General features: G+C 33.5%; 1 protein-coding gene across 1 annotated transcript; it reads left to right on the plus strand.

Moving 5' to 3' along the window:
- The first annotated feature begins 21,963 nt into the window (after positions 1–21,963).
- On the plus strand, positions 21,964–84,197 carry LOC123634569 (WD repeat-containing protein 47-like). The gene is made up of 6 exons (XM_045546304.1): positions 21,964–22,098; positions 29,595–29,783; positions 76,273–76,451; positions 79,233–79,490; positions 82,517–82,592; positions 84,177–84,197. Exons 1-6 carry the CDS (start codon positions 21,964–21,966, stop codon positions 84,195–84,197), a joined length of 858 nt encoding a protein of 285 aa, XP_045402260.1.
- The last annotated feature ends 59,982 nt before the right edge of the window (positions 84,198–144,179 follow it).

Raw genomic sequence — 144,179 nt, forward strand, 5'->3', positions numbered from 1 at the left:
TAAGTAATATTACTGATACCAAACAGTTCTGTTGGTGGTGTTACTTTGGTTTATTTCATGTAGTATGTCTCAAGCTTTGGTTTTCAAGGCACATCTTATCTTGAATACACTTAACACATTAACTGTCATGTGAGTTGTATTTAACTCATACTAGTTTTGAGCCCGGGGCCTCCTGAAGCATATGTAACTCACATGTCTCTTTACCTTAGGAGCTGCGTGGTGTGCAGGCAACTCACACTGCCATGCTGTAGCATACACCTACATGATGGGTAGCCCCCTGGGCAAAAGTCTGCATTTCGTTTGTGAAAATCTTACTTGTTGATGTTCTTATTGTTACAATTAATATTGACAATTTAATTGCATAAAACTCACACACAGAAAACAATAAAAAATAGCAAATATTTCATTAAATTAGAAAGGATTGTTTTGTTTTTGAAGTTTTTATTCTATTTTTGTACTAAAACATCATGGCCCCAAGGGAATTTTTTTTTTTCTAGTGTGGCAGTCACTATGTTAAATGAGTCATGTGATCTTAAAGGGATTTTAGTTTTAAATCTGTAAATGAGAGATCTAAACAATGGAATAACTAATTTTTTTATATTTAGAGTTTGATTACATTCTTTGAATTTTTTCTGTGGGTTAGGTACTGCCATGATACCCTAATTCCTTATTTTAGGCATTTACTCCAACTGATATTCTTCTTATTTAGTTGGTTCATAAAATAAACATATCCTAACTCTACATTCTCTTACTCTTTTTTTACTGTCAAAATTTAATTCAGTGTTACTAGGAAGAAGTTTAAGTAGAAAAAAGTAATCTCCTCATAATCCTATAAATTCTACCTGTGTTAATTTTTTCTGTGTCTGAATAGTATTATCATGTAATGTTTAGTTTATAAGACGGAAAAAAAATCAGTAAAAAAATCTTCCTGCAGCCAATCCACTCTGCGGTGATGCAGAATGCTTTCAGAAGGTGCAGTTTCATGTTATTCATCCCTGTAAGCACACCAACTCTCTCACCAAACATCTTAGATCCCCATCAGTGATTTCTTTTTCCTCTGTACTATTACTCACCTATGCATGCTTTCTTCATAAGCACTTGCTTTCTATAAATAGAAGTAGCTAGAATGTATTCTAAAAGCAGAGCAACCTAAGACCTAATACATAGCAAGAACTAGTCTGAATGACAATGTAATAATTTCCTGTTGTAATCTAAGGCAGAGTTTCTCAAACTCAGTATTACTGACATTTTGGCTAGATATTCTTTGCTGTGAGGGACTGTTTTATTCATTGTGGAATATTTAGAAGTATCTCTGGCCTGCACCCACAAGATGATGGTAGCACCCCCACCACTAGTTGTGACAATCAAAAATGTCTCAGGACATTGTCAAATGTCCCCTGTGGTTCATAGTGTTGTCAGATAAAATGCAGGATACTCACGTAAATTTGAATTTTAGATGAGCAATGCTACATGTATGTGCGCACGTGTGTGTATTTAGTATAAGCATATCCCAAATATTGCATGGGTCAGAGTTAAATTAAAAGAAAAAATTGTTTATCTGAAATTCAAATTTAACAAGATATTCTGTATTTCTATTTTAAACCTGAAAATCTTACTTGAGTTGGGTTGAGGGAACACAATTGCCCCCAGTTGAGATCCACTAATTTAGGATTATTTAAAAAAATAAAAATACAGTGTTCTAGGCATAATTTTGGGAAAGCCATATGTTAAAGCATTTAGCTAGATGGGTTATTGTTACTATTATTGTAATTAGTTTGATAAGTTCAAATATATGCATTAGTGTGAAATAAAGCAAAATGTACCACTTAGTTTCACTATGAGGTTTCAGTTTTTGAGCAATTTGGTACTTTGATATCTGTGAAGACAAGTGGCTCCATTGACTTCAATTTTCTCTAGCACTGATCAGGCTAGAGGCAGACTTTACTCAGATATAAAAATGATGGATGGAATTCAGAACCTGATAGTTATTCTCATGATAGCACAGACATCAGGAATATGTGTTTGCCCTCCGAATGAAGCCTACACAGTCTGCCATGGGAACCCCCGAGTGCATAGACATTGAACCATTTAATCTGCTCTGAGCCTCCGTCGCCTAATCTTGAAGTTGATATAATCATCTTCAGACACTTACAGGTCTCTAGGCGACACAGCTAAGGAAGATAAAAAGACAAGGTGAACTTGTATTTGCCCTCTCATTAAATTTTGCAAGCTGCTATGTTTAAGTTTCTATTTTATGGACCACTTAGACAACTATTAACCTTTAAAAATACATTAGCATTTTTATTTCAGACTTTCAAGAAGACACAGATTAAAATAGAAATAAAGGATGGTGGGAAGTTTTGACTTACAAATTGATATTCAAATGTTCAAAACATGCTTTTCCTACTACCATATTAATGAATATCCCAAATAATTCAATTATTATAGTTTTCTCTTAAAACTGGTTATGCCTTTTGCTGGTATAAATTATAGTATAATGGTAATAACTACAATGAAGTTTGTTGAAATAGAATGCTAGAGAAGAATTACTGATGATCTATTACTTCTAAATTGAAAGATGATGAAGACTTAAATGGGCAGAGAGAGACTCATTGAAGAGCAGTAAAATTGAATCTATTTGCTTTATAATTTCATAATTAAATACAATTTTATTAGAGTTTTTAAAATTTCATTTTTTAATTTGCGTTGGCTAGAAATTGTATTCTGTATCATAGATACTTTTGCAGTTAGTCATCGCAAAAATATAAATACTATGTATTTTGTTTTAACATTTAACTAGTTATCAAAATGTTCTTGCTTTTTGATGGAATAATTGAGAAAATATATCTGTGACATTAGTCTTGTAACATTTTACAGTGTTTTTGAAAATACATGAACATGATTTTTAAGGACACATTTTGGCTTGATGATCATTTACTTTACTTTTGGATACTAAGTGTCAATCTCTTAGACTTTGAGCATTAAAACAGTAATTTACAGGTTTCAAAGTGTCTTATAGATTTTTGAAGTTTAGCATTAAGTATCTACAATATATCAGGGTAATTGCACATGGAGAAGAAATTAAATCTGTTGGATTGTGTGTCTTTACCTAGCACTTTTATGCAGGTTATAATGAGCATCAAACACACTTCAAATTTAGATATAAAATCCCTAAATATGTCTGATTGCCTGCAATGGACATGATCTGTTCTATGTATTGGGGATACAATGATAATTGAAACAGGATCCCTACAGGCTGAAAAGTTTGGACAAGAGAGATGATATCTGAAGTCTTACTTCCTTTTCTTTTCATGTGTGCTTGGAGCTAAGAAGTGAAGAACTGAACAGGGAACAGAGAGGAAAGAGACTAACAAAGAGGCCAGGGTGATTTATTGCATGCTTATGGTTATATATTTTGTTTTCTTAAACAAGAAATAAGAAAGCCAGACCTTTTTTCTCTTCACACAACTTCTCCATCAGGGAATTTGATGGCAAAACTTCAGAACATTGCCCAACCCATGGTTGAAGCAAGAGGAGATTCAGTAAGAGTAATTGCTAAGCCATATACAGTCAACCCTTGAAAAACACAGGTTTGAACTGTGCAGAACCAGTTATATGCATATTTTTTCAACCAAATGCAGATGGAAAAAATAATATTTTCCATATTTCAAACCAGTGTATACCAAAGGTTAACTCTTTGTAACTGCTTATACCAAGGGAGATCACTATTCCTGAAGTAAGAGAAAATTAAGACATTTAAACTTGTCCTCAGAGATTATGGTTTGAGGGTGGAAGAAGTATCCAAGATGGTTTTAGAATTTAGCTACTGAGGGAGCCTATATAAAGGAAAAAGTTAACTTTCATAAGAGTTTCCCCTAGATGCACTATAAGACACAAAGAGCCCAAGACAGCTATTGATTAAGAGCGTGTACCTCCCCTGGGCCATCCTTCTTTCACCCCACCCCAGTTAAATGATTGCAGGCGATGAATTGAAACATGGTTTTTAGTCATTCCAGTGTTAAGTGGAAAATTACTAGCATGATTTTCCGGAAAATAATTAATGAAGTTTGGAGACTTATAGAATAAATGGTTAATATTATAAGGTAGAAAAGTACAGTCATAATTTTTTTTGGTCAACACAAGACATTTACTCTGTTTCCTTAAACCAGAAAACTGAGTATGATTTAATTTAGAGGACTAATAACAAGTTCTGGCTGTGCTATTCTTATTTTTGATATACTGTACCAATAGATAGTAATGATTTTTATCATCATTTTACTTATTTTAGATGAAATTTAGAGATAGGCTTTGCTACAAGTAAGGTATATAAAATTTAACTTATTTTCTCCTAAAACAGTTGATACAATATCAACTTAATAAATGAGTTCAAAAGACAAAAACAAAAAAGCCCACACCTTTCTGTTTACATTTAGCAAAAATCCAACATTTATTATTTAAAGTCTTTCAGAAAAATTGTAAAATTATTTTTTAAAATATTTAAATATTTTGATTTTATATCCTGTTTTTCTTAGTGTGCTAAATGTTACCACATTAGAAGTGAAGGGCAGAACAGGGTAAGTTTATGAAGCAAAGCACTTTCTTCTTGGAAACTTTTAAACCTTGAATACAAAAACATTCTGAAAACTCATCATTGTTTAGCTTTGGTCGAAACCATTCAATATAGCTTTAATTAGCTTTCAAAGTCTCCAGCACAAAATAGAGTGGTGGCAGAAATAAATTGTTTAAAAGAAAAGTACAGACTGTGCTAAAATGCACACCCTGATCTTCAAGAAATGCTATATTCTAACCCCAACATAGTGTTGTCTTCATATTGCTTTTGTCTTGTTTGGATTTAAAAATGTGTTTCTTCCATTTTCCATAGAATATAAATAGCTTCAGAAATTTACAGTTAACTTTGAAGATTGTAGCCAACAGCTCTTTCTCTGTAAGAGTTCAAATTTCTTATTTAAGGGGAAAAAAAGTGAGATCTTAAAATTTCCTTGTCAATCATCAGCCTTTGATGTGGTACACATGTTATTGAAAACAGGATATAAAGGATGTGAATCCCAAGTGGGAAAGTGGTGCTATTGAGAGGACTATTGGTCATCTCCGCACAAGATCTAAGATTATGTCCATCTCTAAATTTCTATGCTGAAAAGGGCAAATGACATCTGGATTGAGGACTTTATTGAAGTTAGAAATGAAGCAGGTGCTAGGAGGGTAGATTTCACATATACTTTAGAAAATTATAGGTTTTGGATGTATTCCCTATGACAATTTACCTTATATTAATTCTTCCAAGTTAAGCTTGAAATTATGTACTCATATGCATGGTTCCTGATTAATAATAATGACAACCTAACATTTTTTCAATATGTTAACTTATAGTCTCAACATTTGTATGGCAATTATCTTATATTAATCAAGTGAAACTCTTCACAACAGCGGAGCAGTTGTTCCACTTGAAACATTAAAAAACCTCTTATTATCTGGCTTGCTTACATCTCTATTGATAGAAGCAGAGACTGTTTTCTCTTTATTCTCTATTTTGTCCCCTGCATGTGAAAATTTGGTTTTATAAGATATCATCCTTTATAAAAATAATTTTCTAGATATTATAATATAGTACTGTACTGTTTTTTCTCCAGGTACAATGATGCTATGGTTTGACTGTGTATTCCAAAGTTCATAAATCCTCTGTGTAATAGTCTTTAAAAGTGGGAACTTTAAGAAGTGATTAGGTTATGTTGGCTCTTCTCTCATGAATAGATTATTGCTGTTATGGTGGGAGTGAGTTAGTTGAGAGAGTGGGTTTCTGATTAAAGGATGAGTTTGACTCCTACCTCTTTCTCTCTCTTATGCTTTCTTGCCCTTCTGCCTTCTACTCTGGGGTAACACCTCATCTGGCCCTTGTCAGATGTCAGCACCTTGATATTGGACTTCTTAGCCTCTAGAAACTGTGAGGAATAAATTTATTTTCCTAATAAAGTGTATAGCTGGGCTTACAGAATCACTAAATGGACTAACACAGAAGGGTTCTTTTTTTATGTAAACTGCATCATTTTCAATATCCAGGCAATAGCTATTCCCTCCAGCCTCTGTAGCTTGAAGATTTTAGCTTCATAGTTGGGACGCAGCAACCATTCTGGTTTTCTATGTTTCCATGTTGCATCACTCAAAGTCTTATGATATTGTAGCCTGAGCACCTTCCTCTCAGCTTTGCTATCTTTGTGACCTTGACCTAATTACTTTATTTGATTATGCCTCTATTTCCTTCTCTATAAAATAATACTTACCCCAGGAAGAGCTATAAGAATTAAATGGTTTCATATATGTATGGCCTTTAGAACATAGTATAATAAGTGCTCAGTAAATATGTTATTTTTATTATCTTTTAATTTTTAAAAATGATAATATTTAAGAACAATCATAATAGCAACTATTGTTTTTGTTTCATACATTTACATGAATTTTCTTATTGAACCCTCATAGCAATCATATGGGATAAGTACTAATACAAACCCTGTCTTGCAAATGATAAAACTAAGATCATAGAGAGGTTCTATAAATTGTTCAGGGTCACACAACTAGTAAATGGTAGAGTTTGCGTTACAGACCCATGGATTCTGACTCCATAGCCATGATTCTTAAGAGTTATAGTACATAGCTTCTTATATATTTCATATCAGATTTTCTGTACTCTTTAACTTTCAGAAATGTACTGAGATGATTTTCTTTCACTAATTGTTAAGAGTAAATGCATCTATTGAGAGACAAATCTAGTTTTTGGTTTTATATTAGAGTATCTCTCTGATTTCTCTTGCGTTGTTCCTAAACTTGTGAAGAGGCAAGCATGCCAACAAACCCCAGTTGGACTGGGGAACTTCGTGGCCATATGATACTAGGCAGCCAGGTGCATGGGCTAGGGTAATACAGAAACATCCTTCAACTAAAATCTCCAGTAATGGGAAACTCAATTATTCAATTCACTTCTGAGAAGAGTTCTTCTTTGACTGTTATGACTTAAGCTTGTCTTCAAGTTATACATCTATCCTCTGAGACAGAAAATTGTATCTCAATTCTTCCTATATTCCCTATTTGCTTAGCTAAATATCTTGAAAATTATGCTATAGTATTATGAATTATACATTATAATAATTTGGTAAAAAATTGACATGCTGTGCAATTTGAAAGCCTCAGCACTAACACTAGTCAGTACTGATTTTTTTATGTCTGGTGAGTGTTAGTAATATATGTTGGTGAAATTATACTGCTTTGGGTTATTCTTTTTAATATCAAGTTTTCTGTGATCATGACTAATGAAATTATTAACTGTGCATTTCTTTTATTATTATATCTAATTCCATTCTAGGATAAAATCATACTATGTCACTGAAAGAGTATTTGATCTCATATAATAAACAAGGGACAAAACATACTCCCTTACTACTGGGAAGTAGAAAAATAAAACTGCTTCAATATCATCTGCTGAATTAAAACAGAGAAATGATTTCAATAATTGGACATTTTTCCTAACTGTAAGGAAAAATGGGGCCATGATACTAAAAAATTATATTTTAGAAGCATATTTACATAGCATATGCTAAGCATATATTTCGAATTCTATGAATTTGCTTCTTTTGGAATTCTTAGTAGACTGTCAGAATGTTCAATTACTTTTGCCCACTTCACTAACTGATCGGTCCCATAAATATTGAACCACATGAATTGTACTAATTATAGTCTCTGTGCTCAGAATTTTTACTCTTAATTAAGTAATGAGGCTCATAAATTTCAGACCATGAATTGTCCAAGAAGCCACAGTTTAGAATGTTTATCAGCCAATCAGATCCCTTAATTTGTTTTCTGTTCTTATGAAATGAAATGTAGCTTCTATAAGACTTTAAATGTGATGGAAACAGTGTTTGTTAGTTTGGCCTCCTTTGTTTTCGTAAGCACTAATATTTTGGAAGATAAATAGTACTTGATGCATCATTTACTTTGATTGTTTTTAATCTCAGGATACTTTGGAAAATTTATTATGCTATAAAACTTGAGTTAGCTACAGCTTTTCTGTTTTGATCCAAATAAGCAATAGTCATCAAAACTTCAGTAATTCAGAAACACTGTGTCATGGTTATAGCAGCAAAACCATTTCAGAATGAAACTAATTATTGATTATCCCCAGGGCTTCTGAGATCAAGTATGCCTTAGTATAGTTAATTATGCCCTCAGCCCTGCAGTTTTTGCAACAGCAGGTTCAATTTACTTAGTAAAAGTACTGCTTTGTAAGATTTGCAGATGAGTCAATTAGACAGTCATTAATTGGGTGGCCACTGGAAATGTGGTGTTGCCCAGTTGGGCAATGGTCCAATGACTAATGTGTATTAATGCCAGCATTAATGACCTTCGAGTCTTTCCCCATGTATACCAGGGAAAATAAATTAAAGAACCATTCAAGGAAAAATAGATATTGTTGAACAGATATGTTTTCCAGGAGAGAGATTAAAATTGCTCATTGAATGTACTAAAACCACAAAAGTTTAGGGTAACATTTATAGCTATCCTAAATTGAATAAAACTAAGTGCTGGAAATTTCAAAGTGAATTTCCATAGTGTTATATTTTAAATACTTTTATTAAGTAAACGATTTTAGTCTCTTTGAGGAGGCATTTTTTCATTGCCAATAATCTTCAACATTATTTTAAAAAGATTATAGCATTACCAATTTTTAAGTGAATTAGATAAATAGTATTAAGGATCTTACTGAAATAAACCATCTAATTTCTTATGCACTAATTGAAAAATTAGAGAATGTTCACTTTTCTTCCTGGAGCACATGGTAATTAAACTAATAGAATTATGCCATGTTCTTATTTATGAAACTTATCCCAAATTGTTAATATATTTTGCTGAGTAAATTGTAATCTTTATATTACCACTATTAATTTAAAGTAGTGTGGAAATAACAGAACTTGACTTCCAAGAAAAATCTTTGTAGTTGGTGTAGTCATACTCCAAAAGTACCATATAATAAAAAAATGAGTTAGATAAAGAAGAGAATACATTTAGATAAAAAAATTGTCAGGCCTGAAATATATGTACGAATGGACTTAATATTTTTTTCAAAATGCCACATTTTGTGTCTTAGAATCTTTATCCCTGTTTCTCTGTGGGAAGCAAAAGAAATAGCCTTCATATATATGATCCAGCAATCTAATATAAATCTAATATAAATTATGTGCGCATATGGGTAAAAAATTAAGAGAGTTCACAGCACAATAAATGATTAGGTCAATATCACATGAAAGTATATTTATGCTGAAGGGACGCAGAATGGAGATACAATCTCCCTGCACAAAGCAACTCTATGGAATTGGTCTGAAAGATTTTCCCTGACATCTTAAATTAAATTAACAGATTTAATTTTTTTCCCTTATTGATGCCATTGGTGACCACAGATTTACAGCAACCCTGGTAAATTTAGAAACAATATTTCCTAAAGTATGTTCTATTAAACACTAGTTCCAATGATAATAAAAGATGGAAGAGAATGATGTAGTCAAATGAGTCCTAGAAGCGTTGAATTTTATGAAAATCAGACAAATGTATTTATTCTCCAGGCCTATCTATGCATGTGTATATTGAGAATAGTCAGCAAGGAGATATGTTGGGCAATCTATTGCCAAATAATTTGGTCCTTTAACTTTTTTTTTTTTAACATCTCACTAGTGGACAAAAGTCCCATAACATTTTGCATTTATCACAGTGCATTTTCTTAGGCAAGTGTTCCAAGGACAACATTTTGGAGACATCAACTCAAGATTAATTTTGAAGGCCTATTCTAACTAAAATTATAAAACTCAACACATGACATTGTATTAAGTTTCTTGAATCTTTAAAATTTTACATTACAGGCAATTATATACAGGTATGTAGTAAATATTAAAAACAAAGTATGAGTTATTAAATGTAATGATAAAATGGACTTCTGTAAATTCACCAACCAGATTTAGAATGAGAATACTGCCAATATATATCAGTGTGCTTCGCCCTTTTCCACCCTCTGCTTAAACCCTGGAGACAGCCTTTTCCCTGAATCTAATATTCTTATTTTTCTTTTGAAAATATTTTCACAACATATACAAATATATCCTCAAACAATATATTATTTTGCTTGTTTTCCTTCCTTTATTAGAAGTATCATATGTTAACATTTATGACTTAATTTTTGCTCATTATTTTTAAGATATATCTATGTTGCTATAGTGTATATATAACTTATTCATTTTTATAACTCTATAAACTCCATTGTGAGAACAACTATTCTTTTTTTTTTTTTTTGAGACAGAGTCTCGCTTTGTTGCCCAGGCTAGAGTGAGTGCCGTGGCGTCAGCCTAGCTCACAGCAACCTCAAACTCCTGGGCTCAAGCGATCCTTCTGCCTCAGTCCCCTGAGTAGCTGGGACTCCAGGCATGCGCCACCATGCTTGGCTGTTTTTTTTTTTCTATATATATTTTTAGTTGGCCAGATAATTTCTTTCTATTTTTAGTAGAGACGGGGGTCTCACTGTTGCTCAGGCTGGTCTCGAACTCCTGACTTCGAGCAATCCACCCGCCTCGGCCTCCCGGAGTGCTCGGATTACAGGCGTGAGCCACCGCTCCCGGCCAAGAACAACTATTCTTAATGCCTTTTCTAGTCTATCTGTGTGATATCACTAGACCTCCAACTCTCTACTTTTGAGCCCAGATTACAGTAAATTTGAAAATAAAGATATTCATTGAAGACTCATTTACAATTTCCTAAGAACTACACAAAAGAAAACAAAATTAAAATAGCAAAAGAAACCAGAAGTGCAGGGAGAGGGTGCAATTTTATGTAGAATAATCTAGGTAACCTCACTGAGAAGTATTTGAACATAGCCTTGAAGGAGGGATGGATCTGACCAGTTCATATATGTATAATAGATAGATAGAGGATGGATATTCCAAGTAGAGCCCAAACCAGTGTAAACAATCTAAAGCCAAAGCATGCCTGACATGTACTGGGGCCAGTCAGGCCTGTGAGGCAGCAAAAGAGTGAACAAAGCAGTAGATTTTAGACCACTGAGGTCATGAGTGAAAACCATATAGAGCTTATAGGCCGTTGCAATGACTTTAGCTTTTCCTTATGAGCAATGGGATGCATTTGGAAGGGGGATTGATAGAGCAATGCCATCCATGATGTGACATTTTAATAGGAACTTGGTGGCTGCTATATTGAGACTTGGGGATAGAACAGGTGACAAGAGGAATATAAAAATTATAGTAATCCAGGGGGGAATTATGAACTGGTCAAACCTAGGTAGTAACAGGGTGGTAAATAAGGTGTGCTTAGATTCTGAAGAGATTTTTTATATGTCATTCTATTTTTCATTTTAATTAGCTAACTTGTTATACCTTTTTATTATTTTTGTTAGCTTCACTGGAGATTATAATATACATTTTTGATTAATTAAAATCTACTTTAAATTAGTACTGACATGGCTTCCCAGACTTAGAACAAGGACTTAGAACTCTTTTATTCTCTCCCATTATTTGTCTCATTGTATTTATTTATTTTAATTTTGTATTATTTTAAACCTCTCAAAACATTATTATTGTTTTAATCAGTGTTACTTCTCATTACTCACACGTCTCCTTTCCAGTACTCTTTCCTTCCTGCATTGCCATCTGGGATAATATTCCTTTTGTTTAAAAAAATCCCTTTAATATTTCTTCTGTTTACATTTGTAGTCAAAACAGTCTTTCAGTTTCTCTTTATCTCTCAGCATTCCTACATAGTTATCATTTACAACAGATAATTTTCAAGAGATTTAGAATCTAAAGTAGCAGGTATTTTCTTTCAGAATTCATTCAATTTTATTTTAGTTACCATTGTTTCTATTTAAAAATTATCCTCTGGTTTTACTGTTTCTATGTAACAATCTTATGGTTTAATTTTTGTTTGGCCATATTTTAGATTTTTATCTTTGTTGCTGGATTTCAGCAGTTTTACTATGATATATCTAGGAATGGAGGTCTTTTTGTGTCCCCTTCTTGTTTTTGTAGAGCTTCCTTCATTGATTTGCTTATTTATTTATTTATTTTTGCCATTTGTGGTAATTCCCAGTTTCTTTTCTAATATTGCTTCTGCCCTTTCTCTCATTCATCCCATTCAAGGCCTGAAATTACATATATGTATGTTACTTTTACCCATGTTCCATACCTAAGTTGTTTCTCATTTTTTTTTGTCTTTTTTACTTCATATTAGTTACTTATACTGACATAAAGACCAGGTTACAAATTCTAAGTTTTACTGTGTCACATATATGTGTAAATTTTTCAGTTGAATTATTATATTTTCTCTTATTATTAACCTCTTATCAGTTGAATAGTTTGCAAATATTTTCTCCCATTCTGTGGGTTGTCTTTCTTTTCATGTTGTTGATTGTTTCCTTTGCTGTGCATGAGTTTTTAGCTTGATTTGGTCCCATTTATTCGTACATGCTTCAGTTATCTGGGCTTTGCCCAGGACAATGTCTTGAAGCATTTCCTCAATGTTTTCTTTTAGTTGTTTTAAAGGTTCAAGTGTAACAATTGAGACTTTAATCCATTTTTTATTTGATTTTTCTATGTGGTAAGAGATATTGGTCTAGTTTTCTAACACTCGGTAGCACAGTAGGACAACTATAGTTGCAAATAATTTATTGTATGTTTCAAAAAAATACTAGACAAGTATATTTGGAATGTTTTCAACAGAAGTGATATTTTTTTAGGTGATGAATATCTCAAACCTCCAGATTTGATCATTACACAGTGTTTGCTTGTATCAAAATATCACATGTACCTCATAAATATGTACAACTATTACGGATCAATAAAAATTAAAAATTAAAAAATTAAAAAAATAAAGTGTGTCTGGCACGTACATGGGCAAGTTAGGCCTTTGAAGCCACAAAGAAGTAAGAATAGCAGATGAAACATTTTTACAGTAAGCAAAGATAACATAGGAATTGCAAATTGGCATTTTATGTTCACAAACTGGAAGATTTCTCAAATGAAAAACATGCAATGTAATGTTTCCTTTTCCTTTGGGATCTTTGCTCCTCCCTCAGATTCTAGCTGACTCAGCTGTTCTCTGATGCTTGCTGATCTGTGTGATTATGTGTTTGTTTTTGTGTGTTTTATTTTTTATCAAGTTTTTAGGTGTTCTTACGTGGAGGATTGTTTTCTGGTACAGGCTACTTTTTCATAGCTGAGAGAAGTCAGCTTTGGACATTTTTATATGCTCCAAAATATGGAGAACCCCTCCATTTGTGCCCTGGATCCCAGCGCTTGTAATCTTCTCAAGAATATTCATCTAGAATTTTGCCCCCATAATATCTCTACAGCATCAATTTTTATAATCTCTCTCATAATTTGCTTATTCTCGCCATTATTCAAATGATATATCTCTCATCTTAAAAGTTATCCCTTGACCCACATCTTCCAACAACTGTGTTCAGTGTGTCATACCTATTCTTCTTTACATCAAACACCTTGAAAGTGTCATCCATATTCATTGTCCACATTTCTTTTCCCATTCTTTTCTAAATGCCTTTTTTCCTCTAACACTGGATCACGAGATTTATGCCAAGATCAGCAATAACCCAGATTTTGCAAAATTCAAGTATGAATTGTCAGTCTCTGCGTAATCTGACCTACCTTCATCTTTTGTAACAACTTCTTGAAGTACATTCTTTACCTGACTTTCAGAATCTCGCCCTCTCTTTATTAACTTTGCACTTCATTGGCTAGTGCTTGCAGTTCCTTTTGCTGGTTCTTCATTTCTAATCAAATGTTGTGGGTTTGCTATTTCTTCTTCTTCCCTTCTGTCACCCCTCCTAGATCACTACACACATTGAGGTTTACCAAGCAGCCTGTTGCATCTAAACTTCTACATGGGCTGCCAATAACACAATTGAACTTGCTGCTCATGACGACCACTTCGGCACAGTGCTGCTACATTCCTGGGAGGTTTGTTATCCAAGGCCTGGCTGAATGTGATTTTTTTTTTCATCTGGGAAGGAGTTGTATTTCTCACTGTTCCCAATCTCTTCTAAAAAAAGAGTTTAATTGGCAATAAGAAACTGCCTTAAGAACTGAAGGAAGAAAATAAGTTAATTTCCTCTCTGTCTACATTTTTATTTTGTTTTATTGAACTATGAAAATAGATACAGGGAAATAAATGTAAATTGGTAGATGAATTGAAAGCTCTACTTTAGGTTTTGAATTATGGCATTTTTCTTTGGAGGCCTAGAAACATGAGCTTTCTGATTCCACTTTTTTGAAGGTAGGATGATGTGTGTATAGTGTATGAATGATTGTGAAATAGCTCTGCATAAATCTTCTAGGGGAGCCATAGTTTTATACCTCATTGCTCACAGTGGTTGATGCAGTACTTTATTTTTTGATGGCATTGTGCTTACTGTGGCCCAGACTAAGATATTCAAACTTATAGCCTAGTGGAATTCTTCTCCATAACTTAGAGTCTTAAATATAATGCCTAATTTCACAGTCACTTTCCATGCTTTTTTCTGACTTGTGGAATGTCTGACATTGTAAATAATTTTATTTAACAGTTACAAGTTTTTAGTTATTACCATACTTTTATTTAACCATGTACAACCAACATGATTGGATAAAATTTGTCTATTTTTAATATTTAGTGGTTTTCCTAGCCATGTATTTGGCTTTTTATTTGCTACTTGTTTTTCAAAACAATGATACCTTTTAGGATTAACTGTATTTTTACCGGGTTTTATAACAGGTACAGCTACCCAAGTATGCCAAATGGACACACATATGCACACGCATACAAACTGGCAAAAAAGCTTTTCACAGTACACATGCTCAAACTGTGCTAGCTTCAGTTAAATAGATTTGGCTATTGATGCGACAGGTCACAATGCAATTTAGAAGCAATTAAAAGGTAATGAATGTGCTGAACTGAAAACTCTGCCTAGAAGGCTTTTTCTCTGTACACGGAAAAGTAGATAGATTTCTGTCTCTCTATTGTCCCCTGCAGTAATGTCTTCAGGCAAAATGTCATTTCAAGGGCTACAGACACCTGCCTAAAATCTTGATTTTTTAATGCAATGTTTACACAGAAAGTTATGAATACTTCATTGGTACAACAGCATGACTCATCCTATAGATAGTTATTAGGTACAAGCTAATTTAAAAGTCAAATTTCCATTGTGAATATCTATTTTTAAAGGCACTCTCACGACACTAGGTTTCATGGTATTGAATAATGACAGTCTTTAGTGGTTCATGAAGTGCACTGGCAATGTGGATTAGACACCTGCACATTTTCCACAGGTTTCTGCATCGCTATGTGTAGGATAAATTTCCTAACAGGTGAGGCAAGGTAGCTTGTGTGCCTAATTACTGGAAGTGTGTATCAAACACTGACAGAATAAAAATACTGGATATGATTGTAGGCAGGAGAACATCAAATAGTTTTGTTTATATCGCAAAGGTGTAAAGTAGTGCATTGCCATTATGCTATTTTAATAAAATGAACATATTTTCATTCTAAGAATCATTTTCTGACTAATACTGTCATTATGTGTATGTACAGTCCCCAATTCAGGTTATGGTTTATTGTATCTGTTTAATAATCAATGAATATTCCTAAATAATATTGGAACTACGTTATAAAATTCAGTACTTTCAGCATAACATCATGCCCACACTGCCCATATTTTTCTTTTCCTTATCTTGTTTTTGTGTCCTAGATAATATTCTGATCAAGAAAAGCTAGATTCTTCCTGAAAAATAAATATTATGCCATTTAGGTGAATTGTTTTCTAAAAAGTCAAGAAAATAACATGAAAGTGTCATTTAAAGACAGCTAATTTATTTATTTATTTTTAAGATTTATTGAGGTGTAATTGGCAAATAAAATTATATATATTTAAGTGGCACAATGTGATGATTTGATATATGCATATATTGTAAGATGAGTCCCACAATCAAGTTAGTTAACACTCTATAAACTTACATAGTTACTGTTTTGTGATTTTTGTTTTGTTTTACTTTTTGTGGTAAGAAGACTGAAGATCTACTCTCTTGGCAAGTTTCAAGTAAAGAATACCCTATTATTAACTGTATTCATCATGTTGGACATTAGATCACCAAAACTTGCTCACCTTGTAACTGAAAGCTTGCATGCTTTAAACAAGCTGCTCATTTAAAATGGAGATTCTCTTAAACCTTGTCATGGTTCTCCAAGTTCAACTCTAAATTTTATTCTGTGACTTTGCCACTGTTGATAAAACTGCCACTGACAGAATGTAATCAATATAGCGGAAAAAGTAATCCAATTATTGGTGCCTATTGATGCCACTTAAAGTATCTCTTAGAATACATGGGATTAACTATTTTCTCTCACTTCAGGGTCTGTATCTTTTGTATATTTTTGACTATCCTGTTATAGATGACTGAGAAATGTTCATTTTGACTACACAAGAGTTATTTCAGCAAGCAATCATTTATAGAGAACCTACTATGTGTCAGTTTTGGAAGCATAAATAAGAATAGCAGCATTCCATGTCTTTGAAGGGCAGGAGACACAGTAGAAAGTATTAAAATAGCATGTTAGCTCTACCTGTGCTCTTTTTACTTTTCTGTAAAAATCTTGGTGAAAAAATAATCATTTCAGTCTAACAATTTTTTTGGTAAATTTATCAATTTTGATTGAATTTATTTAATCTCAATTATTTGTTATTAAGCAAATGTAATATTCATTTTATAGCAGAATTTGCCATTAATTATCTGAGTAATAGGAGTGAAGATGTGAACTTGTAGGTATTAGACTTTGTACACGATGCTGTTTATATAGACTAGGCAAAACATTTCTCAAATTTCAGTTGGCTTCAAACCATCACTACTAGATGGAAGATCTTTCTATGTTTCATTATTAAACCACCAGTGGATTGTTTTTTTAAGTGAAAAAACAATCTTATAATATTATTTATGATGAATGTAGCCAAAAGATATTCATTTCTTTTCAACATGGTTGATTTCACTTTTCTTTATTCAAGCCAGAGCTATTTCCTTTATGTTCACACAATTGGACATATTTAGTGAACATGGAGTTTCACTGTTTTGAATACTTGCAAGGAGTTTTAAGAAATAAAAAAAAAGCAACACACATTTAGTGGTCCCAAAGAGTAGAATGAATAAGGATCATGAGTAAAAAAATGAGAAAAGAATATAGGAAAGTCACACAGTCAACAAAATATCTCATAAGTAGGAACAATAGCATCTGCAACATGGTTGAAGTAACAAGGAATGTCAAAAGGGAGAACTTACTAGGCAAAAAGAAATTACTTGGTCTGAAATATGTTAGGGCATTTGCTCATTTATTGAGGAAATTTAACAGCTTTCCCTCTTAGAATGTGTATTCTTGGACACATGGATTTCCATACAGTAAAAATTACAGAGCAAAATTTTGGCTTTTGATAAAAAACAAGTGGAATGTAGTGAGAGCATTAATATTGATAATTATGATATAAATTAACTTATATATATGGTATTTAACCTCCCCAAATTGAATTACTTTATATGAAGAATAGAGACACAAATATTTGTAACTTATAGAGATGTTGATTGATTAAAAGAGAAAAAGGTAATAAACCACTTAGCTTGATTCTGATAACTATAATTGCCTCTTTCCTGTTATTATTTTCCATGTGGAAATAAATGGCAGCTTGGCACCCCTTTTTGGAGGGAAAAATGACTGCTGCACACCTTCTATGCATACATTATTCCATCAGACAAGGTACTATCCAATCGTTATGGGTATAGTTTTAGATGCAATGCTTCAGTGAGTCAATTTCTGTATATCTCATCTGTTTACATGTTTTGGAATGTGCATACTTTCAAAATCAATATATTAATTCATGTATAACATGGTCTTGGAAGAAGATATCTTCACTAGGATGCCTAGTCAAAATAGAAATCCTTATTCAACTAAATTTGAAAAATTCTGTATAATCTAGTCCTGGTTCAGAGTTTCCCAAAATAAATTAGCATATTGAAATCTGTAAAAAGTTCTGAAGTTACAAAAAAAAAAAGCTTCTTTTCACCTTTATTAACATTCTTGATAACTGGATATAGGCTGGTTTGGGGATTATTGATCTAGATTAAATCATGAGGTATGCTTAACTTCTCTTATCCTCAGCACCAGACATTTCTCAACTGATGTCCTTTACTGAAATCCCCAGGATTATTATTTATATACCTCCAAGTTAAGATACCATTAATATGTTTCTTAAGGATATCAGTTTAAATGCAAATATTTACTTGAAAAGTTTCTTTTAGTAAACGTTATTATTACTATTATATAGAAAAAGCAAAACTATATGAGAATAAAACACAAGTCATAATATATTAACACATTCGGTTTCTCAAGCTATAAATCTTGGATTTATGTACAATTTATATCTCTCTGTATTCTCTCAACCTCCACAATTTATGGATTGTAACTCAGAAATGTCTAGTGTTATGCTGGAGTTGGCTGGAACTAGCTCAGGAGAGCTTCCTGGGCACATTTCTTCTGAATTCTGCATTCAGTGATAAAACATTAGCAGCCTGAAATTGGCCATGCTAGGGACATTCACATACCATAGAAGCTGGCAAGTGTTACAAATCAGGTATTGTTTGTTTTGAGCTAGTTGTTGAACACTGACCAGCACACTGCTGGAAATACCTGCACTCTGCTCCTCCTTTTCATTCTTCTAACTCAGTGTTAGTTCAGGCCTCATCATTGCTTCACAAAAATACAATAAATTATTGAGTAAATAAATAAAACACGTCTTCATATTTTTTTCCTGCTTAACTTCTTCAGTCTTCCTATTGTCTATGGGTAATATCAAGTTTCCTAGTGGGTCTTAAAAGGTCCTTTATAACCTAGAACTCATTAATTTTTAGTTTTGTACATTTTTTTAGTTATGGAAAAGTTCTTATCATTCCTGAAATGGCCTTGCCTGTTGAGTCAACATGTCCTTTCACCCATTTCTCTATAGCAGGATTCTCATCTTTCAAAACATTTGAAATATTACTTCTTCTCTATCAAATATTTCCTGACTGCCTTAGTTAAATTTTCCTTCCTCTCTTCCTTCACAAATTCAGATATAATTTTTAACTCTCATATAAAACTGATTACACTAAATTGTATTAATAACAACATATTAATATGGCTGCCCTCCACACTGGATTCTGGGTTTATTGACACCTTCATAGGGGTCTGCTTTTGAAAGGGTGATTCCAAAAACAAATTGATGGTAGTAACCTGGAGGAGCAGAGAAGGAATATTGAGGACAAACCTGTCAGAACTCTCTATAGTTTTGTCCAGTACCAAATCTTTATTCCATAAGATGAAACACAGAAAATGCACACCATCAAACCTTCCTTCATAAGCAATCCCATTTAAAAATATAGGCATTTTAAACTGAGCTTATGAGAGATTGTGAAGTGAGAGTTATTAACGCAGAACCAAATTACTTTAGAGCAGGCAAAACAATGGATGCTTATAATGGATTCTTCTCTTCATATGTCATTTGAAAAGCTCATATTTTCAAGAATAGAAGGGAAAGTGGGCTGGAGGGAAGATCAGGAAAGGATTTCTCGTTTTAATCCAGAATTAATTTCATTATATGGTAAGGGTGCATATTATATCACTTGGTGGATATTTATTCATAACCCCATTTAATGTGATATGACACGCATGTTTTTAAAAGCGATTTATTTTAGCTGCTTTCAAAAGCTTCCTGAAATCCTATTAAGGAAGAGATTTCTGAAGAAATACATCTTACTTGCTGTAAAAGGTTTACAAATACAGGTATCTCGGAGTAATCCTGCCTTCACAACAAATGCTATATCTAATGCAATGTTATAGTGAATGGTCATAAGCTTTTCCACCTCCAATTCTACAGAAAATATATTAAGAAAAATGCTGTATATCTGTGCCTATGATACTTTTGACTAAATAGAAAATTGTGTATGAAGAGAAGAAGGATCATTATCTAAAGTCATGCTCATTCATCTGACAAATGCTTACTTGACATACCTGTTAAGCCAGATACTATTTCAGGCCCTTAAGATAAAATGGCAACTGTAAAGAGAATCCCTATTCTCTCTGGGAAACAGATATTAAATAATAACAGTAAAGGTGCAGTATGAAAGACAATGATGATTCTTTGAAACCAAGAATAGATCTAGGTGTCATAAGGCTTGAAACTATTATAATTTGGCCTCCCTTCTAAGAAAAAGAATACCAAGCACAAGTACCAATAAAACAGCAGGCAGTGGATAGGTGCATGTGCTGCCTATGAACATCCCCTATGACCAGGACCTGGGTCAAAACATGACAGTGAATGGGACAAGTCAGGTGCAGGGGGCGGGAGGTGATTGCCCCTGCATTCTTGGTAGGTCTGGAGTTGGGAATGAGGATTTGTAGGGAGTGAGTCAGAGAAAAGGGCAGGAATAAATGGGGAATGGGAAGAGAGAGAAAGAATTGAAGATAGAGATGAAAAAGAGAGATACAGAAAGAAGAAATTCACCAAGAGATAAATAGTTACGGTGAGAAAAAAAACAGAGGAGAGAAGAAATGGATGTTAAAAATCCTTCATTCTTAGTTCATACTTTGATGCTTCAATATCCCTTTCACTGCCCTAATTCTGACCCGACACTGAAAACTGGCTGAAACTCCTAGATAAGAAACCCATTCGTTGTAGCCCAGTCTTGACCCCACAGCTGCTCGTGACCTGGCTGACACTCCCTACCTGGCAGGGGGAGGGCTGTAAGGGCTCCAGGGGTGTCAGTTGGTGATCCAAGAAGCAGATATTTAGACACAGGACTGCAAAGGGTTTATTACAGAAATGTCCACAGAATGTTGAAAGGGAAGAAGATGCAGCCTTGGGTAGCAAAAACCCACAGAGCATGATACAGACTTGACACCTTTTCTAACTTAAAAAAAAAAACACCAGTTGGGGAGGAAAAATGGCAGAGTAAAAGTGACCTCCTGGCTCCCTGCTCCCAGAGAAAGAGGTGAAGAACAAGAACTCGGTCTACTACGCACGAGTGGATTGCTCCCCTGCCAGAACCGCCTGGTGAAACTGCAGAGAAGTAGCCTGGGACACACCACGCAGGAAAAAGAAAAGGTGAATGAGAGATAGGATCATAAAGTCTGGGGAGTGTGAGATAAACCATAGAGAACAGAGAGTGGGATGGCTGCACACGCCGGCCAGTGGGTGCGGTGGGCTCTGACCCCCAGGAGAATGTCCTGCTTCCCCAGTGACCTCCACACCCGCATAGACGGGGACCTGCCTGAAGTTGGTGCAAAATCACAGCAGGAGAGCTGGGCTCTGTGGAGAGGAGACAACAGCAGGAATCACCTTGAACTCCCCGGAGCTCTGTGCTGGGGCTGCACTGGGCAGGGGGGGACCGGTCTGAGCTACCCCCCAGGGAATTAGGGGACAGGCACCTGGCCTCTGGCCGTTAGCGGGACCAGAACAACGAGGAGGTGAACAACGAAAAGGGGTCTCCACCCTGCACCCTTCCTCCAGACCAGAGACTCTCGCGACAAGCTCTGCCCTTCCATGACCTGTTGTCAACTAGCCAGGCCCGTTTGGACAGGTGGATTTCGAGCGCTCCCCAGTCACGGGAGGCCGCCACCCGCGGGACTCGCAGGCGCTGGTCACGGGGACGCGGGCACCGCCCTCCCCCAGCGCTGCGACTTTGCACAGAAAGTGGTGGCTCCACCGCTGGAGGTCGGGAGAGGCAAGAAAAGCCACTTTCCCTGTGACACTGGCGTGAGTCTGCGGGCCTTGGCGCAGATCAGTAGTTGACAGCACAGTGACTGCCAGACCAACTTAGGTCATCCAGGAGGATCATGACTCTGGGGCCTGATCCCTGCGTCTGGGCGGCTGCCAACAGCGGGGTTCATGGTCAGGGAGGAAAATCCCGGCCAGAGGCCAGAGCAGGTGCACCCAGGAACCCCCTCTCCCCACCAGGAGCAGCCTCCCAGGTGTGTGGAAGAGCCCTGAGAACATATTAGCGGCCCCCCCAGCGGCAGATCAAGCACCCACGGGAGCACACACATCCAGGCTGGTGGGCAGCGCTGCCATATGCCTTGCTCCTACCACCACTTTAAGGGGAATAGGGTCTAAGTAACCCCCAGGAGTGGCGAGATCCTTCCTAAAGATTGGGGCATTAGTATTCCTCACCCAGGGACCAGAAACCAACACAGAGGTGATAACTGGCTCCTCCACACAATCTACAACCAATTAGAGAGAGGGCAACCCCACAGCTCAACATGGTACCCTCCGTCTCAAGCTATTAGAGGGCAGTGGAGTTATACACGCAGGTGCAATTCACCACATGAGAGCTTAAGCTGGGGAGCCAGACTCACTAATCTCCACTGGCAAGAGCTGAAGACAACAGGTCAGAGATAACTCAATTTGCCAAAATACCTCTAAGGCAATACAAGACCAATACAAGACCCTCACATCACTGTTAAGGAATGTCCCTTAGGGCTTGAGGTTAAGGGCACAAACCAGTCCTAGCACTCCCAGTTTTCAATCAATTATCCTGATGAGAAAGAACCAGAGAAAGAACACAGGGAATATGAAAGAGCAGAGAGAAAAGTCATCCCCCAAAGAAATCATAGCTACGTAAGAAGGAGCCTGTTAGAGCAGCAAGAAATGGCAAAACCTGCACTGACTGGTCCTTCAATCACTTCTCAGGATTTGTTATTATTGCAGTATAGGAAAACCCATTAAAGATATAAGTGACAAAAAGAAAAAAACAACAACCAAACAAAAAAACTCATAAGAATTATTTCCAATGAAAGAGACTGTTAATAAAAAAGAACACAGAGGAGGAGGGGGATAATTTAGTAAAACAAAAGCAGAAAAATATTTCTGAAGATGAAAAATTCATGTAGAAAATTGTGACACAGGAAATTCCTGACCCAAATATACAAGACTTTCGAACTATCTTAAGGCTGTAATTATAAATATAAAGAAAGGCCACAAAACAGTAGGGGATTCCATAAACACACAGGAAAGATATGGCCAGATAACATGAGACTATGGCCAAACAAAAAAGAAAGTTGGAGCTGGTAGAACTGGTTAAATTTTGAGACAAATAGAAGAACGAACGTACCAAATAATTGTAAAGTAAAGGCTATGCTACAAAGTACAAAATGAAAAACAGATGCTAAAAATCTGCAAAGAAATACAGGAAAGTTAAAATAAAAGTTATGTCCAAATTTAATCAAAAAATAGATATAAAAATAATTTTTTAAAAAGCAATCTATAGATAAGACTGGCAAAGAAGTTGCAACATACTCATATTTGAAATCCCTGAAAAAGATAACCAAGCACTGGAATGGAATGAATATTCAAAAATATAATTTAAAAATATTTCCTGAAATAATAGATAATATCAGTGTACATATTTAAAAAATGAAACACATTATATTCCAGGAAAAATTGACCCAGAACAGAAGCATTTCTTAGTAATATGATTGGATTTTAAAGAAAAAGAAAAAAAAATCCTTTGGCCTTCTAAGATTAATTTATTTGACCAGATGAGATTAATTTAAGGAAAATAATCACACATTCAGTTTTTTCTGGGGCAGTTGCTGGCTCAAATCTTGCGTACTATCCAATTTTTTGTTATTTTCCCTTTCAAAAGAGCTCCCCTTTGAAAATAAATTATACAATTAAGTTGCTATAAAGCTTCTCACAACTTTTAATGTTTGTAGATAGTAAGTACCTAGTACTAAGAAGTTTATCAAAAGTGGGCCAAGTGTTCTGTGTTCAATAAAGCTCTCCTTCTAGTATTAGGCCTACACACATCCCATTTTGAAGTTTCAAGAACTCAGGGAATATATTTCCTATAATAACTTTCTGATCAATTTCTCAGATCAAGATGGGCAAAATATGGCCTGCAGGTTAGTTCATGTCCTTTGTCTATTTTTGTAAATAGCTTTATTGGAGCATCCATTTGTAATACATATTGTTTGTGGCTTTTTTTGCACTACAACATGAGAGTTAAATACTCCTGTCAAACATCACATGGCGCGCAAAGCCTAAAATATTTACTATCTAGCCTTTACTGAAAAACATTTGCTGGCCCCTTTCTATAATAATAGTTCCACACTAGAATTTGAGAATCCTTAAAGTGAATTGATAGCAATCCTTGAAAATATTATATTTATCAAATAATTTTATTATTCTTAATTTTGAAAAACCAGAGTGCTAACTACCAAACCATAATACTTTCTATTTTATTAGCTAGTATGATTTTGCAGACTATATTAATATTTTCTCTTCCTAATTTAGTACACTTAAACTCATTTAATTGTATTAAATATATTGAAATATGCATTTTATCACAATTTGATACAATGGAACAGATTCCTTGAGGTGTAACATATTAAACCTCTTTCCAAAGTTTCTAAATTAGCAGAGCACCTGCAGCCAAATGATGAAAAACAATTCTTGTTTGCACTCCCACCAGTTGCAAGACAAAGAACAAAGCTTCTGCAGCACTCTCATCACCTGCTGGCTCAGGAGTAGAGAAAAGGTTTTAATAAACATCTCCCACCTAAGCTATTTTATGCTAGCACCAGCCTGCTGAATCAGCTTTAAAAAATACATGTTTTACCTAGGCCTTAAATTCTATGTCTCAGCATTAGTATGTGAATAGAAACTTCACTTTCCAAAATAAATATCTTGAGCATATTATAATGGCACATTTTCTTATTAATTTTCTTTTATGTTTATGATATAGCTACCAAAAACTAAGGTAGCATCTCCTGTTCAAAATCTAGTAGCCATTTTAAAGTATCCTTTTACATCAAATTGTAATACATAGAGCACAAAGTGTCAGTATCATGCCTTAGAATAACAAATTTTAAGAATTAGATGTGGAAGAAAGATAACCAAAGTTTCTAATTTGAGATAAACTTAGAACTTCCATAGAAATTCGGAAATTCTAAATAAAATTTAGAGAAGTTTATTTTTCCTAATTTCTATCAATACTAGCCTTAGTTGACCTTTATATAGTCTTTGTTAAAAAAAAAAGGTTTTGTATATAAAATAATTAAAAATATATTTTCATAAGTGTTCAAGTCTGTCTTACAAATTATATTATTCTACTTAGAAATTTAATTACACCTAACTAATATCTTTTTTAAGTCAATTAAATTTTCTGATATATTAAACTATATTAAATATTTAAGTACTTATATTGTGTGTATAAAAATAAAAATTTCCAAAATATTTTTGACTTGTTTAAATCTAATATATTAAATTAAAAATGAGGAAAATATTATTTTCTTAAATTTTTCAATATTGCTTTTACATGTAATTTAAAAATTAAAAAATAAATTGGAACTAAGAAACTAATCAGTGAGATATTCTAACATGCCAGATTATTTTTTAAAATCATATTTCAAATTAACACATAGTATGCATGTACTTAGAATATCTCCATGGTTAAACTTTCCTTGTTTAAAATATTCTGTATTGCAATGGCTATATTTTATAGAATATAACTCTCTTTCAAGATAACATTTTAAACCAGATCGGAAAAATGTATAATTACATCTCCAAAACTCAGTATGACAAATAAACGTTACATTCAAAATGTGACTATTAGAAATTTGAATAGTCTCTTGAAAAATATCTTTTGAGTATCAACAGAGATGTTCCTCTCAGCTGTTGCTGCTAGGAGGAATCACATAACTGTATAGAATAACTTCTTGCTGACTACATTATTAGTACTTTGATGATCAAGAAGCAATATTTTCAATGATCAAGAAGCAATATTTTCAGCATTTTTATCCTAGTATGGTAGTTTATTATTAATATATAGGTATACCTGTGGTTTAATGAAGTTTTAAGAAATGTTCAGATGGCATTGGGTTTATATGTAATACATTATAATAGGTTTCTATTAGAAATAATGGAGAATAGATTCTCAGTTATCTTTTTTTACACAGGACGTGATTTCAGGAATAGATTATATGAGTATAAGTGGAAAACCCTGTGTTCATTATTTTCATTTTTATAATCAATTACAAACATTCTTAGGGTAAAGGCATTTTTTTTTTTCTGTAAGGGAAATATATCTTCCAAGTGAATTGGGTTTTCCATGCCAAACAAATTTGAATTTTTTTTACAGTTAATTAATGTTGCTTATCAAAAAGAAAATGGTCAAAAGAGTGAATTCACAATCTAAGTCTCTTGAGTTTACATTAAGTCCTTACCTAATTCTTGGGTAACTTTCAACTTCATGTTCTGTGCGAAGGTGAAAAATACACTTTTGTGTATTAACAAAACATATACAGTACTGAAAAATTATTATTTTATAAATTATAGATAGTTAGAAATTTAGCTGATTGAAACACCATGAGTAAGAATGGAATGTCTTATTCTGACACAGAAGAACTGAGCCACTTTAATAAAGAAAAACACCCTCAATTTCCAGGCTGGGTTTAGAATCAGATAAGAGGTTTCTGGACACAATGTTTTACAACCAACTTACTTTGTAATTTCATAATACATCTAATTCTCAACCAAGGTGTGGTGGTAATCCCTTTTCACACAGCCCAATCTTGCTTTGCAATTATCAAAACACTGCCTTGTTTCAATTTCACCTGAATTCCACCTTTGCCCTAAATCCTATAGGAAGGTGATATTGTCATTTGTGAGGTGGACGGCATTCCTTGATTCCTCCCAAGGATGTTTAGAAGATGAAATTCTGTAATATCTTTATTGATTGTTTCACCACTTGAGTGAGCTCAGTTATATTTAAATTTGGTTATTTTCTGAATTTTTAACATATTTTTTGGAAGTACCACAGCATTTCCCAATATTTAAATTAAATCCAATTGAGTTAAGTATATTTGTTAAGTTGATTGGGTTCTAGAATAAGATAAATTTATGGTCATTCTAAGAGTTCTCTGTAATGAATTTTAAAATTCATTTAGTGTCATTTAGCGTATATTTGAGCATATAGAAGACACAGCTTTGTATACTTCACTTGCATACAAAAGAGTGACCATGTTCATAAAATTATATTCCAAGAAAGCAATAAATTTCAATTTGTGAATATAAATGTAACATGATAAAAAATTATCACAATCATGTTCTATGAATAGTAATCTTAATTCTATTCTTTAAAATAGCAAAGTAATAATACTTTCAGAAACAGAGAAAAGGAGATACTTAAATACAAATTACTATTAAATAATTGAACTTACCTATGCAGAAAAACTGGTACACAGATATACAGCATTCTCATTAACGTATGCATTTATTTACTCTGAATAATGCACCAAGAAGCTTAAACTCTTGACATAAATATTTTCAGAAAAACTACTTTATTTTCAGTCATTGCTTACTGTAAATTATTAATGAAGATTACTGTCACAATAAATTAAAATTTATATTCATTTTAATTTGTGCCAGCATATATTGGAGTTTTAAAATAAAATTGTTGGAAAAATATTATTACTGCCTAATAATGATTAGAAAATCATAAACAAGAGTTTATGATTTATTTATTTATGATTTACTTATTCCAAGGGAGGAGTAAATCTTTGGAAGTTACTAAAATATAATATTGAGATACAATTATTTTTTGATATACATTTTATGTAACATTGCCAGACACTTGAGTGGCTGTGGTTTCATTCTGCATAGAAAAATGCAATGCCCCAAAGCCTTGTCTATGTCACAGCCACAGAGTTGGCCTGGTATTGGATCTCCCGCAGATTGACTCAAGCAGAAGTGTCTAGGCTGCCAACTCTTTTGCTTGTTTGAATTGGAACATATCAGATGATGAATGGTGAACTCCCATTTATCAAATGTCACTCCATCCCTATGTATAAAACTGTGAGTGTATATTTTAACGCACTCTCTACAGTGCACTGCAAACTGTAGACATATTGTATAACATGCTAGGAGCCCAGGAAGGCACTGCCCTAACTGCTGAGGTAAGCATCTTTTAGAAAGAATTATGCTTGGTTCCCTGTTTTACAGTTTCCATCAACCTTAGGGAAAGAAGTTAATTGTACTTAAGCCTCTTGAGTGATGTGGTATTAGTCTTACAACAAGATGATCCTCCTAAGAGAGAAAGGAACACAAAGCTTATGAAATAGAAGCATCTGCCTTTGTCTCTTTTGGTTTTAAATTTATGCCCAAGGCATTTTTTATTAACACTAGAAAAACATTAGTAGGTATCATTGTAAAAACATCATGCTGTGCTAAATGCCTACACATTTTTTTCAGATTATTTCATGGAATCTGACTCCATTTTTTAAATTTTAACTTGATTTTTTATTTTAAAATAAGTCTGTACATTACATAGTTCTTATTCAAACACTTAGCTTAATAAGGGTCACCATTTCCTGTTTCAGCTGAATCTCAATACCACACAGCTCTTCAGAAAGGATTGTGTCTGGCAACTTTACTAGAAAAAGACAACTCTAAGATATCCCTAAACAATCAATTAGATCTGAAACAAAGTCTGATATGGCCTTACTGGCTTCAGACACTTTACTCAGATACTTTGAGTGAACAAGAATTTTAAATGTTTTTCTAGTAGGCATTACTTTGAAAAGCAAAGATGATTGTTATATCTAAATACATTTCAAAATGATAGTAAGAATTATCGTAAGAAAATAATATGGCTGGAATTTCTATTCTTTGGTAATTTTTGTGAATTGGACAAGTCTACCTATTCAGTTTATAATTATAATAAAAATAATATCCTCATATAAAATGCTTAGAATAATGTGTTTTGTGGGAACTCTGAAAACCTAAAAATGACAAAAATTAAAAAAAATAATGGGAGCTTTCAGGTTGGTGAAAGCATTTATGAACTGGGAGGATGGCATTCCCCAATTCCACAGGAAAAGTAGCTCTTATTCTTGGGACCCTGATGGACCCCACCCTACATACCTCATCATCTGGCTGTTCATTTATGTGCCCCATCACAGTAAGCCCGGAAAAGAAAATATGTAAAATTTAAAAAAAATTGAATTGAAGAGAGAAAATAAAAATATAAGTGTTAGGAAGAAGAGAAGAGAAGGACGTTGGCACGAATAAAGATAAATATTTGAGTCTCTTTATATACCTTTCTAGATGCATATAAGTAGTTACTGACTTCTAAGAAGTACCACTGAAAAATGTTCATTTGAAGTAACACCAGTAAGATGGCACAATAAGAAGTCCCAGACTTCATCCCCCCAGAGAAACACCGACAAAGGAGTATCTTACAATACGTTTATGAGAACTCCAGAATTCGGTTAAGAAATTACAATACTTCAGACAAGCACAGAACCAAGAAAAATTATTTTTAAACAGGTATGAAGAACAGTTTTGTTTCAGCCATGTCAGCCTCTCCTCCAGGCTGGCACAGGTCAGTACCAAGCAAGTTCCACTAGGTCTGTGATTTCTCCTTTGGACGAAGCAGTGAGTGAAACATGCATTCAACATCCCTCAGCCTTTCAAGGGACTGCCCAAGAGGCCTACTTCTGTCACACCGAATTCACTACACAGTGAGGCAGCCCGCATAGAGAGAACACCTGGAGGTAGCGAAGAACAAGAAAAGGAGCAGATACTCTCAGTAGCCTGCACAGTGCTGCAGGATGGAGAGAAGGTGAACAACCCTAAGACTTCTTCAGGAGGAAGGGTGAGAAGTGGAGCTTGTATCTAATGTCCTGGAATTTCAGTGCACTGCCCTAGGGAAAAGAAGTGGGCAGCTCTCAGCAGCAGGAAAAGCTCTACAGGATAGGGGGACTATATACAACCCCAAATCTTCTCCTTTAGGAGGAAGAAAGAGAAGTGGAGCTTGCACCTCATGTCTCAGCATCTTGGCACACTTCTATAAAGTCAAGGAGAGAGAGGTTTGTGGTGGCCCACATAGCTCTGCATGTGTGGAAGAAAGCACACAATCATGAGATTCTCCCTCAGGAGTGAGGGAGAGCATCGAAGTGCACATGCAACATCTCAGCCCATGAGTGCGCTGCTCTAGAGTAAAGAGGAAGGCAGCTTACTGTGGCCAGAAGGGCTCTGTGATGTTTGGAGAAGACACACACCCCTGAGGAAGGGAGAGCAGTGGAGCAGAATGCTTATGTAAGGAAATAATGGCCAAAATCTTCCTAAGTATGGGGAGATAATTGGACACCCAGATTCATGAAGCCTAAAGAACCCAGATAAGAAGAACAGAAAGAAATCTACATTAAAACACATTATAATCAAATTGTCAGAAGTCAAAAACAAAAGAGAGAATTTTGAAAACAGCAAGAGAAAAACAACTCATAGTGTGTAGGAGAAGCCCTATACAATTATCAGCAAATGTATCAGCAGAAACTTTGCAGGCCAGAAGAGAGTTGGATGATATAGTCAAAGGATTATATGAAAAACTGTCAATCAAGACTACTATATTTGGCAATATTGTCCATTAAAAATTAAAGAGAGATAAAGACTTTCCAAGACAAACAAGAGCTAAGGGAGCTCATCACCACTAGACCTGCTTTACACAAAATGCTAAAGTGAGTTCTTCAAGTTGAGATGAAGGACGCCAAACAGAAAATTAAAGCATATGAAAGTATAAAACTCACTAGTATAGGTAAATATATAAACAAATACAGAATAATGTAACATAGTGTTAGTGATGTGTAAATCACATTTAATTTTATAATAAAAGTTAAAATACAAAAAAATGAATAACTATAAACACAAACATCTGTTAATAAATTCACTATATAAAAAGATGCAAATTGTGACATCAATAACAAAGTGTGTTCAGGGAGAAGCAATAGTGTAGAGTTTTGTATGTAATTTAAATTGTTGCCTCAAAATAAACTATTATAAGATGTTTTACGTAAGCCTCATGGTAACCACAAAAAAAGTACAGAATTTGTAAAAAAGAAAAAGAAACAGGAATCAGAGAATATCATTGCAAAACAATCAAAGAAATGCAAAGAAAGACAGACAGGAAAAGAGGAATAAAGAACTTCAAAAAACAGACAATAAAAAAATAACAATGGTAAATCCTTTATAATAAGACAAAATTGACTTTAAGTCAAAACCTGTCAAAAGGGGCAAAGAAGGACATTATATAATGATAAAGGGGTCAATTTGTCAGGAAGATATAACAATTATAAATACATATGTACCAAACATTAGAACATCTAAATTATATAATACAAATGTTCACAGACCTGAAGGGAGAAATATACAACAATACAATAATCGTCAGAGACTTCACTTTCAACAATGGGTAGAACATCCAGACAGAAAATCAATAAGGCAGCAGTGGACACGAACAACACAATAGACCAAATGGACCCCATAGACATACTAATATCAAGAACATTTCACCCACTAGCAGCAGAATATGCATTCTTCTCAAGTGCACGTGGAACATTCTTCAGGATAGATCACAAATTAGGACACAAAATAAATAGAAAATCTGAAGAGATTGTTGATGACTAAGGGATTTAACAACAACAAAATAAAACCTTTCCAATAAACAAAGGCCTAGGACCAGATGGCTTGACCAGGGAATTCTACCAAACATTTAAAGAATTAACATTAATCTTTTTTAAACTCTTCCAAAAAATTGAAGAGAACAGAGTACTTCTAAACTTAGTTTGTGAGGCCAGCATTACCCTGATACCAAATCCAAATAAGGATACTAAAAGAGCAGGGGAGCTCATCCTACTAAGTGAAGTATCACAAGAAGGGAAAAACAAGCACCACATGTACTCACCATCAAATTGGTACTAACCGATCAACACTTGCGTGCACACATAGTAGTAACATTCATCGGGTGTCGGGAAGTTGGGAGGGGGAGAAAAGGATGTGTATATTCACACATAATGGGTGTGGTCACTGGTAGTTTAACTGATTAGTCCATGATGATTTTATTAAACAACAAATCTATATTTCAAATATATGTTTATTGTATTTCCACAGGCATGCTCTTTATACTGTTATCAGTGCTCAGCACATACTGAGATAATGAAGACATCATACATATATTTCTGATGCAAGTCTTCATTTCTTTTTCAATTAATCTGTGCATTATTCAAAGTAAATAAATACATGAATAAATTAATAAAAGTGCCATATATAATGAAAGTATTTTTATTTTCTTTTTCCATTAGTCTTCTGTACTGGTAATTTTTTTTTAATTCCCAGTGACTAACTCTGGAATTTTAACCGGCCCTTTACAAACACTGGTTGTGCAAGCTGAAGCCCTGCTAGGAAACCATTTTCTCATAATTTGGTAACATTGAATACCTACATTTATAAAGTTCATTTAAAATCTCCCATTTTTGTATTGCCCTGCTTTTTGAGTCATTCTAATACTTATAACATTTAGGTTGTCATTTGCCTGAATAATCTCTGGGACAGACCATATATCTTCAACCCCAAGTTGCTCAGAAGAATGATCCCATCTGTTTACTTAAATAACATCAGTCTTCACCACAGAATATTCTTCTGAATTTTTCTCCTAATTATCATTGCATTTCTTCATGTTACTAGCTACCAATCTTTGATTATAAATAGGTCATAATGCCACTATTAGTTGTTTATTCCTCATCATCTTTTTCCTTTTCCATAATTGAAAAAACATAGACTTTGAGATAGTTTGACAACTTTGCTTGAAATCATGCAGTGTCTTTTAACCTGTTAATTATAAAAGCATATTTGGCATCTTGCTTTGCTTCAGAATAATATGGAATGATGAGTGTTACTCTTTTGTTGATGCATTGTCTGAATATCTTTTTTATTACGTATTCGTCTTAATTTTGATCAAAATAAGTTAATAGGTACTCAAAGCTAACACAACTGGAGAAAAATACAGGTCATTTTTTTAAAGTTAATTTTCCCTGCCAGAGAACAGAAAAATAAAGAGACTCTCATAAAAATTACATGTATCATTTACCTCTCGTTGTGAACTTGTATGCCTTGACTATGGTATATTTTGTTAAGTGAAAAAGAATAAAGGCCTAAGGGCTTTTCCCTCACAGAGCTTATGTTCAAGATAGATAGACATACAGTAGAGAAATGACACATACATGTGTATGTGTGTGTGCATGTGTATGTGCACAGTTATATTTGTGAAGATTATTATGAAGTCAAATGAAAGAGAGAGAGTTTCTAATAGCCAACTATAATGCCTCGCATTTGTTGAGTGTTTGCTAAACGCCAGACCCTGGCTGAGTGCAGTGGCTCATGCTTGTAAACCCAATACTTTGGGAGGCCAAGCCAGGAGTTTGAGACCAACCTGAGTAACATAGCATGACTCCATCTCTACCCAAAAAAGTAAAATAAAATAATAGCTGTAGTGCCAGCTACTTGGGAGGCTGAGGCAGGAGGATTGCTTAAGCCCAGGACCTCAAACTTTCCATGAGCTCTGATTGTGCCACTGCACAGCACCCTGTGCAACAGAGCAAGACTATGTCTCTTAAAGAAAAATTCCAGGCTCTTTTTAAAGTACTTAATATATTTTATTTTCCACCTAAAAATTTTTATGAACTAAGCATTTTAATCCTGTTTTACTAATGAAAATTTAGAGGTAGATAGATGTTAAACAATTTTCACGCAGTCACAGGGTTAATGAGTATTGTAACCAGAGGTCAAATTCAGAAATTCTGGCTCCATAGTTCACACTCTACAGAGCAACCTAAGGTATGATATTCTTGCAGAAGAATAATCAGTGGTAAGAACCAAAGAATGAGGATCAGTTAACCAGGTGATAGGATGTGCTACCAAGAGGGAGAACTTTCTGGGCACAGACACAGTGTGTGCCATAGTTGTGAGGTGGGAGGCAACTTTGCATAAGGAAGGGACGGAGAAAATGTCTAAGAAGCTTGGGCATAGAAAGCAAATATGTGCATACTATTTGGAAAAAGGGATTAGGTTACAAAGCCAGACAGGGCCAAATAACATAGAGACCTATGGTGTGTGTAAATAATTTAGAACTTTATCAAAATACAATGAGAAAGGATTTGCACAGTTTTATACTTGTATGGAATGTTCAAATTTGCCTGTTTGGCACATATCTCTAGAATAAGTTGGAACAGACATAGGAAATGTCTAAAATTCAATTTAGTATTTCAGATAAGAAATAGTTTGTGTAGAGAAATCATGGTATTAGTAAACAAAGAGGAGTGCATGGGTCTAAAATATATTTAGGGAACATATACATTCTTTAAGATAATCTAAATTATAATTACCTATTTATTTGTCTATTTTCCCATACAAAATTAGATTTTCCTCATCTTTGAATGCATAATACCTCTTAATAGCATACCACCTGGCACATGGTAGCCACTCATGAATGATTTAACACAAATCATGAAGCAATAGGTTGAGAGCTATAGAACAACCAATATGTCACTGACAAAAACAACTGGATCACATGGGCCTTAGGTGAGAAAAGCAATGGAATCTCTAGAGATGCTCACAAGGTTATAGGAGTAGTATTTTCATTAAATATGTTTTTCCTGACTTAAAATTTTGAGTTTTAAAATCTGGAAAAAACTACTATCCCCAAATCTATTGATTTTCAGTTGGGACTAAAGCAAAAAGAATGGTAAGCCTAACATATAACTTGTATTCTGCACTCTGCCCAACTTATTTATAAAAAATTAGACACAAAAACCAATTATTTTAATTTAATTTAACATCCTGAATATTAAGAAACAATTTAGGATAGAACATGGATTTAAAATAGTCCCACCTACTCTTCAGATAAATTATTCAACTAATTTAGTACATTGCAAGTTTTCTCATTATTTTTCATATCACCACTAGGAAAGTTTGTTAGAAATGGCATTGCTATTAAAAGGCTATTTGTAAAACATAAACATAATTTCAACAACAACAATAAAATGATTAATATTTTCCAACAATTTTCTCTAGGTCTATAACATTGGCTAACTGCATTAAAAGACATTTGAGCAACTACACAGAAATTGGCATTCCAATTTGTTCAACTAGCATATCAATTCCACCTCTGCAATTGAAAGGTAGAAGAAGAATCTGTTCTAAAAGCTAAATTTATTCATTAACTTTTCAAACTGATGCCTAAAAATTTGGGAAAAATAATTTTAATAATGCAAAGGCATAGGTTTATTTTGTTTAACTTAGTTGAGGACTGAATATACCAATAAAAATTACTGTTGATTTTCCCCTTTTTAAAAAAATTGAACCACGAGGGCTATAACTGATTGGATCAAATTCAATATTATATATTTTTTGAGTGTTTGCTATGTATCAGGCATTGTGTACATGGTAGCACACACATGATTCCTGTCATTTTTCTTGCTTTAAGCTCACAGTTCCCTGGAAGAAAATATGTAAACTAATAATTACAACATGATATAAAAAAGCAACAATAAAAATGACTACAACCTGGCATGCCTCCACTCTCACCTGCCCCAGAAATCGTGTAAAATCTGTTACAGAAACAATTATTTGGTTATTACTTTTAACAGAGATTTCATCTCCAATAGAACCTACATCCTAGAAAAATTATAATCTTATCAATTTTATTATGATTTTGTTACACAGTAACATAAAACTCCAAAATCCATCATGACAAGTCACACTCTTTCTATCTCCTATCAGTCCCTCCTTATGCCTTTTGGTCCCGTGCTTATGAGACAACGGCGGCACAATTTCAATGTGTTGATAGTGGTTATGGGCAGAGCTGATATGTGCACTTGTGTCAAATCTGACAAATGCATCAATTTATTTCATTTTATTAACAAGTTGACATGAAAGTGTTTTATGTAGGACATGATGAAATCACCCACAGCCGTTCATGCCCCCAGAACAAAGGTAGATACACAGTGGGTGCTAATTACATTCTCCTGGAAGTAAATGTCATTTCTTCCTGCTTTGATTTAACTGGTACTATGCCTACTAAAATGATTTTTACACATACATATACATATATGTATGTATATACATATACATATATACACTTGCATATATCTACCTATATGAATGAGAGGGGCAGAGAGAGGGAGAGATATTAAATAGAGAAAGAAAGAAGAAAAGGAAGGAAGGAAGGAAGGCAGGATGGATGGAAGGAAGAAAAGAAGGAATGAAGAAAGAAAGGAAAAATTGATTCATGCAGAATCTGAACAGAATACAATAATTTATATGGTTGAAGAAAATAAACCCCTACCTCATAATTGGTTTTCAGTTGTTTACTAGTTCAAGTTTTTTTAAACTAAGGCAATAATAAAATCTCCAGAGAAAATTTATACCTAAAAATCTTTCTGTTTTATTCAAAGAGTTATACAAATTATTTAGTAATATATATAATTTTTTGTTTTGTGTCCAGAATTTAAATACTTTTTTAATCATCAAATAATGTTTGTTCAACAACTCTTCCTTTGATTTTTTTCATCAAAATAAGATGTTTTCTTACAGGACTGTACAGGGAGCAGACAACAAAAGCACAATACAAAACTGAATAATAAAAAGGTCTGTGGAAATGAATAGAGCACTAGTTATTGTGCTGTGGGTAAACCTGCATAATAAAAGTAAAATGCCAGGGAGGCTTTGGACAGCAACTTCATTATTGACTGTGGAAGAGAAAATTCAAGCTTAGTAGTTGGGAATTATTTTCAGATCTGCAGATAGTCATCCTGCTGAAATGTCAGTCATTTTTATTATGTCTATACATTCCTTTAAAGATTTCTCTAAAATCCCATTGATTAATTATTGCTATGCCCAATATCTGATTTGTTTTTAAACTTAATATTTTGTTTATTGATTTGACTTCGGCCTCACAAATTATATGTGTATATTTATTTATATGATGTAATATAAAATATGCATGTACACATATATTTTAGATTTATGCCTTCTATTTTGTTGGTTTTATTTTCCTTCTTGGAGCAAAAATGCTTAATCAGACTTACCAGCATTTTTGGTGTTTCATCCAAGGATTTTGATGTGTATTTTCTTATTTGACAGAGATCTCAAATCTTACCTTCTTCATCCAGAATTCCAGGAACACTCCACAAAAGCAGTGAAAGCCTGAAAAGTTGTCATTGCTGCTGTATCTCTGCCTTTCTGTTTTGGCACTTTTTCACTCATATTATCAAATCAGTATAATCTAATCAAAATATATTGATAATACGATCATAGTTACAGATAATTTGGCACTAAGTACCACCAGGTAGCAAGTGTTATTTATTTCAGAATAATGGAATATGGTACATGTCTGTACAATGCTCTTCACAAATCTGCAGAGTTGCTATGTGTCTATATAAAGGAATTAGCCAAAAAGACTTCATTCTCCAAAAAATACTTTTGTGTTTTGAGAATATGAAGTCTGCTCCTGGATTTCTCCTGGCTCAGAATAAAAGCTTTATTACCTTAAATAATGAATTATGTTAATACTGAGAGTAGTCTAAAATACATATGATTCACTATCATATGGCTGCTTTTGAAGTCAAATCAATTTTATCATCGTTTAAATATTTATTATTATAATAATGCACATGATTTTATTTAAGGTAAGAAGTTTTTTTCAAAAATGGCAGATAAAATCACAGCTATCCCTATAATTTTTAAAATTTTGATATTCATCATTCCATGTGCTATCTGATGTATATAATGTACACATACATAATTTTTCTTTCTAAATAGTATCAAACTACACAAACTTTTGTAAATAGGTTTTCTGATTAAATAATGATACATACATTTTTCTATGATACATACATTTTTCTATACTATTTTAAAGACAAAAATTATTTTTCATAGATAAGTAAAACAATAGCCATGACTGGAAAAAAATATATCCATAATATAGGCATGGGCTCTCTTAGTTTCTTCCTTCTGTGGTATTTCTTTCTCTTTTCTTCCTTCTTTCCTTCTTTAGTAACTTACTTTCCTTCTTCCTTTCTCCTTCCTTTTAATTTTTTTTCCTATTTTATTTATTTGTAAGACCATGAACATAGTATAAAATTCAAAAGAATCAAAAGAGCAAAAAATGAAAACCTCTGTCTCACATCCCTTTTCCTTACCCGTATCTGGTGGTAACTGCTCCTCCTGTTCCACCACTGCTTCCTAGCTATCCTTTCAGAGATACTATTAGCATTTACAAACCTCTATGTATATTAAAGATAATGCCCCTTATTTGGGTAAAATCCATAGAAATTAAGAGCATGAACTCTAGAATAAGGCTGCCTGGACAGACTGCCTGGACTTAAAGTTACGATTTGTCACCTTTCACCTCTTTTTTGTGGAGTGAGATTTTTACTGTCATTAAATTCTTAATTTAACAGTAAATTAGAATCACAATTTAAGAGCACATGCTTACTTCTTTTAATGCAAAGAATTTTAAACAGAGTATCTGAAAATCTCTCTCTAATTTATATTGAGTCTTTATACAGGAATACTAGTTTTTAAAGACTCATATAGACAGATCTACATGATTACCAGTAAAGCTAAAAAAAAGTTAAACAACTTTCTAACATTGACTGCTACACTAGAATTTTTTTTTGCCTTGAGGCCATGATGTTTTATTACGAAAATAGAATAAAAACTTGGAAAACAAAACGATCCTTTCTAATTTAATGAAAAATTTGTTATTTTTTATTGCTTTCTGTGCATGAGTTATTTACAATTTGAAAAATAGTTCTCTTGGCTCCTAAGGTGAATATGTTAAATAAAACTATGTTAAATAAAATTCACACGGTGGTTAAAGTGTTAAATTATTTACATAATACCCTAGGCACTAGCTTTCTAATTTATATTTGGATATTATACAGGCAAATATATAGGATTCCTTTCCCTTTATCATTTGTATATCTGCTATAGTTTTTTGCTTTATGGTCACCATGAGGCTTATGAAAAATATATTTATAATAGACTATTTTACACTGATAACAACTTGACTTCATTCACATACAAAAACTCTATACTTTTACCCTATCCTCACAATTCATATTAATACTTTTCATGCTACAATTTAGATCTTTTTATATTATGAATTTCTTAACAACTTATGTAGCTATCACTATTTTTGACTGTTTTCACTTTTAAACTTCATTCAAGATATATATATGACTCACAGAGTACCATAACAGTATTGGAGTATTATGAATTTGACTATATGTTTACTTTTACCAGCGATTTTTATACTTTTATATTTTCTCATGTTAGTAATTAGTATTATGTCATTTCTACTTGAATAACTCCCTTAAGTATTTCTTGTAGGGCAGAACTAGTGGTGATGAATTTCCTCAACCTTTGCTTGCCTGGGAAACATTTAATTCTCCTTCATTTCTGAAGGAAAGTTTTGCTGTGTATGATATCCTTGGTCAGCATGTGTTTCTTTCAGCACTTTAAATATATCACCTCATTCTTTCCCAGCTGGTGTGGTTTCTGCTGAGAAATCCACTGATAGCCTAATATAAATTTCATTATAAGTGATGTAACACTTTTATAAAGGAAAAGAAAACAAAACTTAGCACTAAGGAAAATAACCAAATCACAAAGATAAACAACAAAAGAGGAAGAAAAAAATGAAGAATCTACAAATAAAACAGAAAACAACTAACAAATTGTCAGTAGTAAGTCCTTACCTTTCCATAATTACTTTGAATGTAAATGGATTAAATGTTCCAATCAAAAGACATAAAATCCCTGAATGAATAAAAAGTAACATTCAACTACACGTTGCCTCCAGAAGACCCACATTAGCTTTAAGGACAAACACAGGCTGAAAGTAAGGGGATAGTAGAAAATATTTCATACAAATGGTAACCAAAAGACAGCAGGGGTTATTTTACATTTATAAGATCAAATAAGGTTCAACTCAAAAACTGTCACAAGAGAATAAAAGTCATTATGACTTAATTCATCAAGAAGACATGGCACTTGTACATATATATGCACCCAACATTGGAACATCTACATATATAAAGCAAATATTAATGGACAATAAGGGAGAAATAGAGAGCAATACAGAAATAAGAGGGGACTTCAAAGCTCCACTTTCAATGATGGACAGATCAACCAGATGGAAAATTAAACAGGAAATACTGGAATCAAACTGCACTTTAGACAAATTGAACCTAACTGATTATCAGATTTTATATATATATATATATATATATATACACACACACACACACACACACACACACATACACCCTCCCCCCCAATTTTCCATCCAACAGCAGCAGAATACATATATTTTATAGTGCACATGGAACATTCTCCAGGGCAGAACACATGGTGGTGTACAAAACTAGTCTTAAAAAATTAAAAAACAATGAAATATTATAAAATATTATTTATGACCATGATGATATAAAACTATAAATCATTAAGGATAAAATTTTTGAAACTATAAAATGAAATTTAAATGACATGCTGTTGAAAAACCAATTGATCAATGAAGAAATTAAAATGGAAATTGAAAAACTTTCAGAGACAAATGAAAATGAAAACACAGCATACAAAAGCTATAGGGTACAATAAAAGGAGTACTCAGAAGGAAATTTATAGCAATAAATGCCTACATCAAAAATAAAGATCTCAAATAAATAACCTAGTGCACAAAACTACAAAAAACAAAAACAAACTAAACCCAGAATTAATAGAAGGAAAGAGCTAATAAAGATCAGAGCCAAAATAAATGAAATGAAGACTAAGAAGTAATACAAAAGATCAATGAAATGAAGAGTTTGGTTTTTGATAAGATAAAAAAATTGACAAACCTTAAGCCAGACTTACTAACAAAAACAGACAGAAGACTGAAACAATTAAAACCAGAGATAAAAAAGGAAACATTAGAACTGATAGAGAAATGCAAAGGATCATGAGACTATTATAAACAACTATACACCAACAAATTGGAAAACCTAGAAGAAATGAATAAATTCCCGGACACATACAACCTAACATGATTGAATAATGAAGAAATAGAAAATCTAAATAGAGCAAAAATGAATAACAAGATTGAATCAGCAATAAAGAATCTTCCATTGAAGAAAAACCCAGGACCTGAAAACTTCACTGTTGAATTTGCCCAAACATTTAAAGAAGAGCTGATACTAATTGTTATGAAACTATTCCAGAAAATTGAAGAGAAGGGAATTTGTCCACGCTCATTCTGTGAGTCCAGTATTACCCTGATACCAAAACTACATAAGGACACATCAACTAAAAAGAAATCTTCAGGCCAATATTTCTAATGAACACACTAAAGTCTCCAGTGAAAAACAGAACTAAGAAACAAATCTAGTTACATTACAGAGTACAAAATCAACATACAAATATCGGTAACATTTCTGCATGTGAATAGTGAACTGCCTGAAAGATAGTTCTGAGACTGGAGAAAGGCCCTTTCTCTGAGTTAGGCTTTGGCTTAAGGGAATTTTGTGGCTGGTTTGATCTTCTATGCAGACCACTGAAACTTTCTCTATATCAGCAATATGACTTTTTGCTTTCTTATCATTCATATGTTCATTGGAAGAGCACTTTTAATTTCCTTCAACATCTTTCTCTTTGTATTTACAACCTGGCTAATCATTTGGTGCAAAAGGCCTAGCTTTCGGTGTATCTCAGTTTTGGACATACCTCTCTTACTAATCTTAATCATTTCTAGTTTTCTTTTTCTGATTAATGATTTTTGTTTTTTTTTTTTTTAAAGAATTCAATATATTTAGGAAGTACTAGTGTTTTTTGTTACATGGATGAATTGCGTAATGCGGAAGTCAGGGTTTTTAGTGAGCCTGTCACCAGAATAGTGTACACTGTACCCAATAGGTAGGTTTTAATCCCTCACCCCTCTCCTACCCTCCCTCCTTCTTAGTTGTCAATGTCCATCACACCTCCTTATGACCATACATACCCCTCATTTAGCTTTCACTTATCTAGTTCTTTTTTTTTTTTTTTTTTTGAGACAGAGTCTCGCTCTGTTGCCCCGGCTAGAGTGAGTGCCGTGGTGTCAGCCTGGCTCACAGCAACCTCAAACTTCTGGGCTCAAGCAATCCTCCTGCCTCAGCCTCCCAAGTAGCTGGGACTACAGGCATGTGCCGCCATGCCCGGCTAATTTTTTTCTATATATGTATTTTAGTTGGCCAGATAATTTCTTTCTATTTTTTTTTTTTTTAGTAGAGATGGGGTCTCGCTCTTGCTCAGGCTGGTCTCGAACTCCCGACCTCGAGCAATCCTCCCACCTCGGCCTCCCAGAGTGCTAGGATTACAGGCATGAGCCACCGTGCCCGGCCTACTTACCTAGTTTTTGATTTAAAGTGAGTGACATGTGAGTCTTCCTTTCACTTGAACACTTAGGGGACATTGTTGAGTTTTAACTGGACTAATTTCAATATTGCTGTGTCTCACAGAATGTGGAGGCTGAGGAGAGGGAGAGAGGCAGAGGAATGGCTGGTTATGGACCAGTCAGAACACATACAGTCCTTGTCAATTAAGTTTGTCACATAATATTGGTGTGGATTGTGACTCCCCAAAACAATTAAATAGTAAATTAACATCAAAGATCACTGATCACAGGTCACCATAATAGATATAATGATAATGAAAATGTTTGAAATATTGTGGGAATTACCTAAATGTGACACAGAGACATGAAGCAAGTATGTGATTTCGAAAAATTGGTGCCAATAGACTTGCTTGATGCAGGGTTTCCATAAACCTTCAATTTATTAAAAAAAATACAATGTCTGTGAATCACAACAAAGTGAAGTGCTATAAAATGGATTCTGCTGATAGTTAAAATGAGGTCTTTCTGGAGTAGAACGGGCTCTTAATCCAGTGTGCCTATTGTCCTTATCGGAAGAGAAGAGACAGAGATAGAGACACACAGGGAGAATTCTGTGTAACAACAGAGGCAGAGATTGGAGTAATATGGTCACAAGCCAAAGAACAGCAAGTATTAATAACAAACCATCAGAAGCTACAAGAGAGACGAGAAGGCATTCTTCCCTACAGGTTTCAGAGAAGAGCATGGCACTATCAAGACCTGGCTTTCATACTTCTAGCCTCCAGAACTGTGAGACAACAAATGTTTGAAGCCACCTAGCTTGCGGTATTTTGGTAGAGCAAGCCTGGAAAACTAGTACAAATTTTGTGAGCAAGTTTTTTTTTGTTTGTTTTTTGTTTTTCTTATCAGAGGCTCAGAAAATTTAGATAGATAATCTAATAATATAATATTGACAGTAAATGGTACTATGTGATGTTGAATCAAGTGTTCTTGTTACTAAAAGTAGTTCTTACCGTTTTAGAAATCATATAAAACTTGTGTACAACTCATGCCGTCTATTATGCCAAATATGACAAAAACAAGTATTCCATAAAGTCTTTGAGTAGAATCTTATATGCATTGTTCTTTCAAGAATAAATAGCATTAAAGTGTTCTTCTTTTTTATAAGAGTGAAACAGAAAGTACTGAAATTCTATGATGTCTCTAATTGGATGCCATATGTTGAACTCTGTCAACCCTTTTCATCTCTCTGCTCTCTGTGACACCTCTTGAATCAATGAGAATGCTAAAATTAAATCAGAGTATATGTGTTCAGAGAATCATAAAAACTGTATAATCCTGATACTCTGGTTAATGACTGAATACATGAAAAGCACAGTAGAACTCTATTTATAAAAATCAATATCAGTCCTCATTTGTAGAGGCACACTTTACTACCTTTTCTGTTAACGTCAGTTTTGAGGAAGTGTTTTATATGTATTATTTTTAGAAGCACTATTCAGCTGCAGGTTGGAATAGAAATAGAAACACTCATGGGATTGCTTTGCTGTGTATGAATGCAGATACAAGATGATTGTACGTACACAGTTTAACAAAATGAATTTCAGATAACATTTTATTTCACTAGGTTCATGCAATGATACACATTCATAAGATAGACACCCTTAAAATGAAACTCCTTTGGATTTTAAATGACTATAAGCTGATTTCTATAACATTATAATAAAATACACATGTATAAAAATACCTAATATAATTGACAATGGCAATGTTTGATTTCATTTTAATTTGTATAATCTCCAGTAAATTCAATGGAGTAAATTGGACACATAATTTAGCTGTATTAGTAATCTATATATGCTGAACTGTCCACTGAATATTGAAAGTTTCCTAATATAACCTGAATGCATTCAGGGTCTTGAGCATATATCATCTCCTGAAAGACAATGAAGTCCCATGGCTGATATCATCATCAAACAAATTGTGATACAATTGTATTATTTTAATACAATTTCCACTGTATCTCTTAGACTTTTGAGTAAAATCTTTTCATCTTCTAAAAATGAATCTTAATCAATTTTCATTTAATAGATTCTAAAAGGAAAAATGCCAGATGATTAGACAAAACACAAAGTAAGTCTGAAAGTGCATATGGAAAGATCAGCTGAACTGAGTGAGATTTTGAGAGACCAATTGGCTTAACCATATCTAAGTGTGAATATTCCTCACGTTAAATTTACAGCTTTATTTTCCTACCCTATTATGGCTAGGGGAATGATAACATATTTAAACTAAAACTAGCTCAATTAAAATTAAACCTAAAGAACAAATTTAATGAATATGTCTCCTTTTTGCTGAAATTTAAAAAAAAGTAACAATTAAGTGTTATAATCTCATGAGATATGCCAGAATTAGTAGACCTGCTTCACTGTACATCACCTAATGAAACAAAGAGATATTTTTCCCCTGTGACTCTTAAATACATAAATACTGACATATATCCTTGTCAGGTATATATCTTTTGCATTGCTTGTTTTCTGCTTGGCTCTTAAATGAGATTCAAAGCAACCCATAATTGTGCCTCAGTGCTTATTTGGCACTATTGTGGTCTAACCTAGCTTACATTGTAACAGATTCTTAATTCAACATTTGTTAAGTAAGCTCAGGCCAAGTTAAGAATGATGTTGGTACCAGGAGTGTGGGTAAATCTCTCAACCTGTCTTGTTGAGGTTAATGATAAATTTAAAGGGTGTCTTTGCAGTCATAAATTTCTTGACATCTCTATTTAAGACTATAATATGTTAATAGGGTATTTCTAAACTTTCGTAAAAGGTTTTTCGTTTCTTCTTCCATGTTGGGGGATTCTTTTAGCAAATGTCTGCAATCCTTAACTTGAGTATTCATGATTATTACTAAAGAGAATATATCTTTGCCAGTAGATTCCTTTAAAAAAAAATCCACACATTTGGAATATTTGGGGGTAATAGCTTGGCTTAAGCTCTATAAATTGCTTGATATTGGGATTAACTGAACTGAGCACAGGGTCAAATTTATCATAGCTAGAATCCTCTGTCATCACATTCAGTGGTGCTTATGCTTGAAGGAGAGCACAAAGAGGCATTTGTGCCAGAAGGCTCCACAAAAACACCCTCATCATAGGGTGGGTCAAATTCTTCCTGCAAAATAAACTTGCTCTAGCTTCTTTATCACTTGATTCACTTCCTAATAATAAATTGGTGACATGAAAGGGGCATCTTAGGAATAGTTCAGAGACAAAGTTTTTTATTATTTATTCTATTTTTATTTAAATTTTTTTCTGATATTTGACTTTCTCTTCAGATTATTTGTGCATCCTCATTTATATTTCATGTAAATTTTCTTAGCTTCCCCATATAAATCAAAATAATTAGGCTAATGAAGCTTTGCCAGTGTATTGCCAATGAACTCAAGTGTATTTCTGAGAATCACATTTTAAGTCAAACTTCCTTAATAACAGTAACTATTTACTCATAATAATTGGTCAATAAATTTCACCTCTCAAGACACTTTCAATTTTAATGGTAATAATGTTTGTATCAATGTTTAACAAATTTATATTAATTAAATCTAAATTAACATAAACATTCAAATAAGGCATGACTTTCACACTGATTTATCTCTCACTTTGGAATAATATTGGCATGAAAATATTTTTTAAATGCTTCAGAACAAGTAAAAGTTTTTCAAGTGTACTTTTTATTTTAACAGTGGTTAATGTGTAGTTTATTAAGTTAAGGCATTCTAGGGACTACAAGTATCATATGATGAGTTAAGAGCATAGACATTAAAGGCAAACTGTCTAGGTTGAAATCACAGTTCTACTACTTACTAGTGGGTAACCTTCAGAAGTCACATAACCTCTTTGTATTTCTTTTTCTTATGTATGAAATGGGGTCACTAATAGTACCTATTTGTAAATGCTATATAGATGCTAGATTTTATTACTACAATGGGGATAACGAAAAAATAATCTCCTTTCCACTTTTGCCAATTTCTGCTCTTCAAAAGCTGGTATTTTGCACATGTTCAGCTATTTATTTTGTTTCTTAATATGGCAAAATGTTATTCCAAATATACTATTCACTAAATTTAGAGTTTTGAATATTACATTTTCACTTCCTAATGAGAGAAAGGAGAATTAATGTCCCTCATATGATCTCTCTGTCCCCCCTTCCAACTTCTACCACATGCAATGCAACTCTATCATAGTTTTGTTTAGATCAACATCCAACGTAAGTATATAAATATTATTCAGAGCTAATTCAAGTCATAAAATAAGATTACATTTCCTTTCAACCCAACATGCTTTTGTGCTTAAAGCAAATAAATATCTTTTTTTTAATTTTGTTTTGTTTTCCATTTGCTAACTTTCTAAGTACCTGTGATTAATTTATGCCAAAAGTCTCTACCAGAAAATTACTTTCAATATGCTAACAGAAACTCCAGTTACCAGTGAATTGCAAATTGGTGCTCTCAGTAGATCGGAAGTGATTCTCTTCTCACTATGAAAATAAAGCTGCTTTTTCTTTTCTCCTTTCTTTGTAATTTTTTTCTTCTCTTACTTCTGGGCTGATTTCCCTATTTTCTGGATGCTGCTTTGGTTTTAATTCCTCATTTTGAGCAACTATTTCCAGTAGTATTTCCAGCAGTTTGTGAGAAAATGTAAGTGGGAAGCAAAATTTCAGAGATCATATGTATCTGAAACTATTTTCACCCCAATATTAGATTTATATGGTAGATAAGTACAGAATTCAATGTGGATAAAAGAAAAGACGAAAAATAAAAATAATGTTTTCTAGCAGATGTTTTCAATTTTAATAAAGTCCAACTTATCAATTTTTTTTTCAAATATCATTTTTGGTGTTATATATAAAGATTCATTGCCAAACTCAAGGTCTCGCAGTTTTTCTCCTATTATTTCTACTAGAATTTGTATGGATTTGAATTTTACATTTAATTCTATTTCACATTTTGAATTAATTTTAGTGATAAGTATAAGGTCTGTGTCTAGATTCTGTTTTCCAGAATCATTATAGAAAAAACTATCTATACCCCAAGAGCTTCTCACTCTAAAGTGAATCTGAATTTAGCTAACAACAATTTGGCAAAATTGACATCTAAGAGTTCTTAATTTGTTATTCATCGTTTGGCTTCTGATCCATGTAAACTGATTTTGTTGTGATTCTCTATACTTGCTTGTGTCTCCAAATCTTGGAGTTGCAGTTTACACTGTGACCTCGTTTTTCTGATGGATTCGACAAAAGTCATTGGTTTCCAGCTTCAGTTCTTTTTTTGTCATGACTAGTGTGACTTTGAAGATCTTTACTAATATTATGATCTCCCTCCCTAGATTTTAATCCACACGTGTCCATATTAAAAGTATATTTCTTTATAAATTTGGGGTTCTTTATGATTGAATAATGTTTTTTTAATTCACTCTGACAATCTCTGTCTTATAATTGATGGTAGTTTCCACTTCTCTTACAGTAATTTTGAGATTCCTCAGCTCCTTTACAGTGTTTTTGATTTCTAGCTTTTCCTTTGGAATCTTATTTAGAATTTTTATTATTTTGCTAACATTATCCATTTTTCCTTGCATGTTATCTACTTTTTACATTAGAGCTGTTAACATATAAATCATAGGTATCTTAAATTCCATACCTAATAATTTCAACATCTATGTTGTACCTGAGTCTGGTTCTGATAATTGCTTTGTTTCTTCAGATTGTTTTCCTTGCCTTTCAGCATGCCTTGTGATTTTTGATAAAAGAAAAAAATATCATATTGAGTAATAGTAACTGATGTAAATACACCTTTATTGTGAGGATTCATGTTATCCTGGATAGGAGTTGTACTGAGCTTAATGTTTTCTGTAACTGTAGCGGCCAGAGGCTTGAGTTTCTTCCAGTGTCCTTGTTTTTGTGTCCCCTTCTGACTTCGTACTTCCTGAATTATTCCTCCTCAGAGAGAATTTGCTGGTTGTTCCTCTTTCAACTGCAATCCACTGTAATTATACTGGACTACCTACTGGTATGATGTTAAGGTATGAAGATGGGGAGGCAATCTAAATCTCATGATTAAGTATTAGTCTTTTAGTGGATCTGTGTCTTTGAACTGTAACTTTCACATGTGTCTCTTCGTTGCTATAGTTTTTTTCCCCCTTTTGTGAGAAAGGAATGTTAGAACATGTTGGAGTGTGAGGAAATTCCTTCCCTGAACTAAGGTGAGGATCTGATAATGTATTTTCCCCTGAAGAAATACTTTTTTTGATAGATAGGGTTTTTTGATAGATAATGTTCTGAACATGTTTCAAATGGTCAATTTTCAGTCCACCTGCCAAAACCTCAGTGGATTGATTGTTCTTAGCTCTTCAGTATGAGAACCTGGTGGGCTTCCAGGAGGTAAACACACAAACACGTGGGAACACCCATAGACTGTAGGTCGCAGGAGTTTCTCACTCTTGTTCTAGTCTACACTCAACCCCCAGAAATTTACCAAAATGACTATTTTAGTATTTTCTACCATTTGTGGCTCCAAAAGCCTCTGTTCCAGGAATTCAAATTTTGGCTGGGACTCTCTGGAATGGCCTCTCTCTCCATATTTTCAAGGTGATAGTTTGCCTTGTTACCACAATTTACTGATAGTCAAAGAAAAGTCATTAAGTTTTAGTTTTCTCATTGTTCTATTTTTGTAAAGAAAGAGTGAAGTTTTCCAAGTCTTTATATAACAGATTTGAAAAAGGAAGTTTGTTAAGATATGTTGCTTTATATTTTTTCTGTGCTTCATTCTGGAATTGTTTTTTCTTAATCTTTAGTTTATAATTCTATTCAACAATTATCTTCTCTAATTTGTCTAATCTGCCATTAAAGTACATCTTATATCTTAATTTGATATTTTGTTTCCTAGCTATAATATTTCTATTTGGTTTCTTTTTAGTTTTCTCTTTTTTGCTGAAATACTCTATCTGGTCACTTAAAATTTTTGAACATGCCAATCACATTTATTATAAATTACATATATAATCACTCTAATATCTGAATAATTTTTGCTTCTACTACTATTATTTGTTTTTTCAGTTTGTTCTCCATCAATTTTTGTCATTTTTATATATTTTGATTGAATGCCACACATTGACATTAAAAATATCAGAATAATTTGAGTCTCTTGGTCATGTTACTTTCCTGTAGAAATAATATAATCTTGCTTTTTGGAGACAGATTAGGCACAGCTAACCTTTCATCAATTAGGATTGATTGAGATGATTGAGGAATATGCTTCAGACTTTCTGATTATTGCCAGTTCTCCTTTAGCACTAAGATCTATTTCTCCCAGTTCCCTAACAGTCATGCTTGACCTCCTTGTCATACATTAAACTCTAATTCTTTGGCTCCAGATTATGTGATGTAAAAAGCTCTGCCAAATGTTTTGTCTCTCGGCACCTATTTGAAAATTGATAAATACTTCCAGGGAACAGACAACATCTGTCCATGCTTCTATTCCTTCTGCAATCTTGGTCTTTCACATTTTCACTTAACCTTAACCAGATGATTTTTACACATTTTCTTCAAATACAGGTTTTCTAGTTGTCCTCACTAGGAGACTTGTTTTTAGTGAAGTCATTCTTCTATTGTCAGAACAATAAATTCTGTAGTAATTATTTACACAAACTGCATGTTTAACAGTTCTAGTCATTAAAAATATACATGAATAAAATAATATTCAAAATGACTGAGTATAAATTTGTAAAAAATATAGTCAAAATAATAAATTTCTAAAAGGAAATTTGTACAATAGAGACATCAGTGGAGAAAAAAAGTTTAAAATATCATCAGTTCTTGAGGCTAAAAATTATGTATACCAAAGTGTTTGTAAACTTCATTGACAAAACCTGTTTTATTGATGTGAAATTACATAACAACTAGGATATCACTATTATATTATTGCAATAGCACAAAACGTTTCCTGAGGCATTGGATGTGGCTTTTAAAATTCACCTAGTTTTTGTTACTTGTATGCTTTTATTTTTCCAGGACATTAACAATTGATTTTTGAAACAACTATATCACCTTCTCATAAACTTCTCCTGAAAATAATAATCCTAGGAAGTATTGGGAATATTTGTCTTGTTCAATAATGAGGAAAATTAGATCTCCTTAATGTAAATGTTTGCATATAACATTTTTTATACTATATGGAATCATCTAATTTAAGCCATTAGACCTGAGATAATATATCTCAGAATATAATCTCATCTCTAATTTTTATACAATGTAAATGATGATAATTATAATTTGAATGCTATTACAATCATTGTTATAAAAATCAGAGTGCATGGTCTTAGTAGCATTTTGAGGCTTTTATTCTCCCCACTGCCTAATGATGGTGTGCATCTTTGTTGATAAAATGGTAGATATTTTCTTTGATAATGCTTACATATTAAACTGGGAAATGAGTGTACAACTGGCATATGATATTATGTGAATAGTTTTATTATATATCAAAAATATTGGCCATAGCATATATTTCTGTCATTTCTTCTGTTTATTCTTTCCTCTCTTCTTTAAACTTCCCATGTATCTACTATTTTCCATGATAGTAAATTTTTTTTTATTTGCAAAAACACATTGAAGTTTTATGCACATTGCTATTGTTAAGGACACTTTCAATAAAACTTAAATGTAAAATGTTATCATAATCCTGTATGGGTAGAAATGGGAGTTAGATGCTAATATATACTATTCAGGAGTGTAGTGTTATGGTGAGTTAATAATGAGCTATGATAGTTAATTCATGTCTAAGTACTGACTTATAATTGTTTCTGCTGAATTTGATAGTGAAGTTAATGCCAAATGATTCAAAACCAAAGTGCTGAAAAAGACTTGATTGGCAGATACTATGATTTTTAAATGATAGAAGATACATAGTAAATGAGAGAGAAAGTACTATTTTAAAAATGTGCAAATTTACAGATATTGCATCAATTGTCACTTCATTAACAAAAGGTAGCACAAAGGGGAGTTTCAGTGATACATGTGGACAAAATAACATTTTTAAAAAAATGTACTCCTGGGGTACAATATATTTTATTATTAATACAACCATGGTATTCCAAATCTTCCATTTAATTTTTACATTACATTATGGAATGGTTCTTTCAGGCTTTTGGTACATAGGCCAAGGCTAATTTTTATGACTTTTTCCTTCCTAATTCTGCCCCGAAGTACAACTGGCAAAAGATCAAGAAACTTGAACTAATTTTAAGAAAAACTGAAACTTCTAAATTTCTGCTGATAATAATTCTGCTGATTCTGAATAAAGGACTGAAGTGTTCTAATCTTTCAGCAATTTTGTGTTTTGCTTCCATCAATAGATGGTTTTTGGATTGGATTCAAGAGTTCAGGGATTATAGGAGCACTTTTCAAGCTAAGGCCAGGAATTGAGATGGGGCAAAGTTGAAGCAATGGCATGATATTTCCAGTCCACTCTTCAAATTCCTGCAACCATTTGTCTAAGCACTGGCAAGGGATACCCAAAAACATCCCTAACTCTGACGTTGACCTGCCAAGGTTCTGGATTTTTCTTTTTCATTTCTAAGTATTTATTGTAATTATTCTCTGGCATCACTTCCTTCTGAGCTGAGAAGTAAACCTCGTCTAGGGTTGGTTAGAGACCTGTAGTCTTCGAAAGCTTCAACCTTAGATTCTTGTATAATAAGAGTCTGTGGTTGTGGCAACTGGGAGTGGGTAGATTTTCTGGCATCTGTAATTAGATCCAACCCTGATCCACTTGACCTTCTCTGATCTGTTTGATGTCTTTTTCTTCATATATCAATAACAGTCAATTCTTTTTGCGATTTTAGATTGATTTCAGCTAGGTTATTATGTTAATAAATATAATTACTGTTACGTTGTTTATGCCAACATGGCAACTTCCCAGTGCTTCACAGGGGAAGCATCTTTGGGAGAATGTTATTTATTTTTGGTATCTGCCTTGGTCCATAATTAATTTTTATTGTTAAATAGTAAAAAGCTTGAACTAAGTCTTTCCTCTATATTTTCTTTTTAGGACTTATGTAAAATTATGGAAATTAATAAAATTATGGAAATCTTTGCCTGGATATTCAATGTAAGTTGATAAAATTAGACTGATAATTAATGCTCCTCAAGCGGGATAATTGTTTAAAAATGAACACTGGTTCATTATCATTAAAACTTCTTTTAGGAAGAAATATAACCATATGCTATGGTTCCAGTTATATTCATTTTGGTTATGTTATCTTGATTTAAAAATTAATTGTTGAAAAATATGAGCTAAAAATTATGTTCAGTCATATTTTAAAAGTAAACTAAAACTTACAAATTGCTTTTATTTTGTTATTTAGGACTTTTAGCTAAGATCTGAAAACTTTAGTATTATATATTTAACTCAAAGGATTGCAACTTGTGGAGATATATCTCAAATTTGTAGAAGCTAGATTTTAAGTTTTTATCTCCTCATGCATATGTGATACTAAGTAGCTTCATTGTTTGTGCATTATCTGTACAAGTGTCATTAAACCAGATGGATGGGATTCTTGCTCTCTGTTCTTTCTTCTTGCTGCTTTTGACTACCCTTTCTGTGTGCCACCAATGTCTAGAACACTAAGGGATGGCTCACAGTCCCATGCAAAATCAAGAAGCCTATGTTTCTTAGACACCAACACTTTTCAAAATAAACTACAAGACTAGCATCAGTGTAATACTTAAAATACTCTAGACAATCATCATTTTCTATATTACAGATTTCAATATTCTTTGTCATTTATAACAATGATAATGCTCATTCTTGTTCATCAGTACTGAAAAACATGTTGACAATAGGGACAAAATTACCGTAATGGTAGTGTTTGTACGTTCATGAATATACTAACAAGGTCTGCCAACCTTTATTTGTTGTATTGTGTTGATAGTTTACAAGAAATTGGGGCCATTCTAGCATACTGTCAGTAGAATAGAGGCTTATAACAATTTTATCATACAAATTTATACAAACATGGCATGTTCTGTTTTACAATCAATAACTGTTTAATTGATAATTTCCTGTTTTTAACTGATTGGAATAAGTACAATGTGAAGTGACTTTTGAGATTGATTTCCAATTGCTCCAGAGCTTGCTTTAAAAATAACTGAAAGGATTAATGAGTTCTTGTAGCTTTTTCCAAGTAGGGTGTTGCTGGTTATATAGATATTTTCACAGTGATTAAAACAAATTATGGTCCTACACAGAGATAATGAAGAAAATAAAAATGAAATAAATGATTGTTTTAAGGATTAATGATTTTTCATTTTTATGAATATGTTAAGTCACAAGAAACAAGCATCTGTTCTAATACTATTTTAGATATATATTTGTATTTCATGAATTTTTATGAAAAGAATACTATAAATTTTGAATGATATATTCCTTTTTTATTTAAAACACTTTCATGTATTCCTTCTCATTGAATCCTCTATTCTAGACACAATTACTATCCCAAAATAATAAATAAATGAGACTATGGTACATGAGCCACATTATTTTAATTATTTGAACAACTGAAATATGTTTTAAAAATCACATTTTAAAAACTATTCAAAATTACAGTGCTATGTGGAACTAGAATCATACCTATGACATCCAAAGTATTTTGAAATTAGTCTTCAAGTTATTTACTGTTTTACATTAACATACCCAATAGCTTTATTATTCTTTATTCTAATATTCTAATATATTACCCCCTTTTCCAAAATAACACAGAAACTTTCACATTACCTTTCCCATTTATGCCGATTTTCTTTTTTTCCTAAACTTTCTGTGTTTTTTTCTGTAACTAAAAGCCTTCTTTTCCTGTTTCTTATAGATGTTTCTCTCTTGAGTTCTCTGCTTTCTATTCTAGTTTACTCTCATTTCTTTAAAAACAACTTAGAGATCTAAACATGAAATTTCTTTAAATTACCTAGTTCCTGTCTATAAATAATTTCATTATCCTTAATTTTTAATCAACTCATGCAATGTCAGATTATTTTTGGCCAGTTTAGAGATCCGCAAATGTTGGTATGTACGTGGATGATATTACAGGCAATAAACTTACAAATTGCTAATATCTAATTTGCAAATGAGGTGTTTCACATTACATAGCTTTCTAAATTTTTTTGAGAATATCCTAGTGTTTTTATCTGGGGATTGTCTCTGCCAAGCAAAGTAAAAAAAAAAAAAAAAACATGAGATAAGAAACTCCCAGAATTCTTATTGAATTCAAAATAGTATACTAAAGTAATCATGACATAAAAATGACTTTTGAGTTAATTGCTGCTTAACTCAAAGTGATATTCATAAACCTTGAGGTAACTGACATTATTACATTTGTTCAAAATTAACTTACTGGGTCAGAAAGTTAAAATGTGTATTTAATAATAATAACAAATATATTATGGTATTGTAAAAAACTTGAAAAATCAGTAAGTGTTGCAAATTCTCATTTTATTGTAATCAAGTTCATTAAGTCACTTCTCACAGTCTATTACAAAACCACTCTACATTTTGAGGTATTTATGAGCACAGATAAGGGACCCAGTGATATTTCACTTGGGATCTGAGTAAATGGAATGGGTGAGAGTTACTATTGATCTCTGCTGGGATGTTTGCTATATTTTAATATCAATGCATGTAATGTCTAAGACATGTATTACCTATGTAATTAGTTTCTGTAAAACCAGATGAAATCAATTGGTCAATATGGACTTTTATGTTTTCCTTATGAACTTAAACAGTAAACAAACTAAAAAAAACAGTAGAATTAATTACATAATATAGAAATGCATAAGAGATATTGCAAGTTTGGTTCCAGACCACCAAAATAAAGAGAATATCACTATAAAGTGAGTCACATGAATTTTTTGGTTTTCCACTACATATAAAATTTATGTTTACATTATATTGTAGTCTATTAAATATGCAATAGCACTATGTCTGAAAATCAATGTACATACCTTAATTCATTTGCATTTCCCTAATGATTAGTGATGTTAAACATTTTTTCATGTGTTTTTTGGCCATTTGTATATTTTCTTTTGAAAGGACTCTGTTCATGTCTTTTGCCTAATTATTTTTTAATGGAACTATTTTTTTTTCTTGCTGATTTGTTTGAATTCTTTGTAGATTCTGGATATTAGTCCTCTATCAGTTGTATAGTTTGAGAATATTTTCACCTATTATGTAGGTTGTCTATTCACTCTTATTTCCCTTCACGTGAAGACATTTTTTAATTTAATTAAGTCCCATTTATTTATTTTTGTTGTTGCTATACTTGTCATTTGTGTCTTAGTCATAAATTCTTTGCCTAGCCTAATGTCTAGAAAAGTTTTTTCTACATTTTCTTCTAGAATTTTTATGGTTTCTAGTCTTACAATTAAGTGTTTAATCCATTTCATGTTCATTTTTTTATATGGCAAGAGATAGGGATACTGTTTCATTTTTCTGCATGTGGCTACCCAATTTTCCTAGCACCATTTATTGAATAGTATATCGTTTCTCCAGTGTATGTTTTTGTCTGTTTTGTTGAAGAACAATTGGTCATAGCTATATGGTTTTATTTCTGGGTCTCTATTCTGTTCCATTCAGCTATGTCTCTACCTTTACACCAGTACTATGATGCTTTGGTGACTGTAGACTTGTAGTATAATTTGAAATCAGGTAATGTGATGCTTCCATATTTGATCTTTTTACATAAGATTGCTTTGGCTATTCAGGCTATTTTTTTTTTTTGGTTCAATATGAAGTTTAGGATTAATTTGTCTACATCTGTGAAAAATGGTGTTGGTATTTGACTGGAATTGAACTGAGTCTGTAAATCACCTTGTGCAGTATGGACATTTTAACAATGTTGATTCTTCAAGTCCATTAGCATGGGATGTTTTTGCATTTGTGTCATCTACAGTTTCTTTCTTCAGTGTGTTACAGTACTCCTTGTGAGATCTTTTACTTCCTTGGTTACATATATTCTAAGGTATTTTTTTCTTTGCATCTAATGTAAATAGTATTAAGTGCTTGATTTGACTCTCGGCTAGATTGTTATTAGTATAGGCAAATGCTACTGATTTGTGTACATTGATTTTGTAACCTGAGACTTTCTTAAATTCATTTATCAATTCTAGGAGCCTTTTGGTAGAGTCTTCAGGTTTTCTAGATACAAGATCATATTGTCAGCAAAAGGGGGTAATTTGACCTCCTCTTTCCCTATTTGGGTGCCCTTTATTTCTTTCTCTTGCCTGATTGCTCTGGCTAGGACCTCCAGTACTATGTTGAATAGAAGTGATGACAATAGGTATCCTTGTCTTATTCCAGTTCTTAGGGGGAATGCTTTCAGCTTTAACCTATTCAGTTTGATATTACCTTTGAGTTTGTCATATATAGCTTTGTTGTTAATAAATGATAAAAATCATCTGAGCATTCAATGATTCATCATCCTTTTGCTGATGTAGTGCTTTGCCTAAGTGTTGATAGCAATTAATCGATCAGGGTGGTAGTTGCTGAACAATAAAGTAGCTGTGGCAATTTCTTAAAATGAGACAACAAAGAAGTTTGCTACAATGATTGTCTCCGTTGTTCACAAAATATTGATCTATGGCATGCAATGCGATCTGACAGCATTTTACCAGACAGTAGAACTTCTTACAAAATTGAATTTAATCCTTTCAAACTCTGCTTATGTTTTGTCAACTAAGCTAATGGAATATTCCAAATTATTTTATGTTATGTCAACAATATTTTCAGCATATTGACCAGTAGATTCCATTTCCTTAAAATGTTTAATTTTGGTTTAGATATAGATATACTGATACATTAATACATGTATGAATAGATCTATTGACAGGTAAGATTTATCTGGATGGATATATGTAGGTATATATGTATGTATTTGTACACATAAATACTTCTAATTATATGTATTTTCCAGTTATATATTTTATTCATCTAACTCCAGCTCTACATACTATAGCTATATATACTGAACTGTAACTTTGTCTAATCTATTTAACTTTGCTAAAATGTGTATGTGTATATACATATATCATACATTTTTTTGCCTGTTTTTAATACCATGCTCTAGCAACCTAACTATACTTCTTTTAATACCCTAGAGTCTGCTCAACTCCAGCCATAGCCATGCCACTGTATCTGACACTCTGTATTAGTTTACATAATTTTGATTTTGGCAAATTCTTTTTTGTTAAATAAAGTCAATTCCTATTAGTAAGATATACTTTCAGAGGTTGTATATAATTATCCTATATATGGATATAATTATCAGAGGTTATATATAATTATCCTATATATGGAATGACTGGTATTTATTCTGCTTTGAAAGACAAGAAGAAAAAATATAGAATATTATTGTGATTATACCAACCAAAAGATAATGCTGAATTGGGGGAACTGATTTCAGATGGAATCAACTTTAGCAGCTGAGTCTTAAGAATGTTATGTGAGCCCCATGAGGGCAGGAACTCCAGCACACTCCCCCTGTACCTCCGCTATCTTAATAGTCAGTTGTCCGTTGGGGATGAAAAAAATTTGTTGAAGAAATAAAGTTGATATTGAGATACTTCTAAATGTTAATATATTTAGCATTTCACATGTAATGCTGCCCTATAATATAAGAATATTATATTTAGTAATAACATTAAAACATAATTTTCATTGAATATGTTAAACTTTTAGAGATTATCTGAATACTAGAAGTTGAACATTTACAAGCAAAAAGCTTGGCCGGGCGCGGTGGCTCACGTCTGTAATCCTAGCACTCTGGGAGGCCGAGGCGGGCGGATCGTTTGAGCTCAGGTGTTTGAGACCAGCCTGAGCAAGAGCGAGACCCTGTCTCTACTAAAAATAGAAAGAAATTATACGGACAGCTAAAAAAATATATATAGAAAAAAAAATTAGTTGGGCATGGTGGCACATGCCTGTAGCCCCATCTACTCGGGAGGCTGAGGCTGAGGCAGGACGATTGCTCAAGCCTAGGAGTTTGAGGTTGCTGTGAGCTAGGCTGACGCCATGGCACTCTAGCCCGGGCAACAGAGTGAGATTCTGTCTCAAAAATAAATAAATAAATAAATAAATAAATAATACCAGCAAAAAGCTTTATAATCATATTATATTCCTACTACCACTTTGTGCCCTATATAACATTCTGTGTTAAAGGTGTTACCTGTAATTAAATCAAGAAATTTCTAGGACAATTAGTGATCATGTATAATATCTATTTAATTCATTTCTGTTAGAAAGTAATGATTTTTTATCCACTTGTATATTTACTGCTTTATGTACAGATCAATTGTGCATTCCCTCTATCTTTATAGAAAGTTATCATGTAATATCAAAATTTCATGTGAACTTTCCCTTAAAATCTCCTAAATCCACGTTCTACTTAGTTATAGTAAACTGAAAGGGCCAGATTTGTAAATATCATAGATTACTCTAGTATTAATTTTTTCTGAACATACAGATCATTTATCAACAAGGCAGTGAACTATGTGACTAGATCTTTCAACAAAACTCTTGGCTGTATAATCTACTACTTCATTTATAAACGCTGCGACCATGCGCTTTTATTGAAAATGATCTCCATTAATGCACGTCTAAATTTTTTTATATTTACTCAATGTAGTTGATTCTGTGATAATAACTAGTTTATGAGCCACAACTAAATTTATTGTAAAAAGATCAAAACTGAATCTATTCTTGATCCCAGCTTTGCTTTACATCCATTCATTCATTTCATGAGCACTTATTGATGTTTACCACATGCTAGGCACTGTTCAGTGCCGGGCACCTAATGATACATGAGACTCAGTTGTATAGCAATTCACAGTCCACTTATAGTTCAGTAGTGTAAAAAGACGGAGTGGCAGACTTTCACAATTAGTATGAAAATTATTTACATGGAGGTAGGTATATACTGCCATGGGAAAACAAGAGTATACCTAACACAGTTTTGAGAGTTTCAAAGCAGGTTTCCTGGAAGAGGTAAAATCAACCCAAGGTGTAAAGCAAGAGTAGGCGTGAATCTTACATGTTAGCAAAGTAATTCATGGAAGAACAACTTGGTCAAAGGCCTACAAGGGAGCATCTTTAGGACAAATTGTCTACTGTGGCTGCAGGGAAGTATGAAAAATTGAATATGACTAAAAATGGTTCAGAAGAAGTACAATGAATCTAGATCATAAATAATGTTGTAGGTTACTTAATGGAGTTTTGAACTTTATGTATTGTGAGTTGACCCAGTCTTCACCAACAGGAAAATGACAAAAATAAACCTTGTTAAAAGTTAGGCTATAATTTAGACATTTATAATTGTCTGCTGCTATGGTCTGAATGTATCCTCCAAAATCTGTAAATTGACAGTTAATCACCAATGTGATGGTATCAAGGAATGGGGCCTTTAGGAGATGATTACGTCTTGAGGGGAGAGTCCTCATGGATGGGGTTAAGGGCCTTTTAAAAGAGCTGGAAGAGGTAGCTTTGTCCCCTTCCATTCCTTCTGCCATGTGCGCACACAGCATTCCTCCTCTGCAAAGGATGCAACAACAGGTGCCATTCTGGGATCAGAGAGCAGCCCTCACCAGACGTCAAACCTGCTGCCACCTTTGATTTTAGACTGTCCAAATAATTTATAATGATACAAAAAAATAAAAGGCCCTAAACAATAAAGCTCTTTTTTTGAGAATCATGAGAATGTGCCTTTTTTCTTAAAAAATCCTTTATACATACACAGAGATTTTGTTATATAATTTTGCAACCACTGACTTCAAAATTATTCTTTCTTGAATTAGAAGGCTTTATTTTTCTACCAATACTAAAATGAAGCACGATACATTCATTTGGTGATTTTATAGAGGCTATACCATTTTACTGAACAGTGTTTATAAAGTGACAACCTGGTACTTGTTACTGTACTAGGAGTAATGAAATAATGTACATGAAGTTATAAATAAGTAAAATTTTAGCTAGCATTCTCAGGAACACTTTGTCTTTTCCAGAAATTATTGTGGCATCTCTGTTGCTGAAGCATTAAGTACTGGTTTCTAGGTGTCACTCCAAAGAGAAATGAATTTCTCCTGCCAGAAAGGGTTTTATAGTCTCTTTCTTCAGTGCTTCAGTTTATGAATTTGGAGCTGACTTTCCATAGACAATCCTGCCCATGTGGTAAGTTTAAAGAGAAAAAGAGCTTCAATATGTCAAAGTCGCAGCTATCATCCTGCAGAGAATACTGAAGGAAGAAAGGAAAGCTCATATAAATCAATTTACAGCCTTGGTGCATACACATTAAACTTCGAGCATGTGTATGTACAAAGACTAAGACTCATTACTGATGGCCCTTAGGTAGGGAGCAGATATCATAGCACAGAGCAAAACTAGTAGAATTGGAGGGAGGGTAGGAAGAGTGTACCTTGTATACTGTATATTTGTGTCATTTTGCCTAGAGATATGTTTTTATCTTTACTATGGAGATTGTCACATTGTTTTTTAAGGGGGGAAACTGGAAATTTCTATTAGAGAACAAACTTTATATGCTAAAATGTATAAATGTAGATTGAGTAAGCCTTATATAGATTTTATTATGGAGTGAAGGTTTAATTATGAGCAACAATCTTTTTTATTTCTTTAACAAGTTACAAGTTTAAAAATCCAACTTTATATATTGTCATGTCTCTGAGCCTATGGGATCCAAAATATTAAATTGATAGTGGCTTGAATAAGCAAAATCAGGTAAATAATTTTCATTTTCTATTTTAGAAGGAATTTTTATAAGTGTAGTAACTGGTGCTCTGAAGCACAAAGAAATGGAATATTTTGGAAATTGTTCTAGAGAAGGGGACTCTAAATTATTTTTACATCTGTTTTACCATGATATATCTGTATATAGCAGCATGATAAAAGTATTGTATGTTAAATGTTGATACATTACAAAGTATTTGCTAAAAAGAAAAAAAAGGCACAGCTAAGTTGATGACATATTTTGGCTCATTTTCAACCAAAGGCAATAAACAAGATATGTGAGCAATAATATCATCATCACTCCTTGTGTGGCAACGTTGGAGATGTTTTACAGGGGGCTTGGCTTTTGAACAATTTTAATAGGCTTCCTCAGAGCTTTAATTAGCTAGAGATCCAAATAGTAGCTGACAGCCAGCAGAATCTCTTGTCTTGAGTTAAAGTCAAACTAATTAAATTCCAGAAGGAAAACATTTTCCTTCTAGCACCCTTAATCAGTCATCCTTGCTTAGCAAAAAAGAAAAAAAATATGGAGTCTTATGGCCTGACAATACAAACAAGCAAATTTGTAGCTGTGAAACAATGATAAACCAATTTTCCAACAAGGAAATGTTGAAATTCTCTGTTACCCTTCATAAGACATATACAGGTTTGCTTAAAAAGGATTTATTTTAGGATAGGAATAGTTCAAGGAATTTAACAGTGTTTTTGTTAAAATTTTAGCATAAGGTTGATCTTTTGAAATTATATATTTGCTGCTCATCTATATTTAAATACACATATCAAATATAATTATTAATGACGTTAAGCATTACACTTTAACACTCATACAAATACCAGATTTTCTGGATTTCTTTTAAAACACCAGTTTCAAAGAAGACTCACATTCATATGAGTTATAATATCTATGGAATGTAACAAATACTTAATAAAAATATATAGCTATCTCAGAAGCTCATGAAGCAAGTATTCTTAAACAGTGAAATTTAATTTTTTTCATCTCATTGCTTTAAGAATCTCGTTTGGAAAAAGGAAATGCTACGTTATTTATTTAACATTTTAGTTATACAAATAAATATCCACTGTTAAACATGTAAAACATTATTTTGCTGTGGGATATTTGACAATCATTTTCTTCCTATACTCATATTTCCTTTTTAGAGAACTGGCTGTGTCCTCCCTGGATTCTGTTCTTCTGAGCGCTGGTGAGCCGGCAGCAGGATACTGGACCCTGCTGCTATAGTCACATTTGGGCCAAGAAGGCTTGCACTCTGCCAATTAAGATCTGTAGCTCAGACACTCTAGTTGTGAGCTTGAACTTGAAATTGATATAAGACTTGAGCTATGAAAGTCACATTGGGCTATTGCAAGGAAATCAAGGACAACAATAACAGCTAAGCAATAGCGGAGGAATAGAAGAACAATACAGGTGTATGAGTCAAATAGAAATTTAAAAAAGTTGTGATGAGGGGAGAGATAAAGAGAAAATGAGAGTAGCATTTTACTAATTCCTTTTTGCCGTTCTTTAGAACTATTACTGCTTTTCCTTATTTCTTTTTCTGGCTTCTGTTTAGTATCTCTGGCTATGTATCTGTCTATCATCTATCTATCTACTTGGTTTTTACTTTCGTCTACTTTGTGCTCCGTTCAGAAAAATAATTAAGAATACATGGGCGATGTTTTTGTTGCTGTTTCCACTCCTCTGAGATTAAAGGACCTCTTAAATATTAATTCCCCCTGTGGTTAATGACATTGACTATTTGAAAATAAACAGCCACTGAGTACTACTTTATACCAAGAAGTCTTATAAAAGCTAGAAATGCATTGGAAAAATAAGACATTCTCTGCCTTTCTCAATTTGTATTTTCCCCACAGTAGAACCTAAAACCAGGACTGGGATGCAGATAATTTATTTACAAGGTAATTCCAGAGAGAGAGTGAGACAGGTAATGAAGAAAAGCAAAAATGAAGGAGTTGTATTGAAATATTTGAATAGTTAAGGCTAAAGTTTCTGGGGTCTTTGAGAAGAACATAGAATATTTTCCAATATTGTCTTTCCAAGGCAAGAGGCTTGGGCATTCATCCACCAGCTCTTATTGCCCATCAATTGACGGTTAACCCCAGGAGTTGTGTCTTCCTCCAGCAATTCTGGGCTTCTCTGGGTTATGAAATGAATGGTATTCTATGGTTTTGAACAAGGCTCTGAGGAAAAAAGTGGAAAAATGTACGGTGACCATTTTAGTTTGGAGGAACTTGGGATTATAGGGTCAGCTGTAACTGCAGCTAAAATCATGGTGTGCTGAAAAGATGTGCTGTGGACGGCAAAATTGTCTTCCGTAATCCAGGCTTCCATGCATAAATCTTCTCTATCACATAGGCTTCAAGATGCAGAAATCTCTCAAAGACAAACTTCAGTAGTATAAGTATAATGGAACAAACCAGTTCCCTGTTATTGCAACTTCTCTCAAAGCCCTAATTCATTCTCACTCTTTTCTTTGATTTTTGTCTGTTTTTTTTTTTTTTTCTTTTTTTTTTTTTTTTAGTATTTCAGCAAGCCTACGGTGTAGAATCCAACTCCTTAATTTTCTTGTCCATGCCAGGATACTATCGTTACCAGGCAAAGAAACACAGTGACACCTCTGTGAAATCACTGAGTTCCAGACCTACTCATCCTAGCCCCCCTTATGGAGCAGCAACCCGAGATCCATTCATTCAATTAACCCTTTCAGTAGAGCAATTCCTTTTCTGGTCTACTGGTCCATTAGTGCCAGATAGAAGTCATAGCTTAAGGTTCACCAGAATTTACTGTGTCCTTACAGACTTCCTTGAAGAATGCAGTCTCTCTCAAAATCTTTAATTCAGTAAATACATGGTTTGGGAGATAAAAAACACAAATTAATAAGTAGGTCACTGGGAGTGATGGTGAGAAGGGGGCCAAGCCTATTGTGGCCCATTTTCTCCAGTTTTTTGCATTCTAGATATTAGAATCACAACTTCATATATTTGTTGTTTGTTACATGCATTAACTGCATCCTGGAGGACAGCCATCTAATCTCACAGGGTATCACACCTAACCTGGAATTTTAGCTGAGCCTTTAATAGACTATTACAATTTTCTATTAGAATTGCTGCTTCCAAATGAGGATGTAAAGAATCAATGGATACTGTGGTCATGCATAGTATTACACCTCCTTTCATCAGAAAATGTGTCCCTTGGTCCAGGAGTGGAATCCCATGAATATGAATCCCACATGAAATCCCATGAGGAATCCCATGAATGTAAGTCAGGCATCCTGTAAGCCTTACATAGTGATTTTGGCAGAGAAATTTTAGGCAAAAACCCTTGACAATTCCAGTAAAGATGAATCACTGAATCTTTTGAGGTTGAAGGGGATAGATGGCATTAACTTTCTACTAAATTACAGGCTGGTTTTATCACAAGGATGCTATCATATGAGGTAATTGACGTCCTTCATTGCCACTTACAAGATGAACATTCAGCTGTAGTACTAGTTAAATCAATACTGGTGTTAGAGAAACCATTCAGTTGAAAGTTTTCATGGCCTCTACCCTCACTACCATCCTGCTCTATTTGTGGCCTCTTGCAAAATCATTGTCATACCCAAGAATAGAGATTAACCAAGAAGGGCCACTAAAAAAATTCATCTTGTCCACATAATTGTTGAGTAACTCCTCTGTGCTAGGTGATCTCTGGTTGGGTTTGATAGTGAAACAAAAATATCCACAGACTTTTTATTGACTTTCATAGGTCTAGCTGCATGTGTATTTACCCAGCAGCCTTTTGTGTATGATCTACTAATCATATATCTTTTAGATGCCTGATCAACCAGTCTCGCCATTTATTACCATCCTTGATGTGTCTATTTTCTTTTCTCAGATGAATTTTCTTTCCCATGTAAAGTACAAGTACCATGTGTACTGTTTATATCTATCTGCTTGAATTATTTCCATTTAATGATTGGGCTGTAGTGTAGCAGTATTTAATTTTTATCCCATATCTACATTTCAAGTAAACATATCTCTAAATTAGGCTATGTTTTTCCTCTCCTGTAATCTGATCATATGAAATCTTCCACCAGGCCAACAAAAAAAAAATGAGTTCAGTGACAGGCATTGATTGGTAAAACATTGATTAGTGAGTCAAATTGGTGTGTGTGTCCAGCTCTTTATGTAATTTACTTGTGTTATTTGGAACTGGTTGGGCCCAATACCAGATGTGTTCTTAGCATACATTGGAGGTTTTTTTTTTTTTTTGTATACATTAAATCTTACAATGTATTGGTTTTGATAATATCTAACTCAATTTCTTAGTCAGATGGTATCTTCTGGCCAGGTGCTCCATTTCTAAAGCATCTCACAAGCACTCTTAAAGCTGCTATTTAAATGGTTAGTTGGTGTTTAGGGCAGAAAGTGTGTTCTGTTTTCAAAACCCTGGGAGTCAGATTTGTCACTTTTCCCTTAGGGTTTGCCTGGGATTTCACACACACACACACACACACACACACACACACAAATAAATAAAGGCAATAACAGATTTCTCCAGCAGCATCATATCTTCTAGGTCATAGAACCTGACCATAAAGATTATATCATGATCAAAACAGCTATAAAATTCTGTATCATTCTGGGGCCCCCTCAATTTTGCAGCCTTCCACATCACCCAATAAATGTTGGAGGAATATTAAAAAATGTGGTTTGTACTGTTTCCAGAATTCAAAGAGGCTCACCAAGTTTTGTGCTCTGTTATTGTACTGGTTGCATTACAGTTTAAAGTGTGCATGTTTAATCATAATCTATTTTCAAAAGATATTATATCACTCTACAAATAGTATAAGGACCATACAATAGTTTCCTTCCATTTTTCTTCCTGGCCTGTATGCTATTGTTGTCATGCAATTTACTTCTACATGCATTACAAACTATAACATATTGTTATTACTTTTGCTTAAAAAGTAAATTTTCCTCTTAGCACTCTGGGAAGCGGAGGCATGGGGATCGCTTGAGCTCAGGAGTTCTAGACCAGCCTGACCAAGAGCAAGAGCCTGTCTCTACTAAAAATAGAAACATTAGCCAGGTGTGGTGGTGCATCCCTGTAGTCCCAGCTACTCGCGAAGCTGAGGCATGAGGATCATTTGAGTCCAGTTTGAGATTGCAGTGAGCTGTGATGATAGCGCTGTACCCTACCTGGGGTGACAGAGTAAGACTTTGTGTCAAAAAAAATAAAAGGAAATTTGCTTTAAAGAGATTTAAATATTAAGGAAAATATCATATGGTTACCAATATAGTTACCATTTGTTCTTCATTCTTTTGTGTGGATCCATATTTCTATCAGGTTGCATATTCCTCCTGCCTGAAAAAACTTCAAGTTTTCTTGCAGTGTGAATCATCTGGTGATAAATTTTTCAGCTTCTTTAATCTCTAAAAATGTCATCATTTTGTCTTTGCATTTGAAAGATATTTTTCCTGGATATTTTTCTATTTGCCTTTTGTTTCTATTTCCTTTCTGTATTTTACAGATATTACTCTTCTGTCTTCCGGCTTTCATTGTTTTCAGTAAAAAAGCTTTCCCCATCCATAGTTTTATTCATCTGTACATAAAATTTTCCCTTTTTTTTTCTGGCTGTATTCAAGATTTTTTTCTTTATCACTGGTTTCGAGATTCTTAGTCATGAAGTGTCTTTTTATAGTTTTCATGTTTTTTGTGTTCCAGTTTATTGGTTTCTTAAATTTTTATCAAATTTGGGAAAATATTATTAATTTAAATAATTTTTTCTCTTCTCCCGAAGAGACTCTTAACATAAGTATTGAACCTCCTGAAGTGTCTCAGAACTCACAGATGAGCTGTTCTTTTAGTTAGTGTTCTTTTCTCCTCTCTGCATTTCATGTTGGACAGTTTCATGCTAAGCCTTTCAGGTCTTTCTTCTTCTGCAACGCCTAATCTGGTGTTACTTCCTTCCAGTGAAATTTTTATCTAATGCATCGTATTTTTATTTCCAGAAGTTTGATTTGAGTCTTTTAAATATGTCACAAATCTCTACTTAACTTTGTGAACATGTGGAATATATATAGAATAGAGTTATAATAATTTTAACGTTCTTCTCTACTAATTATAACATCTGTGTCAGGTTTGAGTTGGTTTTGATTGATTGAATTTTCTCCTCAAAGGGGATTTTTTTTTTTTACCCTATCTTTTTTTCATGCCTGGGAATATTTGATTAGAGGGTAGAAATTATGGCTTTACCTTGTTGGTTTCTGGATATTTTTTTATTATTATATATCTTCATGAGCTTTATTCTATGACACAGTTAAAGTTCTTGGAAATATTTTTATTCTTTAGATTATATATATATATATGTATATATATGGCTTAACTTTGCTTAGCTGGGGCTTGAACAGTGTTTAGGAATAATCATTTTTCACTATTGAGGAAAGACTGCTTTGAATTCATTGTAAAATTTTGTGAATTATAAGATTTTCTAGGCTGGCTTGTGGGAACAAGCACTTTTCTGGCTCTGTGTGAGTGGTAAGCACTGTTCTAATTCTTTTCAGTAGTTCTTTTTCTGGCCTGAGGTAGTTTCCTCATATGCATGAGTTGATCAGTATTCTACTGAATACTCAAGGAGAATGGGTGGAGGACTCTCCCTCTCCCTAACTCAGGAAGTCTGCTGGGCTCTACCTCAGTTGTCCTCTCCTGGTATCATGGTCTACAAACTCTCCGGATGCAGTAAACCTGGGAAAATGTGAGGTTCATCTCATTTTTTTTCCATCTCTCAGTGATTACTGTCCTTTATTGCTTGATATCTAGTTGTCTAGTTTCTCTAAAAGCAGTTTTGTGTAATATGTCTGGTTTTTGCTGTTGTTTTTGTTGTTGTCATTGTTTCAGACAGGAAGGTAAATACAGTCCCTAGTACTCCATCATTACTAACCACAGGTGTTATTTATTAATTAATTTATTTTTTAATTTATTTTGTATTTTTCCTGCTTGTGTTTTATAGTGCTTGTTGTATATATGCTTTGATACATTTTTGATACATTTTCGATACATTTTCAGTTTCAGGTGTTTTATTTTCAAATCTGTTTTTCTCAATCTCTCCCCTTCTCTCTTACTTTTTCTCTCCCTCTCCCCCACTACTTTCCCCTTTCTAGGACTTCAGTTACACATATTAGAAAACGTCTGTTGTATATCATATACCTGTCATCCATACTATCCATTTCTACATATTCCACTTTTAAAAATTGGACCAAGTTTAATTGTAAATATTTGACTTTGGCTCCAAAAACTATGCTTTAATTTTCTCTTTCACATCCAAACTGCTGTTTAAACCCAACTGTGGATCCATAATTTTCTTTAATTATTTTTTTAGCTATGTATGGTGACCACAGTAAGTAGAATTCCAAGGTTCTGCTGGTGAGAAATGAGAAAGCATTTACTTGTGAACTTTACCCTAAGTCTGATGTATACTGCCAGCCCCAAAAGAATCTTTCTTCCTAACAGATGATTTGTCTGGTATAGTCAGCTGATGCAGTTTTATAATCTTATTTATAATCCTATGCTATAATTTGTGCCCCATCCTCTCAGCTAACTCTGTCCTATAATTCCCTCAATCTCAGTTAAAGAACTTCCTTTTCCCAAATTAATGACCTCCCAAATTGATACTTTTAGTACTCACCATTACTACCAATCACCTCACTATATATTGCCTTCTAATTATGCATGTAATATTTTATACATATATCTATTTTCTCATCATCTGGAATAAAAAAATGATGAGGGCCAAAATAACACATCCAACTCATTTGATTTTCTTGCAGTATTTAATGTAGTCCTCTGCTCAAATCAATATATGGTCAAGCAAATATCAAATCATCACAATTAAAGATTAATGTTAATTGTATCAATGCTTTGTGAAAAGTGCTATTATTTAATGTTTATGCTAAACTGTACTTATATAAATTATTATCTGTTTTTGATGTCTCTTTTATTATATATTTTTCAGGGTTGCTTCTTTTGCTACTCTAGCATACCTTTTATTCACTGCTCCCATGCCTTTAATTTATTTTGTTCTTTTGTGTTCAATGGCATCTTAATTAACGAGCCCTACTTGTTTAAAGGAATTCACCCAAACATGAATGATGAGATTCATTTAAGGTACCTAGCATTGCTAGTGCCAGTTATATCAAGTAATTATGGTTCCCTCACCCTTTTCTTTAGATCAGGTATTGCCCAACTTACTAATTTAGACTAAAAAAAAACATTTTTTTTCTTATGTTGTATGTTCTATGCACAGTGTCTAATGCAGTGATTGATTTTTTTTTTTTTTTTTTTTTTGAGATAGAGTCGCGCTTTGTTGCCCGGGCTAGAGTGAGTGCCATGGGGTCAGCCTAGCTCACAGCAACCTCAAACTCCTAGGCTCAAGCAATCCTCCTGCCTCAGCCTCCCGATAGCTGGGACTACAGGCATGCGCCACCATGCCCGGCTAATTTTTTCTATATATATTTTTATCTGTCCATATAATTTCTTTCTATTCTTTTAGTAGAGATGGGGTCTCGCTCTTGCTCAGGCTGGTCTCGAACTCCTGAGCTCAAACAATCTGCCTGCCTGGGCCTCCCAGAGTGCTAGGATTACAGGCATGAGCCACCGCACCCAGTTGATTGATTTTTATTATATAAGAAAATTTCAACACATTATGATGTTTTTCCTCATGTAGTGAGGGAACTTATAATAACATTTGTTCTAGTATGTGCTTTTCAAGACTAATTGCCAATTTTTACTAATTTCCAATTACTATTTTTCTCAGCTGCTACGTCTTCTACTTCATCAACAACGTTGTTATGGTCTCTACTTTGACTATTGTTGAATAGCAGTTTACTTTAGTGTAGTGGTTTTCAGACTGAGGTGAAAGCAAGATGTTTTACCGGAGTCTAAGAAGAAAGTATTGCCTTCTGATTATTTTTATCTAAAATTAAACAAATGAATATGTACTATTATATTTGTGATGGTTTAATTTTATGTCAACTTGACTGGGCCAAAGGATGCCCAGGCATTTGGCCCAATGTTATTCTAGTTGTGTCTGTGAAGGTATTTTTGGATATGATTAACATTTGAATAGGTATTATAGACTGAATAAAGCAGATAATTCTCTCTAGTACTGGTAGGTTTCCTCCAGTCAACTGAACATTTAAATACAGCAAAAAGGCTAAGTAAGAGAGAACTCCTTGCTGACTGAGGTGGAATATTCGTCTCACACTAACCATTGGCATTTCATGGACCTTGAGTCTGCTGTTTATTAGACTGGCACATATATTTGGCTGTTCTGATTCTCAGGCCTTTGGATTCATACTGAAATACCACATTAGCTCTCCTGGGTCTCTAGCTTGCCAACTCACCTTGCAGATCTCAGAACTTGTCAGCCTTCGTAATCTCATGAGCCAATTCATTATATTCAATCTCTCTCTCTTCTCTCTCTCTCTACATGCATATATGTGTGGGTGTGTGCACTAATACATTATTTAAATAAGTGTATTAGGTTTTTTTGGACAAACAGAACCAGTAGGAGATATATATATATATACAGATATAGATGTATATATGTGTGGGTGTGTACATCTATATCTATATATATCTCCTATTGGTTCTGTTTGTCTAAAGAAACCCAATACACTATTATTTAAAATAGTGACTGATATAAATAATTGCATATAATTTAGTGAGGGGCTATTGAGCTATGCCCCCTTCCTTAAAACTCTTTCCTGATTCATTCCTATGGCATCTTTCTCTACTTGTCTCATTTTTTTTTCTATATGATTATTCACTCTATTACTGTTTTCTGTAATCTCTATGATTATTTATTCTATGATTGTATTCACTCTTTTCTTGTACATTAAAATGTGTACTTCCCAGTTATTCACTTTAGGTTTGTTGCTCTCTCTCCTTTCCCATTCACAATTTCAGTAACTAACTTTTCTGCCTCTGTATTTCCATAGAAATATGAGAATATGTTTTTCTCTCCATTAATATTGAGCTGAATTAATTTGTTACATGTCTACCTTTCTCTCTAGAAGGCAAATTTGGGGGAAGAAATTATATATTATTCATTGTTGTATTGTAATTGGTTAGTATATTGTTAGGTGCACAGAAAGGACAATAAACTTCTTTTGTTGAAGTAGCTTGAACTGGAATATTAGTAGGGATAATCCAGGAAGAAAAAGTCAGGATTTTAAAATTCTCTATAGGAAAAGAACAAAATTATTTCTATAGCAAATTTTAAAAACCTAGAATATTTTGGAATATTTCTAAGTTTTTAAAATAACAGAATTTGAATAATCTAGTTCTGTATAAACATGGAATAGGAATAGATCAATCTGAACTGGCAGACTTAGTTTGATTCAAGATGGTAAAATTTAACCAAAATGCCTTTTACCTTGGTTACTTTTTTTCCTCTCTAACTTCCTATTTCTCTCTTTCAATCATGTTAGTGAGTTAGATGTGTTAAAAAAAATAGAGCTGGCAAAGCTATGATTTCGAGTGTACAAAAATTTAATGTGATGCAGTTGTAGAGTTTTCTGTGTTTCCATTATAAGGGAGATAAATATTGGCTTGTAGCTAGAGCATAATACATCAGGTTGGCAGAGAAAAACTATTTTGTGAATTTACACAAATATACCCAAGTGAGAATTTTTTGGAGGAAAATATGGAAAAAATGGAACCAAATCCTCATTATATGTTTCTGGATATTTAACATTAATTGGACTTCAGATAAATAAGAATATTAAGATTATTCCTTTAGGCAAAGTTGAAAAATGAATGAATAAGCAAGTTTTCCCTAAGTTCTGAGTACATTTCTGAAATTATAGGATTATTGATAGAAATGCATTTAAAAGACTGGGCCTCCTGGCCTTTATTACAAAAGAACTGAGTAAATTAACTGGGATCACAGCAGGGTTTTATCATCAAGGAAGAAATTAGTTCAATGTCTTTTTAAAAGCAATTTTGGAAACTGTGATCTTGCTGGAAGGCAAAGTGAGAAATATATTTGACTGTCAAAGAGAAGCATTCATTGATTTCTGTCAGTTCTTTAAGATGTTCTTTAATTTCCTCTGCTCTTGTCTTCTGTCCTCTTCTTTTCTCCCTTCTCTCTTCCTTTCCTCTTTGCTACTCTCCTGTCCTCTTTTTCCTTGATAGTACTGACTTCTAGTATTCAATATGTAGTAATATTTGCCATGCAAAATCACGTCTTTTAGCTATCTTTTTGTCAAGGGATAAATAATCAGTTTCTGAATTGGTTAATTAATAATCCCTCACCATTCATTCACAAATCATTTCCTTTTCTAAAAAAAAAAAAAATCAGTTCTGCTGTTGTTATCTACTCTACAAAGATGAATGAGATGAGGTATCTTTGGTCAAAGTGCCCAAGATGGTCAGTGCAGTAGCATCCAACTATGAGACCAAATTTGAAAATGACTTGTGAAGTTTTAAAATATAAAGACCCAAGCCCACACAGACATATTAAACCAAAATCTCTGTGGTAAGGTCCACTGTTTATATTTTCTGAAATTTTCACAGTTAACTCCAATGTCTACCAAAGATGACAACAGTGGGCAAATGGAATGAGTACTTAATGGAGTATGAATGACACAATAGTAGAATGAAAAGGATGGGTCTGACTACAAATTTTAGGTGAAAAATTTAGGGCTTGAATTGAATACTAGTTCAGGTGCTTGCTTCAGCAATTATAAAACCCAGCCCTGGTATCTATAGATGCCAATACAACTTCCTCCCATTAGATACAGTATTAATTTCATCTCATTAACACTACTTTGCCAACTAAGTGTGTGTGTGTAGTATATCATCACATCAAAAGAACCATAAAATACAGAATATGCAGAATATGTGAAATTCTAGTAAATTGGCAAATTCCCTGAATCCACACACTTTATTTTTAGTTACTCTATGAATAATACTGTTTTAGTTATTGGAGAATTAGCTGTGAACCAAATATAAAATGGACAAACTTCTTGACTTGCAGAAGCTGACATTTTAGTGGGAAAAGAGAGAACATAATCTTATGAACTACTGATAGACTGAAACAAAATCCACACTTTTCACCTCTCACACAAATGCGTATTTCTCATGTCTGGCAGTAGTCCAATCAAACCCAGGACTGACAGAGGCCCTGCACTTGCCACCCTAGAAAAATATCTCATCTCCAAAGAAGGATTCTTATGCTAACAGGTGAAAAGTGCTCCCGTTCTTGAAATAATGGTGGAAGGATGGTGAAATAATATTGAAAACAATGGATTCTTCAAAGGTTCTAGTACCAAGTATGGGAAATACCAAGTGACCTGGGCCTCAGTAGAGATTTCTCTGCGAAAAGCATCATAGGCTTAAGGATGCAGAGACCAACCTTGTCACTATTACGGTGAAAAACGCTATGGAAATGGCAAATAATTACTTTTCACCAAATGCGCACTTCTCATGTTTGGCGGTAGTCCAATCAAACCCAGGACTGACAGAGGCCCTGCACTTGCCACCCCAGAAAAATATCTCATCTCCAAAGAAGGATTCTTGTGCTAATGGGTGAAAAGCGCTCCCGTTCTTGAAACAATGGTGAAAGGATAGTGATATAATACTGAAAACAGTGGTTTCTTCAAAGGCTCTAGTACCAAGTATGGGAAATAAAAAGTTACCTGGGCCTCAGTAGAGTTTTCTCTGGGAAAAACCCGTAGACTTAAGTATGCATAGACCAACATTATCACTATTGCCCTGAAAAACGCTATAAAATGGCAAATAATTACCAACATACTGGTTATTTCAAAAGTGTCAGGCTAAAATCTGAAACAGGGTCTGCAGTTTTCATGTCTCACACAAATGTGCACTTCTCAAGTCTGGAGATAATCAAATCAAACACAGGACTGACAGAGGCCCTGCACTAACACCCCACACAGAAATCTCAACTACAACAAAGAATTCTTATGCTAATGGGTGAAAATTGCTCCGGTTCTTAAAATAATGCTGAAACCATGGTGGAATAATACTTAAAAGAACGATTTCTTCAAAGGCTCTAGTAGCAAGTATTGGAAATGCCAAGTTTACTGAGCCTCAGCATAGTTTTGTCTGCAAAAACTATGGTAGGCTTAAGGATGCAGAGACCAATCTTATCACAATTATGGTGAAAAGTGCTATAAAAAATGGCAAATAATTCTCAACATAGTGGTTATTTCAAAAGTTTTGCTGCACACCTCTTGGAAAAATCCAATTACTTGGGCCTAGCCTTAGATTGGTCTACAGAACCAATCGCGATTCCCAGCTGATGAATCAAATGATTCTGAAAAGAACGGTGAAATGTGCAGATCCTATTTCAGTCCTTAGACTGAAACGATCCGCACTTTTTACCTCTCACACAAATGGGCACCTCTCATGTCTGGCGGTAGTTAAATCAAACCCAGGACTTACAGAGACCCTGCACTTGTCACTCCAGAAAAATATCTCATCTCCAAAGAAGGATTCTTATCCTAACGGGTGAATAGTGCTCCCATTCTTGAAATAATGTTAAAGGATTGTGAAATAATACTGAAAACGATGGTTTCTTCAAAGGCTCTAGTACCAAGTATGGGAAATACCAAGTAACCTTGGCCTCAGTAGAGTTTTCTCTGGGAAAACCATCGTAGGCTTAAGGATACAGAGACCAACCTTATCACTATTATGGTGAAAAACGCTCTAAAAAATGGAAAATTATTATCAACATAGTGGTTATTTCAAAAGTGGCAGTCTAAAATCTGAAACAGGATCTGCACTTTCACGTCTCACACAAATGTGCACTTCTCATCTCTGGAGATAATCAAATCAAACCCAGGACTAACAAAGGCCCTGCACTTACAGCCCACACAGAAATCTCAACTACAAGGAAGGATTCCTATGCTAATGGGTGAAAATTGCTCCGGTTCTTAAAATAATTGTGAAACGATAGTGGAATAATACTTAAAAGAACGATTTCTTCAAAAGCTCTAGTACCAAGTACTGGAATTGCCAAGTTCGCTGGGCCTTAGCATAGTTTTGTCTATGAAAACTATTTTAGGCTTAAGGATGCAGAGACCAACCTTATCACAATTATGGTGAAAAGTGCTATAAAAAATGGCAAATAATTCTCAACATAATGGTTATTTCAACAGTTCTGCCCCACACTACTTGGAAAAATCCAGTTACCTGGGCTGAGGGTTAGATTGGTCTAAAGAACCAATCTCAATTCCCAGCTGATGAATCAAATGATTCTGAAAATAACAGTGAAAAGTGCAGATCCTGTAATTACATTCACAATATTGTGCAACCATCACCGCTATCTAGTTCCACTATCTAGTTTCTCTCTATGGAATCCTATTAGAGGCCAGGCATGGTGGCTCATGCCTGTAACTCTAGCACTCTGGGAGGCCAAGGTAGGAGGATTGCTTGAGACCAGTAGTTCTAGACTAGTCTCTGCCAAAAAAGAAAACAAAATTAGCCAGGCATGGTGGCGTGTGCCTGTAGTTTCAGCTACATAAGACACTGAGGCAGGAGGGTCCCTTTAGCCTGGGAATTTGAGGTGCAGTGAGCTAAGATTGTGCCACTGCACTCTAGCCCAGGCAACAGAGTGAGACCCTGTCTCCAAAAAAAGAAAAACCTGTTAGGCCATTTATGTGTTTATTAAATATTAATGCAGTACCTCAGTATGTGTTTTTTTTAAAGAAATGCCAAATTTGTATTAGTCTGTATCTACATTCATATTCTTTGACCATGTCACCCTTATAACCCATATAATTTTTATTTTTATTTTGGATTAGTCCAGGAAGCAAGGCGATCATTCATTTTGATTATTTTTTTGCTATAGAATAAAGCAAATTAACTCATCTACTTGAGTATTAAGACATGATATTTTTTCAAAGAGTGATATATTATTTTGTAATTGCTAAACACAGCTATTGTATATTTTAGTCAGCATTTATAAAAGATCCTGTTCAGTAAAAACATATATTGTGATAGTCTGCTCAAATATATTGTTTTTCTGATATTTTTAAGTTTCGAGATTCAACAGAACAATTTCAGGAATATTACAGGCAGAGATTACGCTATCAACAGCATTTGGAACAGAAGGAGCAACAGCAACAGATATACCAACAGATGTTGCTCGAAGGAGGTGTCAATCAGGAGGATGGTCCTGATCAGCAGCAAAATCTTACTGAACAGTTCCTTAATAGGTTGGTCTTTAAGTCACTTTTTAAAAATATAAGGAATTATCTGAAAGCTATTTAAAGCATGCAATAACTGCTACTTTCCATGTATAGTTTGAAATTTTAAGGCTTTTTAAGTGTTTCAGGTAACATGGGGTTACATGTTGTCTTCCAGTCATAGCATTCTGGGGCTCATCTAGTTTTGTCCTTCTTTCCTAAGCAACTAGAGCAGAAGAGTGTGGTGGTTCAGTACACAGGATGGAAGAAGACTGCCAGGTAGATCCAGCTCTGTCCTAGGGTAGCTGAAGATCTAGGGGAAGTTACTCTGTTTTGGCCTGTTTCCTTTATCTACTTCACAAGGTTACCACGAAGATTAACTGAGTTACTCTACGTAAAGTGCTTGGAATAGTAACTGGCACATTGTAAGCACTCAGTTGTTATTGGTTGTTATTATGAGTGCTTAAGCCTACGGATTCTTTGGGATTCAATATATTTAAATGGTTCTTTCTTATGATTCCTGCCAAAGTAATATGAGCTATATTGTTTTTAGTTATAGGAGATAATGTATACACACATATACATATATGTGTGTATTTTTTTAAAATCAACAAAACAGAATATACATATTTAAGTGAGCAAGGGTTGTTGAAAGATTAAATGAGTTAATATATTACTGTGTAAATGTACTTAGAACAGTTCCTGGCACATAGGAAGCATGCCATAAACATTGGCTATCATCATGATTATGATTAGGTGACTGCGATGGTGACTGTCAGTTCTTCACTTGATTCAATAATATTAGAAGTAATCTGCTTGACACTCTGAGCATTGTGCAAGTCAACGAGCCTGAAAATGATCCTGTCTTCAAACCTTTAGACAGAGAGTGTTTATAGTGGTGATCTCAAGAATCTAGTAGGCTTCTCAACATTCACTTTGCGGATTGTTTTCTTATCATTTCTGATCAAGTCCGTGGCTTGTCAGAATTATCCTAATCTGATGAATTGCCACTTCTGGTTTTTGGATGTCTTCTTCATAGCCATAAAAGTCATGGTTGCAATTTGACTTCCTGACCAACTTATTTTTCAGTGAAAGCAGAGTAGCTAGCAGTGACTCCAATAGTGGTAGGGATGTACTTCCTCAGGAAAAAAGTTAAACTACTCAAGAAGATTCATCTTTCCTTTAAAGACAGTTATAAATAGAATTGAAATTCTTTCTTTTAATTTAGGTTCAGTTTAGAACATATGTATTGTTAAACAGCTGTTTTCAATTTCTTTAGCAATCAGAGTTTCAAATTACATTAAAAGGTAAATAACTCTTTAGTGTTACAATATTTTTTTTCTAGACTCTTTAGTTTTAATATTTGAGCCTGTACCAAGACTTTAAAGTGCCTGACTAATATCAAGGACAAATTGAATGAAGATAGAATTTATAATTAAAAAGTACTTTTTTTTTAAATGTCTTATTCTTCCAAATCATTCTTGTAGCAGATCATCATTTCCAGATTTATATTTTACTTCTTCCTTCCAAGAGGCACAGAAAGAAGAGAAATAAGTCATGTTATATAATAGATCTTACTGAAAAATATCAACTATAGCATGATAGGATTTTTATTAATAGTTCTGTATCATTATTTTATACCTCTTGATCTTTTGTTTTTATTAATACTAATAATTGGCATTACTGATTTGACATTTATTTTTAGGCATATTCTTCCCCTCCCCCATCCCACCTCACTTTAAGAAAGTCAAACTGATGTATTAGCATTTTAAAGACTCTTTATACTTAGTATTTAATAAATTTATTTTACCTCAGACCCTCTTTTTACGGGGAGCATTTCACAGGATTAATGTTTAACAGAACACAATTTGGAAAATGCCGCCTAATTAAAATTTTTAACTGATATTTAGTAAAGGCTGCCAATTCCTTTAATAATATTGAACTGCTTTTTTAAACTGATTTTTAAAGTCTTTTTTATACCCTAAAAATACACATATACAAGGTTTAATGTAGGAAAATTAGAAAATAAAATGAACCATAATACCTCTCAATAATCCTTGTGTTAGTCCTCTCTTATACTGAATCTAGGCTGGATGAAGTGATGCCTGGCTAGTTCTGGGTCTAAGTCTTAAGAGAGCCCTCCAGTTTCCTCTTTATGCCCTTTGTAGCCTTGAGCCCAACATAAGGAGTCAGGCTAGCCTGAAGGGGAGACTATTTGTTAAGGGTGAGGCCCTGATGCTGACTTGTTATGCTCTGTTTTATCTCCCTGGTGCCTGGATCAGAGACTGGCAAATCGTGTTTGTAGAATGAATGAATGAGGGCATGTGTGAATAAGAAGTGATGCCACTTGACTTTTTTTCATCATGGCCTGCTCATCCATTTCTTAGTTGACGTGGTGTTACTTGAGACAGATGGAATGAAAATGGCTTGTTTTGTTTTATTGGTGAAAATTTTGGTAGTGGTGATGCTGTTATTGACTATTTTTGAAAACTTAATTTCAAATTGAAAATTTAACCAAAGTTATGCTGGGGAATAAACAGATTTTTTTTTCTGTTTTTATTATAAAAGCTACCTTTAAAAAGTCTGTGATACCCCTTATGCCTATCTCCTTTGCAGTGTTACACTATGGGAAAACTTGGATCTTCTTCCAGTATCTTGGTTATGTCTTAAGCTGATGATGGTAATTTTTACCACTAAATTTGCCATAAATTATATGTGTATATATTTACCTTCTCAAGCTTTTAATCTTCTATACATTAGGAATGTAGTGAAGTTTTTATTTTAAAATAATTGCATTGTTTAATTTTATAGGTCCATTCAAAAGCTTGGTGAATTAAGTATTGGAATGGATAGCCTTGGTAATGAGGTATCAGTGCTCAACCAGCAGTGTAATGGGAGCAAAGGCGATGGATCTAATAGTTCTTCTGTGACTAGTTTTGCTACACCACCCCACGACTGTAGTCAGAGATTAACACATGAGACTTCAAATATTCACACAAGCACTCCTCGTAATCCTGGATCAACAAATCACATACCTTTTCTGGAGGAATCACCTTGTGGAAACCAAATGTAAGTACTTAACTTTGAAAAATCTGGAAATATTAACTATCTACTAATGAATAGAAACACAGAAAGCTGAATTCTCTTTGGAGCCTTATAAATAAAAGTTTTTGGAGCTCACTACCTACCAAATGTTTTTCTAGTCTGCCTTCATTTATCTATATTCTCTTCTACCAACTTCTGAGTCTCTTTATATCTTTATTTTCCTTCTATTATTTTGTTTGCTTCCTCACTTCAGAATATCTTCCTGATTTTCTTTTTTCTTGTTATTGGTATATTTCAACAAATAATCTCAAATAAAACTCAAAGACTTTCAGAACACTGGAAGATGTTTTACAATATGGTGGAGTGATTGCAGCAAGACAGCCTTGGCAGCTCTGGCAATTACAGCAGTTGAAGACTTTGCATATTTGTGTTTTCACTAGTCAGGGAAAATTTTTATCTTGCTATCATTAGTAAACAAGTGTTAATTATGCAATGGGAATAGTTAGGGAGCATTTTCTTCATTTGTTAACATAAAACACTTTTCAGGGTGGTTCATTTAAAAATGCATGACATCATTTCTCAGCTTTTGGCTAAGATCAAGTGTGAAAATGCATAACTTGCTTTTGGCATTTGGATTCTTATAGGAATTAGGCTTATATCTGAGCATACATTTATCTAGCATTTGCTTCTTCATTATAGTTCCTGTAATACTTGTTTTGAATACTCCTAAAACTAGAACTCAAATTAAAAAAAAAATTTTAATTTTTATTTTTTTCCTTCATTCTACCTCCAGTCAAATTTTGAAATTTAATTTTTTATCAGTGTAGTATATAATAATGGTTTTAAAAGACAAATAGTATTTCAAGGCTTAAAATAAAACCCATCTTTGTTCATGGTTTTTATTTCCTGTAGGCTACCATTTTTGATCCATTTCTGTTTCTTTTGCTATATATTTCCACATTTCTGGATAACATACTTCTATTACTTTATTTTTTTTTTTTAAGAGGTAGGGTCTCATTCTATCACCCAGACTAGAGTGGCCCAATCATAGCTCACAGTAACCTCAAACTCCTGGGCTGAAGTGATCTTCCCACCTCAGCTTCACGAGTAGCTAGGACTACAGGCATGTGTTACCATGACCAGCTGATTTTTAAAATTTTTTTTTATAGAGACATGGCCTCGTTATGTTGCCCAGGCTGGTCTTGAACTCCTGGGCTCAAGCAATCCTTCTGCCTTGGCACCCCAAAGCAATAGGGTTACAGGCGTGAGCAACTGTGCCTGGCCATATTTTGTTATTATCCATTGATTCCCTATCAGACTCCTTAGCCGCAATACCCTCATTTTGTCTACCCCCTTCTTTCCAATATGTATCAACTTTTGTTTAGATCAATATTCAGTGTTAACATTCCTGTGATCATGAAAATGTTATTTACAAGTGGGTCATGTAGTGTAATATGATTACATTTCTTTTTCATACAACTTCTCATTTTTCCTGGGGACAATAATTGCCTCAATTTGGTGTACGTGTGTGTGCACATGCTTAGTTTTCTTAGTATATGTCACTATCTGCAAATGCTTTGAAGCATTTTTGAAAATCATAAAACTTCTCTCATTATAGTAAAAAATATGAGATAATTTCTCTATTCCATTTATTTTCTGTGGTAGCCATCCCTCCAGGTTTACTCCTGCTCCTAGGTCATTTCATATATAGATATAGAGAATCCTGGGACTTTCTTCACTGTTTTCCTGAGATTTTCTTTGCCTCTTCCCTGTATTGGATTCCCTTTCAGGACCTCATGTAGTTTCCTGAGAAGGGGTACATCAGAAGTGAAGTTTCTGAGATGCTGCATGTCTAAAAATGTGTTTACTACATTTAACACTTGATTTGTAAGTAAAGCTGGGTATAGAATTCTAGGATGGAAATCATTCCTTAGCATTTCGAAGGCATTGCTGCATGATCTTCCAATTTCATTTTTCTTATTAAGGAGTCTGGTGCCATTTTGAGTCTTCATCCTTTGTATGAGGGCTGTTGCTATTTCCACTCTGGAATTTTTCAGGTACTTCTCTTCCCTGATAGTCAGAAACTTTGTGATAGTATATCTCAGAGTGGGTCTGTTTTCCTTCATTCTGCTGGGTATTTCATGGGCCCTGTTAAGCTGGAAACTTAAGCTCTGGGAAATTGAAAAATTATTATTTACTTAATAATTTTCTCATCTCCATTTTCTATGGATTTTTTTCCCCTATCATATTTTAATTTTCTAAGAGGTCTTTCTTATTCTCTAATTTTTTCTTCTTCTTTTTTAAAATAGATCTTGCTTTTATTTCCTGGATTCATTATTTCCTCTTATATTTCTAAGGTTTTTAATTATATTTTTGGAGTTTTTGTTCCCTAAATTGCCTCTCTTCTTCCAAGTTCTTTTTTGTTTGTTTTAGTCTCTGGCTTTTTTCTAGGAGGCTTTCTTCAAGTATCTAGAAATCTCTCTCTCTCTCTCTCTCTCCCCGCCGCCCCCCCAACCACTCCCCTATCTAGAAGTCTTTTGTCTGTAAAGAGTGAAGCATTAAAAAAAATCTGTTTGGAAGGAAGGACTACGTATTGTGAGTGGATCTGTCTACCCATTGGCCTCCCAAAAAGTGATTAAGTGGAAACATTGTTTAATAAGGGACCCTCAACTGTCAGGTTCTGTTAGTTTTTTCTCTTAGGCCAGATAATTTTCCTAAATAGCAATCTCCACGCTCATGCCTGGAATAGGATTTAAGCATAGCAAACAGGATTCTGGAACTAAGCTGAGGAAAGGTACTTGACATTTCACTATAAAATATGTGTATTTCGACTTAATCTTCTTTCCAGAATAGCTTTTCACCTACTCCTTACAACTTCTTTGGAATCACTGAATCCAGAGCATCTTAATAAATGTCTCTAGAGAGTAATTTTAACTGGGGTCAGTGAGTGTCATTTGCTAAAAAGAAAAATCAGTGATTGAAAGGATAAATTAATTTATTTTCTGTTTTGATATTTAAAGTAAACTTTATTTGATTTTCTACTCCCACAGCTCATCAGAACATTCGGTCATTAAGCCAACTCTTGGAGATTCTTCAGGGAATCTATCAAGGTCAAGAGGGGAAGAGGTAATATTTTGGGGAAGGAGTTTCATTGTTTTCATATATACATGCAAATTTTGTTAAGGAACTTTAAATTAAAAAAAAAAACAACATTTTAGTCAGGTGTGGTGGCACATGCTACCTGGGAATCTGAGGCAGGAGGATCACTTGAGCCCAGGAGTTTGAGGCTGTAGAGTGTTATGATTCTGCCTTTTAATAGCCACTGCACTCCAGCCTGGGCAACATAGCAACGTCTCTTAAAAAAAAAAACAAAACCTTTTTTAGAAGTAGTCATTATTGGCCAGGCGTGGTAGCTCATACCTGTAAACCCAGGGTTTTTGGGAGGCTGAGGTGGGAGGATCACTTGAGCCCAGGAGTTCAAGAGCAGCCTGAGCAACATAGACTCCATCTCTACAAAAAATTTAAAACTTAACAGGGCATGGTGGTACACACCTGTATAGTCTTAGCTACTCGGGAGGCTGACGCAGGAGAATCACTGGAGCCCAGAAGTTCCAGGCTTCCGTGAGCTTTGAGCATGTCACTGCATCCTAGCTTGGGCGATGAAGCAAGACACCATCTCTTAAAAAAAAAAGAAAAGTAGTAGTCATTATTGTAGTGTTATGTATTTATGTATGTATGTATGTTAGTATTTATCTCAAGGTAGTTGAGCTCTCTGGGCTTAGTGAAAAGGTTGCCTTAGAAAGCACAATTGGACATCTAGAGATACTCGTATTAATAGCCTTGGCACGTGAATTGGGGCTCTGCACTACTCTCTGAACTCTATGGTTAATTTCAGATATAATTGATATCTCCTTTGGGCTTCTCATCAATACACCTGTATTTTTGCTTTGGAACTAGACATCCTTCCCTAACTGGTATACAGCTTCACCATATCTTAGTTCAATTTTAATCCCATAAACAAAGGTGTTATTTCAGATGTCAAACAGTTAACATAAATGAATAAAGTCAATCATTTTCATGATAAGCACATAGGAATATTTGTTCTTTGCAAAATAATTAAACAAGCGCAGTGTTTCCAGTCCTTTTGATTTTCAAGAAAAGGTAGAAATCTAGATTTGCATGTGAAATCTCCTATTTTTAAAATGGCAACAAATTAAAAAACTTTTTAAAACACACTGGAGGAGAGCAAATAAAAGCAATATTTATGGCTTTTGCTATAAAAGTCAACAGTTTTGCATCTCCCTAACCAATTTTCAACAGCTACATACATCTCCTTCTAACCTGAAACTGAGCTGGGAAAGATGTTTTGATTTTGAAGATGTATATGATTAGATCTAGAGAATTCAGGAAAATCCTCCCGTATCAAGGTTCTTAACTTAACCAAGACCTGTGATGTCCTTTGCCATGTAGGGTAGCATATTCCCAGGAACAGGAAATTAAGACATGTACATCTTCAGAGGGCCATTATTATGCTACTACACCTAGGTTCCTCCTTACCACAGCATGACTTGGACACTTTCTCAAGTCAATAATCTGTGCAATTAGAGAGTTTATATCTTTTGTTTCTCATCTCTTCAGATTCAGGGACTTTTATTGACTGATAGTCAGTGTCTTGAACACTGCTTTTATGTATTTGTCTTTTTTTTTTAGTTGTTTTATGGGAAAGAGTAAATCTAATCCTTGTTACTCCACCTTGATTAGAAGCAGTAGCTCTTAGTACATCATTGTTGTAAAATAAATTTTCTTGATTCCGCATAGAGTTGAGCATCTTTTAGTTTCTTTTTTTCTTTTACCTATTTGCCTTTGCTATTCAGGTTTACTATTATAATTTTTATTTACAGAAGTTTGTCTTTTTACCTATTTTTTAATAAAAATTGTATGTTTTGGAAAATAATCTTTTATCAGTTATATGCAACGTAAGTATTTTCTTGCAGTATGCAGTTTACTGTAGTCTCACTTGTTCTTGGGAATTTTTTATTTAGAGAAAATTTTAATATCATTACAAGAATATTTATCATATTTTTAGGATTTGTACTTATGGCATCTTTTCTTGTCATGCAGACATAGAGTATTCTGTCACATATTTCTCCTAAAAATAAAGTTTTGTTTTTTTCACATTCGGTGTATTTCTGTGTATGGTATGAAGTCATGATCTCCATTATTTTTCAAATGAATAACAAATCACATTATTTCTTGACTCGCTTGACTCACGTCTTTGGCTTGATTTATCTTTTGTCAGTTTTGAAAAATTTTTGGGTTCTGACTAATTTATTTTATCTCTCTCCTTTCTCTTCTTCATCTTCTTCTTCAACTCCAATTACATGGATATGTGATCTCTTTCCCATTTCCTATTTATCTTTTGATCTTTTCTGTATTTTTCAATATATTTTATTGTCTCTCCATGCTTCAGTCCAGATACTTTATACTGAACTATTTTCCAATTCACAAATTCTTTCTTCACCTGGGCATAATATGCTAGTAAATCCATGTACTGAAATTTAAATTATTGTATTTTACGTAATGTATAATTCAGCATTTTGGAATAATTTTTTAATACTTTCCACTTACCTCCCATGATTCATTTATTAAACATTAATTACATATTAAGCACCTCATAGTTCTGATATTTGAAAACCTAAATTTTTTGTGTATCTCTTTACATTATCTACTTTTTTTCTCTTGATTTTCAGTCAATTTTTGTCTATATGGCTGTTTATTATTGACAGAATAATAGCCAGTACCCAAAGACATGACTTTGACTCAAAAAAAGTTATGTGACTATTTTTTAATACACACTATGTAATTGATCCAATTAAGACATATTTCAATTTGTTTTTTGTGTACAGGCAAAGAAGTTCAAATTTTGGAAATTACAACTCCACTTTTCCTCCTGAGAAAATTATTTCTCTAGCTAACATTACATCTCATAGAATTTTTTTCTCTGTCATGCTGGCATAGATTCACATTTCTGTTAAGCTGTACAAATTATAATGTAATGTTCTTTTTAAAAAAATGTGTCAGGGTGGTTGCTTTTGTGCCCAGAGAAATATGACAAGCATATGGCCAAATAAGCTAAACAGATAAGAAATTAAAATCATGAATCTGAGCAAAAAGAATTTCAGAAGAAACTTTCATATATTTTAATGAGTTACCAATGATTCCAAGTATAATAAGATTCCTAATTCATAAAGTATGGTTCGAATATATTAAGATAAAACCCTCCCTATGCATTTCATATTATACATAAACATTAAAATAAGAAAAAACAAAAAAGCAAACCAGCAACACTCTTCAAGGTCACAACTACCCTGTAATAAACATTGTTAACGAGTTTGTTGAGGTGTTTACCATTGTTCTGATTTCCAAGCGAGCAAAAACTTCATTAAACTAAAGGCAATTAATTATAAAATGCTTCAAATTGCAACTAATGAGCCTACAGGATTCATTACCAGTGAAGGTCACAGAACTAACTAGATTCCCAAATTTATCTTTATCTCTGGTTGTATGACTGACTGAGCTGCATATTGGGAGGTCTATCACACAGCCATCAATCAGACTGCTGCCCAGCAATAGGGCTGCCGCAAGGCACTCTAATAAAAAGACTGTCAGAGAGCATTCTGTGGACCATGTAAGCTTACTATTGTAAGCTCCATTTTTTTCTAATAATTTAACTCTGATTTGGTTAAAAATAACTTACCTACATATCGAAATGCCCTGTTTCTTAAGAAGAGAAAAGAAATAAACCTTTTATTTTAGCTAACATTTATATACACTTATTAAAATCCACTGGGAATGAAATATTTTATTTTCATAAGTCAAGAAAGTACCAAAAGACATTATGACCATGGACAGTATAGACAGAATGTGACATATGGAAATAAAAAAAAAAAAACAAAACAAACAGAAAAAAAAACACCATGTAAACCCTCTTTTCTCACAATGGCTGAGATTGAATCGGAAAATATTTTCTTATCATATTTTGGTACTTCTTTGTTCTCTCATGAATGTTTATTTATTTGTACTATCTTTCATTTCATTATATGGTAAAGTGTTACATGGAGAATAAGAAAATAAATTAAAAAATAGATTCTCCTTTAAAGAAATATAGACCCTGGTGAATTGAGTAAGATAAACTTTCCAGCTATAATAAAGTGTCATTATAGCTACTGTCATAGAAGCCTTCCAAAGTACACTGAAACCACTAATAAATGGTCAGTGTAACTAATGCTTGCAAAAATGTGATTTTAAGGCCTATTCTCTTCTAGTAGTTTTCCATTGATGCACTGGTCTGCTCTGATCTGCTAGGCCTTATCTGAAATTGAAAGTCTATACATTGTATGTGTGCATGTCATTATTATTCTGACTACATTTTATAACATGGCTTTTGGAAGTACAAGACAAGATATAGAAGGACCAGTTTGGAGCCTACTGAATAATATTTGCAGTCTGTTATAAGTATCTGAATGAAAGCATCAGTGTTCTTGACAGAAAAGAGATGATATATATATATATATATATATATATATATATATATTTATATATATATATATAAAACAGTATAAAGTAAAGTATAGTCAGAACTTCTGTTTTACTGGATGTTGGAATTAAAGGAGAAGAAAGGTTCTGGCTAGAAGTATCAGATTCTATTGCTTGAAATAAGTACAATGTGTTTGAGGAGAACTGTTCTGAGGAAGAAACCAAGAAGTAAGATTTGGGGTATGTTAATTTTTATATGCATAGATAACTTCTAACAGAAGTTTATAAGTAGTCCAGTGGGTACATGGGAATGGAACTCAAGTAAAGACATTTGGTCAGCATTTTCCATCTTTAATTGGAATGTAACTTAGTTCTGTGGATTTAAAATAATAAATTTGCAATGTGTTCTGTTTCAGTGAATATCTGATAACTCCATTCAGAGTAAAGTAAAAAACTAAAATTTTATTATTTAAAATTTAGAAAACTAAATAAGTATAAAATATGTAAATAATTCAAATTATAATTTTTTTCAGTTGATAGCATGGGGATTTATACTACTGAAGTTATGAATGTTTAAAATCAAGCTAAGATTTATGGGCACCTCTGCTAATATTTAACCTGAAAAGGAATCATTTATTGCACAACTGATCAAAAATGAGGATCAGTAGCAGAGAAACAAAAGAGAAAATCATTACAAAAAATAAGGAGTCAATGGTGTCAAATGACTTCTATTGGTCACACTGGAATAGGCCTGAATGATTCAGTGCATATTTTATATGAAGAAGTAGACCATAGTTTTATTGGAATTTTGTAAGTAGAAGCAAGATTCCCAAATGGTACATGGGAAGTAAAAAAGTGCACACAGAGATGGTAATTTGCACTACAGAGAAACTGGGTGAGAAACAACAAAAATTGGGGTATAGCTAGAAGAGTTAAAGGTCAAGTAATATGTTGTACTTTTGGTTTTATTTATGATTTTAAGTATATTTCAGACATCAACAGTTTTTTCAGCTGGTAACAAAGAATCCAGCGAAAATGGAGCAAGGAATTGCAAACACAGGAGAGAAGAGACGAAATAATGGAGCAAAATCCTGGAGTAAATGGAAGTGATCAAATCAGGATCTGAGGTGAAGAATAGAGCCTTAAAAGTAGATTAGAACAAAAAGATGGTAGATTTGTAAGTACAGAGGCAAAAATTTTACATATTGTCTGCTAAGAGAATTACCTATTTAAGTCACTTTTTCATTTTCCATTTGTACTGGGCATGACATGGAATTCAGAATCACCCAAGTTCAATTTCTAGCTACTAACTATCAGGTGAGGAACCTAAAGCAAATAACATCCATGAAGATTAGTTCTCTCATTTTAAAATTGGAACAATAATTTCTATCTTAAAGAGTTCCTGTGATAATTAAATGAGACAGTGTTTGCAAAAATATTAAGTACAGTAGATGGCAAAAGGTAAGGTGATGATCAAATGTGGTTCTATCAGGACACACTGAACAATGTGCTTGCCTTATTATTTTCAATGAGCTGACCTTAGATTGCTAAGGTAAATACTTACTAAGACTTTTTTTTTATAAATCACTCTTTTACTCACATTAAACTGTATTTAAATTTGAAAACCAAAACCCTTTCCTTATAGCAACTCTCCTAGATAATGGAATAAGAATTTACATAAAATAATAAACATGTTTTTAATTACCTATTTTTTTTTTATATTTCATGCCTATCTATGATGGATGGTGCAACACAAGAATGCTTTCTAAATTATACCTAAATTAATATTAACAGAAATCTTGGTGCATTAATCTTTTTCAAAAAATAGCTGGTTGCAGTTATCTAATCTCCACCTTCCCTATATTTTAGTTCTATTTGAAGCAAGAATGATTTGAAGGAGAAAATCCACAGTTGTACCTTTCTGGCAAGAGTTTTCAGCAAAGCATCAAAACTTGAATTCTCTGAGTTTTCCTTGTTTAAACTGCACACATCTCTGGTTCCCCTGTGAGTTTTAGGAGCACTGACTTTGCATGCCAGTTTTCCCCCACAGTGTCTAGACATAAATTCTATGTGAAACATGAAGTCTTTTGCCCTCCCCACTGGCAGACACTTCAAAACCAAGGACAGAGAGAAATACTTGATTAGAAAAAACCTCAAAACTTTAAAATGATGAAATTGATAGAATGCAAAAGGTTTTATCAAATCACTATACTTTTTGGTCATGTTTATCTTCGTAAAATTCCTTTTAATTTATGTCTATCTCCAAAGTTATCATCTATACCTCCCTATCATCCTATACCTCCAGCCCCCAAAATAAAATTAACCAATGAAACAGTTCAAAATACCCTCTTGTTTTCTTTTATTCCACAGTTTGGTCAAAGTATCTCTATTTACTTAATCATATTCATCTTGGATTTATTCTGAACTATTTCCTTTCCTCATTGCCCCCCATCAAACAATATCCATGCCCTCTATATCAGACACTAAGCCCTACAAATCTTTCTCTTTATAAATATATTTAAGATCGTTTTGTATGTTTTCCCAATAACAAATTATTAGAATGTTCTGAACATTTATCATCTGTATTGCTACACCATCTCTCTAACTGGACTTACTTTTTTCAGTCTTGTCTCCTACCAAATAATTGTCTAAACCATCTATATTATCGCCTTCCTAAAATCCTCTAATTTCCTCATGGATTATTAAATAGAATGTATATTTCCTAGCATTGTATATCAGGACATGCATGACCAATCTCTTCTAACCATTTTTTGGATCTCAATCCCTGCCATGCTTTACCTACATACATTATACTTCAGCAATGCGGAACTATTTGCGATTCTCCAAATTTGTCCTACATTCTCCTACAACCATTCCCTTAACATCAAGTTCATTCTTATTTGAAATGTTCTCCACTATATAAATGCTTGCTCTCCTAACTAACACAGCAAACTGAAAATTTCTTAAAGACAAGAATTGCCTTATTACTCTTTTTCTTATATTCTTTCTTATGGCTTTTTGGACACATAACTAGTGCTTAAAATTATTAATATGATGCTGAATGCATGAAATAATGGAAACGTAAATAAATAAGTTTGTGAGTGAATAAAAGAAAACCAACATCCAAAGTTGCGATGAAGATATACCACTATTTCATGTTAGATCATGGATTTTCTGTCCTATTTCTGTTTAGCTAAAATATATTCTAGGAAATACCCTTATCACTAACTTCTCTAAAATAATAACTCATTTTTTAGACATTCTGAATTTCAGGCAGAAATATGTGTCTGTTTCTTCTTAACATCAAAATTTTCTATAGCTCCACAGCTGTGATGGCTAATTTTATGTATCAACTTAATTGGACCAAAATATCTTGTTAAACATTATTTCTGTCAGTGATGGTGTTTTTAGAAGAGATTAGCATTTGAATTGGTGAAATGAACAAATGAGTTTGCTTTCCCCAATATGCATAGGCATCATACAATCTATTGAGGCTCAAATAAAGCAAAAAAAATAGAGGAAGTTTGCTTGATGGGTTAAAGGATGCAGGGGTGGTGGTTCCCACCACATCCCCAGCCAACTCTCCTATTTGGCCTTTGCAGACACAGATGTACTTTGAAGAATGACAATCAATTATAATAACCTTACCCTAGTGGTGACCCCAATTTCAGTTGCCATACAGGATGTGGTTTTATTGCTTGGCATACCTCCTACTACATGCTAAGCAGCTATTGCTGTAGCAAATACTTATTTCTCAATATCTGTTAGTAAAGACTACCAGAAGTAGTTTTTTTTCATATGGCAAGGCCAGCTATACACCTTTGCTGTCCTACCACTGGAGTATACAAATTCTTCAGTCCTATGTCATAATTTGGCTTGCATCCCTTCCACAAGATATCTCACCGAACCATTATATTGATGACATTATCTTGATTGGACCTAGAGAGCAAGAATTAGTAACTACTCTAGACTAATTTGTAAGACATTTGCTTGTTCTTGCTGGGAAATAAATTTGGCTAACATCCAGCAGCCTTCTACCTCAGTGAAATTTCTAGGGTTGTAGTGGTATGTGGCCTGTCAAGATATCTCTTCTAAGTTGTTACATCTGGCCCCTCACATAACCAAAAAAGAAGTACAATGCCTACTACTTCTCTTTGGATTTTTGAGGCGACATATTCCTCATTTTGGTGTATTACTCCTGATCATTTATTAAGTGATTCAAAAAGCTGCTAGATTTGAATGGGGTCCAGAATAAGAGAAGGCTCTGCAACAGGTAAATCTGCTGTGAAAGCTGTTCTGTTCCTTGGGCCACGTAATACAGAAGATATAATATTGCTTAAATTGTCAGTGGTAGATAAGGATGCTGTTTGGAGACATTGACATGTCCCTATAGGTGAATCACAGCACAGACCCTTAGGATTTTGGAGTAAAGGCCTCACATCCTCCACAGATGTTACTCTCCATTTGAAAAACAGCTCTAGACTGAATGTTTAACCATGGGCCACAAAGCTACTATGTGACCTGAGCTACCTATCATGAACTGGGTGTAATGTGACTCACCAAACCATAAAGATGGTGCAGAGCAGCCCTCTATCATTAAATGGATATACATATATCTACATATAATGACTAAAATCAGGCCCTGAAGGCACAAGTTAGATGAAAAAGTCACCCAAATGCCCATGGTCCTCATTCCCACTACACTGCCTTCTCTCTCTCAGCCTGCACACAAGGTTTTATGGGGAGTTTTCTATAATCACTTGACAGAGGAAGAGAAGACTCAGGGTTGGTTTAAAGATAGCTCTGTAAGATATATATGCACCGCCCAAAAGCGAACAGTTGCAGCATTATAGCACCTTTTTGGGACTCCCTGAAGGATGGTGGTGAGGGGAAATCCTCCCAGTGAGCAAAACACCAGGAATTTTGCACCTGGTTGTACACTTTGCTTAGGAGAAATTGCTAAGCATATGATTATATACCAATTCATGGGCTGTAGCCAATGGTTTAGCTAAGTAGTAAGGGACTTGGCAGAAACATGATTGGAAAATTGGTGATAAGGAAATTTGGAGGAGAAATTTGCACCTCTGAATGGGCAAAAATATGAAAATATGTGTGTTACTTGTGAATGCTCACAAAGGTGACCTCAGCAGAGCAGGATTTTCATAAACAAGTGGATAGGATGACATATTCTGTGGTATCAGTTGGCCTCTTTCCCCTGCTACCCCTGTCCTTGCCCAATGGGCTCATGAACAAAGTTGCCATGGTATCAGGGATGCAGGTTATATATGGGCTCAACAACATTAATTTCCACTCTCCAAGGATTATCTAGCTATAACCACTTCTGATTTCCCAATCTGCAAGCAGTAGAGACCAATACTGAGTCTCTGTTACAGCACCATACTCTGGGGGTGAGCAGACAGCTACCTGGTGGTAGGTTGATCACATTGGACAGCTTTTATCATGGAAGAACAGCATGTCCTTAATAGAAAAGACACTTACTTTGGATATAGATTTTCCTTTTCTGTATGCAATACTTCTGCCAAAACTACCACATGTAGACTTATATTAATAGAATGACTTATCCACTGTCATGGTATTCCACACATCACGGCTTCTGATCCAAGAACTCACTTTATAGCAAAAGAAGTGCAACAATGGTGCCATGCTCAGAATTACTGGTCTTATTGTGCTCTTCAACATGTTGAAACAGTTGGCTTGATAGAATGGTGGAATGGCCTTTTGAAGACTCAGTTACAGCATGAACTAGGTAGCAATACCTTGTATTGCTGAGGTGAAGTTCTTCAAGAATCTATATGAACTCTGAATCAGCATCCAAAATGTGGTACTGTTTCCCCCATAGCTGAATAAAAGGTCCAGGAATTAAGGGGTGTAAATAGTAGTAATACCACTCACTATTACTTCTAGTAACTCATTAACAAATGTTTGCTTCCTATTCATATGACTGTGTGCTCTACTAGCCTAGTGGTCTTAGTTCCAGAGAGAGAAATGTTTCCATGGGCAGACACAACAATAATTCCATTTAACTGAAAATTAAGACTGCCACCTGGTATCTTTGGGCTCTTCTTGCTTCTGAGTCAGCAGTCAAAGAAGGGGATTACCATGCTGTCTGGGGTGATAGATCCTGACTACCAAACGGAAATTCTTTCTCATGGAAATTCTATTCCATAAGGAAGGTAAGGGAAGAGTATGTCTGAAATATAAGAGATCCCTTAGAGTGTTTTTTGCTATTACCATTCCCTGTGATTAAGGTCAATGAAAAACTGCAATGATACAATCCAGGCAGGACTGCTAATGGCTCAGACCCTTCAGTAATGAAGTTTTTGGTCCCCCTGTGAGATAAAGAACCACAACTCTCTGAGGTGCTTGCTGAAGCCAAAGGGAATGCTGAATGGGTAGTAGATGAAGGTAGTCATAAATACCAGCTATGACCACATGTATGTGTGCATGTGTATGTGTGTACATAAAATATCTTCCTGTTTTTTTCTCTCTTACTTCGTTATCATCAACATAAGATGTGTTGACTTTATACCACATTTAAGTATTATTAGTTTCACATCATAGTGTTTAAGTTATAGAATATTGCTATGGTCTGAATATTAGTGTCCCCTCCCAAATTTATAAGTTTCAACCTAATCCCCATTGTGATGGCACTAAGAGGTAGTGCCTTTGAGAGTTGACTAACAGGATTAGTTTCCATATAAAAAACACCCCAGGAGCTCTCCTACCTGGTGGTAGGTTGATCACATTGGATGGCTTTTATCATAGAAGGATAGCATGTCCTTACTAAAATAGACACTTACTCTGGATATGGATTTTCCTACTCTGCCTACAATAAAAGGGGCCTAAGGGAGCTTGTTTGCCCTATTCACCATGTGAGGACACAGTGAGAAAGCACAGTCAATGAGAAATGGGCCCTAACTAGACACTGAATCTTCCAGTGCCTTGATCTTTGACTTCCCAAACTCCAGAACTGAGGGAAATAAGTGTATGTAGTTTATAAACTACCCAACTTATGGTATTTTTATTATGGCAGCCTGAGCAGACTAAGATATCAAGAGAAAGAGTACACATCACTGAAAGACTTCACCTTTTCTTCTGAGGAAGGGATTTGAGCGCTTTTGTTTGTACACAGCATATTTATATTATGTTAGACAGAATTAGGAATTCTTATTGTATTTATTTGGAAATAGGTAGGGTTTATGGAGATATATATGAATGGCAAATTGACAAGGGGTGGACTTGTGATTTTTAATTTTATATGTTAACTTGACCAGGCCGCAAGATGCCTAGATATCTGATTATTTCTTGGTGTTTCCATCATGGTGTTTCCAGAAGAGGTTAGCATTTGAACTGGTGGACTGAGTAAAACAGATCACCTGTCCCAATGTGGGGAAGGCATCATCCAACTTGTTGAGGGCCAGAATAGAACAAAGAGTCAGAGGAGAGTTGCTTCTCCTTGACTACTTGAGCTGAGACTTCAGTCTTCTGCCCTTGGACAGGAACTTATGTCATTGAGACTTCTGGTTTTTAGGCCTTTAGACTTAGACTAGAATTTATACCACTGGCTTTCCTGGTTCTCCAGCTTACAGGTAGCAGATTGTGGGGCTTCTCAGCCTCCATAATTGTGTGAGCCAATTCCTTATAATATATTTCATATAGAATATATATATATATATATAATATAATTTATATATAAATAGCTCCTATTTGTCTTGTTTTTCTGGAGAATTCTGACTAATATAACAGGCTATCAGCCTCTCCTTATTGAATAGGGTTATCTGATTTTGCCAGTGAAATAGCAAATTCTAGCCTGCATGTCTCCTGACATACAACCTGCTCTCAGAGCCCAAACATTTACTGTATGTTTCTTTAGCCTTGGACTATGCTGCTATCATAACGATTCTTTTTCCCTGCTCCTTTCCATTTCTCCCACCCCTTCCCTGTATGAAAGCAATGGTGACATCTAAATTAATTGATATCTGAATGCTGAAGAGACTTGGTACAAGTGAGGAGTTTGGGGAGCAAATGTGTTTCAGTTTAATCTTTTTATACTCTTTAAAATGTGTGTAAAATGCTCAAAATAATTGGGAACTACCCTAGAACCAAATAATAAAGTATTTTATATTATAGAAAAAAGCAACATTTAACTATTACTTTATTACTCTAGAAGTATAAAATATAAGTTTTTGTTTATACTATTTTAGTGTTTGATGGATTTTTTGTCACATAGTATAAAATATGTAGGTTGAAAAATCATCTCCTTCAGAGAAATGGAATTCCAGATACAAAATATGTAGCAGATGAGATCACTGTAATAAGCACGACACTGGCTGATCAATGTCCTTTCACTGTTTCACCCCTTCCAAAAGTTATTAGCATTCCATTACTTTGTAACTCATCAGCATCTCCAAATCACATAATAATTATTCCACAAAATATAAACTAGAAGTTGACTTGTGATTAATTTTGGAAACATAGAATATTCATGAGTTATTCCATTACTATTCTTATGTATTTAAAACTCTCTTAATAACTACTTTTGCAAAAATAATTGACTTGGTCATTCAATCTGAGCATGCATTTGATGGTTATTAAACTCAGACATATGTCTACAGAATTCAAATATCCAATCTCCATTAAAATTAAAATATGAAATCAACCTCCTATTCATAACATAATTGTACTGTGTTTTGACAAGTGTATCATAATAATCTGTGCATCCGGTTTGAATGTACAACTGTTTTTCTTAATAGCCAGGAACATGTTTGTTCTTTTATCAGATATTACAATTGTTCTGTGTGTGTATAATGAAAAATTCTCTCATAAATTCAAGAAATCCCAAAATAATTTGATGATGTGGTCTCAATACTGAATATACAATATTTTTGACATGATTGGGGCACTCCCAATGGGTGAGACTGCTGCTAGTGTATTGATTAGTGTCAGACTAAGTGACATGAGGCCTGGTAATGAGGCCTACACGCTGGGAAGAGAATGTTGGAATGAGGGTTCTCACTTTGTGAGTCACCCCCTTGCTGTCGTGAAGGAAATGTGAGGATGAGGATGTGACTGTAAGAATGTCCTTCCTCTCATTCACTAATATAAAACTCTCATTTTCCTGCAAAATATTAAATCACAAAAAAATAATTCACTCATTTATTTATTCATTATTTCAACAAGTATTTTTGAGTTCCAATTATGTATAAACACACTGCTAGATAATGAAAATGCCAGTGCCAGAAATGCGTAAGCTAAAAACAGTCCATGACTTATAGGAGTTAATCCAAAAAGAGAGAGACAGGAAATACTTAGTATACAATTAATTGCATTGTGATCAGAAAAATGAAAAATTACAGAAAGCTGTGACAGCATTAGAAAGGAGCCCTGATGCAGTCCGTGAAAGAAGGGAGGTTTCTTTGTGATAGTATCATTCAATGTGTCATCTAAATGGTGATTTAAGATAAGCAATGTGAGAAATGGAAAAGAAGTGGAGAGACTTGCAGGCTCAAAAATATCTCACATAAAGGCTCTAAGATTGGACAAGATATTTGAAAAACTGAAGGAAAAAAAAGTCTATATAGCTGGATCACTGAGAATGGAGGAAAGCAGAAGCCAGTGCAGGTCCTTTTAGGCCACAATCTGGTCACAGATTAGGAGATCCATTAATATATGTCTCCCAAACTTCTTATTAATTTACCTTTTTATTTTATTTTTTCTAAATGTTTCATAATTCTATCAAAGCGTTATTCATAGATATCTCAGGTCTTCTCTCCTTTGAAATAACACTGAAAATCTGATTATGCTAGTTGATGTTCTGATGCTAATAGGTTTTACTTTCTTCACCATCATTTAGAATTGTGCAAAAGTGGAATTTCAATACTGTTGTAGTACACTTTTGACCAGGGCAAGGAGATTAACTGTACAGTGTTGTGTTTAAATCAGGCTTGGGCATTTTTTTCCATCAGACCAGTGATCATAGGGGTTACCAATGATGCTGTGCATGTGTTTTGAGATGAGACATAGTGGGGTCAGGTGGAGACAAGCTGTGTCAATCAACTCCTCATTCAAATTTTGTGTGCCTGTTGAGTCATGCTCGAAACAATCTCATATGTACCACCTTTACTTCACCATAAAGTGCAGCTGGGCATGTTTAAATTTATTGTTAAAAGGATGTAACAAATCCTAAGTCACCACATTTAACTCAAGTGGGACAAACATCGCATATCCCACTGTTAAGCATTTTAGTTTATATCATTGTCCAGAACAAGGAAAAAAATTATTTCTCAAAAAGGAAAATAGTTAATTGTTAAGATAGCACAAATTTACTTCCCAGTCTTTGGGGGATAATGCTGTGCCTCTTCTGCTGGAGTTTGCCATGGAGTTAAAACAAATCTGTCACTACCATAGATGCTTAAGTAGTATTAGACGTGTAGAGCTATGAGTTGGTAAAGCTGTATACACTGTAGCCTACATCAGCTTTCTGGACTACTTCAAAGCTAGCCTTTCCTGACTCTGAGTCCAGTAAGTGCCACATAGAACATATGTTGTCTCTAAATTTCTATAGATCTTAGCAAGCAATGACTGCTTGTTTTAGTGGTCTAAAAAGTAACATGCAGAAACTTGCTTTTTATTGTGTGGAGTGGATATCTCAAAATATCCAAGACTTTCTGGATTCCTAGTTACTCAACTGACATGGTAAATACTGGAGTTTTCATGAGAATGATCTCCTGTCCTCTGGAATCCAAATGAATTACGTGATACCCTTTCCTCTTCAGGTGCTATTGGGGTAAGACTATCAGTGTCACTGGGGGATGTCTCTTGACATAGTGAGATGGCCAAGGCCCTTCCTTGACTGTAAGATGGTCAAATTCCTTCCAGACTTAATTGTTCAGAATCCAAAATTTGATTTAACACCAATGTAAGAGATTTTAGGTAGAACTGATGTTCTTGCCAGATAAAAATAACTGCTTTCAATTTTAATGATTTCCCAGAAGATTCTTTTTAAAAATATGAAATCAGAAACTGTACCAAAGCTTTTACTTATTTATTCATTTTAAGACAACCTATATGAAATAGCAGTGACAATTAAAGTCACCATTTGATTAAAACCATGATAATCAACTCCTATTTTTCAAGACACATTTATTTTGTGCCTCAGAAATATTTGATAATTAAAAGAGGATATCAGAATCTAATCAAACACTATTCTCCAAAGTTACTTAGGTCAGCCTCTTTCTTCTTCTACCTCCATAGTGTAATATCAACATCATATACCGCTGATAATGATGGATTGAGAAGGGCTTATTACCTCTGTGATATTCTTTCCCTAAATGTGCAACCTCAATCTAATCATGAGAAAACATCAGGCAACTACACGTTGAGGAACATTCTACAAAGTAATCGATCAATGCTCTTTAGAAAGTGTCAATGTGATGAAAGACAAGGAAAAGACTGAAGAACTACTATAGATTGTATGAAACTTAAGAGAAATAACAACTGAATGTGATGTGGGATCTAAATTGGATCCTAGAATAGAAAAAGGGTATTGATAGAAAAACTAATGAAATCTAAAGTCTGTAGTATAGCCAATAATATTGTACCAATATCAATTTAGTTTTAATTGTACTGTCATTACATATGATGTGTTAATATTGGGGAAAGCTGGGTGAAGGGTATATAGGAGCTGTGGTATATCTCTGAACTCAATAAACACTGTCCTTTTAATCTACCCTAGGAAGTAATACTTATCTACAATTATTTATAGGCAGAGCAGACATAAGTCAAGTGCAGCGCAGTATATGCTGAGTAATAACCCAATAAATTCAGATAAATAAAAATGTGAATTATTTATATTGCTGAAAGACTTTTCTATTTTCTAGTTTGAGAGTCATTAACTTTACATTTAGTATAGATGTTTATTTTTAAGTCAAATTTTAAAATTTAAATTAATTGTCCATATATGTTTTCATATGTGCATTATTGCACAAAAGATGTGTTTTTTGGAAGGTGTTATATTTAAATTTGAGGATATTTAGTCATAATGTAAATGGCCCATAGATAATTGCATATTTTAATTTAAGAATAATTTTATATACAAAATAACTATTTCCTAATTCATTTGAATGGTAAATTATAATTTTGTAATTTTTGAAAAAGAATCATATCTGTTCTTTCTTTGGCATTTCATCTCATCTCACCAAACAGCAATTGCAAAAACATCTGCAATGCATAGTTAAATCTCCTATCTGGAGCACAGCACTGTTACCGAACTGGTTTCATCATTTCCCTTCCTGAATCGATGTAACCTATCCTCTGTGCAGCATAAAAATGAAGCTTTCGAAATATAACTCAGATCGCATTATTTGTATTTGATTGTTTTTCCATTGAAAATAGAATCAAATCCCAGTGTTTTGCTCTGGTTTACAAGACCTTCAAAATCTCCCAATTTTCTAGCTCCTCAAGCCTAACTGGTATTCCTCCTGCCATTAGTTAATATACTCCTCTCAAATTATTTCTCTTTTAGTTTTGACATTCATTAGGAATTATTTACAGTAAGAGTGTTTGCATACACCATTCTTTTTACCAAGAAAAAAATTACAACACCATAATATTCCTCCTACTTTTGTACATCTAGCTCCTTTTCAACTTTCAATTACATGTAAATATTGCTGCTTCATAGAAGCCAACTTTTATCACCCTATTTTTATTATTGATACCAGATTCTTTAAAACAACACTAAATTAATTTTATTTAGTTGTTCACCATCTTCGAGTCTCTCTAGATTTGAAGCTCCATGAGAGCAGATACTATATTCCTATGCTCGTGAGTTCATGTGAAGTGCCAAGTCAAATGCCTGAAGCATACCAGATCAATATCTGTTGAATGAATGCAATAAATAAATTAATGAATAAGGCTTCCTAACTTAATCCTCTACTATGTGTAAATATGCACCTATGCATTAGTGTTAATCTTGTTTTACTCATTTGATTGTAATAACTATAAAGATTTCACAAACTTGTTATAACAGCCTGAACCACCGTTTTCAATGGTTTTACAAAACTCCAAGAAAGGGAACTGTGTTCCTAGAAAATTAGGTTATGCTATTTCCTCAATAGCAGCACATATATAATTAAAATTTATATTGTCAATGTATATGTATATATAGTGATACGAGTGGAAAGAGTGAAGGAGAGAGAAAAAAAGAGATTCAAATATGGCTTACAGGTGAGCAAATGTGTCTGTATTTAAAGATAGTGCTTGAGGGTATATTCTAAAGTGCAATTTTATTAGATTCATAGCATCAACTTAATAATGTAAAATTTTTCATACAAATATGTAATAAAATGATGTGTGTATAGAGTGGTGTATATATATTCCATTTGAAACATTTTTCCTTTCACTTCGCATTGTGTGAGAGAAGCACACTAATAAAAAAAAGCCTTTATGTTCTAATATTGCAAATGCTAAAACAGAGTGAGGTAGAGAGGATAAAAAAGAAAAGAATATCAGGAAAGACTTGCTTAACAAAATGGAAGCTGAACCTTGAAAGATAAATAAGACTTGTCATATTAAAAATGTAAAAGGGATTATTCTGAGCAGCATATGAAAAAAGAAAAAGGCAAAGTAAGGCAGATATATTTGGAGAGCACCAGATTGTTTTAGTGGGTCCTAGTTGTCATTAATAGTTTGTGTATAATGGATTGGACACAAACAAAAATTTTGGTTACACTTTAAAAATATTTCAGTTTTAATTTAACTACCTGTATCATTATATTGTTGTTAATCATTAAAATGACTTTTTAAAACTTTCAAATATTCTCCTATTCTTATCACATTTTATTTATTCAGTAACATTAAAAGTTAAATTGGATAGATTATTATTCTTAGTTTACATATAAGGAAGAAAAAAGTAAACAGAAAATGCACTATAAATCTCTGATAGTTTGACAAACATCTCAGAGATCATCCTTTATTACTATTTAGAAAAGTCATTTAAAAACAGCCCAAACCACATTCCCTTAAAAACTCAGTAAAATGTTAATTTAAAATAATTTAACAAATGAATAACCATTCTGCTTGATTCAAATTTCAATACAAAAGCCTGCAACATATGAAGAAACATAATTTACCTTGACACAACATCATTATTTGTTAAGATAAATTAATAAACAGCACCTTTGGGTGCAACCAATCTATTCAATTGCTGTCACTGTTGATTAGAATATCTGTCTAAACTGTAATAAAATGTGAATGCATTAATATATGATGGTGTCTTTTGTTTATTTAATGTGAAGCAATTACCACTTACTCATTCTACCAATCACAATTTTCCATGAGTGATTTTGCCTCTTGCTTACAGTGTTCAAATGAAAAAAGCCATTAGTCACATTTTATTGTTGCCCAAAGCTATTATTTATTCTGAGTTAGAGATACTGTGGTGATTTAAGTAGGTAACATGCGACCTCACTAATCAGGTTTGTTCTAGAGATGTATGATTAGTAATTTCAGAAAGAGAAAAGTATCACAAATGAAGACAACATAAATTGAATCTTTGTATATCATATTAGTTAATTTCAACAAGATTCAATTCAAATTCTCCATGGATCTTTTTCTAAGAATAATAATAATAATAATTCAATGTTCCTATTTTTAATATTAGCTTTTATAAAAAGTTCTCTTTAACAAATTATTTATGGTCAGGCCTATTGAATCAAATTGTATTAGTAAGGTCATCACATTAATTATAAAAATCTATTCTTTTTTTCTAACAAGTTGTCACTTTGTATAAATCATTTTCTTATTACTTGTTTTGCTGTTTATTTCCTAAACACCATGCACTTTTATTGTTATCAAAAAATTATATCTACTGTGACTAAATTAATTTTCTCATATCTATTTTTATAGGTAGTTTTGAATTTTAAAATTATCTGATTATTTTTTTCATATTTTGAATTTACATATTGTAGTTACTTTGTAAATCCTATACTATGACAATGTACTTCTTTCATTCTACAACTATAAAGGATTTGAAATATTTCTGTAACATACATCTAATAGTTATTAATATAGGGGGAAACATACCATAGAGGAGTTAAAGTCCTTGCTTGCTTAGATAGCAGTCACAGTTTTTCCATTTGTATTTACTTCAATGCATTCAGAAAACTTGGCTTCTCATTGAATTGCTTTTAATCTTTGTGAGCAAAGGGATCAAGTCAAACCAAGATTTTTTTTTTTGAAATATCGATATGTAGTGTATTTATTTTTAATGTGGCTACCAATGACATACCATGACAATAGGTCCTCTAAGAGATAGATTATATCTTGTAGAAATATATTAATCAAAAATATTTGCCTTTTTGCCTAGTATTATTAGAAGCAAATGTATATCCAAAGCCTCTGTTATTGAAGCAGGTCTAGAATTATCTACAGAAAACAAACTAGCAGTGAATGTGAAAAGATAGTCATTGAAACCACATATTTTGTATGTTTTTCTAAGTAACATGTTCCAAAACTTGTGATTTGAACATGCTGCTGATAGGAATAAAAACGTAGTAGTTTTCTAAAATTCTTATCAAGATTTTTAGCATATGTTACAATTATTTATTCACAAGGAAATTTTAGGTTGGTTTGAAGAGAAAAATCTGTATTAAAGATACCTTTAGTATATTAAGTCTGTTGTCTGTAAATAAGAACAAAAAGAATACCACAATGAATTGTAACAACAGTGTTTCCTGAAGCTTGATTTGTTGGAACATATTTGCAGTGAAATTTTTACTATGGGAAGTAAATATGTGTTCTCAGCAATTTTTATTGTTTTAATCAGATGAGTTTTAAGTATGAAAATAGTGCAGTGACTTAGTGTTTCTTTTTATTCTTAGCAATGTATTTGCTAATGAGAGAGTAGATTGCCAATTAAATACTCATCAGATCTTTAAAAAAAAAAAAACATAATGGAATGTCATACAGAAGGCTTGAGTTTGAAACATTTGACCATGGAATATTCCACTCTTCAGACACTTTCCTGAAAGTCAGCATGTTGAAATTTTAAATGATATATACTTTAGGGCTTTTCTAAGAAAATAAAATAAAATATTGAGAATTTTTTCAAAATGATGTTGATGTTATAATCGCCTTGCTCAGTCTGGGACCATGGGAGCTCAGCCGTTTTGTAGGAATGAAACCCTATGGACTATAACTTGACTGCCAAATAGTTGACAAAAGGCAGTGCAGAGACTGGTTCCATCACTTCTCCGTTGGCCTTCACACCACCCTCAGTGGAGATAACAGGGTTTCCCTACAAAGCCCTACATGGTCTTATGTCACTGTCACTGTTTTGATTAAAAAAGAGTCCCACTGACCTATAAGTGATAACAACAACAGCAACAACAAAAAACCCTCCTTTCTTACCACTCTACAGAAAATGCAGAACTTTGCTACACAATGATTATCAAAAGTAATTCCAAAATACTATACATTCCTATTTATATCTAATAATCACAAGAAGCACAAAACTCACCTGTCATATTTTATTGCCAAGTTTCTTATGCTCACATACCCTGTGAGTCCCCTATCAGATCCAATCACATACCACACCCAACTGTGGAAACACTTCTACTGTGCCCTCTTTAATGTATATTCAGTATTAATAAAATATTATGTTTTTAATTTTTTTATGAATGTTCTCTCCTCCTACTTGCCCTAATTAAAATTTAATGGTACCTTGAGACCATTTTAAACATCTCTTGTGCCTTATAAAACAGAGGCTAGAGATGGAGCAATTGTTTCCATCTCATCTCCAGAGTGCCACTGTCTGCTTTTCTTCTACATTTTATTCTCTTCTTGATTTACATGCATTCCCTCAGAATTTCTCTAATGAAATTGCTTTAAATATCAAAGCTGAAAACTCCTATTTTCATCTACAGCTTTGGTGTCTTCTTGAATTCCAGTCTACAGACAGATACTAGGTAGAGATCTGGAATCATAATTTATTGCAGCATATAAGAGGCTTTAATATTGTAGACAGACATGTGGGGGAGGACTTAAATATAAACCAGTAAACCTCTTCAAAGATATTACATACACAAACCCACAGAGGATGCGTACTTACAAAAGGCTTGAGAGGTCCCCAGAATCTCTAGCCAGACTGTGTGGAGAAAGCCCTCTCTACATAAAACCAGATTGCAAAATCTGGGAGAGTTGGCCAATTCTTTAGTTGCTGAAGTCCCACAAAGAAAAAAATAACAACACAAACAGAAATAGGCAGCCCTATCTCATTTAACAGAATCCATTAAATTTCCAGAAATAAAACCTAAAGAAATAGAGATATATGAGTTACCAAAGAATTCAAAATTACTGTCATAAGAATGTTCAGTAAATTAAAAAAGAGCATAGGTATACAACTAAATGAAATCAGGAAAACGATGCATGAACAAAATGAGAATAACAACAGAAAGATAGAAACTATAAAAAATAAACAAACAGAAATTATCAAACTGAGAAATACAATAATTGAATTAAAAAAATCACTGGAGGGATTCAAAAGCAGACTAGAACAGGCAGAAGTAAGAATCAATTAATGAGACAAAAGGGCTTTTGAAATTACTGAGGCAGAGGAGCAACAAGTTTGAAGAAAAATGAAGAGAGCCTGAATGAGTTATGGGACACCATTAAGCAGGACAATACATACACTATGGGAGTTGCAGAAGAAGAAGAAAGACAGAAAAGACAGTAAACATGATTGAGGAAATAATAGCTAAGGATTTCCCAAATCTTAATAGAGAAAAGGACATATGATGGATTTAAGAAGCTCAAAGTATCCCATTAAGATAAATAGAAAAAGCCCTACACTGAGACATCATGAACTGCCAAAAGTCACAGATAAAAGAGAGAATCTTGAAAGCAGCAAGAGAAAAGTGACTTGTCAAATACAAGAGAACTATATTAGATTATCAGCAAATTTCTCAGCAGAAACCTTGTAGGCTAGTAGGGAATGAAATGTTTTGTTAAAAGTATGGAAAGAAACAAAGAAAACTTCCAACCAAGAACATCCAGAAAAACTTTCCTTTAAAAATAAAGGAGAAATTAAAAGCTGAGGTAGTTAATAACCACTAGACATGCCTTGCAAGAAATGCTGAAAAGAGTACTAAAATTGATCTAAAAGGCCAATAAAATAACCAAAAATATAAAAATCTCTAATAAATTATAGAGAGAAATATAGAATACTGTAGCGTTATAATATAATCTAGTAAATCACTTATAAATCTGATATAATTAAAAACAAAAATATAAACCCACATTAATAGCTACTGAAAATTAAAAGATGTAATTTGTGTTATCAGTAGTATAAAGTGGGAAGGGGCCGGCGATGTAAGAGATATTTATAAGTGATTGAAGTTGTTATCAGTTTAAATATATAAAGCCATCCTCATATTGTCATCTAATCTTTGACGAAGCAGACAAAAATATACACTGGGGAAAAGAATCTCTTTTCAATAAATGGTGCTGGGAAAACTGGATAACTACATGCAGAAGATTGAAACTGGATCCCCACCTTTTACCTCTTACAAAAATTAACTCACAATGGATAACAGACTTAAACCTAAGGCATGAAACTATAAGAATTCTAGAAGAAAATGTTGGGAAAACTCTTATAGACATTAGCCTCGGCAAATAATTTATGAACAAGACCCACAAAGCAATCACAGCAACAACAAAAATAAATACATGCGGCCTGTTCAAATTAAAAAGCTTCTGGATAGCCAAGAAAACTATTATTAGAGCAAATAGACAACCTATAGAATGGGAGAAAATATTTGCTTTCTACACATCTGATAAAGGGCTGATAACAAGAATCTGTATAGAACTTAAGAAAATTAACAAGAAAAAATCAAAGAATCCCATTAAAAAGTGGGCAAAAGACATGAACGGAAACTTTTCAAAAGAAGACAAAATAATGGCCAGAAAACATATAAAAAAGTGCTCAACATCTCCAAACATCAGAGAAATGTAAGTCAAAACCACAATGAGATATCAACGAGTGATATCTGCACTCAAATGTTTATGGTAGCACAATTCACAATTGCAAAGATGTGGAAACAACCTAAGTAGACATCAATACATGAGTGGATTAATAAAATATGGAATATGTATACTGTGGAGTTCTACTCAGCCACAAAAACAATAGTGATCTAGCACCTCTTGTATTATCCTGGATAGAGCTGGAGCCCATTCTACTAAGTGAAGTATCACAAGAATGGACAAAGAAGCACCACATGTACTCACCATCAAGTTGGTAACTGATCAACACTTATGTGCACATATAGTAGTAATAATCATTGAGTGTTGGGCAGGTGGGGGGGAGGAGGGGATGAGTACATTCACACCTAATGGGTGTGGTGCACACTGATTGGGGGATAGACATGCTTGAAGCTCTGACTCAGGTGGGGCAAAGGCAATATACGTAACCTAAACATTTGCACCCCCATAATATGCTGAATAAAAAAAGAATTAATACTATTAAATTATCAAAACTACCCAAAGTTATCTACAGATTCAATTCAATCCATCAAAATACCAATTAAATTCTTCACATATAGAAAAAAAATTATAAAATTCATGTGGATCTACAAAAAACCCTAAATAGCCAAAGTAACCCTGAGCAAAAAAGAACAAAGTTGGAGGCATCACACTATCTGACTTTAAAATATACTACAAAACTATAGTAACCAATATGGCATGGTGATGGCATAAAACCAGACACATTCAACATAATAATAGATAACCCAGAAATAAATCTACACATCTGTAGTCAACCCATTTTTGACATCACTGTCAAGAATATGCATTGGGGAAAGAATTGTCTCTTTTTTTTTTTTTCAATATATCAATTGATCTAATTTTTTTTTTTATTTCAGCTCTTCATGGGGGTACAAAACCTCAGGTTACATACATTGTCCGTGTCCCGCCCATCCCCCTGAGTCAGAGCCCCAGGCGCGTCCACTCTCCAGATAGTGCGCCTGGCATACACCATGCAGTCATCTTTAAGAAATGGTACTGGAAAGACTGAAGAATAAAACTAGATCCTATCTCTCACCATATACAAAAATCAAATCAAAATGGATTAAATATTTAAATCTAAGACCTGAAACAATGGAGGTACTAGAATAAAACAATTTAACAAATGTTTCAGGGCATTGATTTGGGAAAGCCTTACTTGAGTAAGACCTCAAAAGCACAGGCAACCAAAGCAAAAATAGATGAGATTACATCAACCTGAAAAATTTTTGCACAGCAAAGGAAACAATCAACAAAGTGAAGTGTCAACCCACAGAATGGGACAAAATATTTATAAACTACCCTCTGACAAGGGGATTAATAATCAGAATATATAAAATGCTCTAACAACTCAATAGCAAAGAACAAACAATTCAATTACAAAATAGGCAAAAAGTTTGAATAGATATTTTTCATTAGAAGATATAAATATGGCCAACCAAAAGGCATATTAAAAATGCTCAAAATTACTAATCATGAGAGAAATTAAATTTAAAAACATAAAGAGATATCATCTCACCCTAGTTCAAATGGTCTTTATCCAAAAGACAGGGAATAACGGACACTGGCAAGGATGTAGAGTAGAAAAATGAGACCCCTCCTACACTGTTGGTGGGAATATAAATTAGTACAACCACTATGGAAAGAAGTATCGAGATTCCACAAAAAAACTAAAAATAGAGTTACCATCTGATTCATAAATCCCACTATTGTATAGGCATCTTAAAGAAAGGAAATCAGTATATCAAAGAGATGTGTGCACTCCTGTGTTTATTGCAGCACTATTTACAATCGCCAAAATTTGGAATCAATCTATGTGTTATAAGCACATGGATAAATAATATGTGATATACATATACAATAGAATATTATTAAGTTACAAAAAACTAAAATCTTGTCATTTACAACCCTATGGATAAAACTGGAGGTCATTATGTTAGGTGAAATAAGCTAAGCACAGAAAAGCAAGTATTGCATGTTCTCACTCGTATGTGGGAGCTAAGAAAGTAGGTCTCATGAAGATAGAGAATAGTTGGTAGTTATCAGAGACTGGGAGGGGTTACAGTATGGTGAATAAAGAGAGGTTAATTAATGGGTACAAAAATACAGGTACAACAAAGAAATAAGGCCTAATGTTTAAAAAATCGGTAGAGTAACTCTAGCAAAAAAATAATCTATTATGTATTATTCTACAGTAGAGCTAACGTACAATAATTTCAGTGTTCCAAGCATAAAGAAAAGATAAATGTTTAAGGTGATGAATATGCCAATTACCCTGATTTGATTATTGTACTTTATATAAATGTATCAAAATATCACATGTACTCCAAAAATATGTACACATATTATCTTACAATTGATAAAAAAGAAGAAAGAAAAAAAGGTGAAGGGATTAAAAAATAAAATATCCTAAATTTCTTATCTTATAGGAAAAAAGTGATAATTCCTGTTGAAACTATTTACCCTTGAAATGATGCAATGAAAATTCCACTTTACTTATTTTATTTTCTTCACCAAAACACGGAGCCCTAGGCCAATCATAAAAAACACATCAGCGAAATCACAACATAGGAACATGAAAATACAGGAATTTTTAAGAAACCTCTGAGCAGTACGCCTCAAAACTGTCCAGGTTATAAAAAATATAAAGGGTAGGGATAGAAAATGTCACAGCCAAAAGGACCCTGTGATTACTATAAACGTAGTATGTTATCTTGGATGGGATCCTGAAACATAAAAAGGATATTACAAAAATTAAGGAACTATGAAAAAGCTTGGATTTTAATTAATAATAATGTTTCACTATTGGTTCATTTATTATAACAAATGTACTAATGCATGATATTAATAACTAACAGAAACTAGGTATAGGACATATGTGAACTCTGTGCAATATTTCCAACTTATTTATAAATCTAAAACCAGTCTAGGTTTTCATATCAATAATCAATTCTTGAATCTGTCATACTGTGGGCATCACTGAAAGATGGGACAAGAAGGCTACCTTCATTGATACGGATTCAGCTAACATTTTTTAAGTAAATATCTTTGCTTTAGTTTTTCATTAGTGTCTCAGTAATTGTATGTATGTATGTGTGTATATATACACACACATAAATATTTAATAATAACAAACCCAATAATGACACATTTTCTTGAAGTTTTCTTCAATTTAGTTTACAGTAGACAAAATGTTATAACAAGTTGTCACATGTGACTAGAAATAAGAGTTAAACAACACCTTGAGGTATCTATGCCCTATTATAAAGACAGATTGACTAATAATATACTTGGATGTCATAGAAATGTTTAAAATCTATAAAGGGTTTTAAGTCTTATTCTCAATTGCTGTACTTCTAACTACATAATCAGTAACAACATTTTGCTGCCTATAACCAGGCACTGGACCACACTTAGAGTACCACTCTTCTAGAGAGATGAAAATTTAACACAGCATCTAAACACGTATAGCTTCTTTTCACAGAATAGATTTTCACTGCCTCATTGAGCACAAACAATACTTCAGTTATGTAATAAATCAAACATTGACAGAGTTATTTCTCAGTAGTTCTATAATAAAACAAAAAAAGAGATAAACAAAAGAAAAAATATAATTCTATATGTTCAATGACAAGGCAAGACAAAAGAAAGGAAGGTTTCCAAGTAAGGAAGTATCCTTCATTACTCATTTTTATACCTGTCATATTAAAGTGTTTGAACTAAAACCTATTTATGAGTTAAATGTAAACACATGAACTACCAAACATTTTACACAGAAGTAATACATTGAGCATATGTTTCTAAGTAGCTTCCTGTTATCCCTAATAAAAGAAAACCTATCTGGCTAACATCCAAAGGGATTTATAGGCATTCAAATATTTTATAACCCTTTGATTTTTTCATTGAAGCCTGTATTATCAATTTAATGAATAAATAAATAGAAAATACTTTGAAAATTAGCATCATGTCATAGTGATAGTTACTTCACCAATATTTTATCACACAAATAATGATTCAGCCAAATCCCTTTATTTTTTTGTGGCCCTATCATTTTGGCAATGTCTTAAATAATTTGTGAAATTTGATTGGATTAAATACTTAAAATACTACCACAATATGTGGGGTTTTATTTTTAGTGAAAATAAGGTATTTACTGAATTTAAGTATTAAAAATTCTAATCTCAACTAAGTCAACATTATCTTTAAAATAATATTCAACAGCATACTATGAGCAAATTTTCCACTGTCTTTAAGCTTTTTGTGTTTTGTTTGTTTGTTTTAATGATGTAAGTAATTTCCATTGATTAATGAACTTTCCCCTAAGGGTAAACTGTGTCCTTTGATAATTGATTGTTTTATTCAGTGAAGGCAATACAAAAATTTCATAGATATTTCTTCATTATTAGTGCTTGCTACACTTACGATGTTATCCATTTCTCTCACTTTGCCACACCGTGGTAGCACATTTCTATGAAAAAAATCAATTAATCTGTATAATCAATGAGGACAGGGACCATATACTCAGAAATTAGGACTACATCAAGAATCTAATATTAATGAATGCATATCTGTAAAATGATTGAAAGAATGGGTTTGAATACTGGTTGTATTGCTAACTAGGCATAGAAATATTTTCAGGAAACTGCTTAAGTTTATATTCCTACTTCATGGTAGATGTGAAATTTGAACACAAGTACCCCTTTCTCTAAAATCTGAACACTCAAACTGTGTCTCATGAAGTGAATTATGAATGAAAGGAACTGAGAAAGTTATTTAAATATGCTTAAGATAGAGAACTAAAATTTCTTCTTTGAGGTTAATTTTAGTTATGTAATAAAAGAAATACTGATTGTCAGGATAATTTGACTACCTTAGACATCATTTCATTGCTCAGAGTAGAAGCTGTTCTTTGCTTATGAAAGTTTGGGAAGGTGCAGATGTAGATGAATGGGTGGAAATGACTTTGGGGAAACCATGAGGAAAGCAAATGTGATGAAGTAACTCCATGAATCCGTTGGAGGCTACACTGAGGGCAAGATTTTACACAGACTCTCTTTGCCCATGTCACTACCAAGTTTCTCACTTTAGGTTCTTTCTCTCTCAAACATCTCTCCTTTACCAAGTGCCATAGCTCCAAATTCATTATTTTAATAAATCTTTATTGAGAACCTCCTATGCCAGGCACTCTGCTAGACACTGGGCATAGAAATGTAAGTATGGCACAGTCCTTGCCCTCATAAATACATATATTGTACTGAAGAAAATACAACAACAATAAAAAGTACAATATCAATAAATGTATAGAGATTCAGGTGCAATGATAAAGGGGCTAATATAATTAAAGTTTGACCTCTTTTAGACAATTGAGAGTGAAATGGCCTTTAGCATAAGCAAAGTCTTCTAAGACAAAATGAGATATATTCAAGGCATGAGACAAAGAAAAAAAGTGTTTTTATAACATTGAAATTAAATATTTCTGTTTAGTGAAGAATGTCTTGAATGTTTATGGCAGCACAATTCACTATAGCAAGGATGTAGAAATAACCCAAGTGTCTGTCAATCCATGAATGAATTAATAAAATATGGTATATGTATACAATGGAATACTACTTAATTATAAAAAACGACGATGATCTAGCACCTCTTATAGTTTCCTGGCTAGAGCTTGAGCCCATCCTCTGAAGGGAGGTATCACAAGAATGGGAGAATAGGCATCACATGTACTCGCCATCAAACTGGCACTAACTGATCAACACTAAGTTTCTCACACAGTAGTAATATTCTTTGAGGGTAAGGGGGTTGGGGGTGGGTAAACACAACTAATGGACACAGTTAGTGTTGTAGGTGGGGAAAGGTATGCCTCAAATCATGCTTTGGATAGGGTGGCAAAGTCATAACATGTAACCAAAATGTTTGTACCCCCATAATATCCTGAAATTAAAAAAAAAAAAAGAATGCCTTGGACAAACATGATACATATAACAGAATGTAATGGTATCACATAAACCAGCACCCCCCCCAAAGAAAAACATAGCAAATGAAAACATAAAACAGATAGCATTCAAAGAGAAACCGAAATTCTACCAAGCATATCGAGTGATCTTTAATTTCATTTGTAATCAGGGAAATGAAAAATAAAATAATACCAAATATCACTTTAGAACAATGAGAAAGACAAAATTAGAAAGCTGTATAATGCACATATTTGCGTAGGATATAGGTGTGGAGGAATCCTCATACACTGCTCGTGTGAGTGAGGATGGTGCACGCATTCTGGATAGCAAATTGTCAATGTATACAATTAGTCAATTTAAGTACAAAGCAATGATCCCACAATTCTGTTCCTGGGTGTTTATCTCAAAGAATTGCCAAACATGAGTGGACATGTGTGAAGATGCTCATTTCAGTATTATTCCTGGAAATAGGAATTTGTGGAGAAATTTGTTGTTTATTGCTTAAAGAGTGAATAGGTAATATATATTAGAAAAACACCATGGAGCACTATGAACAAGTAAAAGCAACATAGAACATGTGCATATAGAAAAGCAAGCATAAGTTAAAAACATACTACTGTCTGAAAAGAGAACCAGAATGAAATATAACCAAAGAACATTTATATAAATTAAAAGTAACATTAAAGATATTATAATAATTGCCTATGTTGGAGGAGAAGAATTGGAGTGAGAATGTGGAATAAAGGGGAGTAAATAAAGGAGTAAATCAGGATGGTATTTATGTTCCTTGAGCTGGAAGTATAATCTACAACTCACTGCTTTGAGGGAACGTACAAGAAAGGGAAACAAATTAAATGGATGATGGGATGTTATTTAGCAGATATAGTTTGGATTCTTTTTGGAATGCACTGCATAATGCTACATAATGTTACGTAGCACTCCAAAAATTGATATTAAAAAACCTACATATTAAGCAGTCAACAGAGAGAGAAAATTTAATTAGCTTGTATGGTCACATGTAATAACAATGAAAATCAATCAGCTTCAGGATATAGTTATTCCTAGACCCTGATACATTGTGCAATTAGTTGCCACAATGATGTCAAGAGACCACAATTATTTAGTGATCTATTATCCTCAGTCTCATATTTCTGGATTTTGTATTATGTGGAAAATGGGAACAGGTATGAACTCTTTTTGAAAACATATCAGTATTCAAGGGGACAAAATACTGTAACAAAATTTGAGATAGATCCAATCCAAAGGAGTGGAAATAGATTCAAGAGTTCTGCTTCACAAAGGACTGCCTATTGAATTGTAATAGGTAAATTATTTTAGGAAAATGAATTCTAAATAGTAAAAATGATAACTTCTACCATGAATCAAAGCCCATTGTGGCAGAATTTTAAGGTCATGCGTGACCCTGACCTGAGATTTCCAAGCAGACCAAGTCCACATTAATTCAATGTTTTCTAATATAGTTATAGCAGAAATGAAAGCACATAGCTAGAATATTCCCAAGGCTTATATATTATGCAGGCAGCACAGAACAATGATTATAAATCTCCTTCTAGACATAGCAAAAACTTACCCTACAAATTTGCCTTTACTTTAGGTAGCAGAGGGGTTAAAGATACAACAAGAAATTTTCCTAAATTACTTCCCAATGTTTTGATAAATGATGTCATCTATCACCACTAACGTGGATTAAGTGAAATGAAATTAATTGTTCTGCAATCATGATCTGGTTCAGGGATCAAGGTCATGTTATTACATCAGCAGAACATTGGCCAGTTGTGAATTATTCTTGATGAGACATCCAATTCTTAAATCTTGAGATAGAAGTCACTGGTGGCCTATTATCAACTATAGATTTTAAGGCATTTCACATATTATAGTTATTCACAGCTCCTACATACTGCCTCTGTGAATTAATAATACATATGGTTTAGAAAACTAACCTCTAAGGAATAATTAAGCAATTGGGTAGCAGATTAAAGGAAATTATCTGTGTGATTATTTATGTATACTTGAGTATTTAACATTTATAATCTGTAGAAAGGTGCTTCTCCGTATCTTGAGATAAAAACATAGCCTATGCCTGCTGCTTTATATACTTGGCAAATGAACTTTAATTGATATGAATAGTAAATAAAATTAAATTAATTACTTATTAATTTTCAATTTAAGCATGCAAAGTCACCTGGAGTGGTCATCTTTTCCCTATTATTCAGTTATGAGACTTTGATGATCTGAACATTTTTAAAAATGTAAAAAATTAGAATAGTAGTCTCCAAGGTGAATAGTGTTTCACCAGTCCAATCAATTATAAACTGAAAATTCTACAAGTTCTATTTAACTAGGATGTCTACATTTTAGGATCTTTTGTATTTTACCTTGAGTAGGGAAATTTCCTTAGTTTTATTACAGTGAAATTATTTTTATAAATTATTAAAAATATATTGCATAATATATTTGGACTCTTATTGAAGAAATTATTTGATAATCCTTTTGAGCAGAACTACCATTTGCATAACTTGCAAAGCATAAATTTTAAGTTTGTGCTATATTATATAAATGTTAGTGCATATTAAATAAATTGAGCAATTCTACTACATGGATTATGTTTGCTTAAAAGGATTTATATTAATAGCCACATTGCTAGACATACTTTAAATGCATACTTTGAGGGTCAGTATAAAGATGGAAAATATAAAATTTATATATGTATATATGTGAAAATATGTGTGTATTAGAAAGTGCAGAAATAATTTATTTCAAGAATGCATGAGAGAGCTAAATTATTAAGAATCAGACTACCGCTGTAAACAAATAAAAATGTAAAATATTCCTTAACATCCTTAAATGCATAAAAAAATCTGAAAATATGGTGATGAATTAATAAGCTAAAGTGTAACTTGAAAATGACAATGGCATATGACAATTTGGGAAAACATGTCATTTGGTTTTGAGGGACTATGTGGAAAAAAAATGAACACAATATAAAGTCTAAACTCGCTTCATTTAAATTCTTAATGATATCAAGGTGAACTGCTCATACTCTGTTGCTGATGGAAAATTAAATCGTTTCTGGAGGCTGTTAATATTGCCCAGCATCTTTACAGTCATGCACAACATCTAGCAGGCAATCAAACTGTATAAGGCATGCCAAAAAACAGGAACAAAAATTAAGAGACATTAAAGAATAAAAACTGAGCACGTCATATGGATGTTGAAATTATAGATATAGTTTGTAAAAAGATTATAATATAACCCCCACAAAGAAGACAAGAGAATATTTCACATAAGAACTACCTATAAAAAATATAAAAAGGATAAAATAAAAACTCTAGAATAAAAAAATGAAATACCAAGTCAATACATGTTTATGACAGCAGTTTAGACACAGCAGAGGAGAGGACTGTTGTAATAGATGATAGCTTAATAGAAAATATACAAACTGAAGCTGGGAAAAAACAAAAACAAAAGGGAGTTCAAACGGGATAGGCAGTATGAATCTAAGGTATGTTGTACTCCCATAGCAAGAGAAAAAAAATGTAAATCAGATATAATAACTGAAAACAGATACTGGTTGAAAGTTTTTCAAAACTGATAAAAAAAATCAACACTGAGTCACAAATTTGACAATAATATGAAAACCTATGCCATATGGGGGCTTTAAAAATTCTCTTAGGTAAATTCTATTTATACAAAATTTAAAAGCAAACTAAATTATTTTTAAAAAATATAACAGGGAATCCAAAAATACAATACAAAGGATCAATGAAACAAAAAGTTTTTGTGTTCTTTGAAAACATAAACAAAATTGATAGACCACTAGCCAGGTTAACCAGAAATAGAAGAGAAAGGACTCAAATAAACTCCAACAGAAATGAAAATGGAGACATTACAACTGATGCCACAGAAATACAAAACATCACCCGTGAATACTCCAAATACTTCTATGTAAACAAATTAGTAAATGTAGAGGAAATGGATAAATTCCTGGAAACACAAAACCTCCCAAGCTTGAATCAGTACAAAATAGAAACCCTGAACAGACCAATAATGAGTGAGATTGAAGCAGTAATAAAAAATCTCCCAATAACAACAACAAAAAGCCCAGAACCTGACAGATTCATAGCTGAATTCTACTAAAACTGCAAAAAAGAACTGGTACTTATCATACAGAAATTATTCCATAACAGGAATATAGAAGAAGGAAGATATCCCTCTAACTCATTATATGAAGCCAATATCACCTGATACCAAAGCCAGGAAAGGATACACAAAAATAAAAAAACTACAGATCAATATCCCTTGTGAGCATAGCTGCAAAAATCCTCAACAAAATACTAGGAAACCGAATTGAACAAAATATCAAAAAGATAATTTACTGTGATAAAATTGGTTTCATCCCAGGGATGTAAGAATGGTTTAAAATATGCAAATCAATAAACAGGATTCACCACATAAACAAAAAGCAAAACCAAAGACCATATGATCATAATAGCTGTAGAAAAAGCATACAATAAAATCCAGCACCCTTTCATGATAAAAACCATCAACACACTAGGCATAAAAGAAAAACATCTTAAAATTACAAAATCGGTATATGACAAACCCCCAGCAAACATCATGCTGAGTGGGGAAAAGTTGAAAGCATTCCCCTTGGAACAAGACAAGGATGCCACTGTCACGACTTCTTTATAACAATATTGGAAGTCCCAGTCAGAACATTCAAGAGAAAGAAATAAAGGGCATCCAAATTGGGAAAGAGGAGGTTAAACTATACCTGTTTGCTGAAAATATGATCTTGTATCTAAAAAACCTTAAATATTTCACCAAAAGATTTCTAGAATTGATACATACATTCAAAAAAGTCTCAGGTTACAAAATCAATGTACACAAATCAGTAGCATTTCTATATGCTAATAACAGTCAAGCTGAGAGTCAGATCAAGGACTCGATATCATTCACAATAGCTTCTACACAAAATAAAATGCCTAGGAATATATTTAACCAAGGTGGTAACAGATCTCTGCAGTAAGAACTACAAAACACTGATGATAGAAATCACAGATGACAGAAACAAATTAAAAAAAATCCCTTGCTTATGGATTGTCAGAATCAACATCTTTTAAAGGTCCACACTACTCAAAGTGATTTACAGATTCAACCCAATTCCCATCAAAATAACAATATCTTATTTCAAAAACCTGGAAAAAATAACTCTAATCTTCATTTGGAACCAAGAAAGACCCTGAATAGCCAAAGAAATCCTAAGCAAAAAGAACATGGAGGCATAACATTACCTGACTTCAGATTATACTACAAGCCTATAGTAACCAAAACAGCATAGTACTGACATAAAAGTAGAGACATAGATGAATGGAACAGAATAGAGAACACAGAAATAAAACCATCTACATACAAATGATCTTTGACAAAGCAGACAACCTATACTGGAAAAAGGAAGCCCTGTACAAAAAATGGTGCTGGGAAAATTGGATAGCCACATGCAGAACCACACCAAAATTAATTCAAGGTGGATAAAAGACAAATGTAAGGCATGAAAACATAAAAAATCTAGAAGAAAACATTGCAAAATCTCTTCTCAGCATTGTCTTAGGCAAAGAATTTATGACTAAACCTCAGTGGCAAATATAGCAGCAAAAAACATAAATAAATGGGACTTAATTAAATTAAAAATCTTCTGCACAGTAAAATAAATAATCAATAGAGTGAACAGACAATCTATAGAATGGGAGGAAATATTTGCAAACTATAAATCCAACAAAGGACAAATAACCAGAATCTACAAAGAACTCGAACAAATTAAGAAAAAAAAAAAAAAAAAACCACATCAAAAAGTGGGAAAAACTTTAAGAGATGTTTTTCAAAAGAAGATAAAGAAATGGCCTACAGATATATGAAAAAAATGTTTGATATCACTAATTCTCAGGGAAATTAAAATTAAAACTACAATGAGATACCGCCTTATCCCTATCACAATGGCCATTATTAAAAAGTCAAAAAACAATAGATGCTGACGTGGAAGCAGAGAGAAAGGAATTCTTATATACAGTTGGTGGGACTGCAGATTAGCACAACCTCTATAGAAAACAGTACGGAAATTCTTTAAAGAATAAATGTAGACCTACCATTCAATCCAGGAATCCCACTTCTGGGTATCTACTCATAGGAAAAGAAGTCATGTTATAACAAAGACATCTGCACTCAAATGTTTACTACAGCACAATGCACACTTGCAAAGATGTGGAACCCACATAAGTGCACATCAATTCATGAGTGGAAAAAGAAAATGTGGTGTGTATACACACACACACACACACACACACACATCATGGAGTATTTTATTCCAAAGAAAGGAATGGAATAATGTCTTTTGAATCAACTCAGATGGAACTGGAGAACATTATCCTAAGTGAAGTATCTCAGGAATGGAAAACCAAACACCGTATGTTATCACAAATAAATGGGAGCTAAACGATGGGTACACAGGGCCATAAAGAGATACAAAGGACATCAGAAACCAAGAATGAGGGAGGGTGGGAGGGGAGCTGTGAGATCAAAACTTACCTGTTGGTTACATGAACACTATTCTGGTGGCAGATATACCAAAAGCCCTTACTCTCATGTAATATAAACATTTGCTCTCCATTAATATTTTGAAATAAAAAAATCTATCAAAAACCTAGGAATGATTATCACATTCTAAGGGAAACAAACAGAGAGATGTAACTAAAAGGGGACAAAAGATGAATTTTTGGAAACATTACCAATGTTGTATTTCTTGATCCCAGTACTGGTAACAATGTCTTTATAATTAATTGTTAAATTGGGCATATATGTTTCAAGGACTATGCGTGTGTATGTGTGCATGTTCAAAATGAAAACACTTTTTAAAAAAACTATCAATTCTTCTATTAGGTTTGTATTGCTACTACAACAAATTATTACTAATATTCTCACTGTTACAGGGGAAATAAAAAAAATTATCTCATGGAGGTAGAGAATAAAAATAATGGTTCCCAGAGGCCGGGAGGTGTAGTGGGGGCTTATAAATAGATCTGATTAATAGGTACAAAATTACAGTTAGAAGCAATAAGATATAGTGCTTGGTGGCACAATAGGACAGCTATAGTTAGCAATACTCTATCGTATATTTCAAAATAAATGGAAAAGTGGATTAGGAATATTCCCAGTACAATGAAACCATAAGTGTTTGAGGGGATGGACGTGCCAATTACCCTAATTTGATCATTATACATTGTATGACTGTAGCATAATATCACATGTACCCCATAAAAGTGCCCCACTATATGTATCCATAAAAATTAAAAATAAAAGTTTAAAAACCAACAAATTTATCATCTTACAGTTCTCTTTGTTAAAAGTTTGATAAGAGTCTTAGTGGGCTAAAATCCAGGTATCAGCAGCACTGTTTCTTTCTGGAGGCTCTCTCTCCCTCCCCCCGCCCCCTCTCTCTCTCACACACACACTCACACACACACACACAAAAAAAATCAATGTCCTTCCCTTTTCAGGCTTCTAGAGGCCACGTGCAGTCCTTGGGTCATGGCCTCCTCCCTTCATCTTGAAAGCCAGCAAAGTTGCATCTCTTTGACTGTTCTTCCATATTACATCTCCCTTTGTCCTCATTGGCCACACTCCTGCCCTTTTAAGGCTTCTTGTGACTACATTGGTCTCACCTGGATAATCCAGGCAAGGCTCCTTATATTAGGACCAGCTGATCAATACACTTACTTCATCTGCAACGTTAATTCCCTTTTGTGATATAACCTAACATAGTCACAGTTACTGGGAGTTAGAATATGGACATTTCATGCGGAGCCGTTATTCTGCCTAAAACAGCTCTAAACACTTTCTCACAGCACATAAACAATTAATGTTATCCCAGGCACCTGACAATGCTTTCAAAGTCCATGGTCAGCAAGTAAACCTTCTGAATTTTTTTTTTCAGGTCTGACAAAGTATGATACTTATGAAATGATTTGTTACATTGCAGAATGACGTCAGTTAAGTTTCCCAACTCTCCTCTTGGTACCATTCAACTATGTAAAAACTAACAAGTTTTGCCAATTTTAGTTTTTTAGGAAAAATAAAATTTAAAACTTATTTTTAATAAATGATAGTATTTGCTTTACATATCTCCAAAACTCTTTTCAAGATATGCTACTTTCTTCATGGAGTTTGTTTGTTTGTTTGTTTGTTTATTTTGAGGCAGGGTCTCACTCTGTAGCCCAGGCTAGAGTACATTGGCATCATCATAGCTCACTGAAACCTCAAATTCCTGGGCTCAAGCGATCCTCCTGCCTTAGCCTCCAGAGCAGCTGGCACTATAGGAGTGAGTCATCATGCCTGGATAATTTTATTTATTTATTTAGTTAGTTAGTTAGTTATTTTTGTAGATAGAAAGTCTTCCTGTGTTGCTCAGGCTGGTCTCAAACTCCTGGCCTTAAATGATACTCCTGCCTTGGACTCCCAAAGTGCTAGGATTATAGGTGTGATCCATCACACCTGGCCCACGTTCATTTATTTTCTATATATATGATTAAAGAGTTTTCTAAAATATATTTTTGTAAATAAATGTTTTTACAACATATATAACCTCTCCTTTGAGGACTAATAAATTGGAATTTTTACTTAATTGATCTTACTAACTTAGGTTTCTAGAAATTATTTTTTATTTCTTTGGAAGAACAGTACCCTAAAAGTGTTTTTTTTTTAATTTTTAACTTATTTCTTAGTAAAAACTTTTTCAATTTTTTTGTTTTATTTTTAATTTATTTGGACAAGCAATATTGTTAAAAGTTAATTGCTTATATTCAAATAATATTTCTAAATACGAATGAACATTGGAAATTGTTAAGCAGTTGTTTAGATTCTATTATATCTGGATATTCAAGATGTCTGTTAGTTATTTCACTTATTTGAAATTTAGGAAACATTTACAAATAATCCTATAGTTCATAATCTTTACTAACTCATACAGAATCACTCCAGAGTTAAATTTTATATATGGAGTTTTATTTTCCTGTTGTAGACATATTTATCTCTCAGAATATACTTATATACAATCATACTCTTTTTTCTTTGTCTTTTAATGTTTATGTCTACCTCATTCCTAGAGACCCTTGGTGCTCACCTCAGTTAAATTGTGCAAATGACCTCAAATGTCTTATTTCATATGAGCATCCTAAATTTCTGATGTTTATGCAAATTTTAGTCTAATTATCCAAAAGTTTTTAGAACAATGACCCCAGAGTGTGACCCTTTTCCATAAACATCTTCCAGTACTAATAGGCTCTGCAAGTCCTCTTTCTTCTTTCCTCCCATGAAAATGGAAACTGCTGAACTTATGTGCACTTTAATGTTATTAAAAAACAGGACCAGTGGGGAGTCTAGCAGACGCTGATAAAATATTTCCAAACTGTTGAAAAAGGAGAATATCTAGGACATTATCATCTCCATGTTGCACTTAATAGAAAATTTACTAAAGAGGGGAGATGACTCCACATTTATTTTAAGAGGTAGTATGTGTCATTTTTCTCTCTGAAGAGATTCACAGAGTAAGCAACAGATTTTAGCATCATTTCAGAGAAGTTGGTTATCTCGAATTTGCCTTTGTATTTCACGAAAGTGGTTACTTCTAAAACATATTAGAAATAAGTATGAACATAGTTAGAATATATGTGCCTATAGTTCAAAAACCAAATTTCATTTGAGAGGCTTCATGCCTTTTATGTTTTTCAAACAAATTAATTATAAATATATTTTACTATGTTAATGAATATTCCACATTTATTTATGCAAAAGTGTCCTTGTGATTTACCCTTTGTGAAGTTGAAGACTTAAAAGGGAAATATCACTAAAAGCTTACAAGTGCAAATAAGAATGCATCTTCCCAAAGGGACTTTAAATTTTAATATTAAATTAACATTACATATATTTTAAATAAGATTTTATGTATTTATTATTTTATCTCAGCACTAAACAAATTCAATTAGAAATATAGACATGAGTTTTAAAGTTTAGTCAGCATTTTATTAAAGAAAACCCAAAGGCCGAAATTGTTCACTCTAAAGAATAAGCTTTGCTGGTTTACTTTTAAATTGAAATGAAAATGCAAAACCAAACCAAAAATGATGTTGGACTCAGCATCACTTATCAAAATTAGCCACGTTTATCAAACTTTTGAGTTGGGTGACACACTCTCATTCACTGAATTTGAGAAGTATATATCAAATAAATTTGAACACAGGGTCCACTTTTATTGTCACTGAAATTATTCTTTGCAATGTCAAAATATACCAACCAATCATTTGATTTCATCTTCATGAATCCAAGCTTTATAAATTAGTATAAAACTTTGCAATTTTCATAAAGTTGTTTCTCTAACAGTAGAGATTTAAAAACCCTCTGTGGAAGTATAAGTTGAAAATTGCCTGTTCAAAGAAATTTATGATTTTATTACAGCTGCATATTGACTATTCTTCTAGTAACCCACAGGCAGAAAATAACAGTTTATTTATTCAAACTGCAAATGAAATTGGGCAAGAAAAGTAATTAGCTAGTAACAAAAAATAATGAAAAAGCACCATAAAAACAGTTCAGAATTTATGTGGGTTGTCAGATAGTTAAAAAAAAAAAAAACACTTTAATTTTTAAAAGTAGGAGTGTGTGTGTGTGTGTGTGTGTGTGTGTGTGTGTGTATTTATACCAACTGCCTAAATATAAGTATAAATTTTTCAAAGGCAATAGTTAGAAACACCCCATAGTTCTTTTCAAATATTTTAAAATTCTTCTTAATCTTAAGTATTCTGTCAAAAATAGAAACTTAATAGTGAACAATGTATTTTTTAAATTAAAGAGACAGGGCATGTTTGATTGCCCTAATGTTTTGAAATGTCAGTAATGGGTTTTTTATAACTGAAAGATCCTCACTAACAGTGCACAACCCACCCAGCTAATACATACATTTAGACCAAAATACTAAAAATATAACAATGAATACACCCATATTAATGCCAGTTATAAGATAATAATGAAACTATTGCCTGGGTTGTGGAATTTTGTGGCGTGAAGAAAATTTCTGAATCTGCCTGGAAAAGCCATATATTATTGCACAGACAATTCTTTTTTAAGTTTTATATAAATAAAACTTATATATATATAAAATATATATAAGTTATACTGTGACATATATATCAGTCACAGAATTATCAACACAAAAACACAGTTAAAAGGACAGTTTGCTTAAGCTTAGTGTGGAGTCCATTATTTGCTTGTGGAGTACATCTTAGACCAAGAAAATTTAGATTTTCTGACCACCAGGATTACAGGCAAGACCAATTTATAGCATAGGTAGATCAGTTTATTAAAAGTTCCATCAGAGGGACAGACATGCTTGAAGCTCTGGCTCGGGTGGGGCAAGGGCAATATAGGTAATCTAAACATTTGTATCCCCATAATATGCTAAAATAAAAATACATAAAAAACTTAAAAAAATAAAAATAAAAAAATAGTTAATATATCCCATTTGTGCTTTCCTCAAAATCTTTAATGACAATAGAAATTCCTAAAAAAGTCATCAGGAAAATGTCAAAACTTCTTGGCCTGGTAGTCAGGTAACTTGAAAATCTCCCAGCTACATTTTTTTCCCCCAAATATACTGTATTACACTCTTACTGGAAACTCGAACTTTGCTCATGTTGTGTGTAAATTCTTTTTAAGATTTACTGTAATACAACCATACTTCACACCTATTCAACTTTTGCTCTTGATATTTTTTTTTCCCTTGGAAGGTCCTCCATCTTTTTTATTATCTTCTACCTGAACATAATATGAGAATGAGCCTAGATTCCAAAAATTTGTGAAGTCTTTTGCCTACTCTAGGATTTGGACATATCTTCTTCATTAACTTAATAAGCATATTGTTTACATATATTGTTTTGTATCCATGAAATAAAATAAATAAAATGAGATGTTTACCTTTACCTAGACACAGATTAGAAGTTGGTGGGAAGGGGAGTCAGGCATATAAAACACAATTAAAATGTATTAATACAGGTGATATAATGGAAGCATGAAAAAAATACTTTAGGATTACTTAAGAGAGAATGTCTCATTGCATATGGACAAATATGTGAGACTTGATATCTAGAAGAAGACATTTGAAAGCAGTCCATATCCCTACTCATTTACCAAACCCCCCCCCCAAATTATCTGGTACTCAACAGACTCTCCTTTCCCAGCTGAAATTATTTCATATTCAGTGCATTTCACAGTGCTTAAAACGTTTGTTGGATGAATCAAAACTCATATCAGTTTATGACTTACAACACAATTCCCCTACTTGTCTCACCAGCAATTCAAGAATGTCTCAACATCTCTGCATTTCTGAGATTCTCTGCTTTATGCCTTCCGTCCCCTGCACTTTAGAAATTAGAACACATTTTAAAGGTAAAACGCAGAATATGAGACTAAGTTCATTGTTTCTCCCTTTTCACTGAAGTTGTAGCTTATTATGTATCTTGCATGAATAATCAATTTCTTGCCATGGGTGAAGAATCCGAAAATGTCCTGAAGAAAAAAGTAACTGCAAATTGTGGTTGACTTCCCTGAGTGAATTCCCTTTCTTCTCTGAGATTTTTCACCTCAGGACCTGTCTTTCTCATTTCTCCAGTGCCATTTAGGCTGCTTTTTGTTTTCTCCTTTCATTTCTTTTTTTATTATTTTTTTTTATTTTAAAAATTCTTCATAGGGTGCATCCGTCTGATTTTATCTACCCCATCAGAGATGGAAGAGGAAGTCTGAAAGATCTTTAGCTTTGGAGTCAGACAGGTAAGGATTCATACTCCATTACATGCTTTACTGGGGAAGTAACTTACTCTTTTTTTTTTTAAAGATCACAATCCTTTGCTTATAATGTATAAAATGTAATTTAAAATTAAAATTATTTCATTCATATATGTTAAAAATTTTTAGCATATGGATCAGTAAAAAAGAAAAAATTAAATAAATACCAGGTTTTCTTTAGTCTGAAATATTGAATAAAATGTGTGTCACCATACAACATATAAATTTCAGTTCAAAATGTAGTGTTTTAAAAAGGAAATGATTTTCAAGTCAGGAAAATGGACAAAACAATTCGTTCTATGCCCAATTTAAAAAAAAATAAAAGCGCAAATATTTTTTTAAGAAAAAACCTTTATAGATCAAGTAGTTGCAAATTTCAAATATTTGAACCAAAGTTGCTGATGTATTTTTTTTCCCAATACAATGCTGCTATTTTCCAAATGAAAAATAAAAAAAATAACTCTGTAAAAAGGCATGAATTAAGTATACTGGTCCAATTCCATTCTGCAGGTTTTCTGGAAAAGATCTGTAGTCTCATCAGTATTAGCATCTTGTTGAAACAGAATCCATTTTTCACTGAAAATATGACAGCCATGCTTGACTTTTATATTATTTCGAGAAGTAGTGAATACATACCATACTGTGAAAAACCCCTTAACACATACTTGTGCATGGCTCTGTCTTCTACTTTAGCTAAATTAATTACATGAAAGCATCCTTGGGTAAGTCATGATGTGATCTATTTCTGCTTATATTATAACATCAGCCCTCGCATGATACATACAAACATTGATATATAGTAGACAAAAGAAAAATATTAGAGATTTTTTTTGCTTGTCTTTAAATTTTAGATAGAGATGTAGCATACTCCAAATCATTTCTATTTTGAATAAATATTATAAAATCAGTTAGGCACTCATTCATAGTGCCGACAAAGACAATGCAATTATTTAAATATTCAGTCAATTAGAGAAAACAATTCATTGAGAATTTAATGATTTCTTTGACTAGCTATGGGTATTGAAAGTTTAATATTTAACATCATTTAATATTGGAACATGGTGTTTATGATTTAAGACATATTACACTGTAGTTAATTTGAATGGTAAATTATTACCATTTTTAGAAATCTTGAGTTATGCATCAGTACATCCATTTAAATACAGACAGCTCAGAAGTACAGTTTTTCAACTTACAATTTTTCAATTTTATAATGCATTTATCAAAACATAACCTCATCATAAGTCAAGGAGCTCCTTACAACTTACCATGGAGTTATGTTTCTACTAAATGTGTATGGCTTCTGCACTTTCTAAAGTCAAAATATTGTATAAGTACTGTGTGCTAACCGATTGCACCACTGGAGCACCCAAAAGTCAAAATATCATTTAAGTTGAGCCATGGTAAGTTGGAGATTGTCTGCTCTGTTGCCAGAATTAAATGCTTTTTGACTTAATTATATTTTCAACTTAAGATGTGTTTATAGAGACGGAACCCCATCATAAGTCCAGGAGCATCAAGTATTTTAGATTGCATTAATTTTTTAATTTGACTGTCCTTCATATAGTTCACACATTCATATGTAATTGTCACAAGGAAAAATCATTCAAAAAGTGAAGTAGAGGCCATTCAATACCATCGCATTTTCTCTGTTCTCAAATTTGAATCATTTCCGTTTTGTTACGTGCTTTTGCCACAGCTATCTTCATCTCTGAGCTAGTGAAGTTGATTTTCTTGCCTTCACTCCCAGTGACATTTCTCTTCTACACTTTTTGTCACTCTGGAGAGGTACAACAATTATTTTAGGAGAGATAGATTGATAGATGCAGGTAGATAGATATTTAAAAGAGTAATGAAGTCATGCGGATGCAGTTTTGAGAAGAACTTGCAGACCAAGAAAAATCTCACAAGTGCTGTCTCATCACAGATCACCTGGTCTGTGCTGGTTCCCATCATCATTACCCTCATTTTTTTACTGTCACGAAGAAGTAACTTGTGGAAATTTTCTTACTAGCACTAAGTAATGATAGTCTCCTGTTCAAATCGACTTGCATGTGTAATGTAAGCTCTGCAATATTTGTTCACAGTGCCACATTTCCAGGACCTAAGGAATAGTAGGTTTTATAGTAGAAACTTAAGTAGTAGTTGCTGAATAAAACAATAAAGGAATGAATAACTGATGTGCGTATAAATTGAAAATGAGTTTCTTTGACAAACTTCCAGTGATATGTTAGGGGAAGAGATTTTTGTCTTACACTTCAAATTACATAAAAGCATTACTAATTCACCTTCTCCATAGGTGAAATATGTAGCGAGGGAGGGATTACAATTGTCATTAAAATCAACTGCAACACATACAATACTTGGCTTGTGTATACTTAGTTTTAGAGAATCAGTAAGGTACACTTGACAATTTCTGGTACCAAACTATATTCGGTCTAATCATTGTAATGGGCCATTTAGTTTAGTTCATTACATGAAATATTGAACCTGCGGAGTTTTTCAATTAGCTCAAGATTCCATCTGCAACATGTTGGTTTGAAAACATACAGAGCAACAGCAGATGGAAAGTTTCTCCAAATTATTTTAGACATTTTAGAATTCCAAGGTCACTGGTTTGAACAGTACTAAGACAGCAAGTGGGATAACACAAAGGAGGACAATGTCAGTGTTTTTTTGATTTTGTGGTTTTGAGAGAGAAAAGGAGAATGGGTCAAAGGAAAGAGGAAATGTCATTTTGAGGTGACTCTAGTTTTTAAGATGAGACAAATCTAGCCATCCCCCAATTGACAAGTTCTCTTTACACTAAAATAAAACCTAAGCAGCTAAGGTCGGAGTGGACTTTAAAATAACCAGACATAAGATTTTTCTGATGTTGTAAGTACTACTAGATTAGATGAGGTCATAGTAGCTGAGCTTGTATTTGCAATTTAAACTAAGATTAAAAAAATATTTTTATGTATGTGCATGGAGTATGTGTGTTTAATGTCTCATGCATAAAAAAAATTCCAATCCATGTAATATCACAGAAAAATGCCCTTGTTTCTAAGACACTTAACCTTATTACTCATACTGATCTATTTTCTAAACCATAAAAATAACCTTTGATCTTTTAGGCAGAAAGAAAAATGCCCACTTAACTAAATCTTTCACTTTTGCAGTAGAAGACTTTCTTATTTTCCCTTATGTTTATCTAATGTATAGTAGCTTTTTTTCACTCTTCTCTTAAGTTAACAAATTTCTCACTCCTAATCATGCCTTTACCATATTATTTTCGTTTCCTTTTCCTCACTTTTTTCTGTCAATTTTTCTTTCCCCCTTTTAAACATTATCAGTTATTTCCCAGATTTTATCATATACATTTTCAAAAATTTTTCTTGTATTATTTTTATCTCTCATCTTTCTAAGACTCTCAGAGGTTCCAGATGAATAGAAACAGAAATATTCTGTGCATTCTCTAGAGGAGAAGCAGACTGCTGAATAAGGAAGTGGTTGAATTCAGTAGTAAACCTACCTATGAAAGATGCAAAATTACATGTAGGTGTGATGTCTAATCTGTGTGTCAACTTGAGTGGGGTAAGAGATGCCCAGATAACTGATAAAATATTATTTCTGTGTGTGTTGTGAGGGTGTTTCCACAGGATGTTAGCATTTGAATCACTAGTCCAATATCACCCTCACCAATCTGGGCAGCCATCATCAAGTTATTGAGGGCCTTGGTCGAACAAAAAGGTAAAAGAAGGGCAAAGTCATTTTCTCTTCTTGAGCTGGGATATCAATTTTCTCCTGCTCTCAGGCATCTGAATTCCTGATTCTTGGAATTTCAGACTCAAACCGAATTACACAACCACCTTTCCTGGTTCTCCAGCTTGCTCATGGACAGATCTTAGGATTTCTCAGCCTCCATAGTTGAGTGAGCCAATCCCCATTATAATTCTCCTCATTATCTATCTGTCTATCTATCTATCTATCTATCTATCTATCTATCTATCTATCTATATCTATCTATCTACTGATTGTCTATCTTACCGGTTCTGTTTCTCTGGAGAATGCTGACTAATACATGAGTCAAACAACACATCTTTTCCCTTTTCAAACATGCTTGCTTCCCTGCCTTTCAATCCCAGAGTGATCTTTTTAATTTGCCAAATGCTATTTGGCAATTGGTTACCAATTTGAGACTATATATGTGTATGTGTATGTGTGTGTGTTTGTGTGTGTGTGTGCTCATGCACATATGTGAGCGTGTGTGTGTATTTCTTCCTAACATGGTAAGATGTAATATTGAAAAGGTATTTATTCCTTTTGTTTTTTGTATACACAAGTTTTATAGTTCAGTTCACCAAAACAGAACTTGAATTAGATGGTCATTGTGTTATTAGACACGTTTTTATTCTTAGAATACGTTTCACTTACTCAAACATGCTTTGCAAAATAACTCTTTGACATCACGAAAACTGTTTATCCTTTGACATCTGCTCTTTATGATCCCTCAAGTCCAGCATTTCCTTCCTTCATCAGTTGTAAAAATTCCTTTGCAAACACTCTTAAATGGCCTTTACTTTTGCCTTTCTGCTTTATGGTCCCTAAAGGAAGAAACAAAAATGATTAAACCCACCTATCCACTTTCTTTACATAACCTGCATCCACGGGGCAGAATTTATTTGGACAAAGCTTATAGTTTTGCGAATTAGATATATTGATACTTTAGCATATGAACCCGACTTCTAAAGTATAAAAGTACTTGAAACACTATTACACATTCTGAGTTTGTTGGCCCTCCCACTCACCAAGACCTTTGTAATTATATTCTTCTTTTTCTCTCTACTCAATAACTCTCTACATTCCCCTCTCTACACTCTCCTCAGCAAAAACGTCACCTCTAGTGAGAGCTCTTCTTCTTCCATCAATTAAAATAATTTCCTTGCTGCCCAATCATACTCAATTAATTTATATTTTAGACCCAGAAATGGAAAATGTGCAATTATCTCATTTACCTATTTGCTTAATTGTAATTGCCTGCCTCTTTATTATTTCCTTGGCATGCTCTGTGCTGTGTGTATTTAATGGGGGGGAGGGGGCAGTTGATATCTTTCAAGCCTCAGAATAGCCATATGATCTTGGACTTATTTTCCAGATGAAGTAAAGGAGCTATATTATGAGAGATAAGATTTAAACTTAGCCCTGTCTTTGTAACATTTTGGTATTAGTATGCTGAGATAATTATTCCCTGAAAATACAGGAAAATGAACTTCAGTTTCCTAAAGCCTGTATGTCTAGTAATAATAAAATGTACAACTTGCACTATTATGTGGTTGTATCATCAAATGAAAATTTTTTAAAGGCAGTTGGTATATTGCAGAGACATAATTTTTATTTAAGTTATAAAAAATCTGCTAACTACAAAATGTCCTTGAAAAGTTCTGACATTCCCACAAATCTAATTTAAAATAAGACAGGGCATTTGAAGAAAACTCACAACAGTTTTGAGGGAAAAAAGTTCATTCCTTTTATTATAAACACAAATAAAGCAGCTTGATTCAGAACATTGGTGGGAAATTGAAAATAATTGAGAAATAACATTTTCCCATTCTTAATAGAAATATCTATAGACCTAATTGTTAGAACACCTTAATGGCATTAATGTGATAATTTAGCAATAGAAATTTCACTTCACATTCAAAATGACATTTTTAGAGAAGATTTTTTTATCATTTCATGTATGTTAGAACTGCCAAAACTCTAAAATCAAAGGAGACGTGCATGAGATGGCAAAGCTACTCCCAAATACAACCTGCAAGAAAACACAACTAAAAAGTTGACATAGACAATGAATAGTACAATATATTATTTTTCTTTGTAGCTTATTTTCAGTTTTTTTAAAAATTATTTGCTATAGTTTTTTTTTTCCAATCCTGCAATCCTTAAAATGTAGCAGATATTTGGATATAATATGATTTAAACTTTCATCATTTTACCAGGATATAGTATTGGTCAGGAGTAAGGACTTTAGAAGAAGGCAATGCAGAGTGAATTTTGAATTTTAGATCTGCTGTTTACTCTCTGGGACAAGCAAGTAATATTACTTACTTTTGCTTAAGAGGGCTATCAAGAGAATGAATGAGACAAATTATATAGTATCCATAATTTTGTATTGCTACCTGTTGATAAATCAAGATAATAATATATTTGACTGGACTCTCAGAGGAAAACAATAAGATTTAAAATTCCCCTTTTTTGGCTTCCATGACAGCACATTATGATGTTTTTTTTTCCTATCTTTCTTACTCCTCCTTTTTAGTTTCTTATTGTAGCTACTCCTCTTCCTGTTTTCTAAATGTTGGAGCTATTGAAGGTTGAGTTCTAGGCCTCCTATTCTTGTTAGTTTGTTCTCTCTCTTTAAGTAGTCTCATAGAACTTGCTTGGATTTAAATGCATCTTTAACATGATTTTCAAATCTAGATGTCTAGCCCACAAGTCTTCTGAGTCTTATATTTAATTGCTTACATAGCATATTTACTGATACGTTTCAGAGGCGTCTTAAACTTTACATGTACAAAGTGAGTTCTTTTCTTTTCCTCCAAACTGTTTTCCTGCCAGTGTGTTCAGTATTGGCAAAGGACACCTCCATCCACCCTGTAGATCATGCTAGAAATCAGGATGTCACCAATGCCACATCCATCTTTCTCAATCCTTGTATTCAATATTTCCCAATTGATTTTGCTTCTAAAGGTACTTAAATTAACTCACTGAACTATCCATGCCACACTTTCCCCCTACCTTTAGTACTTATATATATGCCTAACTGGTTTCTCAGATTCCTCTCTTAGCACTTTTCAACTCATTCTCACATTCTAGCTAGAAAAATCTGTTTAAAATATGAACTAGATTATACACCTTTACTTTGTACACCCTCTAAAGACTCCTCAGTGGATTTAGGACAAAATATACATTCTTTTTTTTTTTGGTGGGGGGGAAGCATTTTTTTTTAATTTTGATGTTAACTATTTTGTTATCTGGAAGAGGAAGATGTTATGCCTTGGGAATTAACTATTTCTTACAGCCTGAACCATTTTGGTATTTTGAATGAAAGTAAAAACCAGGGAAAATCCTTTGTACATTCTTTACCAGAGCCTATGCACCGTCTGGCTCTTGCCTACCTTTCCAGTCTCAAATAACAACACTTTACCTCACTTACGCTGTCTTCTTCATCAAAGGTTTGAAGATTTACAATTTTCTGGGCTCATTTTTTCCAGGTCTTATCCTCATAGAAATCTTCCTTGACCTTCAATTCAGTCACAATTCTCTATATTCCCCCGTATTAGTTATCATTTGTTAATCTGTCTTCTTTAGAATGGTATAAACTTCATGAAAGCAGAAGTTTTACATCTACATTTCTAACATCTGACACATAGCTTAGCATATATTAGGTGTTCATAAATATTAAATGGATGTTATGGACTGAATTGTTTCCCCCCACAATCCATATGTTGAAGCCCTAACCCCAAATGTGACTATATTTGGAAATGGATCATTTAAAAAGTTAAAGCTAAATAAGGTCTTCACAGTGGGGCCCTGATCCCGTAGGACATGTGTGCTTATAAGAAGAGGAAGAGACAGCAGAGCTCTCTATCTCTTCTCAAGGACACACAGGAAAGGGCATAGGATACAGTGAGAAGGCAGCGTCTACAAGATAGGAAGAGAGCCTTTGCCAGAAATTTAATTTTCCTGCACCTTGACCTGGGACTTCTAACCTCCACAACTATGAGAAAATAAATATCTATTGTTTAAGCCACACAATCTGTGACATTATGTTATGGAAGCCTGAGAAAAGACAGTGGATGAATGAGTAAATTATGAAAATAATCCATCAGGACATGGTAGCTATTCTTATTTTTCACAGAGAATTCAAACACAAAGATAAATAAAATCTTTAAACAGTAGTTACTCACTGAGGATTTTAGTAATTTTTTCAAAGTGTTTTTCCCTTTGCCAAATTCACCAAAATAAAAAAGTCATTTTATAATGCATTTACTAAATATATGTTATCACAGTATAGTTAAAGAGTTGACTAAAGTGTTTCAATATTATTCAGGAATTATTAAAAATCAAAGTAACAAAAATTTTTTATTCTAACACATTAAAATAGAAATTTTTCTTATTAAAAGAGAAAACCTACCCTCTGACAAATTTATGTCCACTTATCTCAGTAATTCAATAATCTCCCCATCTAAGAAACAGTGAAATTAAGGTTTTTCGAAGAAAACAATGTTTATACATATAATGACATATAACTCATTTCAATAATTTCTCATGAACCTAATACCTGTAGGTTCATCTAAATTCACTTAAAAATCACAGTATATAAAATTCTCATTTTAAATTCAAATGACATTTTCACTAAATGTATAAGTATAGCTAATTTATATAATCTCTTTGAGCTTCAGTTTCCTCATTGGTAAAGTCAAGCTAATAATACCTACTTTACAGAATTGGGAAAATTTAATGAGACAGCGCTTGTGAGAGCAATCAACACAGAATTAGATTTTTATAAGAAGTCCAGTTTTCAGTTTAAAAGCCTTTGTAATTATTTATATCAGTTCTATATATTGTTGAAATCTATCAAAATACTTGAGGCAGTCATATGCAGACTTCTCCAGAATATATGAAATATATTTCTGAACATTTTATAGAATTTTCAGTTTATTATATAAGTAATTTTATTTAATAAAACTTTGTACCTCAGGAACAAATGCTGCAATGTCTGACTTCTGTCCAGGATTAAATGTTGTAGCTAAACAAACTAAAAATAGCAAATAAGTTCAATATCGAGGGGAGGAAAATTAAGAGCATAGGTAGGGCATTGTGTAAATACAACACTTAAAGTATACAAAACTGCTGGATTTAATTAAATCTGAAAATCCTACTTAGATCTAAAGTGCCTCATACAGACTGAGCAGACTGATTGGACCAATCATGGCTTTTGCTTTTGATTTCATTTAACTTCTCCTACATATAAGCAATTGAAAGCAATCAATGCAGATAAAATAGGGAACAATTAACACATAGGTGACCAAAGTTTGATGTTTATACACACACATACAGAACATACATACACACACATATGTAATATTCACCATTACAATAAATTTAAGCCTATAAGCTTGAATTTATATCTAGCATATTTTGTATACTAATAAAAGGAACATTCACCCCAGACAAATTTTAATAGCAGCAAATCTTAGAAACAAGTTTAGAGTCCCAAACTTTACTATAATGGACACAAAGAGGATTAAATGTCCAGCAGGCAATTTTTAAAGCATTCCTCTTCTCTCATCTGTACAGTTACTGTGTGGTCCTCTATGTTAGTACAAGTTGATCTGGCACTCTTTTGCAGAGTGTGGAAAGTGAGAGAGGCATTCCCGTATGCAAGCTAAGCCACTGAGTATATCCTTCCCTTAACTTTTAAATAAGAAGCAGAGAGTTAAGCCATCTTCTCTATGTTGATTAAGAATGAATGTTGATCAGTCAGGTTAGGTTACGTTATGCTTGGGAGCAAACAGACTCACAATACTTATTTAACAAAATAAAAACATATTTTCACTCACATTACAGTCATTGCCTATTAGATAGTTATGGCCCAGTGAGCATGCAATTTTCATACTGCCACTTGTAACATCCAGGATCTTCCATATGTATTTTTAAGGCTGCCTTGGTTGCATCCAGCTGGTAGCTGGGTATAAAATGAGAAGGACTTTGAAGAGGGCACTTCCATTTTTAACTATCTAAGCCTTGATATTATGTTTAACTTCTTCTCATAGTCCAGTGGTAAGAACCAACTACATTATTAGTCTCCATTTTCCAAGCAGGCTGGGAAATGTTTAACAGGGAGGCAGGGAGAAAAATAAGTTTGTTGAATATCTTACCCATTTATACCACATAGTAGAAAACTTGAATGGTCTTACTGGTTATGTTTACTACCAGGTGTTTAAAAAAATACAACTGGCATATTGCAAAGACAGGGAATAGTTCAAAGATTGCTTTTACTTCTGACACCAATTGCAAACTTGGACATATCCCAGCCTACCCTTAACTTTGATAATTCACTAGGATTCACATGACTCACTGAAAGCTGTTACACTCATGGTTAAGATTTATTACTCTTAAAAGATAAGAGTTAAAGTCAGTCAAGGGAAGGGACACATAGGGAAGTCTGAGAAATTTTCAAATGTGAATATTCTATTGTTTTTTTTTTTTTTTCTCTGTGGAATAATGGACAATATTATGCTCCTGGGATTGATGTGTGATAATGTGCACTTGCATGGAGTATTGTCAAAGAGTGCAGCTTATCTGAAACTTGGTGTTTGGAGGCTTTCTTGGAGCTCCATCCAATAGACATAGTAGATTCCCGAAGTGATTGATCTCAGTCTGCATTCCCTTTAAAGGTCAAGCTGATACTGTGTGACCCAAAGCCTCCATCGTGAATCTTAAATAATACTGTTAAACTATCATGTATGGCCAGCCCTACCCGATGTCACATTGTTAGAATATCGAGGTGATCCAAGCCCTCAGGCAAACAAAACCACTCCAACAATCATGACATTTCAAAAGCTTAGAGATTGCTTCCCAGAACCCAAGGGTAAAGGCCAGACCTCTTTTTGGACAAGGTTAAATTCCTTACTACAAACATATAAACATAGGTGTCATATTGGAGAAGAGAAATTAGTTCCAACCTTTGAGCCCTATTTCAAAATATTCCTTGCCAGATGTGGTGGCACACTCCTATAATCTCAGGACTTTGGGAGGCCTAGGTGGAATTATCTCTTGAGCCCAGGAGTTCAAGATTGCAGAGAGCTATGATCCAACCACTGCACTCTAGCTTGGGCTACAAAGTGAGATGCTGTCTCCAAAACAAAAACAAAATCAAACAAACAGACGTTCCTGAAATCAAAACTTGTTTCTATACTTTATTTTGACCATTCCTTTAAATAAGCAATATCATAAATTTCTTTATATAGACATACATGCACACCTCCCATTCTGTAGGTTGTCTGTTTGCTCTCATGACATTTTCCTTTGCTGTGCTGAGCTTTTTAATTTGATCAGGTCACATTTATTTATTTTTGTTGTTGCTGTGATTGTCTTTGGGGTCTTCTTCATAAATTAATTGCCTAGGCCAATGTCAATAAGATTTTTTTGAACATTGTCTTCTAGAATTCTTATAGTGTCGTGCCTTATGTTTAAGTTTGTTATCCACTGTTAGTTGATTTTTGTGAGAGGTGAAAGACGCAGATCCTATTTCAGTCTTCTGCATGTGGCTATCCAATTTTCTCCTCACCATTTATTGAATAAGGATTCTTTTCCCCAGTGTATGTTTTTGTCTGCTTTGTCAAAGATTAGATGGCTATATGAGGATGGTTTTATATATGAGTTCTCAGTTATGTTCCATTGGTCTATGTCTCTGTTCTTGTGCGAGTACCATGCTGCTTTAGTTACTATGGCCTTGTAGTATAGCTTGAATTCATGCCTCCTAATGATCACATGCTACATATCCCATAAAGGGCTGATAACTAGAATCTATATAGAACTCAGAAAAATCAGCAAGAAAAAATCAAGCAACCCTATAAAAATGTGGGCAAAGGACATGAACAGTAACTTTTCAAAAGAAAATAGACTAATGGCCCATGAACATATGAAAAAATGCTCAAAATCTCTAATCACCAAGGAAATGCCAGTCAAAACCACAGTGAGATAGCACTTATCTCCAGTGAGAATGGCCTTTATCAAAAAGTCCCAAAACAATAAATGTTGGCATGGATACGGAGAGATAGGAACACTTACACGCTATGGTAGGACTGCAAACTAGTGCAGCTTCTGTGGAAAGTAATATGGAGATACCTCAAAGAGCTACAAGTAGAACTACCATTTGATAGAGCAATCCCATTACTGGGCATCTACCCAAAGGAAAAAAAGAAGACATTCTATAAAAAAAGATGTCTGCACTAGAATGTTTATAGTAGCACAATTCACAATTGCAAAGATGCAGAAACAACCTAAGTGCCCATCAATACATGAATGGATTAATAAAATGTGGTATATGCATACCATGCAGTTCTACTCAGCCACAAAAACAATGGTGATCTAGCTCCTCTTGTATTATCCTGGATAGAGCTGGAGCCCATTCTACTAAGCAAATTATCACAAGAATGGAAAAACAAGCACCACATATACTCACCATCAAATTGATATTAATTGATCAACACTTAAATGAACACATAACAGTAACATTCATCCGGTGGTATCAGGCAGATGGGAGGTGGGAGGAGGGAATGGGTATATTCACACCTAATAGGTGCAGTGTGCACCATCTGGGGTATGAACATGCTTGAAGCTCTGACTCAGGTGGGGCAAAGGCAATATATGTAATCTAAACATTTGTATCCCTGTGATATGCTGAAATAAAAAAATAAAAATAAAGAAAAAGAAAATTGACTGGAAATTTTTTAAATGAATGTGACTAATATAAAATCTATCCAAATACCTTTATATATATATATATACACACACACACACACACACACACACACACACACACACACATATGCACACCTCAAACTAGGTGTTACATGTCTCATACCTAAGCACCATGTTCACCAACACATTTTACATTAATTGTGGTAAAAAGAAAAATAAGTGTTTTCTGTAACACCAGCTCTCACAATTCAATTATATGGCATGCCACTCAAAATATGTTTAACAGGAGAAAATATCATGGTGGTAAGAATATTTCAGGACATGGAATAAAATGAAGGAATCAAAAATATCTGATTATGAGAAAGCTTTTAACATTCCAGATAAGGAAGGAGGGAGAAAGGTAAGTATCCTTGATAAAACATCTTCTCTATGATATAAATTTCTCAAAAAATTACATAAAACTCAGAAAACTCATCGAGATCTAAGACCTTTATTTGGCAGGAAAAATTATTACTACACAAGACTTTAATGACTTGCATAATCCTTTAAATGAATTAGTAAGCAATGGTTGTATATAGGAATACTTAGTAGATATTGCACAGTTGGTTCCAGACCACCACAACAAAATGAGTATTTCAATAAGTAAATCATATGAATTTTTGGTTTCCCATTGCATATAAAGTTATGTCTATACTACATTATAGTCTATTTACTATGCAACAGTATTATGTCTAAAAATCACTGTCCATACCTTAATTTAAAAAAATATTTTATTGTTATAAAATACTAATAATCATCTGAGCCTTCAGAAAATTGTAATCTTTTTACTGGTAGAGGGCTTTGCCTTGATGTTGATGGCTGCTGGCTGATCAGGGCAGTGGTTGCTGAAAAATGGTGTGGCTGTGGAAAGTTCTTAAAATAAGACAAAAACAAAGTTGCTAAATCAATTGATTTTTCTGTTCATGACAGATTTTCTACTGCAGTACACAATGCTATTTGATAATGTTTTACTCACAGTAGAACTTCTTTCAAAATCGGAGTCAAACCTCTCAATCCTCTGCTGCTATCAACTAAGTTTATGGAATATTCTAAATCCTTTGTTTTCCTTTCAACAATGCTTACAGTATTTTTGCTGGGAATAGATTCCATCTCAAGAAACTGCTTCTTTGCTGATCTATCGGAAGTCCTAATTCCTGTGTTTCATCTTGAAATTGCAGCAGTTCAGTCACATCTTTAGGCACCATTTCTAATTCTAGCTCTCTTTCTATTTCCCTCCCTCTGCGGTTACTCCCTCCACTAACTTCTGGAGCCCCTCAAAATCGTCCATGAGGGTTGAAATCATCTTTTTCTAACCTACTGTTAATGTTGATATTCTGACTTCTTCTCATGTATCACAAATGTTCTTAATGTCATCTAGAATGGTGAATGATTTCCAGAAGATTTTATTTATTTATTTTTTTTTTTTTTTGAGACAGAGTCTCACTTTGTTGCCCGGGCTAGAGTGAGTGCCGTGGCATCAGCCTAGCTCACAGCAACCTCAGACTCCTGGGCTTAAGCGATCCTCCTGCCTCAGCCTCCCGAGTAGCTGGGACTACAGGCATGAGCCACCATGCCCGGCTAATTTTTTTTTTGTATATATATATTTTTAGTTGGCCAGATAATTTCTTTCTATTTTTAGTAGAGACGGGGTCTCACTCTTGCTCAGGCTGGTCTCGAACTCCTGACCTCGAGCGATCCACCCGCCTCGGCCTCCCAGAGCTAGGATTACAGGCGTGAGCCACCGCGCCCGGCCCCAGAAGATTTTAAATATATTTTTGCCCAGGTCCCTCAGAAGAATCACTGTCTATGGCACCTCTAGAATTATGAAATGCATTTTTTAAATACTAAGACTTGAAAATTGAAGTTACTCCTTGATCCATGGGCCACAGAATGAATATCATGTTAGCAGGCAGAAAAACAACATTAATCTTGTATGTCTCCATCAGAGTTCTGAATGATTAGCTACATTGTAAATGAGCAGTTATATTTTGAAACCATTCTTTTTTTTCTGAGTAGATCCAACAGTGGGCTTAAAATATTCAGGAAACAATGCTGCAAACAGATGTGTTTCCATCCAGGCTTCGTTGTTGTTCTATTTATAGAGCAGAGACAGAGTAGTTAATTTTAGGAATGGTAATTGAGCATTGGCTTCAACTTAAAGACAACAGCTGTAGTAGTCCCTAAAAAGAGAGTCAGACTGTCCCTTTAAAGTTTGAAGCCAGGCATTCTCCTTTATAGCTTGAAAGTCTTAGATGGCATATCCTTTCAACAGGAGGCTATTTCATCTAAATTGAAAATCTGTTGTTTAGTGTAGCCACTTTCATCAATTATTTTAGCTAGATCTCCTGGACAACTTGCTGGAGCTCCTACATCAACACTTAATGCTTCACCTTGCTATTTTATGTTATGGAAATGGCTTTTTCCTTCAGCCTCATGAACCAATCTCTGCTAGCTTCAAACGTCTGCAGCTTTCTTACCTGTCTCAGCCCTAATAGAATTGAAGAGAGTTTAGGCCTTGCTTTTTTTTTTTTTTTTTTTTTGAGACAGAGTCTCACTCTGTTGCCCAGGCTAGAATGCCATGGCGTCAGCCTAGCTCACAGCAACCTCAAACTCCTGGGCTCAAGTGACCCTCCTGCCTCAGCCTCCCAAATAGCTGGGACTACAGGCATGCATCACCACTCCTGGCTAATTTTTTTTTCTATTTTTAGTTTTCCAGCTAATTTTTTTCTGTTTTTAGTAGAGATGAAGTCTCAGTCTTGCTCAGGCTGGTCTCAAACTCCTGACCTCAAGTGATCCTCCCGCCTCAGCCTCCTGGAGTGGTAGGATTATAGGTGTGAGCTGCTGCTCTTAGTCTAGGCCATGGTTTAATTACAGTTTGGCTTAAGGGAATGTTTTTGGTGGTTTTATCTTCTATCTAGACCACTAAAACTTTCCCCATACCAGAGGTAATGCAGTTCCACTTTCTAATCATTCATGTACTCACTGGAGTATCACTTTTAATTTCTTTCATGAACTTTTCCTTTGCATTTGCAACTTATCTGTTTAACACAAGAGGCTTAGCTTTAGCCCTATCTTGGCCTTTGCCATGCCTTTCTCACTAAGCTTAATCATTTCTAGCTTTTGATTTAAAGTGAGTGACATTTGACTTTGCCTTTCACTTGAATACTGAGAGGCTATTGTAAAGTTATTAATTGGCTTAATTTCGATATTGTTATGTCTCAGAAGATAAGGAGGCCTAAGGACAGGGAAAAAGATGGGGGAGTCCTCTCCCATCAGTTAGTGGAGCAATCAGAACACACACATTTGTTTGTCAATTAAGTTTAAGTTTTATATGGGCATTGTTTGTGGCACCTCAAACAATAGGAACATCAAAGATCACTGATCATAGATTGCCATAACAGATATGATATTAATGAAAAAGTTTGAAACATTTTGAGAATTACCAAAATGTCACAGAGAGACATGAAGTGGCACAGGCTATTGGAAACATGGTGCCAGTAGATTTGTTCAATCCAGGGTTGTCACAAACTTTCAATTTCTAAAACACAATATCTGCAAAGTACAATAAAGCCAATCACAATTAAGGTATGCCTGTACTTGAACAGTGTTCTTATTGGAGAATAAATCCTGATGTTTTACTATGCTGCCTTACTTTTTAAGAGACAACTCCTGACCAGTCTATGACTTTATTTGGAACTTTTATTTCGATATTGTAAAAATGAAAAATATTAACAGAAGCATTCAACTTAATCATAATTGACTAATTATATTGTATACACACACACATACATTTATACTTAAGGGCTGCAATTTTTTTATAATAGAGTTATTTTTCATGTTATTACTATATAAATATAAAGTTATTCCACAGTACTTGTCTTAGTAAATTTTCTATTGTTTATAACAGAATACGTAAAATGGGCAATTTATAGAGAAAATAAATTTATTTCTTACAGTTATGAAAGCTGAGAGGTCCCAGGTCAAGTGGACACATCTAGTGAGAGTCATCTTGCTGACTGGGACTTTCTGTGAAATCCCGAAGTGGGACAAGGTACTGCATGATGAGGTGGGACTGAGCACTCTAGCTCAGGTCTCTCTTCCTGTTCTGATGAAGCCTCTTGTCCCACTCCTGTAATAAGGCACTGATTCATTATTCATTAAGTGGATTAATCCATTTATGAAGGCAGAGTCCTCATGACCCAATCACCTCTTAGAGGTCCCACGTCCCAATACTGGCACATTGGGGATTAAGTTTCAACATGAGTTTTAGTGGGCACAAGCATTCAAACCATAGCGGTACCTCAGTGTTCATATTATTATAGTGGGAAGAGTAACCTATAGTGTTATTTATTATGTAAAGATTAAATGAGTTGAAATATGTCAGGCACTTAAAAAAAGTTCTTGGCACATAGTGAGCCTTTTATTGTGATTAATCAGTATGTTAATAATTATTATAATTATGATATTAACTTTTTGTTATTTTGTATGAATATCTCAATAAAGTTTCCAGAGTGTCTATAAAGTTTTCTCTATTTTTTTCATGGACACTTTAGCTTTTATATTTCAAATTTATGAGTGACAATTATTTTTCTTTCAGCTATTGCTCACAAAGTGTACAAATTCATAAATAACAATATTTTGATCATGAAGTCAATATAATTCCATAAAATTAACAATAATCATATTTAAATTAGTATTTAAATTTTCTGTGACCGGTTTTACTGTGTTAAGGCATAAAAACATAAAATCCAGGGGAAAGTTTTAAAGATGTAATAAAATATAAAGCTATTAACAATGAAATTAATGCCCAAAATAGATAGATCAATTAAACTGTGTAGAATGGTCAACAGTATTTGTCTATGTTACACTAAGGCATTTTATAGTATATAATTGAACATAATTAAAGAAAGAGGAAAAAGTGAGTTGAATACATGTTCAAAAATGAAAACAAACATCATTAGAACAAAGTTTAAAATCGTATAAAGGGTAGATTGAATAGAATAGATTGAATATGTGGTTGATTGAGAAGTCAGTGAAAGTTGGTAAGAGGAGTGTTAAATCAGACTGCATTTGGGCATTAGAAGCCTCCACATGAGTCCTATGTAATGAACTGCAACCTAAATAAGTATGTAAACAAACTGAAAATTTAATGTCAGAAACTGTTTTTGTAACAAGTAACTGAGCCTCCACTAATCACAGCAGCAGTGTGAGTGTGGCCAATTAGCTGTCTCTGCACCTCCCTTTTGTTTTCTGTGTATCACTTCACCTTTTCTGTCCATAAATGTTCAACCACCTGGCAGCCCCAAAGTTGCTCTGAATCTGTTCTGCTTCTAGGGGCTTCCTGATTGGCAAGTCATTCTTTGTGCAACTAAACTCTGTTAAATTTAATTTGTTTAAAGTTTTTTTCTTTTGACCAAAAAATATAATTTAAAAATTAGTTAGAACGTAACAAGAATGTGTTGATTTTTAATGACCTGATCTTTTTTGAAAGGACTGAAAATTAAGCTAGATTTGAGGAGTTTTTATTTATTTATTTTCTTTATGACTAAAAGATATGACTTTGACCTATTTTAGTGTTTTCTAACATGTATTTTTATTTGAAAACCTCAAAAAGCTTTAGCATACTTACATTAACCACACATTGGTTCTAAAGGGAAAGCAGCAACTGTCTGTCATAATTACTTAGAATATATTAATGCATATTAGTTTTACTTTTCATACTTATTTTTCAAGGAAACACATATACTTAATAGAAATTTTATACAGAAAATCTATTACTGCATTTTAACTAAGCTAACAAATAGCTTCTGAGCTAAACTCACCAAGGAGTACTATGTAGGCTCACTGTTCAACAAAGATCACAGTTTGAATCTTGGTACAGCTAATCAGAATGAAAATCAAACTTCAGGGAGCACCAATTTCCTAGGGATTATAAGGCTTGTTCTGAAGAAAACATTGATGCCAGGGAAACACTGAAAAATGTAGAGAATCAGGGTTGAAAGAAATAGATTAGAAAGAGAAAACTATAAACAGAGAGTTAGAAAGAATAGTTTGTTTCAAAATAATCTAAAGAAACTGCAATTAGGCACAGTGAGGTTATTGTGAATATAGAATTAATAAGGAGTAAATTCCTTTAAAAGTCACTTCAAAGTACAGTACTGAATAGTAGAAAAAGAAAGTATTATTTAGATATTTTTTATATATACACATTTTTCCTCCTACTCCTTTAATGACTTTAAAGATAGAGAGTAAAATTGAGACTTTATTCAATATTTCTGTTAATTCCACGTTAACTTAGGATAGAATGTTTGCTAGGAAAAGCTTTTGTCAGCTATCGTAGAACTTAAAATTTCAAAAGGATAATTGTGAAGGCCCAGTTTTTATTTCCAGCAGCGTTGCTTAGCATACTTGAGTCAATTATCTTTTTTACCAGACAGTGAGTTTTTAAAAACATGCACGCTAAATGTAAATACAAAAAGAAGGGAGGAAAGGGGGAAACATCTACAGGAGAAACAACAACAAAAAAAAATACATAAAATAAAATAAAAGAAGAAAGAAAAGGAAGAAGAGACTCTCCCTGTACTTTATTTTTTAAAAATGAAGTATTTACAATGTATAGTACTGGTAAGACTTGTCAAAGAAAATTTACACTAGACAAGTTAAACACACAAGAAAGGCCTTACTCAAGACTATTACAACTATTACAATAGGGGTCAAAAGTATTGCAATA

This window comes from Lemur catta, chromosome 3 (genome assembly GCF_020740605.2).
Source record: "Lemur catta isolate mLemCat1 chromosome 3, mLemCat1.pri, whole genome shotgun sequence".
Classification (NCBI taxonomy): domain Eukaryota; kingdom Metazoa; phylum Chordata; class Mammalia; order Primates; family Lemuridae; genus Lemur; species Lemur catta.

Excerpts from the sequence above, each read along its gene's own strand:
- LOC123634569 (XM_045546304.1), top strand. The coding sequence starts at position 21,964 with ATGACTCTGGGGCCTGATCCCTGCGTCTGGGCGGCTGCCAACAGCGGG. Across the intron at positions 76,452-79,232 it reads ACTGAACAGTTCCTTAATAG|GTCCATTCAAAAGCTTGGTG; the intron begins GTTGGTCTTTAA and ends TTAATTTTATAG. Across the intron at positions 79,491-82,516 it reads TCACCTTGTGGAAACCAAAT|CTCATCAGAACATTCGGTCA; the intron begins GTAAGTACTTAA and ends CTACTCCCACAG.